Genomic DNA, 144,179 nt, shown 5'->3' on the forward strand with positions numbered 1-144,179 from the left:
TGGATAGCAGAGTAAAGGGTGAAAATGTTGCCCTAGCACCAATTACAGGGTAGAGTGACAGGGATGGGGGGAGTCCCTCCAGCCCTGAAATTGTCACCTTGCAGAAATTCAGCCTAAACATAAGAGAGCTGGAATCTGCACTGCAAATCTCGGGCTCTGGAGAAGTTCTCTGCCCTTCCCAGGGTTTTCACAGTGCCCTAAGAGGGACCATTTTGAGAAGGTCTTGCCTGAGCTTACTGCTCTGGGAGCCAAAGGCCCCTGCATTTTCCTGTGTCTGGGTCCCGATGGCAGTATAACTGCACTGACTCTATGGGTAGCTGCTTTGAGGGGCAGCTTGGTCCTGGATATGTATGTCTCTGACATACAATGGCAGAGAATTCTATGTGGTGGGAATCAGGTAAGAGAATGGAGGAAGCCTCTTTTAAAACTGGCAGATCAGGAACCTGGCTGTGGGATCCCAGGGGAAGAAGCAGCCCTGCACTTTCAAGCAGGAGTTAAGCCTGGGTGCACCAGAGTTGAAGGGAGAAGATCACTCAGTGCCCGTGGCCATTCACCCCCAGCACAGATAGCTAAGACTCGAGAGCCTCTCCCAGGTGTAGCCCAGAAGGGCAGAGTCCTTGGCAAGCTGCAGTGCTCCTGGAAGCACAGGGAACCTGTGCTAGATGAGTCCCCTCTGTGGATGAGCTTGGTGACAGGCTGCAACATTGTGTCTGCCCTGCTCTTGAAATGTGCAGCCCAGATAACCCCAGAGTAGATCTTTGCCATCGAGCTCTGACTTCTGCCCCAGCTCATCTGACTGGCAAGGCAGCAGGGAGCTATGCCAACTGAGGGGTCACAAACCGCTCCATTGCTCACCTAGGAGTGCTACAAAGGAGAGAAGGAGGTGAGTAATTCCCAGCCCTTCCTCTGTCTGAGTGGCACAGTCAAAAAGACCTGGAAAAAAATTCTCTGTCCAGCACGGATTGCAATCACCCAATCCTACCCACCCCATGGAGCGCTTCAGAGGAGAGGAAATTTTAATTTTTTAAAATTAATACACTTTTGTTATTACTGGTTTTTGTTTGTATATATACTTACATCTCTCCTGTGTTCTGCTCTTAATATATAATTCTTTTCTTTTTTTCTCTTTTTTTACAACTTTCTCCTGCTTTTCCTTTTCTTCTTTCTTTTTAATTTTTATTTCTGCTTCTTTTTGTTTTTCTTTTTCTTCCTTTCTTTTTCTTTGTTGCTGTGACAAATACCTGAGGGAAAAAAAGAGGAAACACTGATTTTGGCTCATGGCTCTGGGGGTGTCAGTGTGTGGACAGCTGGCTCCGTTGCTTTGGAATGGGGCCAAGCACAACATCATGGTGGAAGAAAGCTGCTCACCTCACAGCAGCCAGGAAGCAGAGAGGGAGAAGAAGGGGACAAGGACAAATTCGGTATGGAAGGGCATGCCAACATGACCCACCCCCTCCAACTAGGTTTCACCTCTTACAGTTTCCATCTCCTAATAATCTATTTAGCTATGAATCCATTAATGGGTCAATCCACCAAAAAGTCAAAACCCTCATGATCCAATCAATTCCCCAAATCCCCACCCCTTGAACATGGCTGCTTTGAGGGACCAAGCCCTCAACACATGAGACTCTGGGGAACACTTCATATATAAACCATAATATTCTGCCTCTGCCCCCAAAGTCCCATGTCCATCTCATAGTGCAAAATGCATTTAAGTTATTTCCAAAAGTCCTCATAGCCTCAATGGTTCTAGCATTGTTCTAAAGAAAATCAGGGAAGAACCAAACAATATTAATACAGAAGATCATCAAACCTCTAAGATAATAATCCTGAATATAAATAGTCTTAATTCAACAATTAAAAGACTCAGATTGGATGATTAGATTAAGAAGATGCTTCCTGCAAGAAACTTCTCTCTCCAGCAAGGACATATACAGAATGAAAGTTAAAATAAAGGGACATCATATTCTGAGTAAATGGAATCTGAAAGCAAGCAGGAGTAAGTATACTCATAATCCACAAAACAGATTTTAAGCCCAAGTCAGAAGAAACAAGAAGATCACTACAGATTGATAAAGGGAACAATTCATTAAGAAGATGTTACAATTATAAACAAACATGCACAGATGTTGAAGCACCCAATTTTATATAACACTACTAGACCTAAAGAGATAGATAGGTCCCAAAACAATATTAGTGGGTGACTTCAATACCCGACTCTCACCAAAGGTAGGTTATCCAGACCATAGAAGTTAGGAAAAAAGCATCAAAGTTACATTATACTACAGATCAGATGGACTAAATACAGAACGTTGCAGTCAAAAGCAACAGAATACAGATTCTTTTCATCAGCACATAGAACTTATTTCTAAAATAAATCATACATTTGGCCATAAAGTAAATATTAACCAATTCAAAAATTTGAAATTATTTCTTGCATTTTATCAGTCTATAATGGGATAAAACTAGAAATTGATAGCAATGAAAACTGCAGAAATTACACAAACCCATGAAGATTAAACAATAAAAATTTGAACAAGAAGTAGGTCATTGCAGAAATCAGGGGGTGAAAATAGAAACACTATCATAAGCTATCATAAGAAGGCAGTTCATAGCTATGCATTCCAACACTAAATAGAAAGATATGTCAATAAATAATGATAAATAAATAATGATGCAGCTCAAGACTTTAAAAAAGCAAGAACAAATCAAAACCAGAATCAGAAGAAGAAATCATAAATACCAGGAGAAATAAATTAAATAAAGACTAAAATAAAAAGAATGGTCTCTGTGAAATAATAAGGTTGATAAATCCTTAGCCAAGCTAATGAGAGAGAGAAAGAAAGAGAGAAACCCCAATAAAGAGAGAGAGAGAGAGAGCCCAATAAATAAAAAATGGGATGATTACAAAATGGGATGATTCAGATACGTCTGTAATTCAAAGGATTATGAGGAAATACTTTGAAAACCTGTATTGAAAAAAAAAACAGAAAAAATCTAGAATAAATGGACAAATTTCTAGACACATCTGACCTATTAAAATTGAATCAAGAAAGTATTTAAAATAGATCAGCAAAAAGCAATGACATTGAGACAGTAATAAAGTTTCCCAATGAAGAAAAGCTCGGGATTAGATGGATTCACTGCTGAATTTTACCACTTTTAAATAACATATAGTACTGGTTCTTCTCCAACTATTCATATTATAGAAAGGGAAATAACCCTTACATACTTATTCTACAAAACCAGTATTATCTACTACCAAAACCTAATAAAAATACAACAAATAAAGAAATATAGAGACCAAATATCCTTGATGAACATAGATATAAAAATCCTCAATAGAATATTTGAATTCAATACTATATTAAAAAGAACACATGCTATGATCAAGTTCGTTTTACCCTGGGCATGGAAGGATGGCTCAACATATACAAATCAAGAAGTTTAATACAGGATGTGAATAGGATCTTGGATAAAAATCATATGAGCATCTCAATAGATAGATGTAGCTTTTGATAAAAATCCAACTTTCCTTCATGATAAAGCCTTTAATATTTTTGTATAGCAGGGAAATACCTCAACATAATTAAGACTATTTATGAGAAACTCAGCCAACATCATACTACTGGATGGGTAAAAACTGGAACCATTTCTTGTGAAATCTGAGACAAGGTAGGGATGTCCTCTCTCACTATTCTTATTTAATACACTACTAGAAATCTTAGCCAGAGCAATCAGACAAGAGAAAGAAATAAAAGGGATACAAATAGAAAAGGAGGAATTCAAATTATCCCTGTTTTCAGATGATATGATTCTTAAAAAAGAATTTAAAACCCCTAAAAACCCCTAAAGATTCCACTAAAAGACTCTCAGAACTGAAAAACAAATTCAGCAAAAAGGCAGGATACAAAATCAACACACAAAACTCAATTGCTTTTCTATACACCAACAGTAAACTTGCTGAGAAGGGAATCAGGAAAGCAATCCCATTCATAGTAGCCCTAAAATAAACAAATAACAAATAAACAAACCTAGGAATCAACCTAACCAAGAAGGTGAAATAACTGTATATTGGAAATCACCAAGCACTGAAGAAAGAAATTAAAGAAAACACTAGAAGATGGAAAGACCTCCCACATTCATAGACTGGGTATATTAATATTGTTAAAATGGCCCTCCTACTGAAAATGAACTACAGATTCAATACAATTCTCATGCAAATACCAATGACATTCTTCATAGAAGTAGACAAAGCAACCCTCAAATTTATACAGAAGCACAAAAGATCCTCCAAAAGCCAAAGCAATTCTTTAAGTCGGATCCTGTGTTGCTCTGACCAAAGGACCTGGCAAGAACACTAAAAGGAGAGAAGTTTATTTTGGCTCATGGTTTCAGAGTTGCAGTCTATAGTTGGTCAACTCCACTGCTCTGGGTCCCGGGTAAGGCAGCACATCGTGGTAGAGGGCGTGGCAGAGGAAAGCGGCTCAGGACCTGGCAACCAGGAAACAGAGAGAGCTCCTTTCACCAAGGACAATTATAAACATCAGAGGCATGTCCATTTGTGACCTACTTTTTCCAGCCACTCAAAGTTTTGCATGCAGTTACCTCCAGGTTAATATATAGCAGTAGATTAATCCATTGATTAGTTTATATCTATCATAATCGTTAAGCTTCTGAATATTTTTGCATTGTCTCACACATGAGATTTTGGGGGACACCTCATATCTAAACCATCGAGGAAATCCTGAGCCAAAAAAAAAAAAAGCCTAATTTCAAATATACTACAGTGTCATAGTAACAAGAACAAAATGGTATCGGCATATTGGCATAAAAACAGACGCGTAGGCCAATAGAAGGAGGATCCAGAAATAAACCCCTGCATCTACCAGCAACTGATTCTCAACGAAGGTGACAGAAACACACATTAAACAAAGGAAAGCCTCTTTACATGTGGTGCTGGGGAAACTGGATGTCCACATGCAGAAGAAGATTGGAATGAAACCTCTCCTCACACCCTGCATGAAAATGAACTCAAGATGGATCAAAAACCCTTAGGCAAATCCCCCAAATTGAAACTACTAGAAGAAAACATGAGGGAACACTTCATGACCTTGGTACAGGCAAAGATTTCCTGAAGAGAAGGAAACAAGGGCAAAAATTGGCAAATAGAGTTACATGATCCACACAGCAAAGGAAACCATCCACAGAGGGAAGAGCCAACCCATAGAGCAGGAGGAAACCTTTGCCAGCTGTCCATCTGGGAGTATTGACATTCCAAAGATGTAAAGACTAAAAACATCAAAGATAAGTTAAAAGAATAAGTCATCTAATTTTAAAAAATGGGCAAATGAGCTACCAGACACCTCTCAAAAGAAGTAGAAGTGGCCCATGAACATGTAAAAGAATGCTCAATGTCTTTAGCCATTGGAGGAAGCAACCCAAAACTCCATAGAATCCATCTCACCCCCATCAGAGCGGCTTTTCCAAAAAAACCAAAAAAAAAAAAAAAAAAAAAAGATAACAAATGCTGGTGAGAGAAAGGAATGCTTATCCACTGCTCGTGGGATTGTCAGTCAGCAGAGCCACTGTGGAAAGCAACGTGGAGGTTCCTCACAGAACTAAAAATAGGGCCACCGTATGATCCTGCTCTGCCGCTCCTGGGTCTGCGCCCCAAGGGAAGGAAGTTAGCAAGCAGAAGAGACCTATATGCCCATGTTCACATAGCCACGTTGTGGATGAGTCCAGGTGCCCGCCTATAGTGAAGAAATGAAGAAAATGTGGTGTATGTACACAATGCAGCATTATCCAGCCACGAAGAAGAACGAATCGTGTCATTGGCAGGTAAATGGATAGAACTGGAGGGAATTGTGCTAAGTGAAACAAATCAGACACAAAAAGATAAGTATAGCATGCTTTCTTGCATATAGGAACTAAAACCAAACAAACGTGAAAGTAGAAGAGGCACTTTTAGGACCAGGGAGATGGGGAGAGAGGGCAGGCACAGGATGGTAGGAGGGAGGGTGGACCCAATATAGGCACGTGTGAATATTTGGAACAAACCCATCAAATTGTACAATAAATACATGTGAATAACAATAATTATTTCAAGCACCCTACCCCAGGGACTCATCTTCCTAAAACCTTTGCAAGCATTCACAAATGAAGGTAATCTCTTCCTCATTTGCACTCCTTTATCATGTCCTTCATGATCAAACCCATGTCATATATCAGATGTCCCACCATGAAGCCAGCACAGGTGCTACTACAGAATGCTGTGTGATGGGTGGCATATGCACCGCAGCCTTCTCTCCATGGTGGAGGGTGGGAAGTCTAACACCGCAGCACTGGATGGCTCAGCACCTGGTGAGGATCCACTTCTGGGCTCCCAGGTGTCCATTTTCCCACAGTGTCCTTACGTGGCCAGAGTGAAGGGGCTCTGTGCAGCTTGTTTTTTAAAGGCACCAACCCCAAACATGAAGGCTCCATTCTCATGACCTAAACCCCTACCAAAAGTCCTCATAGTATCTTATTAGGAATTATTTCAGTTTTTGAACATGGGGGACACAAGCACTTGGTCTGTTGCCCTGACTTAGGGTAGGCCCCTTAAGTCCGTTTTAGCTCATATGTGCAGGTCTTGTATGAAGCAGGAGAAGGCACCCTGTCCTCCAGATACCTTACTTCTATCTTTTGGAAAATTCTAACATACTGATTCTCTATGGAAAGGGGATATCATTAGCCATCTGCAGGAAGAGTTACAAATATTCAAAGCTTCTCCAAGGAGTGTGAGAAGTCCCCTAGACTGCGTGTCACTTTGAATGGTGAGCTGGTTTAAGTTCCTGGGATGTGTGCTGTCCTTGGTCAGTGCCAGGGATGTGCTAGTAAATGCCAAACGGCTGATACTCTGAGAGGAGTAGGCTAGGCAACCTGGATTGTAGTGTTGGGCGGTTTCAAGGTACCAATTTGACATCAACTCACAAAATCTGAAAAGTTAACAGTCCGCTTTGAAGACCTGTCTCTGGCCCACCCCAAGCCCGGCTTTTTCAATCCATTTTGCTATCTACAGAACTCAATAAATGTTGAGGAAGCTCTGAGCAATGTCTCGATCCACATCATAGTTGTTGTGCATTAAAAAGCCAGCAACAGTTTTGGTCCTGCTACCACGGACAGCACACGCTCACCAGCTGCTTTATTTTTAATGTTTAAGCATTTGAGCAATATATCTTTTTATGACATCCTCCTTAAAGCTGAAGTGCACAAGTTCCTGAGAACACAGCAATTCATTATTAGCTTGCCTAAGGTAAAAATATTACCTATAAATAAACTCCCAGGAAAATGCAGCATACCAAGTACAGAGAAATCTCAAGGCTGCTTTATGATTAGTTATTTCCATGGTCCTAAGTTTCTATTTTCTTAAAGCTTTGCCTAAACAATTTATATTTTAGCTACTTTAATGGATAATGTCATAAATATTTTCTTGACATATCTGTGCTGATCCAAGGAAGGTAGTCTCAGTGGCTAATTAGTCCACATGCTGAGATGAAGGGTGGGTGATAGGCAGGCCTTTGTTAATTGCCAAATACCGAACCTCTGCATGATGAATTATGTTTATTTTATAAAGGCCAATGTTTTAGTCTTTGCATGAGTGAATCACTTATGACTACTTATTTTAGTTTACAGTAACACCAACTCCTATCTAGTTAGTTCAAATCGATGTTATATCCATACACTCAATATTTAATAACACATAAGTGCAGAATAGTAAATGTTTCTGTCTGAATGTTTATAATTGCATGTATTTCACCATTAGAAGATAATACATGAGCTTAGTATAACTTTCAATAGTTTAAAAAATTCTGAAGTGCTTTCACACTGCTCCTATAACAAATGACCACAAGCCTAGCATGATGGCTTAAAATGACACAAATTTATTATCTTGAAAACCTGAAGGCCAGAAATCTGACAGGGGTGCTGTGCCAGCGAGCAGGAGTGGAGGTGTCCACTGGGCTGCATTCCTCTTGGGGGCAGGAGAAGAGAGCTCATGTGCCTTCTTGCCCAGCTCCCAGAGGCTGCCTGTGTCTCTTGGTTCATGACTCTCTTCCTCCATCTTTCGTGTCAGCAAGAACTGGCCAGCTCCTCACCTAGCAGCCCTCTGGCTTCTCTTCTGCCTCCTTCATTTTTAAGCACCCTGTGACGGTCATCACAAGGCGGGTCCATCTGGAGAGCCCAGGAGAATCTCACCTCTTTAGAAGTTAGCTGATGAGCAAAAGTAATTCAAACTGCTACTTCAACCCCCTTTGACATGCATCCTGGCATGTCACAGGTTCTGGGAATCAGCACTGGGACATTGATGGCGAAGGACGTTTCCTGCCCACCACATACCTGATGGACCAAAATGTGTTTCTAGTTTATTGCTGAGCAAACTGACTCAAAGGCATGAAATGGTCTTCGCAAGGTCTCTGGCGCCAATGCCATTTCCTGAGCAAAGCCATATACTTGCATAACAAACCAGAACCTGTTTTGCCCCGAATTATCGTTTCACTCAGACCTTCACCCTTGTTTAGAGTGTGTTCTGACTTTTGCTCTTTTTACCTTGGAAGAAATCCCTTGCTAATTTGAAGGATTGAACTTTTTGTCTTTTCTGTTTCAAGAGCGTCTGGCAAGAAAAATGATTCAAAAGGGATCAAGCAAGCGACTCACTTAGAGCAATATGAAAGACAGTATGAAGAAAGGAAAAACAAAGCTCTAGCCTTTTAGCCCAAAGGCCTCATGTTTTTAAAGATCCACGGAATTTAATTAGGGCCAGGGAAATGTCAGAGGTAACAAACAAGGATTAAGTTTCAGTGCGGTTGAGCATACAATTGGCTGGCAACTGGTACAGAACTCTTCCCTGGGAGGTGCAGGCAGAGGAGGAGAACCATTTGCAGAGGAGGAAGTTGAGGCCAGAAGGAGCCAAAAGCTCACCATGTACCAGTTGGCTGGTCTTTGCCCTGACCCTGGATGTCCCTGGGTCTATTTGGCTCTCTCTGGATTCAGATTTTTCCAAGACACTGTGCCCTAGTTCCTCTGCACTGATTTTTTTTTTTTTTTTTTTTTTTTTTGCCATTTTGAGTATGATTTGCGAAACATTCCATCTGCCTGCCTTCTGGTTTGGGGAAAGCCTTGATCCTAACTCGATTTTTTATTGAGACAATGCAAATGCAAAGAAATTGAGTTAGGGGAAATTCACTCAGCACAGTGTGTTAGCAACAGGGCTTAAAACAGAGCAGGACCCTAAACTTCTAAGAACGAGACAAAATGTTCTCCTTATCCCACGACTTGTAGTAAATGCAAGAAATGCACAGGACATCTTTCAAAGTAGAAAGATAGTGGGTGAACTTTAAGAATGGCATATGATGCTCAATGAATAGATAAAGATGATTTTTGTTGATTGATGTAGGACATGTCAGAAAGCTGACTGTGAGTAAGGAAGGGCTGTGTCGACAGAGTACGCACGCCGGCCTCCCCTTCGCTGTGTCCTTGCAGAGTGGCATTGCTCCGGTGTCTGTGCAGTCCCTACTCTTTGATGCCAAATTTTGCATGAGTTATCTTTAAGCCAAAATATTTCCTTATCTTCTTTAACTGTCAAAGTCTCATCCATATGTTCACATTCAACTTAAATATAATTTTCTCTCGAATGTCTTTAGCATGCTGAGAAATTTACCTGAGTACTCAAATTCAGTTTTCTCTTCGTCTCTTTACTATGTTTGTGGACCTCTGTAGCATCTCTACTGTATGGAGAAGGCAACTGCGTTCACTTATTTTGTCTACTAATTGCACATGTGAGTGGTGGCTAATGTTTGATCATTGAACAGTTGAACAAATGAAGTAGACAGTGTAGTGTTGGCCAAAGAACATTATTTGACCTTATTTTTTTTGTGTGTGTGGCTACTTTCAATATTGCTTCTAATATAGTATTTGGAATAGAGCAGATGTTCCACTGTGTTTATTGATATAATTGATTAAAATACTTAATATTCTTTTAAAATTTTGATTGGGCTCATAAGCTGCACCATGATGCTTTGTGAAGCATTTGAGAAGTGTCTAGAATTGGACAGTTTTCCCTTCCTTTCTCTTCTAGAAATGGTGTTTTCCTTCTTTGGGGAGACTTATTCTTCTTGAAGAGGTCACAGACCATAATTTCTACAACCTCCCCTTGTCCCTGTGCCTTAATCACAGGGGTGTGTATATTTCCAAAATGGGCCAGTCGCTTTTTTCTTAGGATTTGTCAAGTGCATGTGCAGTTAGAGGTGCCCTTCCCCAGCAGGCTACCCATCATGGCTTGATTTCAGAGAAGGCCAGTTCTTACACCTGTCATGTATTTGTAACATGAATCAACAAATATCCAATTTTGGTTAGAGGAGTGTGAGTTTGATAGTCACTGTTGCAAACAGAGTCTTAACACATGTGAGCACAGAAAAGCAGTGAGTGGCCTGGGATTAGCTGTACCCTGGGGTCTCCTCCCTGTGCAACCTCTAAATTGTGGCATCTGGCCACCAGGTAAATTGCGGCACCCACCAGCTTCAGCATTCAGATCTCATCACTGTATCATCTTCGGGCTTCAGTTTCACATCTTAGGTCAGGGTTTGGCAAATGCTAAGGATCTGTCTTTGTTTTATACCAAATAGGAGAGTGTGGTTGGAGCAGTCAACACAGGTGTACCCAGGTGAACAAACGTGCGCACGCACACACATGCATGCACACACGCACACAAGCACACACCCTCTGGAGCAATGCTTTTTTCTCACTGAACCAGTGCAGACAGAGGGTGTATGCCAGCCTCCTCATTCCGGGGAGAGTGTGTCAGAACCACCTCAGAAACTGTGAGCTGTGATTTTTCCTGAAGCAGGGTCTCCTGTCCCACGTCCCCTACACCAGCCCTGAGACACCAAACCGGAGAGCCCTTAAATGAATTAACAAACCTTAAATTCAGGGAAATTACATTTCTCTCTCTTTTTTTTTTTTTGGTCAAATTTCCTTCACTTTTTTTTTCTATTCCAAATACCCTTCTTCTTCCTTTAAAATAACATTGTTAAAATTACTTTTGAACACTAACATTTTCCCATTTTGGAAAAAGTAGAATTCACAAAACAAAACAAAACAAAAAAAAAGAAAGAAAGAAAAGAAGAGTCAAGTCACAATGCTACCACTCATGATGGTTGTGGTTAATTTTTGGCATATATTCTTTCCAACTTTTTTTTTCATGACAATATTTTAACAAACTGGAAATGACAATGCATTTTAATTTAACAAATCCAAACATTTTCTGCTATTTGGGTTTTTCTTTCCTGTTCCTCTGGCCCTGTGAGGTTACCATGAATACCCCAGCACTCGATCTTGGATGTTGTGTATTAGGGGCATAGTGCATTTGCAGCATGTGTGAATGTTTTATACCAACGCAGATGGCAATCCAGCACTTGACCCCACTTCTCTTCTTGGAGATAGAGTAGATTTTTAGCATGTACTACAAAATGAGATGATCAGACTGGAGATGAATCACATGCATTTATAGGGATTCAGGAAAAATGCTAATAAGCCTGATTCCTGGAACATTCGTTAGTTTCTGGATGGAAAGGAAATCCCAAGTGCAACACCGAAATATGAATGTGAGACCTTCTGTGTCTGCACTTCCCCAGTGGAGCCCATCATTATCTCCAGCAAAAATCAGCGCTTGGTTGTACCAGCCTTTCCTCATAAAACCAATATGGGTTTTGTCAGACAAAATAGAAGCACCACATTTTCTCTATGAGGCTGAAAATGATAGGAATGTTTCTCACTGTTTCAGCAAAACACAAAGGAGCTGAAACTAAGAAAACACTGGTAGAATAGATCAGAGGGCAATAAATGTGTCCTTCATATAGCAATCAGATGTGGCTCCTCTGTTCCCTTCACCAACCAAAGGGTCCGGTTCCTTAGTCCAGGGCCAGTGCACAGAGACCCTCCCTCCAGCGTTTGGCAACCTCCTCACCTTTTGAAAACAAATCCAACCATCAGAAAACGATGGTTGTCTTTGGAAGGGGGGGGGTGTGAAAACAAGACGATATTGTTAAATAGTTTTATCCTCCATTTTTAAAGGTTTCAGTTTGTTGCTAGCAGCCAGTGTATGACTACAGAGCCACAAAAGATCCATATAGTCTTAATGGATCTTAACACAGGAGGGTTGGGGGTTGGAATAGGTGGACTCGGCCTAAAAGTGGTAGTATGAGAAAGGTTTGTTTGTTGTTATTTTGTATTCCTGAGCCTGACAACAAAAATTTGGAATATCCTTTCGTAGAGTGGAATCTTATTTTCTTTCCAAGCTGGGAGACTGAAGAGCTTGAAGAGCTCCATCTGTGGCAACAGGAATGATAAATGCTTTTGAGGAAATCAGCAGGCTTTTGCCCTGTGTAATGTCTGACACTAACAAACTCAACAAGCTGGGGTCCTTGCTCCTCACCCTAAAACGTGGTCTAATGGGACTGACGCATTTAAGAGGGGGTTGGAGATGACCTTTTCTAGGTGAGAACCAGCAGAATGGAAAGGCTTTCATTTAGGTGGGAGAAGCAGAAGACCCACAGAACACTCAAATGGCCAAAGTCACCTTGCCTGTAGTGGCAGAACAGGACTAGAACAGGGACACGTCCAGGACAGCGTCCCTCCCACCGTGTTCTTGGTGGCCATGTGGACACAGTGGCCTGGATGTGCCCTCCCCCCAACATGTCCTGCTAACAGCTTCTTCCTGTCTCCATCCCAAGTTCCATCAGCTTCAGCCTTGGGGTCATGGCTTCTGAACCCTCTGTCCTTGCCCAGAACTTAGCGTTGGTAGAACTGGATTGACTCGTGAGATTCCAGGTATGTCTATCTAATGTGGCTACTCCAGATGGCTAGCAGTGGTTAAGGGAGATCACAGGGGTCTGTGGTACCCAGGAGTACCAGGAGAAACTGGGGATGAATGTCTAGACACAGTAGTGACATTAAGGTCACTACCCTGACCTTAATGCTTAGGCTCCTCCCCACCCATCTGAAGTTTAAATACAGAGCAGGCATCCAGGACTGGAGGGCTGTCCCTCCACGGGGACGGGAGTCTGGTATGAGTTGCATTGATGTCTCTTCAGTTGCTGTGATGAGATAGAAATAAAATAACTAAAAGGTAGCTGTTTTATTCAGAGCTGAGAGTGCCTATTCCTCCAACAACAAATACCACTTAGGGTATGTTTAAATTTAAAGATGTATCGATGTAAATATGCTTTGATTTATCTGTGATAATGGCAGTGGTGATAAAGGGGAAAGGGTGAGGATGTTCATTGGTTAGCCTGAAACTACATCTTCAATATTTGTGATTTTTGCAAGACGTGGGGAAATGTGCTAATAAGCAAGAACAGCTTGTCACTCGTGGTTGTGCTGTTTGGAACAGCCCTGCCCAGGAAGCTGCTCAGGAGCCGGCTGACAGTAGGATGCATATGAATTCTGGAAGAGTCCCATGAGAGAATGTACCTCTGCAGTGTGAATGAAGGGTCCATGACTAGGGCAATAATAGAGCGAATCTCACAAATGTGGGGCTGGAAGGAAGGGCCCAGGCGGGAAAGAAACTACACTGACTGATTCTATTCTCTAAAAGCCACCACAGGCGACACGGGTGCATGATGTGAGAGCCTGTGGAGCCCTGAGGTGGCACCATGGGCTTCTGCCTCCCCGGTGCTGCTACAGAGCCTTGCTCAGAGTTCACGGAGCTGTGCCACGGGCTCTAGGCAATTTCAAGTGTGTGTGTGTGTAAAATGTCTTAGTGACATCTTTTTAAAGGCAAACGGGCATTTTTCAAGAGGCAGTAAAGTCAACACCCATATTTTGGGTAGATTCTTTCATTTTCACCTTTTATTTGGAAAAATAAGGACTTTGGAAGTGCACCTCTTTTGTAAAATTTTAATCAGGTAAATGAAATGAGCTGAAATAGCCAACAGGACAGGAATAGAGAGGAGCATAAAGTCTCAAGAGATGGATCCCCATAGGGAAGAGGTATCCCCTCCAAAACTCTGTGCCACCCACATGAATTCCATAAGCAGGCCCACCGAGGCCTCCCACTGTCACTCAGAAGCACACCTCACGTTCTGAAGCCAGGGGGCTCGCACACAGGCTTGTGAGCAATGGGCTCCCAACTTCAACTTATTACCAAAGGATCTGCATCAGATGACAAACCCGAGCAGAGGTACATGGGCAGTTCTGCCCTTCTGTCTCAGCCACCCTCAGGGACAGATTTGCTTTGGAAAATCCTGCTTGTGACCCACAAGCATCATCCATCTCCACACCACTGTTCAGTGGCATCTCTGTCCTGAAAGTTTGTGCTTAAAGCTTTCCATCCATTGATAAATTTTTAAAGTCTCACATTTTCATCTGCACAACGCTTAACGGATCTTGGTTCATAACTGCTTATCTTGGTGAGAAACTTTAATATTCCATGATTACCTATAATAACAGTTACTTGGTTGTAAATGTAATTAATTAAATATAAAAATTATTATTTATACATTACTAGAAATCCCTTAAAAAGACCAAGTGTTGAGAGACAGAGAGAGCAAGAAATTGTTTACAAAATTGCAGGGGCCCCAAGAATCTCTGTTATCAGTAAGACAGATATAACCAAAAACAGTTTGGGGCATTCAGTTTTGCCCTAAGAGTGCTTAGAATAAAATGAAGGCTGAATGAATAACTGATATATGGAAAAACTATGTCCATTCCAAGGCCCCCAAATGCATAAGAATTCTTTGGAAGAGTTTTGAAGAGCATAAATATTGCAAATAAAGGTAAAGAGAAGCACTGGCCGTGTGTTTTAAACCAGCATGTGGTGGCCATGCTTTTGGTGCCCACTGTATTGAACCCCTTCTTTTTCTCTTTGATGAGAAGGTCTGGCTCAAGTGGTCAAGTTTCCTAGGGACAGAAAACTGGCAGATCACAAGAGAAACAGAAATGAATGGTAAGATCATCTTTAGAAATGAAGCAGTATTTACACAGTGACACGATTGGTTTGACAGGCCTTGGACCCCTCCGGCTCCACACCCTTTCCAGAAGAACCTAGTTTGATTGGTATGGTGAAGTTCTCATCTCTGTGAATCCCTCCAGGTAACTGCAGTGACCTAGAGGCCCCTGTTCTCTTGGCTAGAATGTTCCAGTCTTCTGTGCTGTTGACGAGTCCAGCCAAGAGCTGTGCTGCTTCTTGGGAAGATCACCAGACTCGGCATTTCTTCTCTGGGTTCATGTAGGAGTTCTTGCGGCAATGAAAGGCTTCTGAAAACTCTGCCGAGTTCTGCAATGTCCCAATAATCCTTTGACACAAACAAAAAAGACATCATCAGCATTGGCTACTCATGTCCACACGAGTGGAGAGCCCTACAGGATTTCTCTGTGCAGGCCAAGTCAATAATTCTAGAATTTGAAATTTAAAAGGAAAAATACACCTGGCACAATGAGTCGATTCCTTGTCATTAACAATTTTTCAATGGAGAGTCTGCAGAGCAGAAGTTAGTGAAAGGCGTGGATTTTGGAGACAGGCTGCTTGGTTTGAAACCGGGTCACCAGGCCTCTCTGTACCTCAGTCTCCTCATTTTAAAAGTGCATATGATAATAGTTTCTGCACCTTGAGATTGTAATGGAGCATTAATCATCCATAAATGCTCTGTGTTTTCAAAACAAACAATGCATATTTGGAATTGTAGTTTCGTAAGAAAAGTTTGGGTGAAGAATGAAATCAGGATTTTTTACTATATTGTGAAAGGGCTCATACAATCATTGAAATATAATAGGCTTTTAATAGGTCTTTGTTATTTTCATTTTTTTTTCCCAAAAGGACTCCTTAAATATCAGAAACTGGATTCAGCCTGAATAACTGGAAAGGGCTGGAAAAATGCCCATGTCTTCTTATCTCTGCTTCCAATGGGCGAAAACAACCGTGTCCAGCACACTATCGGCACCGCGCAGCACTGGAGGGAAGAGATGGGTCAATACAAGGATGTGGAGGGGACCCTGTCATGCCCAGCCAGCTCTGCCCCGCCTCGTCCACCTGAACCAGCAGCATGCTCCCTGGGGTGGGGGCTGGGGGCAGGGGTGCTGGGCCGATGAAGACCAGGAGCATCCTGATTGCTAGAGCTCTCTATGCGCACACAGCCTAGCCCCTGCCTGCCCCCACACCCATTCTGCACACAGATATCCACTGGTACGTGACAGGAGGTGACAGGCTCCACAGACTGGGAGGCAGTGACAAAGTGGTGCACGATAAGGGCCTCTGACAGGCCTCCACTGATTCTGGAGTGGAGACTCTGGAGGCCCTTGACCATGACCATGGAAGGGAGAGGAGCCACCTGGTTCACGTGGAGCCCTCAGGCTGTGGGGGCCTCAGCAGCCACTGTGGCAGGCGGGAAGGCAAGTCCCCAATTCCCAGGCCTGTGTGGTAAACTCCTGTGCAACCCTAGAAAGTGGGACATGGGGCACTAGTGGGACTTAATTTCCCACCGCCTCGCTTAGGCCAGGGGCTGAGAGCTTGACTTATTTATTTTTTTAAGTGCCCATTTCTTATATCTGAAATGTTCAAGAAAAAATGTAGTTTTTCCACCATGTGAGGATACAACAAGAAGTCTGCAGTTTGCATCCTGGAAGGCAGTACTCCCAGAACTTCCTAACTCCGAAATTCTTAGAAACTAGGAATTTTCACTGCTCCTGTCTCTTGGGCGCTGGGCTCACGTACTCTACAGGATGGAGGTGCTTTGGCCCATTGATCCAGTCCGCCTCCCAATTTAGGAAGCTCTAGACTCTGGCTAGGAGACAATCCTCATGGTGGCCTGGGTGTACCTCCCACTGGACAAGCTCCCTAGCTGATAGCACAAACCTGTGAAAGAACAAGAAGAACTGGACTTTGCTTTTTGTTTTATTAAGTTTTTTTCAAAGGCTAGTATCTTAGATTCATCACACGGGAACAAGTACTTCAGCTGCAATGCCCAAACCCATTTGTCTCAAATTAAAAACAGAAAAACACCTTAAAGACACAACCGTCTTTGGAACACAGGGGAAGTTGGAGAGGCAGGAACGCTTGACCTTGAGCACTCAGCTCTGGTCTCCCCTCCACCAGAAGACTTCACTTAGATGCATACCAGGGCCTAACTCACCTTCCTGGGTCTCTAATGAATGTCTGGTGTTTATAACATCAAATCTTTGGATGGAAGATATGCATAACCATTTTGAAAAGTGTGGCACAGTATGAATAAACAAATCCTTTCTCTGAGAGTGAGATTGAATTTCATTAATATTACATAAAACAATTACATGAATTTCATGCTACATGAAAACTATGTGGTTCCTGCGTTGGCGTTTCTAATAACAGAAGATGAAAACTTTGGTTTACTTGAATTGTTACTTCATTAAATAAAATAATTTGTTGTGCTGCTGCTGTTTATTGCCTTGGCAAATAATCACTTGTATTAAAAACATCTAAGAGAGGTGGAGTTGAACATCTATGTGACCAAGAGTGGACTTTCTGACCTATAACATACCTAACTATGCCTGCCTACATGACTTGTTATGCATCTTTCAAAATGGAGCCCCACTGATGAGCACTTGCTCCACTGTATAGTCTCTCTCTCTCTCTCTTTTTTTTTTTTTTTTTGGTACCAGGATTGAACCCAGGGGCACTCAACCACTGAGCCACATCCCCAGCCCATTTCTATATTTTATCTAGAGACAGGGTCTCACTAAGTTGCTTAGGGCCTCACTAAGTTGCTGAGGCTGGTTTTGAACTCACAAACCTCCAACCTAAGCCTCCTGAGCCACTGGGACTATAGGCGTGTGCCACTGTGCACCCAGTTCATTGTATAGTCTAAAATAAACCTAACAGAGATTCTTAGGTAGGTGCTAAAGTCTGATAGGTGCTAAAAGGAATCTTACAAAGCTCACCAAGATCCACCCTGATATTTATAAAATATCAGGAACCAATGTTAATATTTAAGGTAGATGGAGAAAATGTGAGCATTTTAAAGAGGAGTTACTGTAAGGATGCTAAACTATAAGAAGAAATAAAATAACCCTATAACTTGAAAACAACTGCACAAAACACTACAAAGAATATTCTTTCCAAAATATTGGAAACTAAGCTGTGAAAAACATTACCTGAGTTGTTTTTTAGTGGTATTATTTCTATAAAGTTCTCTTTCATTTTCCTGAGTGGGAGATAATATTGAGTAATTTAAGCATGTAGATGATTTTGTCTATTTAGATTTGATTTAAAAATTAACAGATCCCTTAATAGAAATATTGTATCTAAGTAATATTAGAAACATTGTTGTATATTATGTAGTAAATATTATAACAAATAATCACTCCCCAAAGTGCCTATGGATGACTAGCCAAATCTAGAGTTTCAAAAAGAAGTCAATATTTAAATTGTGGACTTAATTTCTAGCATATTTAAGGGTAATTTTTTTTAAACACTAAAGATTTTTGAAGTTTTATTTTAACATACATAAGGCTTTAGTTAAGAAGAATAAAACAATTCTAGTTTAGACCTAACGAATACACTTCTATAGATTTCATCTTTATATCAAGTATATTTTGCCTTTTGTTTTCATTGTCTGGCTATTTAAGCACAAGGTTACAAATCTCCCTCTATTTTGGAAATATTTTTACATACACCACCAAGCACAATTTTTCAATAGCAACGCAATGTCTGTTAGTTTTTAAAGTTCTGTTAAAAATATGTTTTACTTTGTAGAGTCAGGAAGCAGCCTGTTTCCAAAACGAAATGTAACCTCAACCTTTTGCCAAGGAAATCCCTTTACCTCCAGAGAAAATAATAATTTCCTTGACAAAAGGTTGGCATTCCATTTACCCTTCAAAACATACAAACACACTTCTCTTATTATGAATGAAAAATAGTCAAAGAGGCATCTTTGAAGCCAGGACCAAAAGAAAATCAAAGATACAAATAATTCCATGTATTGACTAAAATATTGTTTTTCAGTTTAATATAGGGGGTAGGAAACAGCATACTTAGCTCTGTATTGCTGGACCAGCTATCACTGATGTGCTGGAATAGGCAGGACATAATTTAATTCATGAGCCACAGAAAGCACCTGCCTGGAGCTGATAGGGAATGTGGCAAGTCCATGACTTTTTCCTAAGAATTTTTATTCTGTTCAGACTTCTTATCTAAAAATAATCCTAATACTAATTTTCAAATATGTACATGTAATAGGCACATCACCCGCATTAACATTAGTCCTCTGCCACTCTCATGGTAACTTAATCCTTATTTTAAATGTCAAGAAACTGAGGCACAGAGATGAATAGCTAGTACCAGGGGAAAGCAGCAAACCCCTGATACAGAGACAACGTGAGAGTGCACCCTGGGTGTAGGGATGAACAGTCCTATACCCACCGTAGGCTTTGAGGGTTTCACTCACCTAATAAACAACAAGAGCATAACTAATAGTCACAACAACAGTTTCTCTTGTCAAAAAAAAAAAAAAAACACAAAACCAAAACAAAACAAAATCAAAAACCAAAACCAAAACGTTAGGTATGGTTCAGGAAACCGGGTTATGACGGGCAGGTAGAAAATGCATTTTTAAACAAGGAAATTTTTATCCAGTGGTTCAGATAAAAATGTTAATTCTTAAGAGTCAAATCTCTACCTATTGCAAAATTAAACTTACTCTCTGAGAATGGCAGATTCACAAGTATTACAGTCATATTGCTTCACTCCACTGGGGTCTTTATGGAGCCCTGATTTAGTTCACAGGACACGCAGGGCCAAGCTTTGACAGATTAGACTGTACGGTGCTTTGTGTGAGTTTACCAATGTTCTCTGGTATTCTCGACATTGGATTTGAGACTTCCACAGGAAAATAAAAACTTTTAAAAATTAAAACTAAGAGGTTCACGGGTAGAACATAATGGGAATTGATCCAGTAACATTTTTTTGCTTTGTACCTATAAAGCAATTGATGTAACTTATCAGCAGAACTTAGATGTAGCTCACATCATACAGAAAGTAGGCGCACAGTGTCGGCTGTGAGTAAATGGGTTTCCAGAGAGCTCCCAAGGGGATGACGTCAACAGAGAAGGTACTAGAACATGCCAAGTGAGGTCTCTGACCTTCAAATGTGCCACTTCGTTACGTCATAAATGAACCTGCTTCCTCAGCAGTGAAAGATGGTGTTTGCACAGATATTAGGCTGGGTTTTTCAAATTTAGCCCATTAGTTCCCTTCTGTCCTCAAACTCTCTTTTCCAACAACTCTATAAACTCTTCAGATTTTTATTCCCCTGCCTTTTTTTTCCTGGAAGGTGGTGTTGATCAGCAAATGAGTGATGAAGTGTTATGGTCCATGGGAAGGGGACAGTAGTCAGAATTCAGTCCTAAAACAATACATAGAGACTTAGGAGTCCCATCTGTGGGCCTCTTAGACATTCTACCTGGTAAAGGGCTTGGGCTTCTACTCTCTCTTCCTCTCTGTAGGGCAGTTCTCCCTCGAATCCCTCATGGGCTGGTTTGGGACCTGAGCCTCACTGTGCTCCCCTGGAGCTTTAGAGATAAGGTTATTCCTGGCTGCAGAACCTCGGTTAGTAACCAATTTCCCTTTATGTTATATAGAATCTTTCTTTGCAATCTGGAAGTCACTGTTTCAGGCCTAAACCACTCAGAGCCTTTCAGATATGTGCTTTTGCTAGCTTCAGATAGAGCCACTGTTTGGGGTCAACATCTCTGTTGGACTCATCAAGCACTGAGCAGAGGACAGGTGTATTCTGCAGAAGGGAGCGGCCAGAATGCTCGTGTAAACCTTGCACTGAGATGTTCCATCAGTCCCATCTTTGACATAAACACACAGAAGCATTGGAGTTTCCAAGTTTTATAGAACCAGAGTTGGAAAAAGCCAAATTCCAAACAGAGAAACAATGGCGCCAACCTTGGGTCGCCCAGACTGTAGCTCACACCCACGTACCTGAAATTGCCTGGACTGTGCACATCTGTTTTAATGGAGTTGACGGCATACTCTGGTCTGTAGATCCCACACCACACCTGGAGACAGGAGTAGAAAAAGCAGGCAGTGTGCTCAAGAAGGTGGGCAAATGCAAAACCAAGTGATCTCTGCATCCCTCAGCTACTGACTCCTCGGGTAATGTTTAATGAAGGGCAACCAGGGAAACAATCATTCATCACGAATATGACCTGACAATCTGTCATAAACAATGGGAGTTGGTGGAATCAAATTTCCTGCCACGAGTGATTAACATAAGACCACTCAGCATGCAGTGTCTAACTTACTGTGAAATCACAACTCAGAAAGGTTTTCATGTTTATCAGTCAAGAAGGAGGCGATACCTGGGCAAAGTTCAAGAAGAACAGTTGTCTGTGATTCAGGTCAAGTCCAGGAAGTAACTTCTCTTCACCATTCTTTTTAACATAATTCTGATAGGCCTGGGCGGTAAGTAAAATAGAAACATGCTTACAATTTCTAAATTTATATATAAACCTATTCAGAATACCATGTAAACAAGTAGTTTTACCTTTTATATCAAAATCACCCCAATACCTTTAGATATGGCAATGTACAGCTATTTCCTAAATTATGAAGAAGGCTGGAATTTGCTTATAAGGGCAATGACAAGAGGCAATGATAAGAGTAATGATCAATAAATGCCAGCTGAATTAGAGGGTAACTTAAATAAGTGGGGAAAAAAGTACACACTTGTGGTTCTAGAGGCCCTGCCGGGGGGGCGGGTAGATTGCCAAGGGACTCATCTGCATCTGCTATGTTTAGCTTGGTTACTACTCTTGGCAAAACAGACTCACATTGGACTCATTTGAGTGTTTCTTGCCAAAACTCAAGGGAGTCTTCCGAACCCCTTGGAGGCCCAGGATCCTATGAATCTAGGGAATCTAAGCAACTATTCTGGCTCCCCAAAGATAGGCCAAAATAGACTAAATCTCAATTATGTTAAGAGAAAGAAATTTAGGTGATTTCAATGTCAGTAAATATTCTTAATCCGTAAGGATTTATAGACAGTTGTGAAAAAATTGGAGTTTTTCTCTATTGAATTTATTTCAAAAGGGATTGACAGCGAACTTTCTGAGATGTGTCATTTTCTGTTTCTTACAAAGGAAGGTGATTAATTAGGCCATACATTCCATTTCTTTCTGTTCCCCATCAACACAGAGTTTCTGAACCTCTAGGTGAAGACTCCGTGGTTAGGTGTGGGGAAAACTCCTTCTCTGGGAGCTCACGATCTAGCCGAGGGGCAACGCATTCATATAAAGAACTCACGTATTCAAAGTGTAATAAATTATTTGCACAACTGTAATTTGCTTCATTATTATAATTGTGTCCTGGCACTGGGTGAGGATCTCTGTGGAATGACCAGCAACTGTAGTTCAGAGCAGAGGATCCTCAGTCTGGCTGTATGTGAGAATCCACCACGAGGCTGCCAAGAGTGCAAAGGCCTCCCCCTTCCAGCCAAGGTGGGGTGGCAGGGGCTGGGTTTGCCCGCCCACTGAAATCACCACGTGACAGAAAAGATACGAAATAGTGATTGGCATGTCACTGAGCATCAGGCAAAAAGAAAAATGGTCCCTGAGAGATAGAAAAGAAACAAAGTGTGCATATGGCCGCCCTCTCTCGCTGCCTGGTGAGTTCAGGCCACATGCAGGGAGGGAAACTCAGCTGGACTGAGCTGAGGGGCAGCTGACAGTCTCGAGTCACCGGAAGTAAACACTGAAAAGAGAGAGAGGACATCAGAGGTCGCAGACGGTCACCCTCAAGTGCTCCCTTAGCAGAGATCTGAGATGTGTGCGAGCTACTCAGAGCCATGAAAGATGGCCCAAAAATCTGAGAGATGAGAGTGCCTGTCGCTCACAGGACAGAGGGGAAGCTGCGAGATTCACAGCAGGGCTCCCGACAGAGGGAATAACTGTCCCCAGCCTGAGCACTCTGCTAATGTCACTTAACAGTGTTGTAAAAGCAAAACCAAAGGTCAAAACATTTCTACAGAAGTTAACTCTACCCTACAATAAAGCTTGAGGATATTTATAGAAAAACAAGAAACAGTTCACACCCCAGGAGGTAAAATGCACAGTGTGTGCCATCCAGCCAACAGATGGCAGAAAACACACCAGCCAGCATTCTAAAGCAGGAAGGTGTGGGGACTCCCTGCTCGGGGACCTTCAGCTGCTCCAAGCCTCGGACTCTGATCATTCATGGTCACTGCTGCCTGCAGGTCCTCCATCGTCCCTGCACATTGCCCTGACAGTCACCAAGGTTCCCTTCTGCCCTCTAACCCGACATTCCTATGTGAACAAATAACTCTGCATACTCCTCCAGTCCAGGAACGCGCAATCTACCCGAGGCATTGAGAAGCTTGGTTCTAGGTCCCTTGGGCCATCTCAGGTGGACTCTGCTCACTCCCTCCTGCGTGTGCTCCCCTGGGATTGGGGAAGCACTCAGTATCACCCTCACTCCTCCTCGTTGCCTCCATGGGCACCCTTCCTCTACCCTTTTGTGAAAACCCCATGTGCGTCCTCTGTGCACATGGCAGTCCCTAGCCGGTCCTTTAGTTCTTAGATCATCAAATGACACCTTTCATGGAGGGTGTGTTGCTGTCTCTCCAGCACCCAGACTGGTGCCCAACCCAAGGCAGAGCTTTCAAGGAATACCTGTCAAAGGCAAGAGCAACGTAAGGCAGCTGAGACTCCCAGGATGCTGTGTTGACGACAGTTGGGCCAACGTCAAGGCCACGTGCTAGAGCCAAGCCAGCCCTAACTGCAGCACTGGAGACTCAGCGTGCTTCCTTGGCTCCTTGGCTTTTGGGAACCCAGGAGCATGGCGTTCAGCTCTGTCACATCAACCCTACTGACCTGTGGCTGGCCACAGTGAGGGTCCCCTTGCTCCTCACTTACATTCTTCATCTGCTGATCATAGTACATGTGTCTTTGCAAAGATCTTAAAATAAGTGGTTAAATATAATAAATATTCACCCCTCCTCATTAGAGTGAAAGAAAATACCATCACTCACTCTGTAGGCCTGGCCAATGCCTCCATTATCGGCAATGTTTTCTCCCAGTGTATTAAGTCCATTGAGCTGTCAAAAAAAAAAAAAAAATCCTCCATTAGGATGATCGTGCAAAGCGCCAGTGCTCACTCGTGAGTGAGTGAACACGCTGAGGCTCTTCTGAAGAATGTGAGTGACGTACGTGCTGCCCGCCTGCCAGGTCCCAGGTGAAGTTTCCGTACTGGTGCACCATGCACTGGGACAGCTCTTTGAAGTTATGTGCAGACTGTGGCGTCCACCAGTCAACGAGATCGCCATCTTTGTTAAAATTCCTGCCTGCAACAGATTTATTTAAGTCAAATGGAAACTCATTGCAAAAGTTGCTTATCTTTATCTTGCAGAGGCTGAAACATGGCTCTGTGGACAACACTGGGCTGGACAGAGGAGAGAAGTTGCTGTTCTCAACCATGGAGTGGGCAAAGCCCAGACCGTCAGCGCCTGCGGCGCTTGTGTGCCTGGGCTCTCGGTATCTAGACGAGGCCACAGACCCAACACCCTGCAATTGGCTTATGTTGTTGGGTGGCTTTACCTGCATGAATCTGCTGTATTAAGGCACCTGCCACATTCCCAGGCCCTTCCCAGGTCCTGTGGCTTCCCTCTACTTTGAGCACACCCAGCAGTCTCCTCTTTCTTCCAGAGCTCTCCTGCCAAGCCTCACCTACACTGATCTTTCCCTTTTCTGAGCTCTAACCACATTTCCACATACCGTGGTTTGATACTGAACTTTATCATCTTTTTATCTATAAACAGGAAGAGGGCTTCGGAGCCTCACTATTCACCCACTCGCCAACTCTACCAGTTCCTCGCTTGTGTCTGTGCACGAGCGTTTCGTGTGCTTCTGTTTGTGTTCCATTTGAAAAGTGCAAGCTGTATTTGCACCATTCTGCTAAGGCTGAGTTAACAGATGCTTAGCCAGGCTTTTTAAAAACTGTACCTCTTCTGTCACCTTCTTCTCTATGGCTCTCCAACCTTGGGTCATGTTAATGCTTATTTTTTTGCTGTTATTCTCTTCCTACTATTTTTCTACTTGTGAAATAATCCTGTTATAATTTCAATTATCACTTTACACACCTCTGTTTCTCTCAGCTTTCATTGAAACTCTAAATCTACTTTGCCATTTAGGGCAGCATATAAACATGTAAGTGTCTATTGTTTGCACAGGTCTAATCCATGTAGTAGGTTTAAGATTTAAACAGAACATCCCCAACTGATAGCAGCTTAATAGTCTTATGGGCACCTGGATAGGAGAGGTCTTCAACTTTTATTTTCTCTTTTTAAGACATGACCCTGCCCTCTAGGATCACTGTGCAGCCAGGGAAGAAGACCCACACCACTGCTGGTGCCCACCAGTGCCACCGTCTCTTCTCAACATGCTTCACTCTCACAGTGCCCAGCACACATCGATCCCCACGCTAGTCAGCATCTTGTGATCTTCTTAAGCAACAATTTAAAGGGAACTCTGAGAGTATAATCAAACTTAGGGCGATGATACACTGACGAACAAGTGTAGTGTTCTACTGCTACGTTATAACAACTCCTGACCAGATTTAAGGGGATGTATCTCAGCCAAAGGAGGATGCCAGCTGGGCTTTACCATTATCATCGAAGCCATGGGTGATCTCGTGTCCAATGACCATGCCGATGCCCCCGTAGTTCAGCGAGTTGGACTGGTGGGCACTGAAGAAGGGGGGCTGCAGGATCCCCGCTGGGAAGACTAGAAGAGAGAAACTGGTTGGAGGTCACTGTGGCCTTATTTGTCGCACAACACCAGGCCTGGGCCTGGTTGTCCCTTTGCTTGCTAATGTGTTACCACTCTGCCAGTGTTATGTATATAAACACTTTCTGTGACAGAAACACATGCCACTCTTTTATTACTGATAGCAACAAAGAGATCAGCCTGGAGCGGCACCATAATCTATGATTTATTCATGGCAATCTACTTTACGATCTCTTTTTAAGATTGTTTTTTGCTGTAAGGAGTTCTGGACCAGGAAAATTTATAATCTACATTCAGAAGGTCCTTTTCCCCTTGTAAAAATTTGGAAGAAGTAGTTACTCAATAACGCAGCACTTCTTCTGATGTTACCTCTAAAAATGTATCCATCTACGACAGCATCTGAAATCCACAGTCATTCCTTCAAAGGTGTCTCTCCATCACAGAACCCTATTTTACTTTCATCAAGGCACCTATAATCCTTCTTTGTTTATGGCTGAGTCCTTGCTTTCCCTCTAATCCCCCCCCCCTCAAATTTCAGCCCTTGGAGCCAGAGATCTGTGTGACTGAACACACCCTGTTTGTGGCTTTCTGGCTCATCTGTGTTTAAGCTCCTCATCTCAGAACCGCCACACAACAGTGCCAGGAGCACAGAGGGAGCTGGGAAGTGTGCTGATGAAAGAGCCATCGTGGTAAGTGAATACACGGACAATGATGTGGTCCTGAAAACCTCAGTAAGCGAACTGGAGTCCACCTTGACGAGCCCACGTACTTGCTGACCTTCTGTACTGGGATGTAGCACCCCGGGATGCACCTTCCCTTCCTCCTAGTAGCGTCCACCCTTCATCTCTGGTGGATTGACTACAGTCAGCCTCAGAATTGTTCATTTCCTGATTGGTCTTTCCATTTCCTGTCTTACCCATGGAGATCTGCCCTGATTCCAATCTAGCCTCTTAATCTAAGTGTGGCTTAACGTGCAGCCCTGGTCTTGGATTCTCTGCTGCAGAGACACCCCCCGTGGCTCTCCATGCTCAGCAACTGAACACTGCATCTTGTTCCTGGTCTCTGGCTCCGTCATCACCTCCTACTCTTCTGTGTCCTTCTTCTTCCTGCATCACTCTCTCTATGACCCTCTTATATTAAAGTGCCCAATGACACTTTCACTGCTGTAAAATAAACTCACAAGGTGCCTTTATTCTCTTGCCTTGGAATATATTTCCCCTGTTGAACAAAAAAGATCTCTGCTTTTGGACAATGCTATTTAGAAGTGGTTAATCTTTGACCTTGTAAATGAATTAAAATCAATGCTTACAGTTTTGTTATTTTTGTCTTTCATGCTTTAAAATTCTACTCTCCATTGAGTAACTGAAATATCATGTTCTGTAACTGAAAAAAAAAAAAAAAACTTCAGCAACAATACCTGTTGCATGCAAAGCCCTGGGCTGTTGCTTTGTGGTCCATCAAGAGTATAAGAGAGGGACTCCGACCATAAGAAACTTAAGAGCTGGTTCACATGAGCAGTAATGTTTCTTTGTCTTATAGATAGGCTATACATGACCTAACCTTAAATGGATTTCAGGGACAAATATTAGTTATTTGTACAGGAGACTTTATAAACACCCTAAATAATTTAATTGCTCCCCAAACTGTTAAAAAATTGAAAAGTTGCCATCACACTGAAATGGCAAAATAATTAAAAAAATACTTTGTCCTTGGAGAATTTTGATGAAAGTTATACCTCACGTGTAGCTGCCTGAGCTAAACAGTGCCAAGAAATTATTTTTAGCTTAAAGTCTAAAAATTATGTGCAGTACTTTATTAACTTAAAGTGAACACGATCTCCCACACTATGTACTTTGATTAAAATCCACCCATTATATAAAATGCTCTTATGAAATGTGCTCTCAAGACTAAACATTAACTAAAGATCCTGCTGACTTAATTGTACCCTTCGATGTCATTCTTCAGGCAAGAGATAAGATTTTTATGGCTCATATTAAATACTAGTCTCCAAGTTCAACTTTGCAAATTATGACCTCCTCTTTTACTCTGTCAGCCAAATCCCTGTAATGAGGATTTTCCCTGCTGGTCTTATCGATGTTGCTCATGAACTTCACGACTGTTGTTTATTAGCAATTGCTCGGTTGTGCATTTTTTAATGTTCATGATTGTCAACAAGTTAATTAATTAAATAAGTCACTGGTCCATGAAGCAAATGAGTGAGTTTCCTCTGCCCTCTTCTCAGTCCCATCACCTCTGCCTTCGCACTTTGTCTGGTTTATTTTTTTTTTAAGGCTGCAAGTAATTCAATTTTAGAATATTTCTTATAAATTCAAGTTTGCACTCAGGTAATTTTTTTTTGTACCAGAGATTGAACCCAGGGGCACTTAACCACTGATGGCCATATCTCCAATCATTTTATTGGAGTTCAAAGCCAACCTTGCTAAATTGCCGAGGTTGCTTTGAACTTGTGATCCTCCTGCCTCAGCCTCTTAAGTGCTGGGATTATAGGCGTATGCCTGGCTAGGTAATTTTTTGTTGTTGGAAAATGATTAAACATTCTTTTTGTATTAAATGAAGTAACATGTTTGGAAACACTTAATTGTTAAGCCTGAAACCAATACTCTCAAGAATGAAAAAAAGATATTTTAGAAAATCTAATTCAAGGTATTCAGAGGCCACATGGTCTGAATACATGACACAGCTCAGACATTCCTGAAATTGAAAAAGGAATTGATGTAAAAATTTGATTTAGTTTTAATGAAAAAGGAGAACACCACCGTGTTAGGACTTTCCATCTGACTTGATCAATTCCTTGAGTCAGATTTTTTACATTCAGAATGATGCCTGAATAGTGCCTGGAATTTACAGAGAAATGCTTGACAAAATATTCACGTGCAGCTTTCCTAAGGGCGTGATGTGGGAGGATTCCGGAGCTCTGGGAAGCAGGTGTGCTGGGAAGGGGAGCCCTGAATCCCATACACTCGGTGTGCCTTCTGGCTCTGGTAACTGTGTTGATGTGAAGTGGAGGGTACCTACGAGTTGGGATGTGTCTACTTCTATGAGTTCTAACCAAAGGTAGGAGTCAATGGAAAAGCAGAAATTATTGATATGAGTCACTAACTCCCTTTGTGATAATAAAACAAGTACTTTTTAATGTAACAACATAAGACAACCCATTGTGTGAGAACTGTATGCAGTGTAATTTGGGGTATGTGTGTGGCAGGGGTCATTTATGTGGCACACACTTGGCATCGATTCTGAGATGGGTATCACATCACACCCATTAAGATGCTGTGGCAGAAGGTGTGTGGGTGTGTACATGTGCATCCCCCCGCCACACACACATATTTACCAAGGAGGAAGATGGGGAGATGAACCTTCACTCATTTTTAGTCAAGACTCCCCACTTTGAAAATTTAAATGCATCATTAAAGAGAAAAGTGCACATCTCAAAGATATCCCCTCCTGACTGACAGTTTCCCCTTCTCTGAACTGCTGTTATTAGCAGACGTGCACAGGAAAAGAGCTTAATGTTTTTTATTCATATTTTCATCAGAGGAGTTTATCTTGAAAATTTTTCAAAAGGTCTTTCTTATGAATTAAGAATTTAAAGCCAATTTCTAGATTTTCCAGATGATAACTGACTACTCTGTGAAATGTTAGCCAACCTCCCCCCCACCTTTGCCTTCTCTTTCCTTTGTGTGCTTATTTGGTGTGAAGATACTAAACTCAAAATGAGAACATTCCCAGCTCCTCTCTGAACAGGCAGTCTCAGAAGTGAACCCATTTTGAGCCCCTGGGACTTGGGGTAGTTCAATCATGCAGGTTCCTGTCCTAACAGGCTCTGGAGAAAGGCCAAGGCCTGGCCAAGCCACAGTGGTCCTACAGGGTCTGTCTGGCTCCTGTCCTTGAGAATGAATCACCCCTGGGTCTGATAGGCTCTGGAGTCCTCCCAGAGTGGGAATGAAGTGAGGTTATGCCCATTGCTCTGCCCCAGTGCAGAAATAAGGGTATGGCTGCTTCACCCTGCTCTGCGATTACACTGCAAGTTATCTCTGCTCTCTGAGTTGCAGTGAAGTATGAACTAGATCTTGCACTGACAGGAGGACTGAATATAATTGAAAGGAGGTCTTCAGGGGCCAGGGATGCAGCTCAGTGGTACAGCATGTGCTTAGCATGCACCAGGGGTTCAATCCCCAAAGGCACTTATAAGAAAGATCTTCAAAGAGAAGATCCTCCAGAGATAAAGGCATTTGTAAGAAAAGTCCTGACAGGTCTCTCTAGAAATACATTCCACAGGACTGACTGCCAGGATTCTAAGTAGATGATTGTTGAGCAGGTTTGGTCTAGGTCTGCCAATCATTTCTCTATCTGGAAAACAGATTAGCCCAGACTTGGAGCCAACTGATTTTAACTTCAGTATACATGTCTTACTTATTATCTTTATGTTATGTAAAGACAATCTTTTCTCATTACTTTATATAATTCATTTTCATGTCATCCACCAAAGAAAATTCCAGATGTATTCAAGTTTTTTTCCAAAAATAGAAACCATAAAAATACTAGAAAAAAAAATGTTGATAACTTCCTAATGTTATCTGTTCCTAAGCTTAAAGGCAAATGGGAAAGGCATAATCAATGTAATTTTTTTCTTTTCTGGTCAAAAGTGGTTACGTAAATACAATTCCAAATGGTTCAGCCTAATACACTTTAGCTTTTAATGGTTTGAACTCCCCAAGGCTTTTGGAAGGAGGATGACATAGACTGGAACCATTTCCACTTGAGCTAGCATAACCACCAGGAGACCTTGATCTATAAAAAGTTGACTCCTTGAACTTGAACCATTTCAACATGTTGATGCTTAGGAAGTCTGAAAGTCAATATAACTTTATAGAGATATATATTTAATGGACTTTTAGAAAGTACTTAGAAATTAAATAAAAACCACTTGGAAATAAGATAAACTGTTTAGCTATAAATGGGAACATTGTAACAAAACCAAAACTCCTTAATGTGATTTGTACTGATTTAAATTTTGCCATTCTAGTAAAAGAAAGGCACGTAGATACATCTACTTTCAAGAAGTATATTCAATAAACCAAAAAGTCAGCCTCAGCTCTGGGGTTTTGGGTATTAGAAATCATCCACAGGAGCACGGTGGGCTGGCACAGTGGGGAACACATCTTACCTATCTGGTTTCTGCCTGAAGAATAAAAGGCATTGACCACGGCTGCTCCGCTTATCCACCTACGGAAGACACAAGAACTGGTTAACAAAAGACAATACATCATCCAACTCCATCTGCTCACTATGATAAAACATTACCATTCCTAGAGGAATGTGAACTTTCTGTTTGAAATAGGATAAGCAAACTAAAATGAGCTCATGATGTGAGAGCTCATTGGAAAGGATTTCTATTTCTTAAAAATTCAGCACAGGGCTGGGACCGTAGCTCAGTGGTGGAGTACTTGCCTACCATGCCTACCCAGGCACTAGGTTTGAGCCTCAGTACCACATGAAAATAAATAGATAAAATAAAGGTATTGTGTCCATCTACAATTTAAAAGCATATTTTAAAAGAATTTTGGCATATATCCAGGTCCGTGACGATGTGGTTTTTTACAGAGGTATCAGACAGTGCAAAACCCATGGCGTGTGTCTGTTCAGAAACTACAGTGGGTTAAGGGTATATCAGGATGTGTTGGCTTTATTTTCCTAATATTAAATAACTATGTCATCAGTTCAGGAGCATTTGACAAAACGCTTCAGATTCAAGTATCTTTAAAACCTTTTAAAATTCTAATTTACAAAGAGTCTTTTTGGGAGCTATGATATCTCAGGTAATTAGCTTGGAACAATGCATCTCTTATTATGGGCTCTTAAAGCTGTTTTTTTTTTTAATGCAACATTCCAACTAATTGAGCAAATGTATATCTCTGAATGACACTAAAGTGGTCACCAGTCGTCTATACCTGATTTATGCTCTGCAGAGAATCAAGAGATTTTATAAAAAATACACTCCCTGACTGCAGGAGACTGGTTTAGCTGAGATGAGAACAATGCACAAATAACTATAATAAAAGATTGAATTTGAAAAATGCAAAAAATAGCTTTCAAACAATAATTTGAGGACTGAAGGATAAGAGCTAATGTCTCTCATGTCTTTCTGCTCAGATGTTATGAAAGATGTACATCAACAATTGTGCTAAGCACTTGTGTGCAACAAGAAAAATATTCCATTTTAATAGACTACTCCATATATATTCACTGGAATGCACCCTGCTGGACTTCAGATAACCTCTTAAGCATCATCACCCAGCAGACACTCGGACAAACACATACCATTTTATCTAATGCCTTGCTGTGGTTATTCCATGTTCAGGGCAACACTTAGTAAGACAATTATTACCCTTTACACACAAGATTACAGTAATCTGCACAATGAAGATAAATCAACTGTTCCCAGAGTCAACTTCCCAGATCAGTAGCACCCAAATCAGCACCTGAGTCACAATGTGAGGGAGGTACTGTAGAGGTCAGACTGAGTACTATTCTGATCTCCGCAATGGCAGGGCCACATACAGAACAACTGTCTGGTGCGTCCCAAGTGTGGTATTTGTCTGTAATCACAGGATGAAGGATGCAAACTTCTTATTTATTCTGTCCAGTTCACCTTGTGTGAACTCGTCCTTAGGAAGATAATCAGGTTGGAGGTGGGGTGAAGGGCTGGTCTGTGTGTTTCTCCCTTAGTTACTTAGTTGTTTTAATTAGAGAAAAGCATTCTTAAACAGACGGGACACCAGATTCATCAGTCCTCCCTAAGGTCCTCACAGCTGTGACATCAATATTTTAATATTTCTTGCAGGCTGATGATTACAAGAATATTTATTTTGTATTTATTTTAATTACACTTCCACTTGCTTCCTACACAACTAGTGGCGACTCACTACAGAAATGTGAATTTTCAAACCCAGGAATGCTGAACTAAAACCGAGAAAGCAAAAACTGAGAAAGAAAAAACAGAAGGATTTCATTTTTGTGACTTACAAATATTATAAAATAGGAATATGTATGTAAACAAAAGTCATGATCAGGAAAAACAATATATGAAAACTATGTTCACTTATATTACATGGGTGCTATGGCAGGGGTTCAAATGTGGCTCCAAGCAGCTGGCAAAAAGGTCAAAATGGAAAATGTGTTCACACTGCTCCTGAGAAAACAAAGGTCTTCCTGATGTGTCCCCTACCCTTGGACAGCAAACATGGCAACAAAATTGATGTATCAATTGCTCATAATTATTAAAACTGTAATTGCTATAAAGCTAATATAATATGTTTCCTGGTCTTGGCAGATTTCAGGGTTGTTTCTCAGTGTTGAACCTCTGATGCAGGGACAGCAAACTCTGCATGGACTTTTGTGGGTAATTACAAATAAAATGTGCATATTGTTTGGCTCTGAACAGTGAAAAATTCTAATAATGAAACAGGAAAAAGTATCAATTCCAATGGTTTTAAAATTCAGTGTTTTTACAGGAGAAGAATCAAACACACGAAACCAGCGCTACAGACCAGACCTCAAGAGCAGACAGAGACGAATGGGGTGCCTAAGACATGACTCAGCCCGTGTTTACTGCTTTGGTAAAAATAAGCATCGAGCCTTTTGTTCTAGAGGACCGTGTTCTTCTGATACATTACGTTTAGAGCTGGAGATTGCATTTTGATTAATGCCTGTGACTTTCCAGCAGGGAGAGTTTTACATATTAAAGTGTCCACTGTGAATTATTCCTTCGAGAAAACAGGTGGCTATTTATGGCCGTGCAACACTCAAAATAAAACTTGAATATACTGGCAGAGTTTGCGGAGCGCTCGTGTGAGCACCTGCCTCACCTTCTTTGAGGTCTTCCGTGATGCACCCTCAGAAGACTCTGGGGAGTTACCCAGAGCCCAGAGCACAGGCATTTTGTCCCTGGCCATGTTCAGAACTTGAAGTCCTGTGATCAGATCATCACGTCTTAAACAGGGGATGATAAGATCGATACACCCTATGGCTGACGTCCAGTCCACCAGGAACTACCCGGCTACGTCAACACAAAAGCTAAATTAACAGGGCAAAGAAAGTACTTTCCAGATTAAGCGGTGATATGGCAACTAAATTCCTATGACTTGGATTCATCTCCATCAGTGGAGAAGCTTTCACTCAGGAAATGCAGACAGTCGGCAGTGACAATGCCCTACAATAGTGGGCAGTGTACCTCTCCAGAAGGTGCCTCTAGACCTCCACTGCGCAGGACCAGGCCTGGCCAAAGTGCCCTGTCTGTGCGTTTCTCCTCCTGTCTCCTGTGTGTACGAGCTTGGCGGTGTAGGGGACTGAAGAGCGGAAACTCAGGAAGAAACTTGAGTTTTCCTTTCTGAGATGAGAATTTTGTCAGGGAACCTTATTTGGGGCATTCAACAGTAGAACCCAGAAGGGCTGCCACAAGCCACGTGGCCCTTGCAGCCAATGTGGGTGGGGAAAAACGACAGAAGACCACTTGGGAGAGGGACCAGGTGTTTCTCACTACTTCTCATTACCCTGAAGAAGCTAAGCAGTGATGACATGAACGCACGGACATCACTTTTATAGCAGGGAAGAAAAGCAGAAATAGCCAGATCCCAGAGGCTTCTGGAGACGATAAGCCCACTGGATTACAAAGCACTTGAACAAAATGTTTTCTTTCCTCCACTCTTGTGGAACTTCAAGACTCAGAAAGAACACAGAATTGTTAATACCCCTCCTTGCAAATGTTTAGCTTCTCAGCATCTAGTAGTCCCAAGGCACCTCCTTTGAAGGCAGCCGTTCAATAGATTTCCTATGACTTGCTCCAGTGCCCTGGGTGGAAGGAGAAGTCCCATCTTGCAGTCGCAGTCATCATTGTGTTCCTTACCAATATCCTCTCATCCAGACGGTAATGTTTTCTACATACTTTTTTTATTCGTCTTGCAAATCATGCCTTACACAGATGTCACCTCTCATTTGCAGGTGTAGAAACAGGCACAGCCCAGTTACTAAACTCTTTGCAAATATGCACAAAAACTAAGTGATCGAGCTGGGAAAAGAATATTTAAACCTGCTCATCCTCCTCTCAGATTCCCCACTGTGAGTCTGCTGATCTGCATCACACACAAAATTTTATCAGGACCATCAACGCCATTTTTCTTGTTGACCTCTTTAAATATGAAGAGGATCATTTCTTACCACTGTTAAACGCCTCTGATCCTCCACACCCAGGCCAGTGAAGAATGCTGGCCTCCACCCCACCCTGAAGGCATTCTAGAAGACCCACCATGACAGATCAATCATGGCAACAGCAGCTACTGTTTGGTGGACACCCAAGCTATGCACCAGGCACACTGTCTGACATAACATGGGCACCAGGAGAGGAAAAATCAATGCCACTAACCCCTGTTTGCAGAGACAAAGACCCAAACCAGAGCTCATCCATGTTCATTCAGCAAAGTGGCAAAACGGGAGCCTGAACTCAGGCCCACTAGCCCAACGAACCACTCCACATCTCACCCTGACTCCCCAGCATGTGCTCTTTCCAGTGTTCCCTTAGATGCAACTTCTTCTGTGTGTGTGTTACTCGCGCTGGGGACTGAACCCAGGCCCTTGGGCAAGCTAGGCAAATGTTCTAACCACTGAGCTACCCCAGCCCCAGATAAAATTTTCAATTCAAAAGCTAAAGCACAGTAGAACCAAAGAATGTCACTGAGCTGATCCGCACTGCGGTCCAAGCATGGTGGGCACAGCTTTAGCCCTCTGCACCTCCCAGGGCCTCACCCGAGTGAACTCTCATTCTGGTGGCGACACCGGAGAGTCCACTCTCTTTTGAGAAAAGGTTGCTTTTTTTCCCTATCATCAGCTGTTTGTGTGTGGCTCTAAACTTGGTGACAAGGCATGATGGTTTCAGCTTTGATGACTCCCTCTGCCTGTCTGCGCACCTCTGGGCACACAGTATGTGGTGCCAAATTCAGAGAAACTCCCAATTATGGAGACATGAGGGTGGGTGGGTCATTTCTGTCCTTACTTTTTCCTCCTGATTTAAAGTAATCCTGGGGACTTCTAGGAAAGACTTAAAACCTCTTCCATCCCACATGACCCTTAGCACTTACCTAACACGACATAAAGCTGTTGTCTGTCTACCTCACTGGACGGCAACTGGAGGGGACCTTCCAGGTTTGGGTCACTGAATCCCTAGGGCTGGAGCAGTACTGGGAACTTGGCAGGCACTAACACATACTTGGGCCTTGGTATATCAGTGGGTCCTCCTCTGTGGGCCCACGGGCAGACCAGTGACATGTGACCCTGGGAGGGCAGAGGCACTGCTGCTCCACAGACTGCAGAGAGCAGTGGCAGCAGGAAGCCACAGCCTCTGAACATGATCCTCCTGAGGGACCACCTAGAGTAAAACACCAGAATCCCTCTGAAAAGTCCTTCCACTTTAAATGGGACAGGAAGACCTAATTGAGTTGTTCAAGACTGAAATATGTATTTACAGAATAAACCCTGTTTTTAAAACTTCAACCTTTAAATCATTCGGCTTCCCTCCCAACCTCCTCTCCCCTTTCCGAAAACAAAACAAAACAGCCTCTCTTGGATGCTAATTAAAAAATGTTTTTGCAGATAAAATATGTTTTGCTTACAGCCCCAAAACATGTTGCAAAGACAGCCGGCTTTCAGGGAATATCAAAGATGGAAATCTGCATGCTTAGAGCATGAGCGGGCCATGGGGACGCAGCCACAGGGAGCTGCCATGGTGGTGCAAGTCCAGTCTAAGGCTCAGGCCTCCTGGCTGGGGAGCGCTCACTCAATGAGTCAGGAATCATCTCTGCTCATCTTTCCCATGAACTCGAGTCTACGCACTTCCACTGGACCCACTCCATAGCCTCTCCTCCCTGCGGCCACCACGGTGGCCCACGTTCTGCATAACTGGTTTCCTTTTATCCAAGTTGAAGGACCTCATTACAAAGAAGACTGGTTCTAGAAACGCCAGTGAGGGGCAAGTCAGAAGCCTGGCTTAGAGGTGAGGCCCTTCCCGCCTCTCCAGAGTCGGTCTGAGCTCCTGGGGTCACTCAACTGGAGAAGGAAGCAGGTAAACGCTGCCCTGGCTCTGATCAAACCTTCCCCGTCAGGTCACAGACGGTGCAGCGGCTGAGCGGTGCTGTCACTCTGCTGGCACTCTTGGTGAGGGGGCCTTTCAGGAAGAGCCAGAGAGTCACAGACCTTGGCTGCCAGCTCTCAGAGTCGGAAAAACCGCTGGCTCCAAACACACAGGACAGCAGCATCCACCATTTCTGTTCTGCTTTGAGTGACTCCTTTGTTCACCTTGACATTGATCTCAGCGCTGACATGCTGCTGCCAGGGAAAGCTTTACTGGTGTGTAAAGGTCTAACGGTGGTCTTAAAAAACACGCTGGGCCAGCACTTGGCTTCCCTGTGCTGCACCCACCATGCGCGCCCCCGCCGGGGCTGGCCTCCCTCGCCTGCCTCCCCCAGGGGCTGCGGACTCCCAAGTGGGGGCAGCTCCTATCCAACCCTCCGTCCTCTGCTCTGGTCAGCACAGGGCTTTGCTGAAATAGCTGCTGTCAAGCTTCCTGGGCTTTATTTTGATGAGTAACAGCAGGAGAGACGCAACCATGACATAAGCCTTTGTAGTTCAGGGAAAGTGAGTCCTGGGCTCAACGGTCAGGATTCATAAATCCTGGGGCCACCTGTCACAAGCATATCAGGAAAGTTCTGTCCTGAGAAACTTGACAATGCAGCGTCAAGTCTAAGGGGCTCCTCCAGTTTGTTCTTGAGCATGCTTCGCAGAGGCTTATTTTTGTTCTATGTGCATAATCATGCTACTAGAAGTAAATGATTTTAGCTCTATTACCAAGTAATTCTGCCAGTGGATATTGTATTCCCAGCTCAGCACTATTTCTCCCTGACAACCTGGTGGGCTTGAAATTCTTTACCACCTGGCACCAGATCCCCAGAAGACACTCTTGACATGACTTCAGGAATATAGACCACGCACTTGTAAAGTCCCTGTCCTGCCGCGGTGCCAGCTACTCCTACAGGAAAAGGGAGGCCCTTCCAGTCAAAGGGTTCACTTGGCTTGTATGATTATGTCAAAATGGACCCCAATATTATGTGTAACTATAATGTACTAATAAAACAAACAAATAAATAAATAGATAAAAAATAAACTGTAACTAAAAAAAATGAGTCTGTAGTTTGGGTCTTGGTACCTATGGTATGGAGGTTTTGGGGAGACAGATAGATATAGGGGGAAAAGATGATTAAATTTGCCTAGATGGCAAATCTGGGTTGGTGGGACCATAAGGGTCCACATATCAGCCAGACCTCTGGGCCCAGAGCTCAGCACATGGACCTGGGCCAGCTGCAAATCCTCGCCTGTGATGATGATGGCAGAGGGGGTCAGGAAGCACAGGAGTTTGCCCCTTGAGGGCAGGAGACAGTGCAGGGAGAAGAAAACGCCCAGAACTCTCCTGTTTGATGAACCAAATTCCTTTAATCAGTGCCATGAAGCTGTTGCATATCCTTGTTTCCCTGAGCACCCTACAAAGTGGCCTGCAGCAGCCAATAGCCTCATCTCTGTCCCTACAACTTTGGGCACAGACAGATGTCTCTCCTGCAGGAAATTGGGAGTGAGGATCTTGAGCAACCCAGGTGCCAAGGACTAGGTGGGCCAAGCGGAGACCACACACTTCATCTGAAAGTGCACCATGGAGACCTGACGTTGATGCTACATGAGGGAAGAAAACAGGACTGTGAAGCAAAGTGAGCTACAAACCTTCCTGTAAGAAGCCACAGTAAAATAAGAAGCACCTTCACCATGCCCCATCCTACAGGCCTGGTCCAGACCACACTGCCCTTGCTGTCAGAGGGTTTCTGATGATTTTGGAACAGAAATTAAATCTCAAATCCAGCTTGTCAAATTAAATGCATTATTTTGTGAAAAATCCCATAAAACTAAATATCAACAAGAATGATACAAAAAGAAACCAACACTAAGCCAGGTCCTCCTGCTCCAGGGTGGGGTGGTACTTAAGAAGTTCAGTACCTGGGTCCCAGTCACAGAGCAAATGCATTACAGAACAATCTAAGGAGACAGAGCTGGAGAAGGTAGGTTGGTTTTTTTGGTTTTTGGGCTTTTTTTGGTAATATTTTCCCAGATGATTCCAATGTGCAGCCAGAGTTTTGCATTTCTATACTCAGTGATACAGGCAAAAATTTAAAAAAAGAGAACTTGGCAAGGTATGGTAGAGAAGACCAGAGAAGTAACGTTGTACCCATGACTAACAGAAACCCATGGAAAGGACCCCAAAGTCTACAGAGGCGCACATGCCGTTGATCAATATTCATTAAAACACTGTGCTCAGTTCTGGCTTTTGATTATCCATCTTAAGGTGAGAAAGGCTCAGAGAAAATGAATACATATGTTGAAAGGGAAGACGCAGGGTAAACTATATTAAAAATAACTACAGGATGGAGACAACCTTACTGACTTCAAAAGAAAATACCAAGCAGTAATTCAACTATTTTTAAAATCATAAAAACAAAAAATCTCAATCTTAGGGGTGTGGGTTATTTTAGTCAGAAAGACTTTAACAATATCTGTTGGTAGACACTTTACAGTGCTAACAAGTATTAAATCTAAGTATATGTATTTTAAAAGAAATAATAACATTCAGTTCTAAGTGCCAGAAAGGAACAGCCCCTGCTCTCCAGAGGTGGGGTGCCTGGGGAGAAAAGGGCCACCAGAACAGCTCTGGGGATTCGGGTGCACAACAGGCACACTGATAAAGAGGTTAGATGCATCCCTTAAATGGAAAAATAAACACTGTTCATATGAAGTACTGATGTCACTAAGGAGCAGTCAAAGCTCCCTAAAGACTCCTTTCTGGTATTTCCTGCTTGACTACAGCAGGGTTAAAAAAAGTGCTACGTGAGCCAATCCCGGAAGGGGATGGAATTGTTGGAGGTCCGATGGGTTGAAAAAGGTGAGCTGTCAGCAGAAGAAAATTCCAGGAGGAGGCTTGAAGGAGCTTTGGGTTAACCTAAGCTAAGGTGTTCTTGAGAACACCTTGCCCATGTGGGGGGCAGAGGTGTTGAAGGGACAGGGAAGTTAGAGATAATCCTCAGGAAAAGGCTCACACTTGGCTAAATTCCTGACCCATGTTAAAGTCCTCTAAGCTGCTCCTAGAGGACACTGTACTCTCACGTTCTAAGCACCTGGGGTAGGAAGAGGAGGAAAAGGACCTCCTCTGATGAATACGTTGGAAATAGAATCTACGTACTCGTCCTTGTCCACCTTTTCCCGGAGCTTCTTCAGCTGTTTACTTTGGATGAATTTCAAATTTTGAATTATGTTCTCAAAGTATTCATCTTCTTTGTAGTTCAACTATAATAAATAAAAGATTTGGGGGAGAATTATTAAAGACAGTATCTGCAAAAGTTTCACTAGAAAACACATTTTATTAAATCCTATCCTTTAATAAAGTTAAGAAACAGCATTGAAAACTTACCAAAGGAGGGTTATTTCCAATTAGCTTGGTGCTAGAGTAGAAGTCAGCACTGTTCTAGATGGATCAGAGCTACATCTTACTCTTTTGTAATTAATCAAGTGAAACAGGGTCAGACAAGCCTTGTGATGTGATATGAATCCTCACATCACAGATGAGGATAAGAACACATCCTTATTTAGCACCTACTGTGTGCCTGGCAAAGAGTTCAGTACTTTAAACACATATTATACTCATTAATCCTCATGGTAATCCACAGAACTTAAGGATGTCATCACCAGACAGTTTAGTCACTCGTCCAAATCTAAAGCAGTAGAGGATTGTGGGTGGGACTGCAAATTAGTACAACCATTCTGGGGAGCGGTATGGAGGTTCCTCAAAAGACTACAATTGGAACCACCATATGACCCAGATATCCCACTCCTTAGTATTTATCCAAAACAATTAAAATCAGTATACTACAGGCACATCAATGTTTATAGCCGCACAACTTGCTATATCCAAGTTTTGGAACAAGCCCATGGGTCCGTCAATGGAATGATAAATATTATATATATATATATATATATATATATATATATATATATATATATATATATATTATATATTATACACACACACACACACAATAGAGTAATACTTAGCTATAAAAAAGAATGAAACCATGGCATTTGCTGGTAAATGGATGGAACTGGAGAACATTATGCTAGTGAAATAAGCCAGACTAAGGAAAAGTCAAAGGTTGAATGTTTTCTCTCCTATGGAGAAACTAGAGAGAAACAAGGAGTTTAAAGAAAAGGCAGGGTTGGGGAATCCTATGAAAATAGAAGGGAGATCAGTGAAGTGGAGGAAGGAGGTATAGCAGGAGGGAGGAGGTTTGGGAAAAAGGGGGAATTGCATAATGAAATTGACCCAATTATGCTAAATACATGTATGAATATACCACGGTGAACTTCACCTTTGTGTATATTTGTAATGAATAATACTTAACAAAAACCAATAAATTTTAAAAATGTGGTGGAACTGGGTGGAGCCCAGGGAGCTTGGTGTGGGGTCCCTGCTCGGCCACCACATTTGCCACTGCCCTTGCATCACAGGGGCCTGGGACATGCAGGCTGCAGATAGCTTGTTTAAGAGAAAGTCAAGTTTTTCTGCAAAAGGAAAAGAGGAGGGAGCGTGCGAACCTCCCTATTAGACTAGCAGTCAGGGGCCGGGAGTCACTGTCATCTTGAATCCTAGAAGCTTCACTTGGCTGTCACCTGGATGCCAGGTGGTGACAAGTGGTGCTTTAGGTGCTTCAGGTGAGCAGCTGTAGTGACCCTGATCAACTCTTCTCTTCCAACTCATATGATACCAGGGGACAATGAAATGGCTTCTGGTTCTCAGAGACTGTTTACTTTGTTTATTCAGCAGAGGAGGCATGACTTGGTTTCCGCAGTGGGGGAATAAGAAGGAACCTGAGGCTGTGACTGCAGAGACCTAGATAAGATGAACTGAGGCCTGTCCTTCACACCTTGATGTCCCCACCCATGCTCTCCCAAGAGTTTCCTCACTGTGCTTAAAATGGAATGTGCACAGACCAAAGTAACAAAGACCAAGTGTCCAGGCTCCAGAAACAAAGGGCTGAGACAAACATAGCGTGGCGACAGTGTGAAAGCCTTTATATAGTAAGACCTATGGTTTTAGGCTATTCACCTAATTTCTGGAATCCCATAGCTAGAAATGACATTGCCACCAGCCCCCAGATGTCACTAGCCAGAGTCACTGCAGAGACTTACCTGGAGGTATTCATTATTCAGTTTGTTATCATTTGAAACAATGTCATCAGGGTAGCCGATCCTTTCTTTAATTGCCAAGGCCTATGAAACATATAACACTGAAAGTCAGGATGATTATGCAACTTTCAAATACACAGGTTACAATATGCCCATGACCAGCCATTGAACAGCTCAATCCATACTGTTTGCAAAAAGAGTATCTGATAACACGGGACCACAGTTCTTTGCAATGGCTCCTTCCCTGGGTTAAAAAATAAACAAAAATCAGGTTTGAAATTTATCTTCTAATACCTCATTACAGGCTGCAGCTTTCCCAAGAAAACCAAAATGGAAACCGACAGAAATCATCATTCCGCATGTATTGTATTTCTATGAACCTTTTTCTCAGAAAGACTTTTCTCTTCAATTTTATAGGAGTAATATTTAGAGCTTCCATTCTCGCAAGATATAATTATCTTTCCACTTCATTGATTTGGCTGAGAAAACAGATAAGGGCTTCTTGGGTTTAGTATTAATATTCTTCCTGAATATTGGTTCCTGGAGTTTTTATGTTCTCCTTTGTTCTCCAAAGTCAGTGTGCCTGTCTGCCCAAGGTAAATGAGTGACAGTAATTAAACAGGCGGAAAACAGAGTTCTCCTGTCAGCCCAGCTCCTATGTACCATGGGAACTTGATTTATTTAAATTTTTGTTACTTTAAAAATGTTTTACTTACTCTGATTTTTTCATTATTATTGTTTGTTAACTACTTGCTATTTCTAATTTTTAAATTTCTTTCTTTTGTCACAGACATTTGTCTTTGTTAAATAATCTAGTGAGTTTCGTTTTTCATGGAGAATGAGGCCTATATCTCTGAGATTTTGGTTTGTCATCCAATGAGTGTCTTGTTACAAATCTGTTGCATAAGCCCAGGATTTCCCCTGGTGCCAGGCAGCTAATGTGCCACTGTGGTCACTTAGACCAAGCCCATTTTCTTGCAAGTGATCCCAGTACTGGCTCTATGGAGATCCACCCCTCATAGACATTTTCCCATGTGTTCTCAAGGGCACCCATCCTACAGACAGTAAAAGGTACTAAAAAAAAAAAAAAAAAAAAAAAAGACTTGCTATTAAAAACTTTGGGTAAATACTGAGGGAAGAACAGCAAGCCGCTCTCCTTATCGCAGGACTTCTTAGAATGAAAACAGGTTCGATTCTAAGGTTAGCATCTTGAGTTACTGTAAGTATCTAACAAGAGGATTCATTGATTTATTCATTCAACATATGTTCACATCCTCACCAAGTACCAAGTACTTTGTACAGGGCTGAGGATACAATCCTGGATAACATTTCCTGCCCCCACAGAGCTTATGACAAGGAGCCATGATAGCTAGGCAGTGAAAGAAATACAAACATATATTAATATGGTGTCACGGAATCATGTTAGAAGCACACACCTAACAGAGGAAGCCATCCGTCGGAGCATTTCCTAAACTCTTTGGACCACTGGTCTCTGGTGGAACAAGGGGTAGGTCCAGTGTTTAGTGACACCATTTTGGAAATGCTGATCTAGAACAATCCCAACTGGTTATCTCAAAAAGAATCACATCATAGACAGCTAAGTCATCAAAGAACCAGCACAGCCAGAGGGACTGGTGATGGGAAGATAGATGCACTGACGGCCTACTCCATGGGCTTACCCCACCCAGGACTCCCGAGAGAGCCGAAAACGAATACTACTTCCATGTGACTTAATTTTGAAAGAGAACTAGACCAGAGGTGGATTGCAGTAGGTTTTTTATGGACTCCAATATCAGTTCCAAGAAAGGCCTGCTCTTCCTCTTACTCTAACTGCAGGGGAATCCTCGAGCAAGTGGATGTTGCTCTGGAGGCAGGTTGGGATTTTACAGGTCCCAACCCCCCCTAGATTTTTTTAGTGATAAAGACAAATGATCACAGTAAATTCAAGCCTAGAATTCCTTAGGAATCTGGTGATTTATTCTTATGCAAGATATTACAATTTCCAGGAAAAGCTGCATCTGAAGGGTAAACCAGAATAATTATAAAAAGGTTTCTTTGATATGCCTTTAACTGCAGATGGTAAAACAGGTGACTAATGCACCACATTTCATTATCTTGATCAGGAACTTAGTATTTCCTCCTGTGTAGCTCATGTAAAAATGTTTAACTGGAAATTTTACACATCATACTGTAATGGGACATCTTGAAGAATGTCACTGAGCCATTGGTAGGAACATTTCAGGTCATGTTTTATAGGAGGATAAAAATATGAGCCACTGAAATATTATCCTTTAATTCTTTATTTGCTCTCTATATTTTCCCAAATCCCCCTTACAGGAAAGGGAAATGTCAGTGCTTCAGTTTAAAGTTTTAAACTAGGTAGTTTGGCATGGCTGTTGTTGGCTGCAGAGATAAACGATGAAAATCACAGGACAAACGTCTCTGCCGTGAGCCCCGTTCCTGGAGACGCTGCCTCTTGGAGGAGCGTGTGGTTCCCTTGTGCATTCTACGATCATGTCTTTTCCTGACTGTGTCTAGGGTTCCCCTTTCCCTGCACAGAACTTTCTCTCTGCCGGTTCTTCTTGATCTTACCTTTTCTTCAGCTCTCTTTTTCGTTTCAGCATCCATCCACGTGAGGTCATCTAAAGTCTGAATAAACACTTCCCGGATCTGTGCAATCAAATCCTCAACCTCAGATCCAAAGAACAGAAGCCAAATTTAAGCCATTAATTCATCCTTTGTAACATGGTATTTTTTTTGTCATTTGTTGTTTTGTGATGCTGGGGATCAAACTCAGGGCCTTGCACATGCTAAGCAGGTGTTGTACCACAAAGCTGCAGCCCCCGCTCCCATAACACAAATTAAAAAAAAAAAAAAAAAAAAAACAGAGCTACACACTGTCTTGATATGACCTGATGCATCAAAACATACACATTTACAGACAAACTATGATTCAGACAGATGTATATGTGGGATCATTATATTTCAAAGCAATAATGCTACTAATATTCCTGATTACATAGAGATTAACATGAACATTGACTAAAAAAATCTTCCACATGGAATGGTTCCCACTGTCATTACAAGAACTAACAAAACGTTAGCTGTCACTGCCATCAGTGGTTTAGTTAAGCGTTTGAAGTAGCATTTCAACGAATTCTGCCAACACAGTATTAAGTTCTACTGTCTTCATTCCAGAAACAAAGGGGTGAAGTTCTTATACTTCTAACACACTCTGGCTTACTTCCTATGTGTTTAAGAGAGCCCTAGATCTTGGTCCTCGTTGGTCTTGGCAGAGTTCATAAATGACTGTGGGTAGAACGTGACAGCTACACTAAACACTCAAATCTGGAAAACAGACTGTTGTGTTGAACTGGACAGTACAGGGCCAGGCATATAACCAGACTCCTGAGGGACAGAGGAAGAGATTCATTAGGAAACAGGGACCTAGTGGGATTCAGAGCTTCTCTGGCAGGTTGGTAAAATTCTAGCTGTGCTTTGGACAGTGGTGACTGCCCACCATGCGGGCAGGCTGACGGAGGAGCACTGTAGCTGGTGGTGACTGTCCCAAAAGCCTTACCACGTGCTTACTCTCCCCAGCAAATGCTGCCTCCACATACAGCCTTCCCACCGCGTTTTCCATATTCCCGTTGACATAGTTTGCGCAGCGTCTCCAGGTGGCGGTTTCGGCTGTTGTGCCATAAATGGCCTAGAAGAGAGAAAAAGAAAATGTCCCTTAACCAGGAGCTGAGGGCCGGTGCACAGGCTGCACATGCCTCTACCCTCCATGCCCCAGGTGACTTCTGGCCACAGTGCTCACTGCCCACAAGGCTGGTGTGCCTAGCCCACCATCGAGTGCAGTCCCACTGGAACGTTCACTTAAAGTGATCTGAGAACAAGGTATATTTCCAGAGGTATGTCCCAGCAGAACTTTTGGCTATTATAAGTTAATATCCTTCTAGAGAGCTTTAGGGGAAAATATACATCACGTCTCCACTGCATAAACATAAACGGGAAGAAATGTTCAATGGATATAACAGGGGAGATCTTATACCCAAGAAAACGCATTTCTGCTTTTTAATGGTTTATCTGAGCTTCTAGTACTTAAGAAAATCTGTGTGTGTATATAAATTGAAGTATCAACAAGGGGATTCACCTAGGTAAGGGAAATTGAGCACAAGACTAGTTTGTACTCTTGAATTTTAAACAAGTGTGACTATATTATCTTTTTAAGGGTACAAAACTAGAACTTTCAGAGTTTTATTTATTTTTTGCACCAACCAATATATCTTCTAGAATTTCGCCTTCCTCAATCCCTACTGCCTGCTCTCCTGGCAACAGAATTGAAATGATGTCCCTTTCTTTACATAACGTAGGTATAGCCTCAGAAAAGCTTTTGAGTTCTAGTTCTGGCTAGGTATAGTGTCACTGGACTGTCCACATCAAGGAAGTCCATCTGAGCTAATGTCCAGGGGCATTTGAAAAGAAATGACTCAAGAAGGCACCCCTGCAACAGCTTCTAGCAGAATCACAACTGACACGGATGCCACAGTCTTCCCTGAACTGCTCACATAATCACAGTTAATGCCTTTCAGGGCCAAGTGACCATCGTGTCATAGGACTGACAAAGTCCAGGAAGACCAACCTCTTCCTAGCCATCGCATCCTCAATACAATCACCAAGACCTGGCAGCTTGTCACTTGGCAGTGATCACCACATCCTAGCAGTGGACACATCAAGCCTTCAATACCAAGAGCTCTTTATGCTTTAAGTCTTAAGAAAAGAGAGATTTTTTCTTCACCTTGCGGAAAGCATTTCTGGACTCCTTGTAGGTTCGGTTGAGGCTGCTTACAAGATCCATTATGAACCTCCAGGACATTAAATTTTGAAGATCTCTGTATAAAAAAACCCACCACCCAGCAACAGAAAAGATGAGGCCGCAGAGCTTCTACAGAGTGATATGAAATGCAAACTTTGAGGGTGCAGCACCCTGACATACCTACCTGGCAGAATATTTGGTAAGAATAGGCTTAAGTTTGGTTAAATATTCTGGAGCATAAACAACCACATCTTCCTCATTTGGAATACTAATATTCACAGTTGACATGATTTCGTTTGTGAAATCTGACCAGCTGAAAGGCTGGAAGAAAAGCAGACACAGAACATTCAGTGATCATGCATTTCTCTTCTGGGCTCCGAGATCCCATTATAGTCAGACACTCAGATATGGAGGGGTGTCAGCCGCATCATCACGTAATTATCACAATGGCCAGTCTGCATTTGTTTGGGATATTTCCTCAGTTGTTTTGATCAGCTTTTGAATAAAAATTAGTTCTGTAACCTGATTATTTAGATAGCAGAATTCACTAAAGACCAGACACAATGCTCACAGAAAAAAACAATCAGAAAATAGAAGGAAAAGAAAACATAGCTTTCAAACTAAAACTTCAGTTTATGCAAATACAGAAAGATGTATAGTGTGTTTTGTCTTTGTACTCCATATAGGTATGGTTATGTCAAAATGAATCTCAGTATTATGTGTAACTATAATGCACTCATAAAAAAGTGGGTATTAATAAACAGGTCCTTGCAACACAGTAATGCACCTGTGTAGAGATCCTGCTGCAAATGAAAACATGCTTAGAGCAGAGGTATGGGATGCTATGGAGCCCAATAAAAGGGCAGGTTTCAAGCTATTCACGTCAGGCCCTTGAACATGTGGTCAGTATGTTCCAGAAGCTAAGTTGAAAGTTGCCAAGAGATGGAACCTAACATTCTTTAAATGGCAAGTTGAGCATGCCTAAGATGGTCAGTATCTCGGACCCTTCGCTGTGCACACACTTAGTAACTTAGGGTGCTGTTCTGTATTTGTGACTTCCACAAAACATTCCACCAAACACATTGCATTAAAAGTTCTATATACAAAATGTCAAACTCAGTACATTACACCCTTTAAAAAGTCCTCATTTATGAGAATCAGTGCCTGAGGGAATTCTGTCACCAACTGTGGGAGTTCCCACGTTTCCATGGGTATACCTCATGTCCCATCTGTGTGCATCATCTAAGATGCAGGAGCCACTACCCAGCCCAGGGAGAGGTGACTGGACGAGAGCTAAGCAGGGGAAGCCAATAGCTGTCCAGAAGCAGAATCCGAGAGACAATTCTCCTCTCATTTCTGCCTCTACTTCTCTGTCATTGTTCTGAATTCCACCATGGTGGCTGGATAGGAATCTGGAAAGTCCTGTGACTTCCCCATTTTACTGTCTGCCAGCCAACAATCAATGACAATAGCGGTCCCTCAGCGAGGGATCTTCTTATTGCCTACCTGCCTTGAGAGGAATTTTACCTTTGAAATTCATTCTAACTAAATATAAATACGCAATAAGCCATCACATAATATATACTTATGACTTCAGAGAGTTTTTCTTCAGGTGCTATCACAAACTCAAATGGCTGGTGTCCTCTAAATTCATTCTGGAGTTCAGTTTATTTCAAATCAATAAGAAATAAGCGAAATTCTAAAAAGATAGTATTTTATATGGCAGGTTTCAATTTTAGGAAATGGTTCAGGAAGAGGGCACATAAAATTTGCTACTTACCTTCCCATTGATCTCTAGTGAAAAGTTATTCTGCATCTGGGCCAGTGTCATTTTGTTATAGAGAGCCATTGGGTCATTTCGATCTTCAGGTTTAGACGTTGCCTGTGGATATAATTTTTGATCATTGTTTTAGAACTACGAACTTCTTTAGAAAACTATCACTATGAATAACAGAAACAGAAATATAAGTATGATACAGTTTGATTTGGTTTCTATATTGTACTTGTTTTGTAATTTATTTTGTTTTACAACAAACTTAAGAGATTTTGTGTATAGTTAGTGGCAATTATTGACATCTGGTTGCAAATGAAGCTTAAAATTCTTCAAAAATATTTTGCTAACTGCCCAAGCCATACAGGCGACGTATGCGGGCTCTGGTTAATGGGCAGCTCAGTGGTCTCTGCATTGTTTCATATTATGGCTTTTTGGGAGAGAACTCAGATACTCTGCCTCTCACTCCTAACCTATCACTCAGTACCCTAGTTGAAATTTAGCCAAGAAAACCAAAGTGCCATAGTGGCTACAAGTTGCAGCAAGTGGGACAGAAAAGTCCTAGCACAGCCCAGAGCCAGGCCGTAAGCCGAGGGGAACAGCAGCACACGCTGCTGTTGGGCCGTCTTCTCGTCCTGCCCAACTTGTCCTGTGTTCTACTTTTTTTCCTATTTTTTCCCATTGATTCCAAAAAAAGGAGAAAAAAATTATGATAGTAACTCCCAATTAGTTGTCAAAATGAGCAAAAGCAAATTTAAGTGAAAAGGGACAAAAGGTGAAGGCTTAACTGGGAAATATTCCTCAGTGACAATGGCTCCAAAGTCCCCTGTAGGTAACTTATTACTCATTTACCAAAAACAGGTGTCACTGAACATCACCTGCAGGCAGCACGGGTGCTGAGCACTGCTTCAAGATGACAAGGACCCAATGCCAACCTCAGAATTCAAAACGAGGCAAAAATGCAGTCCCAGAGAATTCTGAGATGACAGAATTACCACTGCTGAGCCAAAGCTGGTCAAAAGGGGACATGGGCTGGGAAAGCGGAAGTGGTAAAATCCCAGGGCAGGAAACTATTCTCCTCCAGCAATTCAGTTCCCAGCAGAGAACCACATGTCCCCGATCACACTGTCATGCCTCATGCCTCACGACGGTGGTTCAATGTCAGCTGCTGCTCTAGGCAGTCTGTCTCTGATTAGGGGTCTGTGGTTTCATGTAGCCCCAGAGTGCCCTCCCAGATCTTCACCCAAGATTCTGATGAGGCCAGATGGCAGCAGTGGTTGGTGGGGACCTGTGGGTGGAAGGTGGTTGTTTATAATGTCACTGAGCTCTGTGGTCTTAGACCGAAGCTGAGCAGGGGGTCAATGAGTAACCTGAATGCCCCATGGACCACAGGGTCCCTCAGTGGACTGTCAAGAAGAAAGTGCAAACTCAGACTCCATGAGCGGAGTGTGTCTGGGGCCAGAGAAAAACACATCCGATGGCTCCTTGGCTGCTCTGGTGGTCCTCGGTGAGGCAGCCTGCCAGTCTGAACTCAGTGGTGCCACACTGACCATGAGCATGTGCACTTCTTAGCAGATGGATGGAGACTATTTTAAATTATAATGTAATAAAATTGTTGAGAAAACTAATGTAGCTTTGCATGTATCTGAGTCTCAGGGCATCTAATAGTCTAACTGTGATGGTAGGATCTTGATGTAACCACTTATAATGATTAAGTGCATCTTGTTCCCATTTGTCAAATCTAGCATGTCTCTTGGATGCTGAGAACCCAATTTATTATAAGATCCTATAGCTCCAAAGATCTTCTAGAAGTCAATGATCCATCACCATGGTAAACATTTTTATCACTTGGTTAGAAAGTTACACTTTTACCCTTAAACTATGATAGGGGAAAGAAAAAAAAGGGGGGGGGGATGTTGACATTATTCAGTATATCAGGAAAAAATTGTGTTTTTACATTGGCAATTTCTTTTTCCAATTCCATAACTCTATTCATTTCTGAAGAAATCTGCTTTTCATCAATAGGCAATCCTTCTTCCAGACGAATCAATTTGGCCACAGAAATCATAAAATCCACATATGCTGTACACGCCTGCAAGAAATAAACAGCAAATTGCTAGAGAAACTTCTAAATATTCATCATAACTCTTCAGTTAAAACTGGTTTTCAATTCATGTTAATATTTGGTAGCAGATAAAGCACAGTAAAATAGAAATCCTATCCTAAGTGCCAGAAGAAATGACCTGCACAGATTCTTCGAAGGTCGATGCGTCTTTTAATTAGAGCTTAAAGCAAAGTAATAAAGTGTCACTTTGAAAGTACTAAGTAATTTATAGCTATCAGCAATTAAAATAAAGCATGATCTCATCTTGTTTAAAAATTACTCAAAACTGAACTCCCTGGCACCAGCTTTTCTTCTGGTAAAGCAGGCAAATATTACCAAGAAAAACACACCATACAACTTGGGGCTGGGCCAAGCCTCCTATATTCCAAGACGGGGTACCTGGGGGAAGGCTAACGTGTGTGCCATGAGGTGCTTCACCTTTTCAGTTTTGAGAGGGTTTTATATTCCTACTATTCAATCAGAAGTGAAAGAGGAACCTCTGCTGCCTGACTGCCATGTCCTGAGCTGCTCTCTACCACCATGCTCTTCCGCCATGTTGTTCTGCCTCCACCAGAGTTGTGGAGTCGGCTGACCATGGACTGAACCTCTGAAACCACCTTAGACTGTACTTTAAACACACCTAAAATTGACATGGAAAAAACTCCTATGAGGGCAATTAGGTCTTGGAGATTTCATATTTGCTCATGTGAAAGGACTAAAAACAGAAGTGAGCATGTATAAATCTGAGCATTCACCTGGGCTCACCATTACAGATAATGGTGTCGGCTATGTTTGTATCAAGAAAATTAAAGATGGTGGCATCACTGACCCAATTAAAACCACCTGGGTGGAGGATCTTATTGAATTCATTAATGGAGAAAATATCATTGGATGGTGTCACTATGAAGTTGCTAAGAAGTTAAAGGAAATTTTAAAAAGAAGAATTCTTTACCATGAAGTTAACAGAGACTACACAGGCATTTGAAATAGGATCAAGGTCAAAAGCTGGAAGGTTGTTCACAAAGTTGGTGCTGTAAGAGGGACACTTGATCTGAAGGTCAAAATGTCCTGCCACTGTGGAAGAAATGGCGTGAAGAGAACCCAGAATTGAAACACAGTGGACATAAAACCAGACTACAAAAAAACTTAAAAAAACTTAAAAGAATATTAAAAATACCCAAACATGTTTTTTACTGAAAATTTTAATAATAATTTTAGGAAGAAAAAATGTTTTATATCAATACACAAAATAAAAACTGTCTTAAAATTATTATTCCACAGTTATCTCATGCTTATAAAGTTTCCTTTTTGATGTTTTTATAATATACACATTATATAATACATGTGTGTAATTTGTAAAAAAAAATGTATAATAAAGTTAAATAAAAAGTAAATAACAACAAAAAAAGAGGAATCCTCATGTTGCTCATCAGCGTGAAGACACATCTAAATTGATAGTAGTTCAATATCAACCTAAAACCAATAGGGAGATAAAAATATTTGTCAAACAAGGGTTAAGCAAAATGAGCTGGGCACAGTGGTGCATACCTGTAGTCTTAGCAGGTCAGGAGGCTACGACTGGAGGATCATGAGTTCAAAGCCAGCCTCAGTAATGTAGCGAGGCTCTAAACAACTCAATGAGACCCTGTCTCTAAATAAAATATAAAAAGGGCTGGGGATGTGACTCAGTGGTTAAGTGTCCCTGAGTTCAATTCCAGTATGGGGAGAGAGAGAGAGAGAGAGAGAGAGAGAGAGAGAGAGAGAGAGAGAATATTAAGCAAAATGTATTATTATCAGTGTGGAAGTCAAGAGGTTTAGATACTGCCTGCCTATGATCTTTATCCCTGTGGAGAGGAGCCCTTTCCTTCCATGAATGCGCAGTAATTATCTAGGACTCTGCCTAGCCTCTCATCTATCGCCCAGCTACTCAATAGCATAAACTAGTTTTCAGCTGTGAGTCTGTATTAAAAACCTAGTCACTAAGGTAACAGGAATGAAAAGATAATTTTATATATCTTCTTGATAACTCCATTCTTTTCCTATTAAAAGGTAATCAGAACTCTTGTTTTGCTTGGGAGTAAATAAGTATGTCTGACTTCACAACTCATGGGACCAACTTATTCCAAAGTATAAACACACAGTGCTTTGAACTAACTGTATTTCAAAGCATACAAATCCATCTGCCTTCAGCAGGGAATCACTACTGGCTATGAAGGAGATGGTAATGTGAATTTTCCAATATCAATGTACTGAGATTTTCTTTCCTATATGAGATGCTTTTTTGTTAATGAGGTGAGCAAACAATAATAGGATCCTCCTGAGTGCTTTGTTGCTTCTACTTCAATATCTTTTATCTTCCCAGATGTATTTAAAGACCCTGGGACTTGGGTGTAAGGCAAGCTCTAGAACTCTGGACCATGCTTCTGGCCTGCCGAACTGGGACAGTTTCTCAGGAAGCTGGTTGATATGGTCTCACTACCTTCTTGGATGAGTACTCACCTAGCTCTGTGGAATACTCTCTCCTCCTTTACCTACTCCACTGTGACTGATTTGAACCTATATCTTAGCATTTTGATTATCTTTCCAGGCTTCTGGAATTATCTCATAGTTGTCAGAAATAAGCATACCACTGCAATTAAATCCTTTTTACAAGACATGATTCTGCCATAAAGATTTAGTTTTCTTTCTTAAGATGCTGGGATAGGGAAAAGGCCAAAGAATTTTAATTGCCGTGATATGGGGAGAAAGTATTAACCCATATTTAAACATTTAATAGTACACTGGCCAGGTTATTTTAAAAATTGAATTTTTCTTTCTTTTCTTTTTTTTTAAATGACTGAGAGAGTATTTAGTTGTCAGGACACAGGCCAGAGTCAGTGGCTGTGATGACAGGCCTAAGTCAGTTTCTGACAAAGATAGTCAGTGATACTTTGGTTAAAAAAGAATCCACCAAAATATCTATGTAGCCCTTCCTTAAACAAAACAAAATAAAAAAAACTCCAGCATATCCCAGCACTTATAAAAACAGTTTCAAAGGGGTAATTGGTTTTAAAATGTTAGGTAAAATCCATATAATAGCAATCTTGTAGGGCGTTAAATCTCCCACTCTTAATGAGATATTTACTAATATTAACACCATAGATTGCTACTCTAATCAGAACTATCTCCATTCTACAGGACCAGGCAATGGGATTTATAAACTGGCTTTTTACTTCTAAAGGGGAAGCCTCCCTGGAAAAAAAAAAGTTGATGTTCGTTAGAGTTACCAGAGAAGAAGAGAGCAGTGTCATTGTCATTTGATTGCTATGCTTCAAAATTTAGTATGGTTGCTAATAAATGATAGTAAGACCCAGGGAGGAAGAGGAAGCCCTCCAGTCTGGCTGGCTGATATCTGGGTACCTTAGTGAGCCAAGTATCTGTGGACCAGGGGTTTTACTTCCAGAGACTCTGTTCAAAGTACCCCAGGTCTTACTAATTTTCTGTCTTTCCTTTCCTAGGAAGAAAACCTATATAGGGAAGTAACTGGGAAATCCTGGAACAATGCTATTCTTAGCCACTGAGGCTGGGAGATACTTAAGTGTTGCACAGGAAGTGTGTCAGGGGAACACAGGAATATCAAGCAGGAAAGATATGTTTCCTATCAAAAAGTCTTGGGTACTTCCTGGTTTGAGTAGCATGTTGAGTAGCATCCAGCTTTCCAGCAGAGAGACTCGCTCCCCACAGAGGAACTGCAAGGGCACAATCATTTGGCACCCCTCTGTTTGGAAATGAGAAAAAGCTCATGCACAAGGCCCTAGGTTCAATCCTCAGCATCACAAAAAAAAAAAAAAAGAAAGAAAGAAAAAGAAAAAGAAAAAGAAAAAGAAAGAAAGAAATGAGAAAAAGCCTGAACCCAAGCAGGACTCTAGGGAAGGAGAATCACAGAACCTGAGAAGATGCACCTTGGAATAGCATGGGGACTGTCTGGGGTTCCATCAAGTTATCAGAAAGAACCAGGAGATTCATACAAGAACTTCTAAGGCTTATAACATATGTTTGGAAAGTTGCATGTAGACCTTTTTACAAACTGGTATTTGAACTGATTCTGGACAAGAAGGCAAATGACCATTCATAAAGATGAACAAGTGGTTTGAGATTTCTACTGTTCTTTTTAAATATCTGCTGCCCTTGTACTTTTAGTCCTGTGCAACTATGTTAGCTTTCTCTTTACAGAGGGAACAAAGAGCCATGGGTAGTCTCTTTTTCTCTTATACTTTTATTCTAGATTCTACAACTTCCCTCTACTTCTAGGGAGAAAATGGCCACATATCATCTCTATCTGATCAAAAACCAAAAGTTCACATTTCTATTATTGGACAATCTATCTAAAATTTTAGGGCACTCAGGAAATAGAAAACATCTTAGTTTTGATGTATCCACAAAATAGTAGCAAAGAGAATTCAACAACACCTTAAAAAGACCAGTCACCATGATCAACTGGATTATCCCAGGGATGCAAGAATGATTCAATAGACATAAATCAATAAATATGCCACACCATATTAACAAAATGAAGAGCAAAACCAACACAATCCCTCCATAGATTCAGAAAAGGCACTTGACAAAAACCCAATATACGTTCACCATAAAAAACCCTCTAAAATCATAAGTACATAAAGAATGTACTTCAGTACAGCAAAGGCCCTATATAACAAGCCCACAGTTAACATCATGCTCAATGGTGAAAAATCGAAAGCTTTCCCACTTAAAATCAGATACAAGACAAGGATGCCCCACTTAGATTCAACATAGTCCTAGAAGTCCTTGGATATAATATAGTCTCTTTTGGTTTTTGATTAGATAGATAGAGGATACTTGGCCATTTTCTCCATAGAATTATAGGGAAGTTGTAGAATCCAGAATAAAACTACAAGAGAAAAGAGACTAATTCACTCATGGCTCTTTGTTCCTTCTGTAAAGAGAAAGCCACTTGCAAACAACATAGCCCTAGAAGTCCTAACCAAAGCAATTAGATAAGAAAAAGAAATAAATGGCATCTGCATAGGAAGGGAAGAAGTGAAACTGTCTCTATTAATCTCACATACAGAAAACCCTGAAGACTCAACCAAAAACTTTCAGAACTAATAATAATTATAAAAATCAACACAAAAAAATCTGTTAGCATTCCTATACACAAAAATGAGATATCTATAAAATAAATTAAGAAAACATTTTACAATAGCATTAAAAAATGGAAGTAAATCCAATCAGGTCTTAACAGAGCAAGATGACATTTCCGGCTCCTTTACATTTAGCTGGAGCCATAGGGCAATGTGCTACAGAATGGAAAGTATGCAACTTTAAAGGAAACTCTCTACCCCATTCCTTTTTTTTTTTTTTTTCCTGTGGCCTGAAGTGTAAACACAGCCTTGGTGAACCAATTGTGACCAAACAGAGGGACATGAAACACCAGGTGAGCTATGTGCAAGTCATGGTGTCAAAGAAAGCTGGTCACAGAACTTCTCCTGATGCAGAGCTTGCCCGCTCCCCTGTGCTGACTGTCTGCTTCTGGACTGGAGCAGAAGACAGAAATAATCTTCGTTCCTGCTTGAACTACTGTATTTTTGAGTCTTTATTATTACAGCATAGCTAAGACTCAAGTATTAAGCAAAGCTAAGTATCTCCAGGGACCCGCAAGTTCATGAGTGTCAATGAACATCTAGAACTGGAGAATAAAGGCTCTGTCTGAAGGGAGCCGCGGCAGCACGGCTCTGCCCTGTCACTGTCACTTGAGAGCGCAAGCTGAGGGTTCCACTCCTTCCACTTTAAATTATCAAGTACAAGCAAGTAAAATCTTCTGACTTCGTAAACAACTGACAACTACCCCCAAAAGAAGAAATAAAACAAACAAACCCTGCAGGTTAAACAAAATGCCTCCACATCAGATCAGGCCCCAGTCTGCACTCTGACCTAGGCTGTGGAATGACACTAAATATAAAATGCACTGCCACCTCAATAACATCTCTTTAAAAAGCAAAAAAAAGAAACTTTACCACCTTGGCTGCCAGGTGTACCTGGATATCAGAAATGTAAAAATATGAAAAAAAAATAAGTGTCTTTGGGTTGGAAACAACTGATGTTCATAAGAGCGCAATCCTAAATATGAAAAGCATCTCAGTTGATGATTATGGTAACACAGTATAATGAGCCCAAATCCCTTAATCTCTTTCAAATCCGAAACAGGAAACAGCTGGACATCTCTTAGAGCCAATAGCTGCAACCCACACAGTAATTAGACAACTCAAATCTCCTACACTACTGGACTCTCGCACTATTAATTGTGGCCATTGATATAATACACTGCATACCTTTTGCTTCATTTCAATGTTGTGTCGCCACTCAAAAAGATACCTAATTAAGCAAAATACAATTTCTTGCTAGTAGTACTTCTTAATGTATCATGCTTACCTGGGACGTATTTTAATAATTTTTATACAGTATAATCCGAAACCACATGTTTTTTACACTGTGCCTTTTTCTGTGGGACAGAAGCAGCATGGTCCAGTCATTCCCAACCATTTGGTTGCACTAACCTCAGAATGTTAGTCATATCAAACACGAAACTTAAAAATGACCATTCTTTGAATTAACTTTTAGATATTTATAGGTGGATGGGCAGTGAAGTGATCTGAAATCTGTAACATTTTTGTCATGGACTAAACTGCTCTTAGTTATTGTAATGGTCATAAAAAATAGTTATGATGACTGTGAAAAAAATAACTAGGCAAAATAAGTATAGACATTTAGCTAATAATTTTAGATAAGAAGCAACTTCAATTAAACCATCACACTGTGACCCACTAGGACCAACTTAACTTCCTTCTGGATTGTGGAATTATGAGGAAGGTGTGCAGGACCAACCTCTTCCCTGGTAACTAGGAACACACAACGTTCCGTTCCTGGCTTTGCCTCCTGCTGCTCCTGCCATCAGTGATGCAGGACCTGGTCAGCAGCCCCAGGAGGCAGGGCTGGGAGGCAGGTAGGAAGCTCCCCAGGATGCCCAGCCTGTCCTGCAGGCTAACAGTGGGACATGATGTCCACAAACCAGCTGACCAGTTAGTCAGGAGGGCATGCCCCTGACTGCACAGTCCTCAGAAGAGTCCAATGGGAATGTTCTAGAAGGGTGACTTTCATTGCATCAATAGAATCCCTGGTCCTGTCAGAAGTAGTTTCACTATCAATGTGTGATTTTAAGTGTCCTGAGTAAAAGAACATGAGAAGGTGTTTAAATTTGGTTCTAGTCCTTTTCATTGTCTGTAGGGTTATTCCAGATGGTTCTCTAGTTTGTTTCTGATTGCGTTTCCTCCTCCTTTTATTTACCTCTTTGTAGATTCCGGTGCATTCATAGTAGTCCATGGAAGGGAGGCCAAGTCGAGGTTGGTCGAACTGTAAAACACACACCAAGGCAAACATATCACTCAGCAGATGGGAAACAGCTGGACAGAATACAAGCATGCCTGCTGATGTGCGTGTAATACCAGTCGTCTGGCTGCTTATGAGGGTGAGGGTCAGAACCCAGTACAGGCCTCGTTGGGAGACAGCTTTCCCACTGCTCACGGTGTTAGACGCAGGGGGAGTTAGACAGTCTGGAGGACTGGCTGTGGGTATGCGAGGGAGACTGAAGAGTACTCAAACAGAAAGTTTGCTGGGAAGGCTTCCTAAGTGCAGAGCAGAAGGTACAGGGCCAAGGAGTTCCTGAATCATACACGCGCAGGTCTTCCCAGCCTCTGACACTCTGCACCCTCACTGGGAGACAGTTGTTCTGTTCCCACCCTTGGTTGGGACCCGCTCATACCCTTTAGGATTATTTGGCAAGCAGGTGGGGTGGGGGCGGGGACAACCTCGAGGGCAACTCTAGAATCTTCAGCTGGTGTGAATTTTGCAGAAGCTTCACCAGCTCCTCTACACAGAGGGACGGGTAAGACTCCTTCCGCCCTCCCCACAGCTGTTCTGCTCAGGACTGCAGCAGGCAGAGGCACAGCAGGCAGAGGCACAGCAGGCAGGCGGGAGGAGACCCAGTGCGGTTCCAGTGCATCTGCCCACTCCAGGAGCCCACGGAAGAGAGAGCTGGGCACACACCTGCCCACAGCTCCCTGTGCACCACGTGGTAAAATGGGTACTCGGGCACATCAGAGCCCTTACGGGTTCAAGTGAGAACCCCAGGAGGCACACAGGGGTTCAGAGGCACATCAACCAGTACAAGAAAAACCCACCTCAAAGGAATGTTATAGAAATAGCCAAAAGGCACCTCCACATGAAGGGCCCTGCTCCTTCCCCTTTTAGGCAACTCCTAAAATGAATAGTATCCCTCTTAACAATCCAATAAAACCATTTAAAAAGAATAACATTTGGTTTACTTGAGAAAAAAAGTACAGATATTCTTCAGTGAGAACCAAAAGTGTGTTCACAGTCTACATTGTTTTTGAAAGCAATGAGGCATTTTTGGCTTCCAGACCTGCACTGTGTATATAAACCAAAGCATGCTCTTTCCATGAAACATACAAAGAAATCAGGGGCTCTTCTCAGTGGGAGGAGCCTGGGGCCTCCTCTTTCATTTATTTTATGAAGGGAGAGGTATTTAAAACAGGTAGCAGAAGTGAGAGGTGAATGTTGGAAACATGGCATTAAAAAATACTTTCCAAATTCCAACGCCAGCTGTCAGCGACAGTGTGAATTTCTGACCCCTATGTAGAGGCAGTCAAAACGAAAACACACAGCATTTCTAAATACTAATAACAACGGTGCACCTGGAAGTTTTATTGCAATTTAAAGATCACTCTGGCTGTCTGCTACACAAACTTACATGAATTATATGGTGTGTGGAGTTCTTATCATCCGTGCCAATAAAAAAATTAATGAGGACTTTTTTCCCATATTTAGAATTCAATTGTGCAATAGATTTCTCAGCTGTCCAAGATGCACCTAAAGCAACGAAAAGAGAAACATATCTTTAGATGCTTTAGTTCATTCATGACATCATAATAGATTTCATGTGGAAATTATTTGTTTAAAGAAAGAAGGAAAATGGCCTTACCGTATGTTTGTTCCCAGTTTTCTGTTGCTACGGGCCACCCATAAATATCTGGTAACAGTTTGAGCAGAGGCTGCCCGCCTCTCCTATCAATAGCAGCTTTTGAAAACAATGAAAATGAATTCAATGTGAAGTCTATGCACATTTCGGCACCAATAATTGCACACTCTTAATGAAATCAAAAGGAAGGGCACTTACTCTCATTGACACAAGACCTGTACAATGTTTTGGCTTTCTGCACTGCGACTATATCTTCAGTTTTGGGCTCCTGGAGGACATCTGAAACAGGGCATGTGATAAAATGCATCAATATAATTGCTCATTTGCAGGTGTAATCCATGTTTTAAACACTGGTGTAGTAAGAAAACTCGCTGTCCTCTCTCCCCATCCCAAACCCTATAGGAAAAACCAAAAACCTGGGTCATTGTCCTTAGCACAGAACTGGGGGTTAGTTCCATGATTCAAGTCTTTTAAAAGGAAACGAAATAATAACACAGGGGAATTTAGAATGTAATAATGGATCGTCCTTTGGATGGCTGGAATATAATAACCTTCATGTGATTGTACTTTCACTATTTCAAATCAATCAGATGATTTGTTCTACTTGTTTGAATATTAAAAAATAACAATTTTTTTTTTCTACAAAGTCACTTCCAGAAGAGGAGAGAACAGAGGCTAAGGATAGTAGGGAGTAGCCTGGCCTTTCTCAATTTCTCAGGGGAGACAAAGCTTAGTAATGTCCTATAGCAACTTTAACACAGAGCTAGGGTCGGGAGGCTATGGAAGGTTTTCAGTGGCAATCCTTTAATTGTTTTTCCTTTGGTAAAATGCATCCAGATACCATTTCTAGGGTTGAAGGAGTTTTATCATGAGCGTGCCTACAAATGAAAGCAGAACACTAAGAGATGCCAAAACATCCATTCCAGTGTGGGCAGCCTGCACAGTGGCTCAGGGGTGGCCCAGGAGCCTGGAGGAATTACCAACTCGGATGTTTTGTGACGCTCACAGTTTTATCTTAAAAAACCAGATACCTGAAGAGCGATTCCTTGATGCACCAACACCGTGGCCACTAACCTTTGAGAATAACTTCCAGCTCATCTCTTAAAATGTCAAAGTTGCTGTACCGGGAACTGGTCTCAGGAATGACGTTGCGCTTCAACCAGCCACCACAGGCGTATTTGAAAAAGTCTGTACAAGGCTCAGCTGTGGCATCCATGTTCTGGATCAGTCGAGCAGCTGCAAGAGCAGGGAAAGGGCGAGAGAGGAGGGGTGTGGATGAGGAAGACGGTGACACCTGGCTCCTTCCATGATCCCATTAATGGGACTGCTGCTCCTCTTCCACAACTGTCACCTCTGGTGGCTTGGTGAAGGCCCCCTAATCACAGTCCTCTTTCCCTTGACCGTAGTTGGCTTGTTTTATTCTTGAGCCGACTGGGTCTTCCCACCCTGAGTCTCCCAACAGCCTTCCCCCAAATAACTGAATTTCCTGCTAGTTGCTATTTGTGAAGAATGAAGAACACAAGTTGTCTCTGCTCTGACTCTCTGGGCCTGGAGATAACACCATCCCATTCCGTGCTGCAATAATGTTCAGGGACCTGCTCTGCAAGGTGCTGTGACTGCTGAAATGTCTCTGAGACTCTATAGGACGTAGGGTGGCTCCTGGATTTTTATCATTTTAGTGAGGCTCTGAAACCAGTTATTACTCTTTGGATCTTGTTTACGAAATTTTTGCAATTCAAATGTGCATCCGCTTCGCCTATGTTTATGTAGAGCCTGCCACATGAAATTGGCTGTGAGCTTGTTAGCTTTTCTCGTGTCCACTCTTTTATCTCTGGGAACTTTGATGAAAATGCAAATCCCCCAACACGCAGCCTCCGTGGTGTGCAAGACACTGACTGCTACGTGTGGCCGTGGGTGGACAGATGGGAGAAATGCAAAGCACCGTCACCAGAGATGAGAATGTGGCCCCGTGCCCGAGATGCCTCCTCCCCGAGGAGAGGACACCCTCCTACGGCTCCCCTCACTTTCTTTCCCATAATAAGTTGAACTGTTTTGCAATGAAAACAAAAGAGCAATTGAGAATTCATGGGTATCAAGAGAATATAAGCTCTCGAATGAGCTTTTGAAAGTACTTTGCTTTCTGAATCAATTAATTAATTAAAAACTTCAAACAACTGCTGAGCCGTGTGGATTTTTCAACTTGGTTGGCCAATCTGTTTTCCAGCTGAGCCACAAACCCCCACTTCTAACCTCCCTTTGGACCCATCCGCTTGTTGACCTCAGGCTCCGGCTCCTGAACACCAGGCCCAGACTGCCCCTAAGCCAGCCTCTCCCACTACAATGCTTCGGTGGGCAACAGGATCGTTATCACAGCCTCCCTGTGTGAGATTCTGGGTAAAATGCCCTTGAATTGTTCCAAATTCCTTAGCTCTTTCCAGTACCTCTCCTCCTGTGATCAAGGTCAACCTAGTTTACATCTTCACTCCTTTTTGACTAAAAGTCACCTAACTCTTCATTTTGACAGTCCTGGAGGCCCCCTCCTATCATTTACACATCCCGGTTATCTTTCGTACATTACCAAAGGACCCTTCTGCACTGGCCACAACCTCACTCAAAATGTCAACAGCTTGTCATTTCCCAAGTTAAACTGCAAGTTCTTTAACTTGACCTCCAAACCTTTACCAGGAAGATCACCTTTCCTTTTTCCCTCTCAGCACTTCTACTCAAACTTATGCTCAGCGATGAACCTGCACAGTGTGCCACCAACTCACCTGTGTGTCCCCAACCCTGTGCCTTTGCTTCCATCCCCTCACCCATGTCTTCAACCCCTCTCCCATTCTCTCCAAATTCCACCCAGCATTCCAGGTCCAGCTCATGGCCCGACTCTTCCCAAAGCTTCTATGACTCTACCCTACAAGAAACACCCGCCTCCCACCCCCACTCCTCCACCTTTCACGCTTAGATGAGGTCACTTTTCCAACGTGGACACCTGCTCTGTCTCCCAGCTATTCTGGGGATACCACCAGTCTCTCTGTACACCTGTCCCCTAGCTCTCAGGCAATAGGGCAGGATTATGTTTATGTGCAACCACCCCCAGAGCCCTCCTCTCCTTCTCCCTGTCCCCTCCCCTCTTCCCAGGTCAGGTCAGGTCTTGCTCATGGTCTGCAGACTCCCTCCCATCCCCACCCTGCACCCCAGGTTCTACCTGCGCCTTTCACCCAGGCTGTGGCCCTGGCCTCTCCCACCCAGCACACCGCACCCACAGGCTGGTTGATGTTCTCGGAACAGGGGCAGCCTGTCTCTTCCACTCCGCGGCTTTGAGTGTGGACCTTTTACATTCACAATAAAATCCAGATTCCATGCATATTCAAACCCCAGTAGGCCTAAGGAAGCTTCTCTGAGCTTCCTCACGTGAGCTGTCTGTCCCAATTAAATGAATGTATTCAACTTCTGCCAAGAAATACCTGATCATTTTTTGTTCTGTAATTTTGACCCTGTTGCCTGAGGCCCACCCCTGCTGATATATCTTTTTATATTTCTTCACCTTTTGAAATTTTAGGCACCTTCGGGTCAAATCATTCGGCTCCACGAAAGACCTCCCTTACCCACCCATCTCCACTGGCACCAGTCTCAGGTTTGGGTGCCAATTCCTCATCTCCTCCCCAGACACATCCCCGGCTCTCTCACCCACCCTAACACTGGGCTCAACCAAGATCTGGCCAGGAAAACTCTCAGGCAAAAGTTAGGAAATGGATCTGAAAAAGGCAGAGAGAAAGAGAATTCCCTGAGACTGAAGGAAATAAAGATACGAAGATGGAGAAAGAGGATCCAAAGACCCTGAATCCAGAGGACCTCCATGTACAGGAGAAACCAGAAAACCAAGCCTGAAAGGTTGGCTAACTGAGGGTCTTGGAAGAATACATCTCAGCAACTTTATACTGCCCCTCTTTAAAAAAATTTAATTGAATGCTGCAAAGGCCACTGCCATTTGGGGAGAACTTCTGTTTCCTCCCTCTCTCTGGGGAAATGGGTGGCTTTATGTCATAACATCACAGAGCCGATTACTCCCAGGAGAGCAGAGAGCAGGCAGGACAATGAGGACAGTGACCAGCAGATCCCGCTTGTGTCTGGAAACACATCAGCCTTTCCAGCTGGGCAGGGACTGCAGCCCCATGCTCAGGTTCAAAGTCACTGTCCCCCCAGCTCTGCACCTCCTGCCCCTCCCACAAGGAAAAGGGAAGGCCTCTCCTCTGGCGTCAGAGTCCCTCCCAGGTTTCCTAGTGCAGTTAAACTCCTTGCACATGTGTGTGCGACATGCCCAAGAGGCCTCCTCCAGACAGTGTGCTTGGGTCAGGCAGAGACCAGGGACAAGTATTCAGTGATCCCTTCTGAGCAGAGCACATCTGAACATGGGTGCTCCCGTCACTTCAAAGTCAGCCCCATTCTGATGGGTATTTTGGGGCCCTGGGCCAAAGCAGGTCACAGACTAGCACTTTCAGGCTAGGGCTTTGATCGTGCTTCCTTTAATCTCTTATCACGGGCTGGATTCTCGTTTTGCACCTTACACTCCGGACCTCCTCTGTGCTGACTTTTCTTTGAAGTCAGCGGTAGACACATTCGTGGGTAGAAGGGGCCGTAGGAAACAGACGGCACAACTGTCAAACTGGTCGTAATTGTTTTTGTGTTTCGCACTTTGTTTTGAATTCCTCAGCCTCTCCACACAGCCACACCTGGGCTCTTCAGATGTTTCCTTATCTGTGGGTTTCTAACTTCTGGGTAAACAAATGTGGTTTCAAACCAAACAGAGTCATGCAGCTTAATGAGTAAATGTAAAAAAATGACATCTCAAGGCAAACACATTGACAGAGAGCCTTGTGGGTCAGGTAAAGTGAAAGTAAGCTATAACTTTTAAAACCCTATATGAAAGCACCAAAGGCTAGAAGGATATAGACCAAGGTATTTACAGCAGTTATATCTAGGTGGTGGGATTATGGGTGGGTTTAATTTGTATTATTGCTTATCTTTATTTTCCAATTTGTATTAGATGAATGCGCACTGCTTTTGCGACAAAGGAAAAGAAAGTTTATTTTTAATTTAAGAAAACAGCCCCATAAAGACAAGCAAACTAATCTCCTATTAATAATGAGCTTATTTCCTACAAATGACAATTCTGAATGTTCCAGGCTGATAACAAATGACACGCCATTTTTTTAAAACTAATCTTCTTGTAACATTCTCCCAACTTATTTGACTATAAGAATTTAAAACAAGCTCGGCCTCCGTCTGGGAAGTTATTAATTACCGGAGTCCTTATGGAGGGAATGTGTGTGTGCGCGTCGGGAGATGCTGAGTAAGCTGTGAAAAACGTTCATGTGCTTAAGTCAGACAGACCTCTTGTGAATCCCAGGGCTCCACCACTTCTGAGTTACACAAGTGACGTAATTTCCTCAGGACCAAGCAGCTAGTAAGTGATGGAACCCAGGGCCTGCATTTGGGAGTGTAGCGCTAAGCCCAGGTCTCCCCTCTGCACCAGACATACAAGGACGAGCCTGCCAGGGTCTCTTCACTCCCTCCCCATCACTGGACCCCCCAGACCTATTCTTCACTTCCTCTTCTCTGGGTCACTCAGAAGCCCTGGCTTCTCTCCTTCCTTTATGTCCTCTCAACACCAGCAACTCACGCTGGGACAGAGGCAGGAGAAAGCACCAGGGCCTGGTGGCCAATGGGGTGAGCAGACAGGGAAGTAGCAGGGGGTGGTCACTGCTAGGCACATCAAAGAACACCCCTTCTGGAGGTGGCACCAGCAGCACCCCTGCCTGATCTGTCCTGATGGCATGTTGGACTAAGCAGAGTGAAAAACCTCAGGGAGGCACTTTGGGCAGTGCTTTTCAATCCTGGCTCGACACGTGTGCCTGCCATCGGAGAAGTCTTTTAAATACACAGACGCACAGGATCCCTCCCGATGGGTTCAGTGGGAGTCTTGGAGGTGGTCCAGGCATTCTGTCAAGGTCTCCTGAGTGGCTCTAATACGCAGCCAGGGAGCCACCAGATTAGACAACAGAGAAACACGGACTTGAGGATCCAATACTAGAAAAGTGAAGATGGTCCCACACGGAAGAGGATCAGAAATATCTCCACCTGCACATGCAAATGGTCTCAGCAGGGAAAAGCCTCCCTCCCATCTTTCACGAACTTGAGTCTTGAGCAGGGCTCTGGAACCCCTAGGCCACACCCTCCCAAGAAACATAAGGACCAACAGCCCTGTGTTTGGGAAGATTAAAGTAACACAAGCCACATTGTGTTCAGAATCACTTCTCTCCTCTGATGGCAAAGAGACATTCTTGTTGACATCTCAGGAGGTTCCTTGGCCTCTCAGAAGAAATCCGTGGCACTCCATTCCTCCAGGCTGCCACACCTGCTTAGATATGGTGTGGGGACACTGAAAGCCTGCCACATGCTCACCTCAAGAAGAAACAGGACCAGGGTGCAGTTCAGGGATAGAGTCCTTGTCTGGCATGCTCGAGGCCCTGGGAAAAGGGCAATCCTTGGCCTGCCTTTGAGTGCCAATGGCCCCAAGCCAAAAGGCCCCCTTTCCTTGAATCACCTGCTTTTCAACAGTTTGCCAACAGAAAATGGGATTTGGGCACTGCCTACAACAACTATTTCAATGTTTATACACAAACATTTCCTGGAGACCAGTTTTCTGGTCGTGTGTGTGTGTGTGTGTGTGTGTGTGTGTGTGTGTGTTGTGTGCATTTTAAAAGAAAGTTCTGTATCTGTCAGGTGCTTCTGGGGAAATGTGGTTTACACAGGGGAAACCTGAAATCAGTGACTGCCACAGCAGCAAACAAATGCTTGATCCCAGGGTGGCAGAGGACTCTGTACTGTGGTGCTTTTTTTTTTTTATGACGTTTGTCTTTTAAATTTGATCCTCACTTCAGAGGTCATCGATGGCTCTCCATAGAAATGAGTTCTCCGGACTTACAAAACAAACATGGGCAATTGTTCACAAGAATTTTGTTCTGTAGAATCATTAACAATGAAATCATTGAGAACCGAACCATGGAATGCTGGGGAAAAGCAAGTTAGGTGCCCATCAGCCTCTGGTCACCACACTGATTAATACGTAAGCTTTTTTATGTGCTTCTGATTAAAGGTTCCTCATTTTATGTATGTTGTTGATTCACTAACATCAAACTCACGTCAGAGCACCTGACGTGCTGAATGAGGCTTCACTAACACATGGATTTTCTCCTCATGGGTTTTTGAGGAGCGCTTCAACATCATGTGGACCGTTCTGAACAGTGAACTCACAAAAATGAGAAAAACGTGGCATGAACTGCCCAACAGAAAGGATCCTTGTTTACAGTTCACAGTTTGGCCTCCGCTGTGAACGTGCATATATGAAGACCCCAAAACGTCTCCCATTGCCACACGTCTGCGTATGACCGCGGATGAGGCTGGGCTGTTGCTTCTTGGGTTACAGACAGATTTTAGTGAGGGAGTACATTAGCCAACTTGGAACTCACACATGATGAGGACATGTCCCTTTCTTCTTGGAGACAAACACAGAAAATGGTCAACAGCATTGAGTGGGAGTTGGATGCATGCCATACCTTCCCTAATCGCTGTATTTTAACCTCGTTGTCATCATGTATTAGACACACTTTTCACACATTAGGAATCTATTTACAGCCCATGAACCAAATACACGCCTCTGTCACCATGGTGAAGTGTCTTAGGGGACCATCTCCTTCTGTGTGAAAGGAAGGTTTAGGAGGTTTAGGGAGCTGGGCATGAGCAAAAGTGCCTTCAGCTTGTTCTCTCCAAATTATCCAAGATGTGGCTCCCTGACTCCAAACACATGACATTTTAATTTCATTACCTTAAAATAATTACCACCAGCTTGATTTATGAATATTCCAGAAGATATCAGAAATGCTGACCATCCTGCAAAAGCGTTCTCTGGTGAGCATCTCAGAACTCTCAGAAACCAACCTTCCCTCTTAAATGTGTGCTTTATTAATGGACACCAAGCTTGATGTCATTTACTTGGCCACTCTTGACAACTTACAAGTCTCCTTTGACAACATTCTGCAAGTGCAGCTGACCTCCTCCTGTATCCCTTCTCTTCCCACCATTCCCACCAAAGTTAAGGCCAAGAGAGAACCCAAGGAACTTGTGATGTACACAACAGGCACCAAGGACTCCATGTGAAAGCCAGCAATGGGGATCGAGAATCTGGGGGACCATTTCTAGAGAGAAAATGAAGGGAAATTAGGGAGTGCGTGGACTCTAGGACGAGTAAAGACCAGAGGGCCTTCACGACAAGGATTCTTTATGGATTCTTCCACAACCCACTCTTAATTCAAACTCCTCCATAAACCACAGATCAGGTTCAGAGTAAACCGAGGCCATCATAAACTTGCTGAACTGGTCAGCACCAAGAGAAGCCTTCATATACAACCATTCAGAAACCACCCGTAGGCCTGGGAGAAGTCTCCAAGCACACAAAGTTTACTCTGTACAGCTGCGCCCTCAAATAAGGAGACCAATTTTTGGTGTTCTGGCTTGAAGAGCAATTGTTTTATAACTGTACTTAATATCCAGAAGCTTCTTGATTTACAGTAGGGACTGCATCCTGGTAAACCCATTGGAAGCTGAAATTATCATCGGTCACAAATGACCTAACATGCCCAGCCTACAGAATGCCACAGTCCAGTCACACAGGACACCATACAGCACTGGTGTGTCATGGAACACTGGCAGCTCTGGCTGGCTGCCACACCCAGCATCTCAAGGGTGTTGCCTGCAAAAAGATCAAGATCGAAACTTCCAAGTATGGTTTCTAATGAATGCTTATTGCTTTTTCAGCATCCAAAAGTCAAAAAGATCATAAGTTGAGCTATTGTAAGTAAGGACCATCAGTAAACACGTGAGGAATTACTGTCAACATACAATGCAATACACAAGCACAGGCACAGCCTGGAACCGTGAACCTGGAATCCTTCTGCTATCAGATTTGCAAATAGAAAATGAACAGCAGGATTTCCCTTGGGTTTAGACAAAGATGCCTGAATGTATAAATAATAATAATAGAAGTCAATATGTACCAAGCTTTTACCAAGTGTTCATACCATGCTGGGCATGTTGTAAATACTTCAATATTCATTTCCATCTAACCCTGAATGGTAAATGCATTTCGGTGACTAGTTTTGAGATCTAGAAGTCAATGAGCGATCTGTCTGCAAGGTCACACAGTGGGTCGGTGCAGAGCTGGGGTTTGAATCAAGTAGCCTTGAGGCCAGAGGCTAGGTTCCAACTACCATGCCAAATTGCTGCTTTAGTTCATTGCTTTTCTTTAAAACTGTTCCATAGGAAAGGAACCATTACCCCAACTTAAAGGAAATCTAGGCACAGGATGGTGCTAGCCCCAGGTCATCCATATGCATTTAACTGAACCTCATTCTAATCCAAAGCCAACATCTTTTCCAGTGTCCCTTTGCTGTAGCTTCAAACAACAAAGGAAACTTGGAAACTCTTCTAAGAGAGGGGGAGGATCCGGAATTAAGTCATACAGCAACCACTGTTTTTCTTGACACCCAATTAAGATTTTAATTGCCCCATAACCTGCATATAGCTATATGAATTTTTTTCACCTCATTTGGCCCTGGATTTTAGAACTCTCAAGTCTAATGGACCCACAATAATAATCTTAGTCATCTCTCCCCAAGTCAGTGGAATCCTTCAGGCTTATCTCATAGCCCATTTCAATGAATGGCTCACAGCCAAGAGAAGACTGGCAATAATTTGTCAGCAGGGACTCCTCCAAAATTCACAACCAAAACATATTCTGCTAATACACGAAGCCCTGGAACAGAGTTACAGTTAAATCAAAGATGATTTAAGTTGGAAAATAATTTTTATTTTTCAGGTCCAATCTGCAGTTTGAATCCTAAAAGGTTTGCTGACAAAAAACTATTAAGAGAGTATATGGTAAATACAATATATCACTTAAAATAAATGATTGGCTGGGGATAGGTCTCAGTGGTTGAGTGCCCCTGAGTGCAACCCCTGGTACCAAAAAAATTAAATTAAAATGATTGGGCTTGCTGTTGATTATAATGTTCATGAATAATAATGTTCTTTTATAAAAACTAAAGTTACAGAAGGTCATACAGAGGCTCCCCTGTTCACTTAATGACCTTCTTGGGGTGGATCCCAAGCTCCTTGGACACTGGCAGATGTCTCTGAAGAGGAAGTGATGAGATTATATGCCCTCGTAACTCCTGTTTTGACAGGTTGGTTTGGACCACGTTGTTGGTCAAGAGTGATTAGCAGACTTCAATAATAGGCGATGTCTGAGGGTAACTCAGAGCGTTCTGCTTGTGCTTGGGCTGTGGTCAGGGACACAAGCTAGGCTCACGGTGCTTCTAGAATGCTCCTCAAGTGAAGCCAGATGAGCACTGTTAAATTTAGAACCCGTTAATAAGCCACATGATGGTGACACAAGATGGTATTTGGCTCCACCTTTTTCTATTTCTTACTGAGTAAATAGCTTTTTTCCATCACAGAAGACCCAGAGGATTATGTTAAATCATTGCCTTTTCCAAAAGACTCTCTCCTTGCCAAGCATGAAAAGACTGGACTTTTCATTTTATCTCCACCAAAATTTTTGAGAACCTCTAATACCCGACACTATTTGGAGCTAAAAAAAAAAAAAAACAGACATACTCTTGTGCTCCCAGAGCTTGTAATTCTAATCATGACCATTTCCTTGACAGCACACATGAAGCCTGTGATATGACAGGGCCTTGCTCTCATCAGGCTCGGTCTCATTTTCCATTCCCAAGCTTACCCAGCGCTCAGCTGAGCAGGAGGAAGCCCCACTCTCTACACAAACGAAAACGGGAGCGGTCACCTGCACAAATGAGCTGGACATTTGTGGGTGCAGGCTGACCAGGGTTTGCACTACTGTTTTTTGAATGGAGCAACCAGAGACAGAAGAACCTTACAGGATCATGGTCACTGAAAACAGCAACACTTGGCTAAACAAAGGTGTCCAAGAGAACACAGGGCTCCCTCGAGGAGAAGCAGAGATGAGAACCAAAGTTGGAAAAGAATAACCAGACCAGCAGAGACTTAAGTCTCAGGGAGCCCACGATTCTCACCCAGGGAAGAAATGAACAAGTAGCTAACTCTCCCTGAAACAGGAAAACGGTGTGAAAAGAGAAACACCGAGAAACGGTCACCTCAGTAACCCAGTTCTAGCTTAAGAGGGTAGATTAGGAAGGTGAATCAGACAACAGAGAACCACACAGACTTTCCTGCTTGCAAAGGAGCCAGATGTGACAGAAAGGGGCTAAACTAGCAGCCTGGACAGAGAAATGGAGAGCTGAGAAACGGGATTTACACAAGCAGGGCAAAGCCAGACTGAAAACATATTTTTTGCTGCTCTATTTGTGTATTACTGACAAACCACCTTGCATAGGCAAGGTGACTTCAAGATCAGGAACCTGTTCAGCCAGGTTTATTAATGACTTACTATGTGCCCTGTGCCCTGCTGATGGCTGGAAATGGAGCAGTGAATAAGACAGAAACGGTGACCCTCACAGCGTCTAGGCATACACGAGACACAGGGCAATTACCAACAGGGAGTCAGGGCTGCAGGTGAAGGGTGAGGCGCTCTGGGCGGAGGGGGCATTCCTAGTCAGAGGCAGTGGGTACAGATGAACACCTCATTCCTTCAGTCCCCAGTGAAGATCTGATGCAGAAACCAAGCTGAGTTCTAGGCAGGAAAGGCAGGCCATGACCCTGAGAAAGGAAGGGACTAAAGCAAGACTCTGTGGCTCTGTGGAAGGGGAGCGGTGGGCCGGCCCCGACCACAGGCAAAGGGCTCAGAATCCCAAGAGCCATGCCTGTCCAGGTCTGGGGTGCTGAGGCTGGCCTTCATGGCCCTGTCCAGAGAAGAGGAGGAATCTGACCCTGGGAAGGAGACACCCTCTTGCTGAGGCTATGGGAGTAGCCAGCCACCCTGGGATCCTGTCAGTGGGCATCAGGTAGAAGCAGCTTTCCTTCCCATCTCCATGGCTCATCCTGGAGGTCATCTGTGTCACACACCTGGTCAGGTCAAATTATGCTGTCATAAGCCCGAGCTGGGGCAAGTTCTTTCCATGAATCCAGACAGGGTTCTGGGGACTGCAATTGGCAGGCTGCTGGCTGACCTTCCTGTAAGGCTCCCACATCACGGTTCACAGGCTCTAGCACATAGTTAGGGGAAGGGATGGAGCCTCAGACCACCAACCACAGAATGGGCTATCAGATCAGAATGGGACACAGTTCTGAGAAGGAACTCAACATGTACTTCCAGGCAGCCCACAGAATGTAAGAGCAATGGTAACTGTAAAGTAGACCCCTGCCACGGGCACGGACTCACATCCCAACAGCAGGCCCAACAACTGGCTCAGAGTGGACACTTCGAAAGCATCACTCATTCTCAAGTAAGCTTTCTCATAGCAATTATCACCACCAGCCATTTATAAACTAAAACCCACATGCATCAGAACCTCGGAAAGTGTTGCTTTCCCTGTCACTATCCTCCAGTGGAAAAAAATGACTTACGTTCACTTAAATTCAGATACACAGCATCTGAAAATCTTTGAACTTCTCACACTAGATTAGATTTTCTTTTGTTAAATAGACAAAAAAGAATTGATTCCTCCCTCCTCTAAGTTTTTAAAAATGAATCGATGTGGCAGCAGGTAGTTGAGGACAAGCCCGACCCTAGGTTTGGGCACCTACATGTGCAACTAGATGAGCTGACCTCCTCAGAAGTGGAGGAGGTGAAAGGTCGCTCCTTCTCACAGCTGGACTCACGTGGACGGAGTGACCACAGCAGAGAGATGGAGTCCTACTGTGGACAGACAATGAGAGGTCAGCAATGGAGGAAGCAATGGAAAGAAGCCGGAGGTGGGAGCAGTGGGCAGCTGAGGGAGGGTGCTGTTGCCAGCAGAGGTGAGTGCAGACCCAGCCCACTTCAGCCCTGGCCTCTGGCAAAGGTTGTGAGGGGACAGCTGAGCTAGAGTGAGGCCCAGAAGACAGGAAAGAAAAGCAGAAACTCAGGCTCGCTCCAGAATGCGGAATGGGCCAGGAGAACCTGAGGGACCAGGCAGAAATCCGACCACCAGAGACGGATGGAGGCTGATGGCCAGGCCCAGGGCTGACTGAAGGGGACTGCCCTTGGGTCGCAGGTGGAACTTGACCACCCTGGTCAGCTCCTCAGATCCTCCTGCTTCTTCTTGCTGACATCGTGTTATCACCACAGCTGAGATGCACCAGGCAAAGGCCACTGTCCTTCCACCATTCACGTCGGCAAAGGTCCGAGTTAGTTCAAGGTGACCTTCAGGGTTTCACCAATGTCCTTCCTTTTCAGCATGTTGTCAGACCCTTGCTGTGTGCAATGTTGGGTACGGCATTTCAAGGAATGCAGCCGATTGCTCAGTGTCTACTGCCCTCTTCACGTGATTCACTCAAACAGGATTAAAACAATTTCTCTATCACAAATACCATTACTACTATTTTGCGTTCTGGCCTCTAAGTTAGTGAAATCATTAACCGCTACATTCGTGTGTTTTGAGGGTAATGAATTAATGTTAGCTTCCAACTGGCAGAGGTATCAGAAACACCCCAATTTCATCCAGTTAATTTCATTATACCAGAAAATTAAGTCGGAGAATTTAACAAAAGCTTTTTTTGTGTGTTTTGTTCTTTGAAAAGTTATTTGTAAGGACCTGCTTGATCGTCTAGTAAGTATGTCTTATTATAAGTCTTAAGCAGTTGAGAATGCTTTTAGAATTTCTTTGAAGTTCAGGAAAGCTTTGATTAACCAAAAAAAAGAACCTTAAAAAAGATATGGCCTTATTCACCATTTTATATGTGGTTTGCTTGTTCCTACTTAAGCATCAGGCACAGAGAGACAGACTCGCTGCAAGCTCCTGGTCACTTGACTGACTGACTTCAGTCTGGCTTCCCAGGGTAGCCTGCAGAGGGCAGGGCCCTCTGGACTGGACACATAAAAACAGAAGACAGTCTGACTTCTGAAATGTGTCAGTTCTGTTTTGTTTTGTTTAAATTTGGGGAAGATCATATCTTTGAGAAATGTTTAAACAAAACATTTTAAGAACAGAACTCACTGATTCATTTTGGGTTTTTAATTAGGAAAGACAAATACAGATAAATTCATTATTAATTCTAGTTCTGTCACATTATTAATTCTAGTCCTGCAACAATACTCGCAGACAGCTGGCACACATGAATAGAAAACCCTCACCAGTGGGGACGCACCTCCAGATCAGGAGGCATATCCTCTGGTTCTAGAACCTTCCTCTTGCCAGAAAACATCTACCTCCACTTAGAAGAGCATCTCCTGAAAACCAGCTCTAGAGGGAAGAATGAGGAGCCCGGGTTGTGAGAAGGACAGGCAGAGGAGCACTTGTGAATTGGCTTCGGCACGAGGGCAGGGGAGTGTGAAGCCCTGAGCTGTGCATGGACGCTCCCAGCTGACTTAACCACAGTCCCTTCCCAGCCTCACCCACTGTGTCCATGTCCTCTACCCTGGAGGCCTTGCTTCTGCTTACCAAGAACTCCAACCTTCCTCGAAAGCCTGACCATCTCCCAGGAATCATTAAGGATGGGTGGGTGACTGCTGCAGCCTAGCACAGGGATTCTTGACTCTGGGAATGCTCATGACCTTGACCTCCACCCCACGTGGATGAGGCATTTTCACAATGACAGTTCGAAATTGTCCTGGCCCAGAACCGTTCTATCTCTGAAATCTGCAGCTCGGGCAAGCCCCAGGCTGACCTTCTGATTCTCAGAACTTTCTTTCATTTCTGGACTTCCCCACGCCAGCTCTTCAGCTACATTTGTTTTGTTAAATATGTTTTAGTTGTAGATGGACACAATACCTTCATTTATTTATCGTTTTATGTGGTGCTGAGAATCAAACCCACTGCCGTAGAGGTGGCAGGCAAGTGCTCTATGACTGAGCCACAGCCCCCGTCCCTCTTCAGCTGTTTTTAAATTTGCCTTTCTCCTAGCTTCAACCCAGCCTGTCCTGCGGTGGCACCATCACTGAAACCATCATTTCAAGGAGGGGCTTCATTCCTTGGCCCCGCAGATGAATGGACCTGAATCCAGCCAGCGACCTTCCTCCCCCAGCACCAGGCGAAGACATTTAATGTTGTGCTTCATGTTAGACGGTTTGTGGTCTGTCTCCTTGTCTAGCAAAAATTCCCTGTGAGTGGGGACTTTATTGTGTGCACATCAGTATCCTCAGTGCCTAAAACAGAACCTAATAAAAAAGTATGTGAAGACGGTCTCAGTGAGCCCACTCTGTCTAATTTAATGCTGCCTGAAATGATGGTCAACGACTTCCCCAGGACCATCAATATTCTGTTTGTGGCTCACTCCTTGGGCTGGTCCCTTCTGGTATTCATCTTCTCATTTCATTTCTCTACAAGCTCACTGCTAGGGCAGATTTTGCCTCTTACCTTCATATAGAAAACTGAAGGCGGGACCTCCATTTGACCCAGCTACCCGCTCCTCAGTACATATCCAAAGGACTTAAACTCAGCATACTACAGTGACACAGCCACATCAGTGTTTATAGTGCTCGATTCACAATAGCTAAACTATGAAACCAAATTAGGTGCCCTTCAACAGGTGAATGAAGAAAATGTGGTATATATGCACAATGGAATAATACAAGCCATAAAAAAGAACAACGACTTTATGACTTTTGTTGGTAAATGGATGGATCTGAAGACTATCCTGCTAAGTGAAAGAAGCCAATCCCAACAAACCAAAGGCCGTATGTCCTCCTGATAGATGGATGCTAACACACAACAGGATGTGGGGGGCTAGAAACTCACTGGTTTAGACAAAGGGGAATGTAGGGAAGGGAGGGAGATGGAATGAATCCAACATACCTTTCCTATATGAATACACCACCTGTGTAACTCCACGAACGACCACAAAAATAGGTTCTACTCCACGTATGTATGATACATCAAAATACACTCCACTGTCATGTATAACTCAAAAGAACAAATTTTTTAAAAAGAGAAAAGAAAACTGAAGCAGTGGGCTAATGAACCCCTGCGCTTCCTGCCCTTCCTAACTCCAAATGTGTTTGTATTCCAACCTCTGCTGCCTGTCCCCTCTGGCACCAGGAAGCACAGGCCCTTCCTAAGAGCAATGGCCCAGGCTTCTTTCCTCTGGATATACCCTCTCTCAATTGCCCATGGCAATGCCCCCCCATCCTCCCATCTTCTACCCGAATCTCCCCCCTTCCAATGCTCTATGTCCAGCTGCATGGAGCCCTAGGCCACTCCAACTTTTGCCACCCCTTCCACCACGCTTGCTGACTTTCCTCCACCTTCCTGATTGCTCCTTCTCACTCTCCTTTGGAGAAGGCTTTTCCTCTCTCTCCTGTGAGGCCAGTTCAGGTCTCATCTCCATTTCCTTTCTGGAAATCTGCACTGCACTGTCCACTGCGGCGCTGATGCCTCCTGTGTCCTCATCTCCAACCCCTGGTTCCCCAGCTCAGGCACATGGGACCTTCCTGGTCCCCAACTTCAAACTGTCCCCAAGGGTGTTCTCCCCTCTGCAGCCCACCTCTTGCCTCCCCAGCACTTCCTTTGTGTTTCTCCCACCTCTGGGAGCAGCCACAGGGCTACTGGTCTCCCACCAGATATCTGAGCCCCTCTTCCCCAGTTCTTTCTCACCATCTCCCCTAGTTACATAGAGAGCATGTCTTACGAGTTCTACCTCCTATGAGCTATTGCCCAAATCAATCCATTTCTCTCCACCCCGAATGTCGCCATTCAGATCTGGGCAACCATGACCCTCGTCCCGACAAGCGCAGCAGCCTCAATTCTTAGTTACAGCTGTGACCCTTCGACAGCTCTGCTCACGTCATGCCTCGTTTAGAGCCTTCCCTTCTGTGACTTCCACTGCCACTCGACAGGAGGTCCTGGCGCTTCCATGTGCCTCCAGCACCCGGCCCCTGCTCACTGCTCTGCCCACAGACTCTTCCCTGCTCACCCCTCTCTCGCCCCCCTACGCACACCCCGAGTGACCAGCCTGCAGAGCTCCTCTTGGTGCTCAGTCTGGCTGTGCTCTCCCTCACAGCAGGAACCCTGGAGTGCCACTCTCTTCCTTAGGTCAGTCTTGGCCTCCACCTCACCAGGCCTGTGCCAGACGGCAAGCAAACGGGGGGGGGGGGGGGCGGGGAGCTACACCTCGAGAGGAACCCCTCAGACACTCCCTGTAACACACATTTTACTTATTTTTGACAGATTTTGGGAGAAATTGCAACCCACTGAGCTTGGCCTGTAGGACCTCTGTCCACGTTTACTTCTTCAGCCCAGAGTCTTGCCGGCCCGGTGATGCTCACACTACATACCAGCCATCAGGACCCACCTGTGGGCCCTGAGCTTGCCAAGCTTCTCACTATGTCCTGCACCAGCCTGGCACGAGCTGGTCTTTGCTCCGCTGGTCTGGAAGTCCCTGAGCACCTGTCAGAACTTGGAGGCTGATGCCTGCTCTTGGGAACATGCCTGTCTCTGAGTGCCTATGGGACGCCCTGCTCATCCAAACCAGAGGGTAACTATGTTCATTGTCTGTTATCCTGACCAGACTATCATTTTCTTGAGGTCAGAGGGTATCATAGTTCATATCCCCAGTGATTGAAAAGCATTCAATATCTAGAAGGCGTTTGATTAATGTTTTTGGAAAAATAAGTACATAAATGAGTAGATGAATGGATAAAGGAATGAGAGGAGGAGGAAGAAGCTGATCAGCAGTGTCTATGGAAACATCCGTGCCTGCACTGCATGGGAAATTCATGAGGGCACTCCAGAACTGGCTTCTCCAAGATGAGGAGAAAAATGGGTCCGGTGTCTCTCACACTCTTACTTAGAGTCATCCTGGATGCTTGGTCTGAAAGTGCACCTGTTCAAGCTATCAGCTGGCTAGCGTACCTTCTTAAAAATTGCAAATGTCCAGGTGATTCCTGTGCACTTGTCTATTTAAATTGCTTTCCCTCCCAATGTAACAAAGAATACTCCTTGAAAAGATAGAAATTCTGTGTGTTCAGGAAGGAAGGATAGCAGGTCTGGCAACATGGGTGTATTTTAAAAGCTTCCAAAATCACTCTAATAAGAAGTCACAGCTGAAAAATCATGATTCTTCAGAGCTTCCCCCAAATTCACTGTGCTGGCCAACTTCCTAGAGCCTTTGTTAAAAATGCAGCAGCTGATTCAGTAGGTCCTGAGAATCTGCATTTTGCAAGTTCCCACTTAATGTCCATAAATTGGTCCCTGGAGCAAAGTGGGAGAGGCAAAGACCTAGTCACTCTCTTGCTGCTGCTTTACCTTTGTCATTTAAGGGCTAATGTCAAGGTCGAGTGGGGATGGGCACAGAGTAGCTGGACTTTCAAATCAAGGGGCTCCTGCAGGGAGGCCCCGCTGAACAGAAACGGGATTAAAGCGATCACTCCTGATTTGCTCACTTTAACTGAATCAAAGAAAATGTTAATTAAAAAAAAAATGACACATTTTTATCTAAGACTATCTAAAAGGTCCTAACACTTTCTTTAAAAAGATATAGTTTGCGTTTTGATTTTTAATAAAAGCTTTAAATAGGGCCGTGGTAATTTTCATGACCTAAGATGTTGAATGAAATATTTCTATGTGTTATACCTACGGCATATCTCTGCCCCCCAAGGATAGGTAACATGGATGGGCTGAGTCTTTGATGCTTCTTTATAAATGGGGACACTTTTAATTCCAGTTTTGTAGATAAGAGAAAAATGAAATACAGAAAGCTAAAATGATTTAATTTAGATCAAGTACCAAAAACACAGGATGAGGCCCAAACATATGTCCTGGGGGCTCTGATGCTAAAAGATGTTTAGTAGAAAAAGAAGCAATAAACTTTCAAAAGATCCTAACTTAATTTTTTTCACAACTCTTGTATCTTCTTGAAATACAGTTACAACTTAGTCCTCCTGCACATTTATCCTGCTGGAATGTCTCTGTTCTGTTCATCTAATTGCAACCTATATTGTTCCTAAACAAGAAGTCAAAGTGGCATTATAGAGGTACATCAAATAAACTCATATACATTAGAGGAGGAAGAACAAGGAGACAAAAATGGTAACAAATCAAGTTTACACAAATAGATCTGACCCAGCTGTCCCACTCCTGGATATTTGTCCCAAAGATCTAAAATCCACATGCTTCAGTGACACAGCCACCTCAATGTTTATAGCACCAAAATTCACAATAGCCAAATTATGGATTTAAAACAGGTGTCCATCAATAGATGAATGGATTAAGAAATTGTGGCATATATATACAATGGAGTTCCACTTGGTCATCAGAAACAATGGAATTGGGGCATTTGCCAGTAATTCGGATGGAAATGGAGACTATCATGCTAAGTGAAATTAGCTAAATTCAGAAACTCAAAGGTCGAGTGTTTTCTCACATGCAGGAACTAGAATAAAATAGAGAGGAGGGAAGCATAAGATTACATAAGGAACCAGTCACATACAAATTAATAGTCGGGTGAAAGGAAGTCTAGTAGGGGAAGGAGAAGGGGAGTGGGGGAGGGTGGGAGGGAACTGAAATGGATTTCCAGGTGTGTATGAGTTTGTTGGGATGAACTCAACTACTTCCTATAACGATAAACTCTAATCATCATCATCACCCAACAAATTTGGGAAGCTGGTCGAGGTGGTGCACATTTGTAATCCTAGCTATGAGGGAGGCTGAGGCAGGAGGATCCTAAGATCAAGGCCAACCTCAACAACATGGTGAGGCTGTGTCTCAAAATAAAAAATAAAGAGGGCTGGGATGCGGCTGGGTGGTGGAGTGCTTGCCTGAGCATGTCTGAGGCTCTGGGTTCAATTCCCAGCTGCAAACAAACAAACAAGCGAACAAATTCATTTTGCTCTTCTGTCAGTCAGGTTGAAAGAAAAAACATTTTGCAGCACCTGTTGGAAACACCAACCTATTTTCTGATAGTAAGCCTGTCCCTGGAGGCTGCTCTGTGTCTCAGCCAGAGGCCTGGTGTTGGTTCCAATGGCTGGTACATGTGGCCCCATCATCTCTCCTATTCTAAGTGAAATCTCAGAGAAGGCAAACCCTGACATGGTTTTAACTTCCTGGTGGACTTTCCATAGGCTCTTCCTCAATACCATCTGGATGCAGGCATGCATCAGGTAACCACAGGGACGTGTGCTAGGAAATGCATCTTCTGGGGATCTCTGGGACCATCAGAGAGGGTGCTTGCACAAGCAAGATGCTGCAACGTCACTGGGCGAGACCTTATGGGCCATAATCCTGTAGCCGTGGCCATCACGGGCAGAACATCACTACGTTGAACATGACTATGTGACCAAACAACAGGAGCTCCTCAAACCCAGAGAGTTATTTTTTTTAAGGAAAGGTTTACTAGACTCTGAAAACCATCTACAATCATGTGAATTTTGGAAATGGAGCTCAGTGAACCCAATAGTGAACAGCTAGAGTCAGACCAAATCAGAAGGTCACTATTTAGAACTGGACATTCGTGAGATGGGAAAAAAAAAGGATGCATGTGACATTTTGTTTGGTTTTTAGCAGTTCTGAGTTGTTAACTAGAAGACTATAAAACTCCCCCAATGATTGTCACTGAAATGTATTGTCATGCTGCCATCACCATGTCCAACTTTGGGACACTCCCATCACTCCCAAACTTTCCTTTGTGCCCCTTAGCAGTCAATACCTGCCCCTCCCCCAGATCCAGGAAGCCACTATTCTGCATTCTGCTTCTATAGTTCTACCTTTTCTAGCTTCATATAAATGGAATTATACGTATGCTCTTCTGTGCCTGGCTTATTTCACTTAGCATGATGTTTTCAAAGTTCATTCTGATTGCTGTGTAGCACTCTGCTTCACAACTTTACCTAATTTTGTTTGTTCACCTGTTGACAGGCATTTGGGTTGTTTGTGTGGCTTGGCTCCTATGAACACTGCTATAATGAGCAATGGCTTAGAAGTCCTTGGGAGGACTTGTGTTTTCATTTCTCTCAGGTAATAGCTAGGAGAGGAATTGTAGATGGTGTAGAAAATCTATGCTTACTCTTTGTAAAACTTGCTAAACTCTTTTCCGAGATGGTCCTTACCATTTGAACTTGGATGTATTGAAATTTACATTCCTACCAGCAATGAATGGCGATTCTGCTTCTCCAGACTCACTCACACTGGGCCCTCTCTTCCTTCATTGTAGCCTGCGATGGCTAATTTTAGGTCCCAACTTGGCTGGGTTAATGAGAGCTGACAGGGCCTATCTCCAAGTGCATCTGAGAGGGTGTTTCTGGAAGAGACTGGCCTTTGAATCAGTGGACACAGAAGATCCACCTTCACCAATGGGTGTGGCCTCATCCAGTCATCCTCTGTCCTTCCTGGAGCTGGGACACCCATCTTCTGAACTTGGACATCAGAACTCCAGGTTCTTGGGCTTCTAGACTCTGGGACTCACCTCATCAGTTCCCTTGCTGCTCAGGACTTTGGACACAGACTGAGAGTCACATGGGCTTGAAAGTCAGCACACCTCGGGACACCTTGGCCTCTGTAATCTTGTGAGCCAAGTCCCATAATAAACTTTTTATATCTCTGTATCCCCATATATAGAGAGATAGATATGGCTACTGGTTCTGTTTTTCTGGTGAACCCTAATATGTGATCCTTCCAGTGGGTGTAGGGCAAGGATTTTTTTTGTTTGATTGTTTGTTTTTGTTTTGGGTACCAGGATTGAACCCAGGGGCACTTAACCACTGAGCCTTTTTATTTTCATTTCAGATAGGGGTCTTGATAAGTTGCTGAGGCAGGCCCAGAACTTGCAATTCTCCTGCCTCAGCCCCAGAGTCACTGGGATTACAGGTATGCACCACCACAACAGCTGGGTGAGCATGTTCTGAATAGAGAGAATGTACTCGTTTGCACTGAGTCTAGAAACAGGATCAAAATAAGAAACCACCAGCCCCATCCCCCACCTGAATTGTCTTAACAAATGAAAGTATTCAGAATCTAAGAGCTTGTGTGACTTTTCTCTCATGGTCTTTTTAATTTTATATTTATCAACTTCTCTCAAATAATCTCTTAATTTTATCAATTTGAGCCTCATATTAAATCAAAGTCTTGGTACAAAGTATCTCACTACTCCACTGCTTCAACTACAGAGAGATCTTTCCATATACTGCTCTAAAATGTTAAGTAAAAAACCACAGTCCTCAAGCCAGCCTGGGCTACAATTTATACACACCCTCTGTACAATCAGGTCATTTTATAGCTATAAAACAAACCTTTGAACTACAATAAGGCTACCAGGCACTGGTACTTTCTCCCCTGTCAGTGCTTAATTCAATTTATCTATGTTTTCCATTCCTTGACCATGCATTAAAAAAAAAGCAACGGTGCACTTCTGCTTGGAATTTCCCCAGCAAGAAAGAAAACGTGCTGTGTGTGTGTGTGTTTATCACATAGCTGACTCTCTAGGAAAAAAACTGATTGACAGATGAGAATTTTTACTGGAGAATTACTGAGGCAAGCATGCTACAAATTATCTTCAGACGTGTCGGGAAGTCACCTAGAGCCACCCTTTGCCCACCATGTGGAAGTCCAGAGGTGTGTTTTGGTCATCTTCTTACAAGAAGCCTGCGGGGCTCTTACTGCCTCAACGTCTTTTCAGGCTTAAATCACATAATGAGAGAGCTTTGTCACCTACTCTAAAGGGTGGCCACAAGGCTGGTGACACCAAGTCTGCCTGCAGCCCCTCTTGCACTGATCTGGTCTGTGCACCATTTTTCTTCCTGGAGGCCACGGGGTGGAAATAGGCGTGAAGGGAGAGAACGTGGCCCACAGTGAGCAGGGATGCCCAGGTGCTGCTAGGAAAAGGCCAGATAGAGCCACGATACTTCATCTAGGGCACTACCAAGGTCTGGCCCTTGCAGAAATGACCAAGACATTTGGAAGATTCACTTTATTTCCATAGTCATAGCTCAAGCCACACAAAGTGGTAATTAAATCAAAATGTGAATATATTATCTCACCATGCTGAATAATCTTGCAAGTGAACAGAATGCTCCCTTTCTTTGTATTAATAATTAAAGACTCATTAGAAGTTTGCTTGGTAAGTACAGAATTAAAGTAAAAGGTTTAAAGTAATGGTGTAGGGGCTGCCAGAGACAATTGTACAGTGCACCATCTGTGTGATGTACAGGTGTCCCCACTCTCTCTTAGGAACTATACCACTCCTGCAGCTTAACCTGGTTTCTCTAGACCATGGACTGTTTAGGGCCACACTGCTAACATTCACTTCTTTAGAATCTGCCATGGTGTAGACATGGTTGGCACGTGTTCCCTGAAGGTTCAGGGGTTGAACTTTAATCCCCAGGGGAGGTATTAAAAGTCTTAAAACCATCCAACCATGGTGCCCCGAAGCAGGGCCTTTGGGAAGTGAGTGGGACTATTTAAAGTCTTCTGGGTGGACGCCCCATGAGTGAGCCACAGTGGACTAACAAAGTCCCTCAATCCCTGCTGCATTTTGATGTACTGGATGCACTGAAGAAGTTGCTCCCTGTTCTTAGTAAAGTAACAGGTTTCTAGAGACTTCGTTATTTCACCCTCAGAGTTGTCTTGGGTGCTTTAGCTCCACGTTTCCATGGGAGGGAAGGCAGCCGTCTCTCGTAGACTGACTGGACCCACAGGCACAGAGTATGAAAGTCTGTGAGACTCCTGGCTTCCTTCCATGCAGCACAGAGAAGTGGTCATGGATACAGGTGTGGGGACCAGGCTGCTGGATGGGGAACCTGGCTGCTTATTCACCTGTAAGAAAAGACATCAGCCTCTAGGACACATGGCTGTGGTCCAACTTCTATGAGGCCCAAGATGGGAGGATCACCAGAAAGGAGTTCAAGAGCAGCCTGGGCCACATAGCGAGACCACAGCTCTTAAAAAAGGAAAGAAAAGAAAAAAAAAAAAAAAAGAAGAAGAAGGAATAACAGTACCTACCTCATAGGGTCATTATGGGGATCAACTGTTACTACACGTCAGCTGCTTACGGAGGACCCAGCACATAAACATTCAGTCAGTGCTAGCTATTATCATTCTACTCTGATTTTATTATAGTCTCTTAATGTTACCTCCCTATAACCTATTATTGTACTTATTCCTTGTCTTGGTCTGTTTTGTGCTCCTGAGGTTGGGCAATTTATAAAGAATAGAAATTTATTTCCTCCTCCTTCTGGAGGCTGAAAGTCTAAGATCAAGTTGCCAGTGTCTGGTGGGGGGTCCCCTGCTGCATGCTCACGTGGCACGAGGAGGAAGACCGGACAGAACCAACTTCCTCCAGCAAGTCTGGAACCCAGCACCAAATCCTGTGGCCTCATCATCCCTTACAGGATGTACCTCTTAAAGGATGCGGAAACACACAAAATTTGGAGCAGACTAGCATCCTCTATTAGTCTAGTCAATGTTCCATCCCCAGTCCTGCATATCACAAACCCCAGTTTAGTAAACACACCGCTGTCCAACAGGAAACGCTGGTGTATGTATGAATGTGCCTGTTGTAACTCCTCAAAGTCAGCCTGAAAAGAAAGGAATTGTTGGAGGGAAATAGTTCCCTCTTACTGCCGTGACAAATTACCACAAATGTAGTGGCTTGAAGCAGGACACATTTATTGGCCTCTAATTCTGGAGGTAAGCAGTCCAAGAAGGGCCAGAAGAGCCATGCTCTGAAGGCCCTGGAGACAGCCCTGGGCCTTCTCTCTGGCTTCGGGGGTCCCAGACTGCACCTGCACCTTGGACCTCCACTTCCTTGGCCCCTTCTGTAAAGCTTTCTTCTCTGATCCTCACGCTCTGCTCTCCTCCTCTTAGAAGGACCCAATTGCTCAGGATAATCTTCCCACTTCAAAAGCCTTAGCTGAATTCCTTCCTTAACAGATCTGCTGCCATCAAAGATAATGTACCCACAGGTTCCAGGAACGGACATGGACATCTTTGGAAGGCTATTACCTTGTCTACCTCAAAAAGGAAAAAGCACTGTGGACTTATCTAGCTCATCTACTCCAGTGGCACCTGACACAGGGCACTCCACTGCCCTTAGGGGATATTTGGTAATATCTGGAGACATTTTTTTTTTTTTTTGGGAGGGTTTTCACATCTGGGAGAGGGATGCTGCTCTGGTGGGTAGGTCAGGAAAGCCATTAAGGAAGGACCCTACGATGTCCACACCCACAACAAAGAATTACCCATGAAACCTTCAGTTATCCATGGAACCTTCTGAGCTGGGAAGTCACAATGCAATGGACACCAGTTTGGGGATATAGGCTTACGGAGAAGTTTTATTTTAGGTCTGGTCAATCTAATGTGTTTTATATATTAACAAAGTTAATTTAATATGTTACTATAATATGTTATAAATATGTTCTAATATATTACATATATTAAAAACATTTAAATCATAGGTGCCCAGACTTCAAGATGGTCCTGAGCCTTCTGCAGGGTCTTGCTCTTGCCCAGCTCAGCCTGACTTCTGCTCCTTGAGCTCAGAGGATCACAGGGAGAAGTAGCTTTGCCAGAACATCCCTTCCACTGGGAGAAAGATTCAAGTTGGAGCCAATTTTAAAGAAAGCACCTTGGGTACCAATTCCTACTTTTCCAACCCTCCAGATGAAGGTCAGGGCTCAGGTTTGAACACCCCCAGACTTCTACCATAACTATATGACTGGAGTGAGATTTCTATCTTTCTTTCCTTTCCATACGCTCCGTGCTTCTCACTCTTCTTTAGGACGTGCTTCTGCCCAGGTTTTCCTCTAGAGTTTTCTGAATCTGCAACAACTTCTAAAAGAAATAGTAGCTGCATTTTCGGTGGCAGAAAAAATTTCTAATCAGCCAAGGACTGCATGTATGTGCGTGGAACAGTGAGCCCAAGAGAGCAGGAGGAAGAGTAACTGCAGACATCAAGGTATCCTCACAGCCTGTGAACCAACGAAGAAGGAAGAGAGACAGCCTGACCATGAACTTGGTATCATGGAAGCTATTTCTATGGGGCCATTTCTCTGCCAAAATGTAGTTCTTGAGGTGTTTTACACTTGACATGATTTCTAAGTTAACGTGAAAAGATGCAGGTTAAATACATTTTGGTGAGTTGAGAATTTCCAGACTCTATTCAAGAACCATGTCCCCAAATCATGAATTCACAAGGTTCCAGATTCCAGACGTCACTCTGCTCTGTGATGTGGGTACTACAGCAGGAATCTGCCTAGAGCTCTGGGGAAAGCCACCTGGAGGGGGTTTATAAAAATGTGTCTACCTAGTTGAATAATCCAATTTCTTCCAAATTAAATCGTAATAAAAATGAAGACAGGGAAAAAACAGGTAAGCGAGAGGAGAGGACTCGTGCACTAAGAGATCAGAGTCCCAAGGACAGAAGAACTGACCCTAGCGAGGTCAGTGCCTACGTGGAGGTTTCTCAAGACTGGACAGGCATGAGCATATGACAGCGTGGCTGGTGGAGAGAGAAAGAGGCGTGGGAGGACCTGCGGGGGAGTAAGCAGTCTCTTTGGCAGTTGGGTACAATGACCCTGGACATCTCCCAGGCAAAGTAGCTATGTAGCACTTCCCCAGAAAACAAAGAAACGTCTTTGTTTCTGAGAAAGCCCTTGGATGGGAAAGTACATGCCATCATGTGGAGCACCAAGCAGCTGAAATCAAATCAGGTCTCCCTCCAGTTCCCTACGGTGCATCTCAGGATATGGGATCATCACACCTGAGGCCCAGAGCAGAGTGTCCACCAACAAGCAACACAGAAAAGCAAAGGGCACCAGACCCCACTACTCCCAGGCATCTCCCCTGGTTATCTTGCAGTTTAGTAAACAACAGAAACCCAGGTAATAATTTCCAACAGAAAATGGTTAAAGGGCTTAAGTGTGGCATTCATGCCCAAGGAAGCTGCATTCAACTCCGTAGCTGTCCTCCTGAGGCAGGGACACGTGCTCCTCTCACGTTCTCCTCTGACTTCTGTTCCTTTGATCCTCATGACTGACGTCTTCTTCAATTCAACCCCATGCCTCTGCTCTCCTCCTTTTGAGAACCCCAATATTCCTGAGGCTCCCACTGTCCCCAAGCTGACAGATCCAAATCTGAGCTTCTTATGCCACCTCCACCGACCGTCCTGCTCACCCTCCCTCCCTCGGATGCTCCTCTCAGCTCAGCCAGCACCTCCTCGTTCATCTCCCAACCACTCTACTTGTGAGTGGCCGCCACTACCCTCCTCAGTGCCTTGGATATTAAACAGTGGCCTCATTTCTAGCTCATTCATGTCCCTCGTTTCAGTTAGCAAGACAGTTCTCCACAGCCATCTGGGGCTCCCTGCCCACTGCCTCCACTGAGCCCTGGCTCCCTGCAGGTCGCAGGCGCTCCCACTGCTTGCTCTGTCCACCCCACCTGGTGTAGCGCTTCCAGACCACACCCTATTCAGGAGGAGATCTGCTTCCCCTCACCACCGCACTGAGGCTACACATGGCCTTTCAAGGCTTTCTACCACATATGCCTGTCCATCAAGCCTGCTTCCATGTCCCAGACCCCTTCAAGGCATTTCCCACACCCTGACTTCCCCACCTAGCCCAAGATGACCACAGGTCACTTCTTCCTCAGAGCTCACACCTGAGATGATTGAGCACTTAACAGTGTGCTCACCATCCCTGCCTTCATTTTCTTTATCCAACTACATAGTGAGTTTCATAAAAATAAACATATAGTTCTTTATCACATCACCCTATACCCCGGAGCTAAAACAGTGAATTATTTTTTAGAATAGGCAAGTTATTTAATCTACTACTTCAATGCATTTTGGTATTTCTTGATTACAAAGCCAGACACAAAAATAAGTGGTCTATAATGAGGAAGAATACAAACAAAGCAAATGTGGAGATACATCTATTAGCACTTTGTTTTCAAATGTTATACATTAAACGCAAAGACAATTGCTTACCTGATTTGATGCAGTCTGATGATTTGCAAACGCCATCTAGACAAAGAAGGGTATATGCATAAGTATTTGCATGTTTTCTATTTTATCCTTCTTTTTTAAAAACTGACCATTAAATAGCAACTCCTTAAAAACTTTATGTTATATATAATTGCCAATGGCTAGAAAATAATAGAGGGAGAAGATAGGAAAATCCTAAATTTTAATTTGATTATGAAGAGAAATGTGTTGTTATTATCATCTCTAAAAACTAAGCCTTAGGCCTGACTAATTGAAATAATCAGTCGTTCCAGTTATCTTTCAGTAAACACTTTTTCCCATTAAAGAATCTTTACTAATCCCTATTGTGAAAAATGTCCCAGACTCAAATTAGACTTCTTAAATTCCTGTGAAGCTCTTCAGAATTTCCATGGCACAGCAAAAATTGACTAATTGCTGAGGCTGGCCATAAAACTGTATATATTTTAATAAAATAAAATTATATATTAGGGGGCTGGGGTTGTGGCTCAGTGATAGAGCACTTCCCTAGCATGTGTGAGGCACTGGCTTCGATCCTTAGCACCACATTTAAATAAGTAAAATAAAGGTTTTTGGGGAAAAAAAAAAAAAAAAAAATATATATATATATATATATATATATATATATTCATAAAGTAAACATGAAGGCCCTAAATATATTTGGCAATTAATAACTTTGCTCCAACATAAAAGGCAGTGTACTTGAGCCCGCTCAAGTTCAGTGTTTCAACATACCGGTATTACACTGTACAAGTGAATCCTGTGTGGCCACATGTCTCTGTTCTTAAGGTGTCTGTTGGATGATGGCAGGAGCAGGAGATGGAGACCCTTCTCTTTGCCCTGCTGACACCCAGCATGGGGTCACTCACCGTCATAGGTTGCGTAGAGCGCGATCATGGTCACGGCTATGATGGTGAGCAGCAGGACGAGGACCGAGAGGCTGATCTCCAGGGGGGTCCATCTCGGCTTCTTTGGCTTTGGAGTGTTGATATCAGTTATATCCATCTGACTTTCCGATCTTCCCATCACCTAAAATCTGCAGATAAACACAAAAATCTTAACAAATAGATAAGAATAAACTGTGTATAATTTTATAAATGCTTAATGTGGCTCAATAAAAGTAAAAGGTTAATTTATTTCAGATTAGAAATAAAAGTTGTTGTTGAAAAGTCAAAATGTAGATGCTGAAAGCAAAGAATATACAGCCATGTGAATTCCACAGGCCCCAGTCACAACCTTTCTGTTTTACTTTGCTGTCACTGAAGATTCCAGCAATGTTATACAAAGCGAGTTTGTTAGACACTCACATAGTTTTAATGCAGAAGTTCATAAGCAAATAAGGGGCTGTACCATCATTAAGAAAGCTTTCAACTCACTCTTGTGAACTCTGGACTAACGTCAAAGGTGGATTTTACATCTTGCTCCAGTGGTTTATTTTACAAGCTCAAAATCAATGACTAATACCTTGAGGTTTTGACTAAGCAATAATTTGAAATATGATTACAGATAGAAAACAAAAGGAACAAACACTTGAGGTAGTTTAGTCATAAATAACAACTTTTGTTTTTACAGCTCAAAATCACTACTCCTGCTGATAGAGGCATCAGTTAACTGGTCAGACAACATTCTGAAGACGTCAACTCAGAGACCAAAAGTCAGTGGAATGAAAGATACTAGCCATATCAACGTTTCTTTTGCAACCAAAGGAGAAAAAAAAAAAAAAAAACATGATCAAAAAAGCCTACCTTGCAGATTAGGGTATCAGCCCTTAAACCAAATATTTAACTTATATAAATTAGTGTTATTCCTTCTACCAACTATAGCTGACATCTAGTGGGTTCTTTCCATGTGCCAGCACCAGTTCTTAGAGTTTTCCACAACCTGATTCATTTTACCTCCACAAGGTGGATATTAATATTCCAATTCTAGGAAAGTAGGCCACAGAGAAGTCACAGAATGTTGACTTGCTGTGTTGTCCAAGCCCACACAGCAAGTCAACATTCTTTCTAAGAGACACCTCACTGCACTATCATTCCAAAACTTAGTTTAAAAATCTTTAGTTTTTGCGCTTGACTATATGAAAGAATTTCTGAGATGAACAAATTAGCTGTGGAATTTAGTAGGTGTAGAATTTAGTCCCTAGATTAAGTAACTGCTCAGAAATGTTCTTTCAGATAAAGATCTTTGTTGAATTCATACACACAAGTCCCTGAGGGTGTGTTTTGTAGAAACTGAGCCACTAGAGAAAGGAGAAACAGACTGGCCATTTGAGGTGTGGTCTGGGAGACCCAGCAGACAATAAGATGCTCACTTCCTCCAGGGAGTCATTAATAAGTGAACCATAACTGGACTTTACAGTCCTGGATGCAAAGTATTAAGCACTCTGTCCCTTTGATTACATGAGGCTATAATCAAGGACAGACTATCAAATAAAAATATTTTATTGGACAATGAAAACCACGTCTGCTCAATAAAAGTGGAATGTAATGTACCTGAATGTTAAAATGTCTTACTTAATGGTTATGTAACTCATGCTACTTTAGTAGCACAGCCCCTGGGGTTACAATATGGAATTGCATTGACTGTAGTTCTAATTTAATAGAGGTGACAATTGGGCAAAGAAAAGGCAGGAACAAATTTAATACCTGGACACTCTACAGAGAGGCAAACAATCAAACGAGTAATTCTCCCAGTCCTCTTCAATTTCTAGTCCTGCCTTAAAGAACACCTAAATATTAATCACATCTGCTTTAGGATTTCTCTGAAATTTCTCTCCTCTTGCTCTAGTAATATTTCAGAAGACAAATCAAGAGACATGTTTTACTGGGTTAAAAAAAAACTTTCTTATTTTATTTATTTTTCTTTCTTTCTGAGAAACATGACTCAGTGTCTCTGTAAAGTAAACTTGAGACTGGGGAACCAGGGCAGTGCTCTTTGGCACCACCAAGCTTCCCAGTGTGGCACAGCTGGTGGGCAGGCATTTCTCGCTCCCTCTGGGCTGCCTTCCCTGGCTTCTCTCCCTTATCCTTCAGCATGGAGAATGGAGGCAGCCGCAGGAACAGCTATGGGGAAATTCAGGTAGGGACCCAGGTTACTAGCCCTTGGACTTCATCAAAAGAATATCATCTTGAGTCACCAGCAGACTTTTTCTCCATCTGTTCCTCTTAAAAAGCTTTGTAGATTCTTTTTGCCCTTAAGTAGCACTTTTTAACAGTATTGAGCAAAAGTGGGAAAGCTGCAAGTTTAACCTCTTAATTAACTTTGTCATTCATTTTCAGTTAATTCCAGATGATATGCCATTTTCTTTGAAGAAAACAGGGGTCAGGAAAGGACATAGCACTAACTTCTAGTTACCTGAACTTCCAATTTAATCATATACAACCACATTTAAGAGAGAGGGCTAAAGGGCACATGGAAATGAAAAAATATGAAAATTATATAAAGTTGATACTTGGATTCTCATATAAAGCAGGATATGCAAAAACATTCCTACATTCTTAAAATACTTCACCTTAACTAGAAATGTGTTAAAAAGCTTCAACTAAAAACCAGATACCACCCCAGAGGGGAGTAGATGATTAGGACCCTGAAAACTTCAACTTGACATTCTCAGAATTAATTATCATTTTGCTTGAATATAAGCTGAATTCCAAAGCAATATGATGTAGCAATTCTCATTCTCACACTGGTACAGCGTTAAGTATCCATTTATCAGACTGTCAAATCATGAAACCTGGAGGATAACCCATTTGTGCAAGGGAGATCTGAGTTCTAAGCAATTTCATCTTCACAGCATATTATAACATTAATTTACTTCTACAAGTCCCTGAGGTTTGCTAGGTAATGACAGTTTGCATTCATGGAAACTGAGGCACAGAAAAGCAAAACAGGTTCCATATTGAGGCTGCAGAAGCTGAGGAAGAGGGTACTCAATTGAAATCCCCACGCTTCCCACATATCAATTAAGCCAGTGCTTCCAGGGTCTGAAGTATGGAGTCCTGGACACAAAGTCCCAACAACATTACTCCCAGAGGCACAGGGCATTCAGTCTGAGAAACTACAATATCGTTTTTTAAAGAGCTGGAACCCAGCAAAAATGCAAGGGAGTGAAGCTACACGCTCTCAGAGCCTATTTGCTCTGAGTAGCAGCTTCCAAACGCTGACGCTGCAAGCCAGATACTAGTTTCCAGTTTAATAAAACTGCCATTTGAATCACATATGGAGGAGAAATAGACTTGATTGAGAGGATGAAGAGGGATGATCGGTTGCAATTACCCTTATTTTAAAACAGTACAAATAGACTGAAACTGGTTAAGTAAGGAAAAGGTCTTTTAAAAAAACTTCCATCTACAAAAGAACACCCTCCATGCCGCACCAACCAACCCTTGTGAGATTTAAGCATAAATTATATAATAGGAAATCAAGGTTCAAAGCGAGACGAAGAGGTGGAATCATGAAAAGATCTTCAGGTTAAGAAAAGAAAAAAAAATAGAAAAGTGAGTTAAATGAGGAGAAAATCCGACAGAAACCAAAATGAAAACAAACCTTGCTTTTTTAAAAAATCAGTGTCTGTACAGCGGAATGGCAAATTCCCAGCCCCCAAATCAACCCCGGTGCAATTTGGTAGCGCAGATCTCGGTAACCAAACATAACTCCCAGGCAGAGGCTGCAGGGAGCTATGGAAATGAACCTGGAGAGTCGACCTGACATCACTCGCAGAGCCCTCCTCCCCGGCACCCTCGGCCCCTTCCCTCCCCTCCCCTGCGCTCCGCTCTGGTCCCGGCGGCCGCTCCTTCCCAGGGCACGCCTCCTGCGCCCACGCCGCGGGGCCAGGGACGCCCGTCGCTGCCCGCGCCCGCCCAGCGCCCCGGGCGACCCCTGCGCCCCAACCCCGGGTGCAGCCGGCCCTCCCGGGACTCACCAGCACGATTCGGGAGAAGTTGGAGGCTGAGCAGACACATCCCGACCAATGAGCGCGCGGGGCGGGCGGCCCGGAGCTTCGCCGAGCGCCCGTCGCTCCGAGCGTCCCCCGGCGCCCCGAGGCGCGCGCTCCGGCCGGCCGGGAGCGCCGCGCCAAGGCCGGACTCCAGGGAGCGATCGGCCCGGGGCGGCCGGAGCGGCAGGGCGACGGGGAAGCCCGGCATCCCTCGGACCCGCGCGCGAGGGACTCACCGTGGCCTCTCAGCAGATCCCGCGCGGGGAGTTGGGCGGCTGCTCCCGCCTGCGCCCGGCCGAGCTTCGCCACTTGCACATCTCCGCGCCCCGCGCGTCTCGGCGCGCTCAACCCCGCCTCGCAGCCGCAGGACCAGCGAGAGGAGCAGTTCCCTGGGTGACCTGAAGGTTTCCGCTAGGTCTCCCAAATCCTGCCACATCACGCGAGGGGGCCGGCACGGGGCGGGGGCGGCGAGAAAGTCCCGGCTCCGGGTCCCCCACCTCACCATTCCCAAAAGGGCCTTGCCAAACATTCTTGGAATTGCTTAGCTTGGGGCTTTCAAGAAAACAATGCACCGGCTCTTCGGGATTCTGTAGTGCGGGTAAAGGTCCCTTGGCCTCCCTAGTGGACTCGGGCAGTAATGCTTCTCCTTCTGGCTCGCCTTCGCTCCTGCTCGTCCCTTTGCTCCTGCGTCCAAGCTTCCTTCCTCCCTCTCTCCTTTACTGATTTTTCACTCTCCTCCTCCTTTGTATTTCTTTCCTTTTCCTCCCCCCTTTTCCTTCTCCCTCTCTTCTTGTCTCCCTTTCTTTTTCTTCCTCAGAGCAACACGATGTCAAGATTTGCACTGAAACTCTCCACTCCCGCCTCCTGACTCTGAGGCATCTTCTACCTGTGTGTGTGTTTGGGTTGGGGGTTACAGGGTGGGGAGTGAGAAAGACCGAAATAAAATGCTAAAGCGCGCCTACCTACTAAAATGAGCTGGGGTGTGTCGGGACCCTTATCAATGTCATGCTGCTAAGCAGCACACACCATTTCGCTTAAGACACTGAGATTCCTTCTTGAGCGTTAGAAAAACAAAGAAGTACTTTTTGCACAAAGGAGGACCTTTATTAAAACTGCTTTTCACAGTTATAATTGCCCAGAAGCCAAGGAGCTCAGATATATATGCATATTTTTTATTGCACTACTGGGAATTGAACCCAGGTGTGTCCTATCACTGAGTGCCATCCACAACTTCATATTTTTAATTTTAAACAGGGTGTCTCTAAGTTGCTGAGGTCTGCCTTAAACTTGTGATACTCCTGTCTTAGCTTCTTAAGTACCTGGGAGTACAGGGGAGCTACACACCCCTCAGCTGCTTGCAGTATTTTTAATGCCAAGTGTATAAATCGCTTTAACAATGATCCTTTTTCTTCTCTGGATTAAACACACACACACACACACACACACACACACCACCCTGGGGAATTAATTCTGAAATACTACTGGGTTTTCCTGAATTTGGAATTACCTTTTAACATCAAAATGATTTACTGCTATAGAGCAGTCCCTTCACACTAACAAATTTTATAGGTTTTTTCATAGTAGAGAAAATTGAAAAGCAAGGAGAAAAGGTAATACATGCTTATGAAAGAGTTAAGTGGAATATGATAAAAAGACATTTTTGACCAAACTGCATTGCTATACTGTATGTGTGCAAATATGTAACAAGTTCTGCTATTATGTATAATTAAAAAGCTCAATTTAAAAAGCAAAAAAAGAGACATTTTGAGAAAATTAATATGGAGAATATCAATTTTCTATTAATACAGAAAATTAATCTAGAGTAATATGGTGCATGATCTTCACAAGTACTGTCCACATCTCTATGCCGCACTGTCTGTGCAAGTTGCAGGCATAGTACTCATGGCAACCTACAGGCGCGATGTCCTGAAATAAGCACACTTATTAGGTTTCAGCTGGAATCTGAATACAGTTCATTTTGACTCAAATGCTTACTTATCTGTTATTTCCAAAGCAGACTCCCCACCCCCGCGGGTGTTGGGAAGGCAAATACTCGGACCTCTAAGCCAGCTGAACAAGTTCATTGAACCACCTGATAATGGAGAATAAGGGGGGAGTTGGGTGAGGTGGAGGTTTCCCAGAACTCAGGCACCACTTTTATGGCCAGGCCCTTCCAGTGTGCTCTGCTGGGTATGTCACTCAGCATGGAAATTAGCTTATAATGAAGTTGGAAGCTGTCTGTGCTCACTCTGGCAGGTTTCTTAGCTCGGAGGGTTTTGGCCTGCCCACCTGAAGAGGACTCTCCAGCCTTAGGCATCAAGAATAAGATTAGGGAAGGGCAGAATGTCAGCTAGGACGCCTGGGCAGTACACCGGGAAACAGTTTTACAGAGGAGACACGTAGAAAATTGATCGACTCAGATTCATTTGGCGGAAATCTAGGTCTTGTAACACTTCATTTCTTAATGTTTAATACTTCTCAGTGAAATTGCCAAAATGTTATTTCAGCTTTACTTAATAACAAGGAATTAAAATGAATTTTAAAAAATAATTTTTGAAAAAATATAGCCAGTTATCAGTTGTTTCATATGGAGCCATATGCTGAAAAGTTTAATGTAATTCTGATTAACATAATAATGCATTTTTGGTAGAGGGAGTAGCTTAGCCAGAATAATCCAAAAACTTGTATACTGACTGGAAATGCAAATCAAGCTCATATGCCTGGACTGAACCTTCTCATTGGAGCTTTCCAAGTTCTCTAATTTGCATAAAAGTTTTAAACTGAAAAAGTTTCTTTGAAGGTAGTGGCATACCCCTCAAGTTCAAGAACACCAGTTCCCTGCTGATCTCTGGACCTTGAGCTTGCCAAGTATTTGCTAAGTGACTGATTTACAGCCCCAGCTCTCAGGAATATCTTGATAGCAGAAGAAAATAAGTTGGCTTGATTTGTTTCAGTTATAAACTTTGAACTGACAACTGAAAATGTAATTGATTTATATTTAATTAAAGAGTCATTAATGAAAAAATTTTAGGCTATTTAGTTTTAAACTACATCATAGTTTTATTTCAGTCTCCTTGTAAGAAAAAAAAAATGTAGGGAGAAATTCAAATGTCATCTTGGTGGGGACATTTTACAGGAAGAAGAGTGAATTAAGCTGGAATGTACATCAAAAGAAAAGCAAAGCCTTAATGCAGCCTTTTACTTTCAGCTGATCATCAACAATAGGGGTGGATCCCTCGCTCATTTAACCACAAGATTGAATCTCATTAAAGTTCATTAGAGACTTAAGTAAGGTTTTATCTAGAATGTGAAATCTTTTCCTAAGGAGGTTGTGCAAGTTGGAGATAATTTCTCTTCTAAAGGACCTCCAGATTCCTCTAGTAAGTAAAATCACAGAACTGAGGTTTCCTGAGGCTATCCAAGGTCACTCAGGCTGGTCAATTGCAGGAATGAGGGAGAAAGTCCCCATGCAGATGGCCATGCTGTTATTAGCCATGCAGTGACTCAGTTCTGAGAAATGGGAGTGATCCAGAAACTTAGAAGGTGTAAATTGCTGTCCGGGAGCATCTACCTATCTCTGAGAGCCTCACCAAACCTAAGTGACCTAGGACTTCCTTTAACAGGACTTGGAAGTCCTGGGACTTCTACAAAGTCTAGTCCTGAGCAAGGTGAAAACTCAGAACAGAGAGTTCTTCAGAGAACTGGGACACTGAGAAGAAACATCCACAATAAACTATGGAGAAACACACACCAACCCCATCGCGCTAATTGCTGGTCCCCCAACCACCTCTGGCAGAGCTGCTGGGGTGTCAGACACATACTTGTAGAGAAAGTAGACCTTTTTCCAAAAGGTTGACAAAGTGTACCTTTTATTCAAAACTGTATTCTCATCCCCCCCACCACCCTCTTTCTCTTTAGCTTGAACTCAGGCTAGTAAATTTACAACAACAAAAATTTCCTGTGAGAATTCATGATCAGCCCAGACCTTAGATATCTGAATATTGGGCTGAAAATTCCCAAGGTAAAAATATAGTCAAGTGGTCCCAGTTGGACTGTGCCAAATTAAAAAAAAAAAAAAAAATGGACAGAATTGCCACTATCTAACTCCTACTGCAGGCACTTCTTGAGAATCAATTTATGAATAAAAATGACAATTGATGGAAGATCTGAAATACGAGAAGGAATATAGCAGAGTACAGTATTCACACAGGTAAATCTAAGGAAACGTTTACCAGAAAACCATGGTGATAAGAAAAGATCAATGAAGCTAGGTGCATTGGTGCACCCTGTATTACCAGAGAATAGGGAAGCTGAGGCAGGAGAATCACAAGTTCAAAGCCAGCCTCAGCAACTTAGCGAGACTGTGTCTCAAACAAAAAAATAAAAAGGGCTGGGAATGTGGCTCAGTGGTAAGCACCTCTGGGTTCGATCCCCAGTGGGAAACCAATAAGAAAAATTAAAATATACTAAAATACTAGACAATGATATATGCCGCAGTCTGGCTGGGCACAAATAACCGAGCCGCCAAAAGCCTTGTAGGTTCAAACAACAACTCTTTATTCCCGAACTCACCTGCACTCTACACACACTTCCCGGGAACACACTCCCTCCACCAGGTTCCACGGGCCAATTCTCCGGAAATCCCCAGGAGATCTCAACAAGAACTCCAAAGTAGCAGGCTCCCGAGGCAGCAGGATCCGCCCTAATCCCAGCAGGATCCGCCCTAATCACACACACACACACCCCACCTCCCCCACCCCGCAGGGTCACCTTTCAACATTCCCTCTAGCAAAATGCCAGGCGTCATTCCCACTAAACCTTGGCTCTCAACAGATATAGATAGTGTGCAAACTAAGAGAGTATTAATCAAAGTACTCCAAAGTCCTTATATTGTTGGAAAAGAATATAATGATACTGATTAATGTTTAGGTCTTACACTTGAGTACATTAATTGTACTTTAAATGTTACTAGTTTGTCACTAAAAGGATAAAAAATAGAATACATAAGGTTCAATCTTGCAGCAAGAAAGAAACTAGAATTAAACAGAAATCAATTTTTAAAAAATAATGAAAGAGAAAAATTAAATATTAAAAAGGGCATATAGGAATACAGAATAAGATGAAAGAAGTAAATAAAAAAGTGTTCATCATGGTAAATATAATTGGATCAAATTCTCCAGTTAGAAGACAAAGACTGAAATAAAACAAAATTTAGCTATTCCTGTTTTAAAGAGACACACCTTAAAAATTAAGATTTAGAATGGTTGAAAAATGATAGAAAAGCATAAGCAAATGTAACCAAAGGATTGTCAATGTAGCAATATTATAAGATAAAATAGACTACAATTTTACCCCCAGAAAGAGTAATCAGTTCAGCCAATGGCATAGTCCTAAACTTGATTACATGTAATAGCACAAATTTTAAGTCTATACTTCAAAAAGTAAAATGAGAATAGACAGGGGAAACTAATAAACCACCATAGTGATGGGTGATTTTGAAACAGATGTATTTGATAAATCAGATGCACAAATCAGTACCTGTATAGAAAAAAGATCTGAATAAAGTGTTAAAAGATCAACTAGTGGAAATATATAGAGCTTTTTGTTCAATAAATGGAGAACACATGCTTCTCCTCCCCCCCCCCCCCGGGTCTCTAAGGAATATTTAAAAACATTGATTATGTGCTAACTGCAAATTTTCAATGAATTTCCAAGACTCTAATTATAAGTAGTACATCTTGAACCTTAAGATAACTCAAGAGAAATGAAGTCACATGTACATTGGAAGTCAAAAGATGCAAACAAATAATTTAAAATAACACATGAATCCAAGATGAATCACAATAAAAATTTCAAAAATTTGTATCTGAATGTCAATGAAAATACTATCTACTGTTGGGTGCAGAGCAGGCTGAACTGTGTTGTCTGCAGGGCAGGCTGAACAGATGTTGGCTGCAAGATAGCCCATGCATTCAACCCCCACTCTATCTGGTCCTTTATCACCTGTTTGTGTCAAGTTCCCGCTCAAGGCTGAGCACTCAACCCCCCTTGGGCCAACAAGGCAGCTTGCAGACCCAGAGGCCCCATTAGATTTGGGCTATAAAAACTCCCTCCTGCCAGGCCCCCTTCTCTCTTGCTCTTTCTCTCTTTCTCTCTTTCTCTCTCTCTCTCTCTCTCTCTCTCTCTCTCTCTCGCTCTCTCTCTCGCTCTCTCTCTCGCTCTCGCTCTCGCTCTCGCTCTCTTTATCTTTCTTACGCCCGCTCTCTGTCTCTCTCTTGCTCTTGCTCTCTCCCTGTTCATCTCTTCTCTTCTTTCTCTCTTTCCCTCTCTTTCCTTCCTTCTTTTCTCTTTGTTGCATTGCTGCAATAAAGATCTTTTGGTTGCTCCAAGTGTTGTGGTCACTTTCCTTTCATCTGTAGTCTTAAATGCTTTTTACTTAAGAGGAAAAAAAAGCTAAGACATATTAAAATGAGTATATAACTTAAGAAGTTAGAAAAAGAACAGAAAGAATCCTAAGAAAGCAAATTGAATGCAGACGTGTATAAAAATGAAAATTAAAAAAAAAAGGAAAAAAGAAACCTCAAAAATACAAATTTGGTTACATTAAGTATTTATTTTAGAGGGTGTAGACAGTGCAGTTAAAAAAGAGAGAGAAAAAGGAGAGAGAGAGGAAAGGAAAATGATAGAAGGAAGTAAATAGGAATAACAAAACTCATCCATGAAAATGGGATGATCTTCAATATTGAAAAATTAAAGCAGTGTATATAAGATTACCATCTTTATAGGAAAGTAATGTGATTTTTAAAGACTAATATTAATAAGTTAATTACATTTTTATGTAACAGAAAATGTTAGAAAATATAATCTTAAAAGACTCATCTATAGTAACAAATATATGTATGGATAGATAATACTATAAATGTAAATGTAGACATTTTCCAGAAATAAATGCCAACAGAAATCTTAAAAGTTATAAATTTTGAAAAATCCTGAAGAGCAGGCGATTGTATAGACTGTCAAAGACCAGGTAGTTAACTATGTACCGGGAGTTAAATACTCAACATATTAAAACTATAAATCTGAAACTGATCTATAGATTGTTATCAACCGAATGCCCAATAGAAACTTTTTAGATTATAATCTAAATAAGCATATTATAAAATGTTTGTAGAAGAACTAAGAAAATTATAGCCTGAAAAAAAAAAACAAGGTAGAAGTGATTTAACCTACTAGATAGCTTTCAATATTAATAGTAATTTATTAATTTACTAATTAGTAATATTCAATTGGCTCAGGGAAAATAGATCAATCCCTTTATTAGGGATGCAGAAATAGACCCATGCAATAAGGAAATATGGAGGAGCAGAAAGGGGTTGGGGGGCGATCTCTCTCTGGCCATTTATGAAAGGGTCATGGCCGACACCCCAGACCCAAACAAAAGTATAGTAAACAACTTGATCATATGTTTCCCTGTCCTGGGGTGCTTCAGAATGCACATCCAAAGATCCAGCTGAACTGTCAACTTTTATGCCTAGTTTTTTTTGTTTTTTTTTTTTAATTTAGTTTTTCCTGGTGCAATCCTGAAGTCATTGGTCCATTTTGAGTTGACTTTGGTGCAGGGTGAGAGCTGGGATCTTAGTGGTATTCTTTTTCATATGCGTATCTAGCTGTCCCAGCACCATTTGTTAGAAAGACTGTCTTTTCTCCAATGCATGTGTTTAGCCCCTTTGCCAAGGATCAGATGGCTGCCTCTGTGTGGGTTTGTCTCTTTGCCTTCTAATCTATTCCATTCATCCGAATGTCTGTTTCTACGCCTGTGCCGTGCCATTTTTTGTTACTACAGTTCTATGGCATACTTTGAAACTGGCATTGTGATGCCTCCAGCATTGCTCTTTTTACTGCTTAAATTACTTTGGCTATTCCAGATCTTTTATTCTTCCGTATTTTTATTTGGATTTTAGGATTATGCTTAGTTTTGAAGAAACATGATTGGACAAAGGTCTGATCTAACGCTAATAGACCGAGTCGGGGAACCCAGCAAGCCCTGTCTGTCCAGTTTCTTCCTGGCCCCTCAGTGGTAGCATCCCCTCCCCCACTTGCCCCACCCACACTGCCTTGCTATAGGGCAGAAACTTTCTGAAATGAGGTGTAATGAGGTTCTTAATTTCCCTATGGCTGGCCTTGGGGAAGAGGAATTCTAGTTTCTACAACTTGCCTTAGGAAAGAATAAAGGATAGGAGACTGGAGGACAAAGATCAGGGAGAAAATTTGCTTCTGAGGTTGCTTTTGACAATCCAGTAAAATATCTAAATACCTGTTTAAAAAGGATTTAAGATTCTTTAAAAGTCTGCTGAGACCTGCAGACAGAAAAAAAATTCTGCATTCCTATATTTAAAAAAAATTAGTTCTACATGAAATAGGGATTTAAATGTGACAGGTGTAGGTTTATTAAAAAAGTGCTGAAAGTACCAGGAGTACATGGAGGATGGGCTGGAGATGGAGCTCCAGGTACAGCACAAGCTCAGCACTTGAGAGACCCTGGCTTCAACCCCTGGCACGGGAATGAAAACAAACACAAAACTGTGCATTAGTGAACAAATTTGGAAACATGCTATCTGCAAATGTTGAAGGAGCACATGACTCAGAACCCCGAAGTTCCCCCTTCAGGCGTCCACTTCAGGAAAAACCTGGAGATAGGTGAGGATTTCACAGCAGCATTGTCTATACTATTTTTTTTTTTAACAACTGAAAGCACAGAAGTGCATTAATGGGAGAAAGGACAAAATATTGTAATACATGCATAAAATGGAATACGGTCCAGAATGCAAAATAACCAGCTGTGACTAAACAAATCAATATGGGTGACTCGCGGCAAAATAATGTTGACTAGAATAGCAAGCAACCCCTGTGCATGGTATTATAGATGCAAAGAAAACAAAAAGATGAACCGATTATGTAATCAAGGAATCCGCAATTTAGTGGGTAGAAGAAATCCAAACAAGCATTTACAATAGAATATGTTGATTTTCATAATTGAGTTACAGGCAAAGTTCACTGGAAATATATGCAAGGGCAACTTTTTGCCATTGGGTGTGTCAGAACACTTTTTCCAATAATGTTTTTTATTTGATTTGAGGAATGAGTAGGAATTTTCTAGATGAAGGAGGTGACGAGGGCGTCTCCCTTTTGAGAGGGAGAGAGAGCATCAGGAACAGTGGCACATTCTCTGTGTCTTGAATATTGTGTGGGACACAGTGGAATATGCAGAAGGGAAGGTATGGCTGAGATGCAAAGGTAGGGATGACGGAGGAGAGAGAGGAAGCAGTTTCTTGAGAGTCGGCTGCAGAACAATAAGGTGAACAGATTGGTACACCACGCAAAAGGGTTTACATTTTGTTGCCTGCAATGGAAAGACATTTTGTGCAAAAAGGTCAGAGTGGTTCCCGCCAATGCCTGCCCCAGTGGTGGGAAGGGGAAGGCTAGACAGGTAGGGCAAGGGTGGAGGCCGCTTCTAGATCTTCTGGATCCAACAGGAAGCTCTGTTGGAGAGCCCGCACCATCATTCTTATGAGAGACGTTTTTGAAAAATAAGTAAATGATCTAAGGCAAGCAGAGGAGAGATTTTTGCGGTAGGATCCACAGGACTCAGGGGTTTTGTTTGTTTATTTTTGTTCTCTAAATCTTGAAGGTAGAGAAGAATCAGGAATGACTCTTTGGGTTTGGGGCAATGGGGAAGCTCTGCCCCCTCACTGAGTGGGAAAGCTGGTGGTGGTGAGCTGGGGTGAGGTGTTGGACATCCTCGAGGAGGTAGCACTTCTGTCACGAGGGACCCTGACAGCGGGACGTCTGTTGCTTCTGACAATTTGGTAAAATGTCCATTTCTGAATGCCACATGCACTAACTGTGAAGGTGGACGCATCGGACTACAATATTATGACTCATTGGAGTAAAACAAAAACAAAGATCCCACAAGTGACTATTTTGAAAATAGTCACTGACCAAGCAGTTTCTCAACTGAATATAACGGAGTCACTGGAAATTAAATTTTCAAAGTGTGGCATTGAGCCAGTTCTCTGGCTAAGCTCTTCCAGGTGCTCTGATGTGATGGGGCAGGAAAGTTCCTACGAGGGCAGGCTTCCCCTTCCTCACCTTAGGGTGCCACTCCGTTTCATTTCAAAGCACATCATCCCCCCACTCTCCCAAGAGGAGTGTATGTCTCCTCCCAGCCACATGTGTGGACCCTGGCACTGACCATGTGCAGCTTATGTGGACACTTGGCATCCCAGATCTGGAATGGACTCCAGCTCAGAGGGAGTCGGCTTCAGAGCCCATGGTGGCCAGAGCACTTCTGCATCTGATTCGCTCAGGCTGGAGCTCCCTGCTGCATTCCCCTGGGGGTTCCGTGGTCCTGATCCAGGAGGTGAGAGGAGGAGATGAACACTGCACCCCAGCAGCCCTGGGAAGAATCTGAAAACCCAGTTTCCTCGGGGCATGGTGGTGGTTCAGCTTCGCACGGTTAACCTTTAAATCTCTGGTTCTTTCTGACTCTGATCGTGGGCATAGATGCTAATTCCAAATAGTTGAAACTAGGAGAAGCAATACAAAGAAATGCAGCTTCTAATAAACCCTTGAGTTGGAAGTTTTCGTCTTTCCTTGAGATAATCACATTCTATGTGTAATCAATTCCCAACTGTTCTTGGATCTGTGACATTTCCAGAAGTGCCAAGTGAAACAGAAATATCTGGATTTTAGACTCTTGTGTTTTACGCTCTATTAGCACGTGGGATCATACCAGTTCTTTTGCAAGGATGAAGCTTGTCTTCAACCCAGCGTTTTTAATTCTTTCCCTCAGGCAGTTGGCTCTTGCACGGAGCATCCTTCTTAACTCAGATTATTAGACTTCACTACATTCTTTAAGTCTGAGTAAACAGAACACTTTAAAATTAAACCTTATTTATGCAGGGAAATGTGTGTGCCCTGTGCCTTTTAGTGTGTTCAGTCATCCCTGGAATCCCCTGGAGACTGGGTTCAGAACCCCTGCAGATGCCGAATTTGGGGTTGCTTAAGTCCCCTGTGTAAAGAGGCATAGTATTTGCATATGATGGGCTGGGGATGTGGCTCAAGCGGTAGCACGCTCACCTGGCATGCGCGGGGCACTGGGTTCGATCCTCAACATCATATAAAAAAAAATAAAGATATTGTGTCCACCTAAAACTAAAAAATAAATATTTTTTAAAAATTAAAAATATTTGCATATGACATAACACATCTCTCTGTACACTTGAAATTATCTCTAGGTTCCTTATAATACCTGACACAATGCAAATGTTGTGTAAACAGTGGGTATACTGCATTTCTTATTTGTATTATTGTGTGTTGTGTTTTTTTAATATATATATATTTTTTTTCCCCAAATATTTTCCATCTCTATTGGTTGAACCCATGGGTGTGGAATATGAGGATATGGAGAACTGACTGTACTTTCATGAAAATGTTTAAAATATCCCAATGCCAAATATAAAGAAAAGCAGTTCTCATTATTACAAGATGCTTTTTTTTTTCTGCAATACTGGGTATCGAGCCCAGGGCTTTGTGTATATAACACAACTGCTCTACCACCGAGTTACATTTCCAGCCATTCTCATTTTGAGACAGGATATCCATAAGTTGCCCAGGCTGGCCTTAAACTTGTGACCTTCTTGCCTCAGCCTTCCAAATCACCAGGATGTGCACCACCACGCCCAGTTTCCAAGCTGCTTTTTAATGTATAAAGTCTTTCCAACTATAGTGATGCTATTTCGTAAGTGTACCCAGTACATATGAGTACACTCTAACTTTTAAAACTACGTAGGCCAGAAAAAAAAATTGTGAAGAATTAGTAGGACCATTTGATTACTTCCTGATCATACATAACTGTAAAACAACTCCAAAACATTAAATGGTGTGGTTTGTCTTGGTTTTGCCCCTATCACACTGGCTGCATCATTCTGAAAGAGTTGTCTGTTCCCCTCATCTGCCTGTGACCACGTCTAATGGTTGTCATTCCTAAGGGAAAACAATCTTACTTCCTGGTTGTGCCCATGTCCTGCGGCTGTGGAGCTGGGCAGGGTGGCAGTCCTCAAGGGGGTCTTTCTGCTGGGAATCACTGACCTCACACAGACGAGGGGTAGGCTTCACACAGTCTGCCAGGCCGTTACAATAGTGGAAGGCAACGGAGCCTATTCCTCGACCTGACAACCTGATGGCATTGCCTTTACGCACCTGGAACTCAAGAGAGTCTCATTCTGTGAAGGAATTCAGACACATTTATTTCTCCAGTAACTCTCTGAAGTAGGTATCAATAAAAGTTTAAAAAAAAAAAAAAAGGAAAGAAAGAAAGAAAAAAGAACCTCTCTGTGAAGTAATGTTCTCTCTTCTTGTGTTACCACCAGTAAAAGTTTGGGACAGTTTCACAGCAGGGGGGTGGTTCATATGCTTCTGAGGTGCCTCAGAGGAAAAGGGCCGGGTGAGTCAGGACACTTGTCACAGGGATCCACTTGTGGGCCCGGCCCTCTCCTGGGCTCTGGTCAACCTGTCCCCTTCCCACTGTCCCCTCCGACTGTCCTCTTGCCCCTTTTCTGAACACAGGCTTTCACTTCCTCTACTCCTGGCTCTCAGCCCTTTCTCCGGTGTAATCCAGGCTTCTGGAGCCTCGAGTTCTAGTGGCTTCCACGGCGCTTGCCAGGCCTCTCTTCCTGTCTGCCTGATGAATGAGGCCGTCCCTGCCTTGGTCTCCCTTTTCTCTGAGGCCTTTTCTTCCTTGGTGGTTTCTCCCCATGCTGTTGTGTCAGCCTTTGTCTCAGGGCAGACAATGCCCACACCCACACGGGTTAGCCCGACGTATTGGCCACCTCAGTTCCTGAGCAGGCGTTCCTAGGGCAGGGGCAGCACGCACAGAGGGTCTGGGCTGCACAATCCAAGTGGCTCTCATACTCCTTCATTACCCCACACAGTCAGTTTCTAGGTCCTAACGTTCTCCTCTCCACAGGGTCTCCTCAATCCCCCCTCCATGTTCCACTCTCAAGGCCAACACTGGCCAGGGTGAACTCCATTCTCTTATTTTGCCTGAGCTGTTATTCTAACATTTTAACCAGTATCCTTACAAAGACGGGGCTTCATTTTCATTTCAATTCATTGTTCGCATTACTTCCCAGTTGATTGTCTTAAACAGAAGCTTGGATTTTTTTTTTTTTTTCAAAACTGTTCAAAAACTTTCAATAACCCCCTAGTGCCACAAAATTCTATCTTTTCTTATTTCACTCATGTGAAACCAAATTTAACAAAACTTGTGCTGGCTAAATATATGGGGGGCCTGTTGGAATGGGAGGTGCTGTTATAAGTACAGAGAACTGAAAAACACCCAGCTTGTTAATACAGCCAGTGATACTGAACGGGAGCTGCCTACAATATCCAGTTTTGGAGGAGTTATGTTTGTTTCAATAGCTTTATGGTGCAGTTTATTGTTATACAATAAACTGCACATATCCAAATGTACAATTTGAGATATTTTGACAGATGCATGTATCCCTGAAAGAATTACACCATCATCATAAGAAATTAATCTGTCACCTTCTGAAAGCACCACCTGCCTGTCAGTAGCCTCTCCTTTGTGGCCTTCTTGACCTTGCCCACCTCTCTGTCTGCCACTCCATCCTAGTTTGCCTTTTCCTCAATTTTATATAGATGCAGTAATACAATATGTACTTGCTTTTGCCTGGACGTTTTTTACTCAGAGTAATTATTTTAATAATCATCTCTGTACTATAAATAGTCAGTGTTTGGATTATGTTCCGTAGTCTGGGTGTACCATCATGTGTGTTTGTCTGTGTTGATAGATACTCGTGTTTCCAGTTTGGGGCTATTATAGTCAGAGCTGCCGCGGAGATTCGAGTTTAAGTCTGTGTGCAAGCACCTGGTCTCGTCTCTTCTGGGTCCTGTTGCTGGGAGTGCAGTGGCTAGATAACAAGGCGGTCATGTTCCCTGCTGCTGCCATCTCATCACCTTGGACAGACTGCCAGGCTGCCTTCCAACCTGTTGAGCCACCTTGTATTCTCACCAGCAGTGTGTGCATTCCACTTACTCCCCATTCTCGTTAACACTGGGTACGGTCATGCTTTTTAATTTTAGCTGTGCTGGGCTGGGGATGTGGCTCAAGCGGTAGCCTGGCATGCGTGCGGCCCGGGTTCGATCCTCAGCACCTCAGACAAAGATGTTGTGTCCGCCAAATACTAAAAATAAATAAATAAATAAATATTAAAAAAATATTTAAAAAAAATTTTAGCTGTGCTTACAGATGTGATTTTAATGTGTATTTCACTAATGACTGATGAAGTTGAGAATCTTTTCATGAAGCTGTTATCCATAGATTTTGCTTGGTGAAGTATCATTCAAAAAAAATTTTTTAAAGAAAAAAATTATAGTTAAATCTAATTTTTTTTTGGTACCAGGGTGTTTTAAAATTTTTTTAAATATATATTTTTTAGTTGTTGATAGACCTTTATTTTACTTACATATTTATATGTGGTGCTGAGAATCAAACCTAGTGCCTCACACATGCCAGGCAAGTGCACTACTGCTAGCCCCAGCCACAGCCCAGTACCAGGGTTTTAACCCAGGGTACTTAGTTCTTTTTTTTTTTTTTTTTGATATTTTATTTAGACAGGGTCCTGCTGAACTGCTTAGAGCCTCATCAAGTTGCTGGGACTAGCTTTGAACTTACAATCCTACTGCCTCAGCCTCCGAAACTGCTGGGATTACAGACATGTGCTAAATTTTTTAAATATATAAAAGCATCTCTATTTTGTCTTTGAATTTTTTTTAATAGATTGTATTTTCTCTTCAATTATCATTGGACTAATGACCATAAGAAAAGATCTTTGGAGAGTTTGTTGGAAGCTCAAGAAAAGCCTACTCGAGCTCAGCATTGCTACAAGCAGAAAATACATCAGATGAGCCCAGCCTGACATGCCGGTACTTCTCAGGTTGCACTGTGGTCTCTCCTCAGTGACCTCTAAACCATGCTCTGAGCTCTGCCAGGGGACGGGCTATGTAGAGGCATTCAATAATGATGAATCCCACTGTGAATATTGGGATTTCTGCTTTGACTCCTTTTTAGATCCTTCTAGTTAGGTCAGAAAAAAGCCAAGTTGGGTTGGTGTGGCACCTCTGTACCAATCGCTAACCACATCTCTCAGCCAAGGGACATAAGTCCTCAGGCCCAGGGTTGGTGGCAGAGGAGCACATCCAACGAGGATTCTTTTGCTCACATTTTTTTTCATTGTATTTACTTTTATAGCAAGTGACTTAGGTTTTCAACCAATGGATGGTAGTGATGTAAAATTTCATATAAATAAAATATATATAAAATATATGTTCTGGTAGTACCTGGGATTGTACCCTGGGGGCTTTCCCACCAGCTACCTCCTCAGCCCTTTTATTTTGTGACAGGGTTTTACTAAGTCATTCAGGCTGGCCTAGAACTTATGAACCTCCTGCCGCAGCCTCCTGAGTAGCTGGGATTATGGGTGTGCACCACCACACCCGACTTACATTACAATATATTTTTAAGTTGAAGAAAGTGAGTTGATTCATGGACAAAATTTACATAAGTATAGCCAATTGCCATGCAGATTTGTTAGAAATCATTAATATACAAACCAATGACTGAATTTTGGAGGAAATTACGTAATACTTAGCTTCAAAATATACTTTAAAACTAAATTCACTCCATGGCAAACTAGGGGCCCCAAGGAGGTGGACCATTTGGCTGGGCATGGGCCACAGGCAAGCGAGGAGAGGAAGAGGAGTCGGCCGAGGCAGCTTGCTGGGATGTCAGCCAGAGAAGCTCATGTTATTTATTTATAAGAAATAGGAAACTTCAGAAAATGTAGGGACAATAGCCATGCATGTTCATATGTGCTCTTATTTCTTTTTACTGGATATTCTTCCCTCCTTCTTCTAAGCTCGTTTTCCCCAGGGCTTTCTCCTTAGTCAACATGCTCAGGTTTTAAGTTAGACAATTCAAAACTTGATGTTGGAGATCGGTGAGGCTCTGTCATGCCCCCTTTTAAGGAAGTAACAGATAAGGAAACAAAACTTTGTTTTACTTACATGGTTTTCAAGGAGATTTGAGGCTAACGATAGTCTACTCTTTGTTGACAGCTTTGTGGGGAAAGACTCCCCTCTGCTTTTCCTCAGCTGGGGTCTGAGGAAGCATACTTATGCGTCTTTGTCTCCTGGGGTCCTTAGGACCCAGGTGAAGTTTGATTGGTTCATTTCACACGTCCCGGGCACTTAGGTAAACCTGTGTGCTGGCCACCAGTGGGAGCTTCAGACATAACTCTTTGTGTTCCTGGAACCTCAGAAGATGCCTGCATTGGCAGGCAGGGCTGTGGCAGGTGTAGTGGGCTGTGCTTGGCTGGCATTTATCCCATGTGAGGAGAAGGAGAGACAGAAACAGGTAGATCCGGGGAGATGGAGCTGTGGCCACCTGTATACGGGGCCAGGCATCAGTGACAAACACGGTGACTGAATAGTCGGGGGATTCTCCCTGTGGGTTTCGAGGGAGCAACAACCTGCCACACCTTGCCTCCCATGTGATGCAGCACGTCTGCCTTAGGATGCTGCTTGCTGTACTTTGCTCCAGCGGTACAGACACGGCAGGAGCTCTAGAGTGGAGGGAAGGAGGTCTCCCAAGTAAGGGAACAGACCACAGGACTCTGCCATCATAATACTGCAATTCTGTGAACAGTGTCCCCATGGTCCCACATGATGAGTATGTGCCACAGCCCAGCATGAGCAGTGGACAGAGCCTCTGGCCTTGGCCACAGTCAGCAGCACTGATCTCTGTCCCTGAACCACAGAGCCATCGTCTTTCTCTCTTGCACATTCTTTTTTCTTTTCTTTCCCTCCCCCATCTTCTTCCCTTCCTTCCTTCCATTCTTCCTTTTTCCTTCTTTCCTCTTCTTAGTACAGGGGATTGAACCCAGAAGCCCTCCACCACCAAGTCGCATCTCTAGCCCTTTTTCTTTTGAGACAGGGTCTCCCAGAGTTTCCCAGACTGACCTAGAACTTGCACTCCTCCTACCATGGCCTCCTGAGTCACTGGGTTCACAGGTGGGCATCACCGTGCTCCACTATCTCCATCTTCTCCTGTGCCTTTCATAATTGAGTATTTTGCAGTTGAGAGTTGCTACAGATATCAAACATACTATGGAAGAACGTTCCCTCAACATGAACCACACCCTTCCTCTGGTGCTCTCTAGTCTAATATGGGCGGGAACACTGTATGTATACTGATTATTGAGGGGTCTTTTGCAGGTTTCCAGTTTAGCACCTTCCTGTTGACTCTGAGAGCAGCCTTGCTCTGCAGGGCTTTGTCTGCCCACTGGCATGAGAAGCAAGATCCCATGTCACCTCCAAGGGCTGAGTGTGGCCAGCTTCCTGCTTCTGGTGGCCTCAGAGTCAGGATGGGCGTGGGCTATTCATAGCTTTTATTTTCTTCTTCACCAGACCAAAGCAATTTTGAGAAAGTTTATAGAGCTGTTTGTCATAGTTTATTCATGGATGCTCATTTCAAGGGTTAAAAAAAAAAACCTGCAGTGTATCCTATGTAGCTGTGTATATTCCCGCACATGTACATAACCTAGGTGCACATATTTGTATAAATGGATATAAACGTATAGTGGACAAACTGAGATCAGGAGAAATCAAAGTGTTTTCTGAAATGCTTGGAAGTAATAATGGAAAATCCAAGATAGTAACTTAGGTGCTCAACTCCAAAGTTAGCATTCCTCTATCTGAGTATCACTCTGTGGACACAGTGTTCCAGCACAGAGGTTCTCCACCCGCATTTAGCTCACCAGCCAACCTTCAGCAGTGTCTGGAAACATCATGGGCTGTCACATTTGGGGGGCGGCGTTTCTGCTGGAACCTGGTAAGTAGAGGCCAAGATGTACATGAAACTCCTTAGAACAGAGGCGTCCAGGCCAAAGAGCCAATAGACCCCAGGTTAGGAGTTGTCGTCTAGTGTATGCCTGATATTGAATGCTTTAAAAAAATTATATGTATATATATATATTGTGTGGATGGACACAATACCTTCATTTTACTTATTTATTTTTATGTGGTGCTGAAGATCAAGCTTGGTGCCTCGCATGTGCTAGGCAAGCACTGTACCCTGAGCTATAGCCCCAGGCCCTACTGAATGTTCTTTATCAAACATTTACTACATACTAGATGCTGTGCTAGAAAAATCATTTGTCACCATTGTTTTCTTCACCCTCCTGATATCCCTGATTAGGCAGATACTGTTATTCCTTTCTACTCACCATGAAGCTAAGGTGCTGAGATCTGAGCACTGGTGTCCCCGGAGATTCACGTGTTGAACCTCATCACTGTTGCAGTGACATGCAGAGGTGAGGCCTTAGGGCTTTGTAATGAGGCTCTGCCCTCGTGAAGAGGATGAGCACTAGGGTACCAGGAGCTCAGAGAGCCCGTCGGCCTTCCCCACCAGTGAGGACATGCAGGAAGTGTCACCTGTGAGGAACAGCCCTCTCCAGACATCAGATCTGCTGGCTTCTCAGCCCCAGAGCAGTGACCAATACATTTCTGTTGCTTATGAGTTGCCCAATCAAAGTGTTTTTTTTTTAATTTTTTTTAATCGGCTTGCATGAATTAATGTACGTGGATTGGAGAGGTGAATTTGAACCAGCAGGTGGGCTAGAACTTAAATACAGATGTGTTTGTTGCTAAAGGCTTTTCCCCCTCCTCTTCCTCCTCCTCCTCCTCCTTCACTCCTGGGAATAGAACCCAGGACCTCGTGCATGCTAGGCAAGTGCCATGCCACTGAGCTACATCACAAGACCTTATATTTCTTTGTTTTATTTTGAGATAGTCTTGCTGATTTTCTGATGTTGGCCTTGAACTTGTGACCCTGCTCAGCCTCTGGAGTGGCTGGAATCCCAGGTGTGGCCACTGAGCCACCTAAAGCCTTTGCTTTTAACCATCACATTCTCTCTCTCCTATAGGAAGTCGGTCATCATGGGATGAAATGTGATTCTGAATAACCTCCCATTAGAGATGACCTTCTGCTTTGACTGCCTTTGCCTGATAACAGCTTTTGTGAACCTTGTGAGACAATGACACAGTGCGGAATCAGTATACTAACGCATGCTCACACAAGATCGCCACACAAGGAGCTAAGGATCACTTTACCCTGCCTGAAGAATACACATCTTTGCCTGATTTATACCTTAGAGAACTAGAAATATAATTTAAAAATACTTCAACCTACTTTAAGCTAAAATTTACAAAGTACATCTGTGATCATTTTTTTTTCAGTAATTTTTATCCAGCCATATAATGATTGAGAACATTAAAAATATATATGAGACTATTTTAGGCTTTTTTGTGTTGCTATAATAGAAGAGCACAGACTGGGTAATTTGTGAACAACAGGAGTTGATTTTTTGGCTCATGGTTCTGGGTCTGGGAAGTCCAAGGACGGGGGGCTGCATGTGGTGAGAGCCTTCTTGCTGTGTTATCCCATGGCAGAAGGGTAAGAGGGCATGCCTGAACCACGGTGAGAGAGACAGAGATAACTTATACCTCAAGTCCTTTTATGATCCACTTTCACCCATTCATTAGAGAGAAGCCCCAGGACCAAACACCTGCCAGTGGGCCCTGCCTCCCATCTCTGCTGCATCAGGGAGTAAGTTTCTACCAAGTGCCTTTAGGTGGATACATTTAAGCAATAACAAGAGAATTTGGGAAGCTGATTTTTTTTTTTTTTTTGAAGGAGTGCGGATCAGTAACAGCTCACCACAAAACAGGACAGAACTCCCAACAGGAAAACAAAAGCAAATATGATAAAATAGTAAAAAGCCATGCGGTCAAAATCCAGAACACAAGGAAATCAAGTGAATAAGAACTCTACTTGGGACTTTGTTCCCTCTGGGGTCCTCTGTCAGTTCTTGTGCCTGAAATGGAGCATAGCTCAGGGAGGAAAAGAAGAGGCTAGGGGTGCAACACAAAAAAGAAGGACTGGGAAGGAGGACTAGAAAGCCCTCGTAACTCTGGGATGGAGCCCCAGAGGGCTACAGGCTCAGGATTAGAGTGTCCTGACAGTACTCCATCTCTTTAGGAACTGACCACCCCACTAAATGCGCATCCCTAAAACTGGGTTAAAATACTCTAAGACCCTTAGCTCCTCACCACTAGCAAGAAGTGACCATCAATCCTCTGTGCAGGAATCTGATAGCACACCAGACTTGTAACTGTTTTACCTCTAATACTTTATCAAAAACAGCTAGATGCACAAGCAAAGAACAGAAAACCAAGGGAGACCAGGCAGCAACAAATAGTGGAATTATCAGAAATGGATTTCAGAAAAATTATGCACATTATGATCTAAACTGTAAAAGAGAAGGTTGAGATTCTTGACATACATACTACTGGAAACTTAAGAAAGAACTAAGTCAAAGTTGAATATAGAATACATGAACTTAAAGCCAAGGGGAAAATAAATAAAACACAGAATGAAACACTGAGAAGCAAAAGGAAGTATCACCGAGAAAATAAGAGGCAGGGAGATTTCTGGATCTACTGAGAAGGGCTAAATACTTGTAATTAGAGCCCCAGAAAGAGGAAAGGGAGTGCATATGGTGGAAGTAGTATTTGGAAAAATGTCTGGGAATATTCTAAAACTGGTAAAAGCTATCAAAGTAACAGTTTCAAAAGCTAAGGATGAGTTAAAAGAAAGTCAGAGGCCCATGTGACAGAGGGACCATGTTGAGGGTCAAGCTCAAAGACCAAACCTGAGAGCTGGCCAAGGAGCAGAGGATGCAGGGAGGACATGGGAGGTGGCTCTGGTCTTGTCTGCAGTGTCTCATTCCTCTAACGCTTTGCTTCCCTTCTCTTTTCTCCTCATGTACCTGATTATTTTGAAGTGCTAGAAATTGTATATAAAACATTGCAAATAATTCTAGGCCCAATATGATGCCATGGTTTAATGAATTAGTTTCCCACATACAGAGGATTACTTTTGCCTCTTGCTTGGGGTGAGGCAATACTAATCATCTTGATTCTAAGAGCTAGCAATAAGACTCACAGCTGAATTTTCAACAGGAAGAATGGGTGCCTGGAGACAATGGAAAGACTCTTTTCAAAGTTGTGAAAAAGAGTGTGTTTTTCAGGGACTGGGGTGTAGATCAGTGGTAGTGCACACACGTGGTATGTGTGATTCCCAGCACTGAAGGAGAAAAGAAGTGTTTTCAAGAATGAAGGCAGGGGGGCTGGGGATGTGGCTCAAGCGGTAGCGCGCTCGCCTGGCATGCGTGAGGCCCGGGTTCGATCCTCAGCACCACATACAAACAGAGATGTTGTGTCTGCCGAAAACTAAAAAATAAATGTTAAAATTCTCTCTCTCTCTCTCTCTCTCTCTCTCTCTCTCAAAAAAAAAAGAATGAAGGCAAACTAAAGAGAAGGCATGTTACTATCAGACCTACACCAATGGGAACACTGAAGGGTGTTCTTCATGTAGAGGGAAAGGGATGTGGGTGAAAGTTCCAAAAGGCAGGAAGGAGTATGGACAAGGCAGAGGTGAACGGAGGTCCATCTAGATGAATGCCAACTTCAACAGGTGGCCAGCGCCCTCTGCACTATTCCACTCAACAACTCTGACTGAGAAGTCCCAGCTCGGACAAGGAGGCAGTGTAAAGAAATAAAAATGCTTGAAAATTCAGAAGTAGAAATTTGCAAATGACCTGATTTGTACCTAGAAAAATCTAAACAATCTGCATTTTTTTTGTTAAAATTAATAAGTGAGTCTAGTAAGATTGAGCTCTATAAGGTCAGCGTAAACAAATCATTTGTATTTCCATGGACCGTGACACATGTGAATTTATATTAAAAAAACAGAATCCCCCTTCATGACTTCATAGCCCAGAACAAACATGAGTAAAGGATGTTCTGCACTTTTTATCTACATTGCCACTTCAAATGTAGCACATCTTTTTTTTTTTTTTTTTATGTGTTACACACAAAATGATCCTTTGATCATGCATACACCTTAGACAAAGTGCTGAGAGCTTTGGAGTTCATTTGTAGTCCTACATCATGGAATGATTGTGCTCCATCCCCTATGCTGAACCCTAACTCAGTACCATGGCTTTAGAGGTGGAGACTTTGGAGGCATTAGGTTGAGGTGGGGGCAGGACAGTGTGCCCCTGGGGAGACTGTGTCCTGAGGAAAGAGGAAAAGAGACCCTGCTCCCTGCCCCTCTGCTCTATCGTGCACACAGCAGGGAATGCCCTGTGAGAGCATCCAGCAAAATGGGCCTCACCTGGGCCCCAGAAGTCCAGATTCCAGAACTGTGGAAGAATACATGTCTGTTGCAGAATCCACCCAGCCCACGGAATGCTGTGACAGCAGTCTGAACAGAGACCCCTCCTCCAGGCACGTCCCTCCCCCATCATGAATGCCCTCTGCTCCTTCCCCATCTCTTCACGACCACAAACACCTACTGTCCAAGAAGGGTCCGAGGGTATAAGAATCACGGAATGGGGCTGGGGATGTGGCTCAAGCGGTAGCGCGCTCGTCTGGCATGCGTGCGACCCGGGTTGGATCCTCAGCACCACATACAAACAAAGACGTTGTGTCTGCGAAAAACTAAAATAAATAAATAAATAAATAGTCTCTAAAAAAAAGAATCACGGAATGCTGCACATGGGGGAAATCTTAGATCATCTCCATCAGTTCTTCTCATTCTATGAGTGATTAGACTAAGGACCAGAGAAGGTGATGTTCTCGTCCCAAATTACCCGTGCTAAGGTGGGTAAGCTTGCTGAAAGTGAGAAAGCTCCCTTTACCTTATGTGTTTAATTTGATCTATTAAGGAAGCTTCTAGGGGGCTGAGGTTGGAGCTCAGTGGTAGAGCGCTTGCCTAGCATGTGTGAGGCACTGGGTTGGATTCTCAGCACTGCATATAAATAAATAATAAAAAAGGCCCCTCAACAACAACAACAACAACAAAAAAAAAATTAAAAGGAAGAAAGAAAGCTTCTACCTACTCAGGTGCAGTGGCATACACCTTTAATCCCAGTGACTTGAGAGGCTGAGGCAGGAGGATTACAAGTTCAAGGATAGCCTCAGTGACTTAGGAAGACCTTGTCTCAAAATTTAAAAAAAAAAAAGAAAAGAAAAGAAAAAGGGCTAGGGATATAGCTCAGTGACAAAGAGTCCCTGGGTTCAATCTCCTATACCCCTGCCCCCACAAAAAAGGAAAGAAAGAAAGAAAAGGCCTCCACTTTGAACAAGCCCAGAGGGAGGATACCTACAAAGAAGCTACCTTACAGCTATGAACTCGTGATTTTGCTGAAAATCTCAAAATATCATTCTTGTCCCCAGCCTTCCAAAGGGCAGGTAAAACGAACTATTTCTCCTACGAATAACTTATGGCCTGGTGGGACAAAGTCATCTTAAGTGGCAAATAAAGTATCAGGGTCGCCTCCAGGGTCGCCTCCACCCTTATGCTTGTTGCTCAAGAGCACTATCCTCTGATAAATAGCTCCTGCTTTGAGACTCTGGGTCTAATTGCCTATCCATCAGAACCTCCTCCACACCCCTGGATTCTCATACTGTTATGTTTTATTTGATGTATGTGGGTTTTTAATACTCTTTGTAAACAATGGTCACTTTTGCTCTCTCTCTATTTCATATATATAAAAGCTCTCTTTTCTGATTAAATAGATTTCATGAGAATTTTAATTTTCCTGGAAGGAGTTTTTAGTGGATCTAGAAACTAGGAACTAGACCAGAGACCCTGCTCCTAATAGAAGAACAAGTAGGCCCAAACCCTGATCATGTTGGCTTAGGACCTGACTTCCTTAACAGGACTCCCAAAGTGCAAGAAATAAAATCAAGAGTCAATACACAGGATGGATTCAAACTAAAAGCTTCTTCTCAGCAAAGGAAACAATCAATAATGGGAAGAGAGAGCCTGCAGACTGAGAGAAAATCTTTACACACATCAGATAGAGCACTAATCTCCAGGATACATAAAGAACTCAAAAAACGTACCACCACAAAACCCAATCAATAAATGGGCTAAGGAATTGAACAGACACTTCACAGAAGAAGATAGATAATCAATCAACAAACATATATATAAAAAATTCAACATTTCTTGCAGTTAGAGAAATGCAAATCAAAACTACTCTAAGATTTCATCTTACTTCAGTCAGAATGGTAATCATCAAGAATACAAGCAACAGGGCTGGGGGATGTGGCTCAAGCGGTAGCATGCTCGCCTGGCATGCGTGTGGCCCGGGTTTGATCCTCAGCACCACATACCAACAAAGATGTTGTGTCTGCCGAGAACTAAAAAATAAATATTAAAAAAATTCTCTCTCTCTCTCTCTAAAAAAAAAAAAAAAGAATACAAGTAACAATAAATATTGGTGAGGATGGGGGCGGAAATTATACTCATTCATAGCTGGTGGGACTGCAAATTGGTGCAACCACTCTGGAAAGCAGTACAGAGATTCCTTAGAAAACTTGGAATAGAACCACCATTTGACCCAGCTATCCCACTCCTTATTCTATTCCCAAAGGACTTGAAATTAGCATACTACAGGGACGCAGCCACAACAATGTTTATAGCAGCTTAATTCACAATAGCTAAATTGTGGAACCAACCTAGACGCCCTTCAATAGATGAATGGATAAAGAAACTGTGGTATATGGAATATTACTTAGCCTTAAAGAAGAATGAAATTATGGCATTTACAGGTAAATGGATGGAACTGGAGAATATCATGCTAAGTGAAGTAAACCAATTCTAAAAAACCAAAGGCTAAATGTTTTCTCTGATAAGTGGATACTGATCTATAATGGGGGGTGCAAGGGAAGAATGGAGGAATTTGGGCAGATGGGCATGAGGGGAGAGGAGGGGACATGGGGGAAGATGGTGGAATGAGATGGACATTATCACCCTATCTATGTGTATGATTGCACTAATAGTGTGACTCTGCATCAGGTACAACCAGAGAAATGAAAAGTTGTGCTCCATTTGTGTACAATGAGTTGAAATGCATTCTGCTGTCAAGTATAACTAATTAGAAAACTCCACCACCACCACCCAGAAAGGAGTTTTTATCCTACTAATCTTAGATTTTTCTTGAATACGTCTTATTTTGGCCATGGTCTGTTTACCTCTTTCATTTGCATTGTTTTCTCTTTCCTGTGGTTAACTGCTTGTCTTGTAGAGCTTTGCCTGGTCCCTCCCAGCTCCATTGCCCACTCCTCCTGGGACCTTGGAGGCCACTGGGCCTCTCTGTGTCCAAGCTTCCTCATGTTAAAGGGTGATGATGCTTCGTCTCGTGGACATTCTTGAGACTCAGATGGACTAGGGTTCTGGAACACCTGCAGGATTCCCGCTACACAGTGGGCTCTGCACAGAACTACTCTCAGGCCAGGCCAGATCGCTCTTGGGACCAATATGGGAACATAGTGCACTTGGAAGTGGTCCTTCTTCTTCTCTGTCTGGAAGCCTCCGAAAGGCAAATTATTTATTCCTCAAGGGTTTGAAATAACCCAGTAATAAAATCATCTGGAGCCCGCGCTTTCCGTGAGAGACAGTGCTTTGATGGCTCATGCATTCTTCTCCTTGAGGAAGTTTTGAAAATGAGTTTCCCTAGGAAATTACATTTGCTGTTGGCAAAACGCTGAGTTTTTTTAAAAATGTATGAAAATGGAACTTTTGTTTTCAATCCTTTCCTTAACCCTTTTCAGAGCTGGATTATGGTTTTGTTTACCAACTTACTGTTTATTTGTTTACTTTTCATTCAATCCTGGTGTCATGTTTTTACTTATCTCTCTTCTTAGGGTTCTGGTTTTCAACTCATTAAATTAAACTCATTAAGTTAAACCCATTAAGTTAAATGCTCATTTGTGTTTGGCACTTTGAAGGTGCAAAGGAGTGCTGAAGGATATTTCTTCTTTCTGCCTCTTTTACTGACATAGTGCCCTACGTTTATATTTTCTGTTATGATGAAATTCCCATTCATTCACTTATTTAGTCATCCACAGATACTTATCTGGAATTGGAGTTGCCTTGGATCAGAGTGGTGGAGGGGGCCAGTGAGCAGTAAATAAGGCCCTGCCCTTATCTACCAGAGAAAACAGAGCTCAAGTGTTCTCCGAGGACAGGGAGCTGTTCTTATCCCTCCTTGGGGTCTGACCCCACGGAGTTCTACCATGTAGCACCTGACATTTAGTCTTGGGTCTGCATCAAAAATGTTGATAGTTTTGCACCTAAGAATACATAACACAAATCCCATCGTTATGTACAAGTATAATGCATCAATAAAATGTGGGGGATATGTTGAAGAATTAAACTTGCCATGTACCTGTATTATATTATTGTTTATAAAGGTTTATACAAGTTTTTTTTTTAATTGACTACCTATGCATCTAAGAATATATGGTAGGTCTTTGGGAAACTGAGCCTCATTTTTCTGGCAAGATAGCAAAGAAAAGTTATAGATTCCTCTTTCTCCAAAATAAATTAAAAAGTAGTAAGTTTGAAACAGCAATAACTATAGACATATAGGAGATATAATTTATGGCAGAAGATATTAAACAAATACATAATTTATATATATATATATATATATGTGTGTGTGTGTGTGTGTGTGTGTGTGTGTGTGTATCCAATCCAGGAGAAGAGGCAAAATACGATAGGCCTTATGAAGATTCCCTCCCCTCTTCCATCTCTCAAAAGCAGGGGAAGAAGATTAATTTAGTGATAAAATATATCACTCATCTCTACCCCTCCTTTCCTTCATTGCCTGTACATATGGTCACCACAGTTTGAAGAAAAATGAATGCAGAAGTGTGTGGTCAGCTTGAGGTAATCACAATAAACCATTTGAGAGTAGAGATTGTGAACCACTTTCTACCAATGCACCAGAGGAAGCAGGTCACCAGGGCTCACCAGGAAGACTCAGGGATCATAGTGACCAGCCCAGCTAGCTCATCTCCACAGCTGGTTGAAGATCTCGTACAGAGGAAGTGAGAAGAGAAAGAACATTCTCTGAGGGAGAGACACAGACCCGCAGGTGAAATCCAACTTCCCTTTCTATGAACGAATGTGGTTTGTCGTTAAAAACAGCAAAGGAAGCCTGGGTGGATGGGGATGAGAGTGAGGGCAGGAGGAGGAGGGTGAGGGTGCTGATGAGTGACAGCCCATGAGGAGCTGAGGACGCGCACGCGCGCACACACACACACACACACACACACACACACACACACCCACACACACACACCAAAACCTGGGCCTGGTTCCTGTTGAGCTAAGGCATTGAACTTCTAAAACAAAATGAAATAAAACAAAACCTCCACACTTTTGATTAGAATATAACATACATCTAGGAAAATCAACGAATCACAGGTTTATTCTGATTCATTTTCAGAGTTAAGACCTCTACGTAACTGGCCATCGCATTAAGAAACAGGATATTGCTAGTAGATCAGGGATCTCCCTGGGACACTTCTGGTTGTGTCTACCTCTGCCCAGAGCAGCTGCTACCTTGATTTCTACTTCCATAGGTTAGTTTTGCTTGGCTTTGAACTTTATGTGAACAGAGGGATCAGGCAGTAGATTTCTTTCTTTCTTCAACATTATGTTTTTGAGATTCATCCAAACTCTGAAGTGTAGTTTTAGTCTGTTTATTCATATTTCTATGTGGTATTCCATACTATGAGTGTTCTGCTTTTTTTTTTTTTCATTTGCAACTGGGATATTTGAGCAGTTCCCAGTTTGGAAATGCTAGGTGCCTATTTGACAAGTCTTTTGGTGGTCCACTTTGATACGCTTCTGTTGGGTTTAACCAGAAGATGACTTCCTGGGTCATTGACTAAGTTCATGGCATGTTTAGTGGGTTGACACTGCCAACCAGTTTTGCAAGATGGCAGAGCTAACTTCTGCTGACAGTCCACGAGATTTCTGGTTGTTTCAGAACATCGCCAGTTCAGTCAGGTTGGTCATTGATTGGGGTATCCCCTTTCATAAAATACTCACTGAAGTCTTCAGTCCATGTCCTTGTGTAGTGAATTTGGGATATGCACCCAGGCCAAGTCATTTACCCATAATTGTCCATAGCTGAAGTTACTTTTTCTCCTTGATGTACAATTTAAAAAAAGGTCACACTAAAGCTCTGAGGGATCAAAACTAGGTCTTGGCAAGAGGAAAGAAAATCAAGAAGAATGTACCCAAATTGTTTAGACAACAAGGAAGGTCTTGGAACCCTAACAGATGAAATCCATCATATAGGAGGCAATACCCAGGAAGTAAAAATGAATTCCCCACTGTATGTATAGGACACCCGGCTGCATAGCAGTCCCCAGAGCCCGGGCACTTCCTTCAGCCCCACAGGTCTCTCACACCTGTACAGAGTAGCTCTGAGGCTGCTGCTGTCAGAGTGGTCAGCTCCGCTCATGGGCCTGAGACCTGGAAACAAGTTTTCTGCTGCCCAGTGCCATGATGAGGTAGGCATAGGCTAGACAGTCCTGTTCCTGTGGGAGGAAATGGTAGGAAATAAAAGGGTCACTGGTCCCCACAAGTCCAAACCCCAGCAAGACTGACTATATCAGGCTCGGGGCCTGGACATGGTTCTGAGGCTCTCCTGGGCCCCTCTCTGGCTCTGTCCTGTCTGTGTGTCTCTGCCCTTGCTGTCCTTCCTCCTCTCTGGAAGTTTGGCAAGCATCTGCAGCTGAGTGCCTCTAATGGAGTCCCAAAGTCTGACCGCATCCTGCATTTTTGTCTTGCTGTCCCTCTGGGTCCTGCTGATATGACATCCCCCCAAGCCCTGTGGGCCCTCCGTGCAGTTCACAGATGCCCATGCCTGGGCACGGATGGAGGCTCCACTGATTTTTCCCTGAGTAACGCCATCTTGATTGCTGGCTTCTGCTCACAAGGTTGGTCTGATTATTATTACACATTGAGCTCTTTGGCAAAAGGTTATTCAGTCTGTTTCTAGAGTTTACTGTCTGATAGACTGAGAGTTGGATTCCAAGTCTCTGCTGCTTCTATCCCCCTCGATTCATCTCTTTCCTGTGATACTATACTACAAGCAGGAAGTGGAGACCACGAGGCACCTCACACTCTGCTTAGACATCTCCTTAGCTACATGCCTTAGCCCCTCACTTGCAAGTTCTGCTTTCCTCCCAATCACAGGACACCATTCAGTCTCGATTTCTGTCCCTCTATGACAAGAGTCTTCTTTCTGCAGTTTCCAATATGGCCCTGGTTTTCTCCTGAGACCTCACCAGAACCATCCTTCAGTTTCCCGTTTCTACCACATTCTGTTGACGATGACATGTACCTGGTAGAAGATGATGGAAGCTTCTGACCATGTTCTTCACTTCCAACTGAGCTCTCTCCAGAGCTGTCTTGAAGAGCCACATTTCTACCAGCCAGCTCTTCAGGGAGATCCACACAGTCTCTATGAAGTGCCTCCCGATTCTTCCAGCCTTTCCTCTTTCCCAATTCCAATGCCACTTCTACACTTTTAGGTACTTGCTGCAGCAGCCCACTTTGGATCAGTTTCCTAGTCTGTCATAACAAGTCACCACAAACTGGGTGGCTTCAAAACCAGAAATCTATGCTATCACTATGCAGAAAGGCCAGAAGTCCCAAATCAAGCGTCACCAGGATTGTTGCTTCTGGGAGTCTCTGAGGCAGAAAATCTCCCGTGCCTCATCCCCAGCTTCTGGAGGCTGCTGGCCCCCCTCATCTCCTGAGCCTGCAGATGCATCTCTCCACTGTCTGCAGTCACCCTTGTGTGGCTGCTTCTCCGTGTCCCTGTGTGCTTTTCTGCTGCTCATGGCGTGCGGTCATGGAATATGGACTCCATCCTAATCCAGCACAATCTCATCTCAACTCTTGGATTAATTACATTCACAAAGACTCTATTTTCAAATAAGGTCAGATTCAGAGGCTCCAGGTGGGCCTGAATTTTGGAGCATCATTCTTCACCCCACTATATATATATACCATAAGAGAATAACCATAGAATAATTAAGAACAACATAAATTCAGTGAGAAATTAAAAAAAATAAATAAATGACGCAGCACCAGCAAGATGAAATGGGAGGATTTCAGAGTTAAGAGACCAGATGGAGGATGCTTACCACAGAACTAATGAATAAATTAGAATTAGTAAAGATTAGAATAAACATGGTAAAAAAAAAAAAAACAGAGCTTCTGAAATGGAGAAAGGTTTGGGATAATCACAGTGATTCGATATGAAAGGGACAAAGAGATTAAAGGAATCTGAAGACACGTATTAGATACAAATAGCAAACAGTTTCCTGTGAAGGTCTTCCGGGTCCATGAGCAAGAATAAACTAAGCACTGGAATCAAAAAAGGACTCATAGATAAAATGAATATTTTTATAAGAAGGAAAAAAATTGAAACCACAAATGGAAGTTTCACCATGTTCTAGGAACAACGGACGCAGAGTGTTTAGCATCAAGAAATCATTCCCAAGAGTTGACTCAACTTCAAGGACAAAAGCCCTGTGAAGAGCTAGGTGCAAGTGGTTCTCAGCAGGTCACCTCAGACTTCCTTTGATTTGACAGCAAAGCCACATCTAAGAGCTGTGAGGGAAAGAGTTAAACATCACTCAAGTCTCCTTTTTATTTAGGCACAGTAGCAAAGGGTGTCTTTTTTTTTTAATATTTATTTTTTAGTTTTAGGTGGACACAATATCTTTATTTTATTTTTATGTGGTGCTGAGAATTGAACCCAGTGCCTCACGCATGCTAGGCAAGCACGCTACCACTTGTGCCACATCCCCAGCCCCACAAAGGGTGTCTTTGAACATGCAAAAATCTCAGAAAAGAATCCTGCTGCAGCCTAGCGCTCCCACCAAAACTGAACGAAAAATAAAATGTTTCCAGCCCTGAAATGAAACAAAAGCAGGTTCCAGAAAAGAGCAGGAGCTGAGTGCAATTTCCCACCCCGGGGTGCTTTCTGTGCATTATCAACTGGTTTTTCCTTTGTGACTCTGCTTAAGAGCAGGCCCCACAGGAACCAGGAGTTGGACTTCATGGCTGAAGAGTGCCTGCCCGGAGACACCCTGACAAGGCCAGAGCTAGCTGTGGCCCTGCATGGTCTCAGCCCAGCTCCCGGCCAAGGCACCCTCAAGTCAGACCCCAACCAGCCCCAGCCACAGCTTCCTCCCAGATGGAGGCAAGAGCGCACAAGCGTCCTACTTCAACAGGCCCTGGGGGTAACGCCTGCCAGGAGAAACCCAAACTAGGCTCCATGGACCTCACTGAAACCAGACTCCTCAGAATACTTTCATGGTAACCGCAACCTCTAAGCACAGGACCCACACCTGACACACAATCACAAAGTCTGGGAACACAGAACGGTTCAAGGTTCAAATTACCACCCACAGGACATAGATCTGACTGTCCAAATGAGACTGTTCGCTGCCCAGGATCACAACAGTACCCATGCTGTGGACAGCAGCTCTCATCCCTGACAAGAGCACAGAGACTCTGGAGGAGACACACAGAACACACAGAACCCTTCCTGCCGCTGCTTAACCAGGACCCATGAGGAAGAGAAAACACCCCCAAAGAGGGAAATGACAGAATGTCTCCTGCAATAAGGAGTGAATTATCTTTTTAAAAAGGACCACATGGGATTTTAGAAATGATAAGCACCACGTCTTCAACTGAAAAGAAAAAAAAAATTGCTGGATAGATGGACTCACAAGCTGAATGGAGTTGGCAGAGGAACAAGTCAATGAACTTGAAGATAAGAAGTCAGGAGAAATCTCTCTCACCAACAGAGAGAAAAAAAAGATTGGAAAAAGCTTCAGTTTTCAGGGACGCTTGGGACAATAGCAGAAGGTCTAACTTACACAGATGAGAGTGTCATGGAGTCAGGACGAGAGGTGGAGGCATACACACAGACACACACACACACACACACACACACACACACACACACACCATGTGTACACAGTGGTACATACATGTAAACACACACACATACACAACACTGAAGAAAGATAACTAAGATTTTCCAGATTATTCAAAGACATAAATTTTTAGATTTAAGAAGCTTGTCATCCCCAAACAGGATAAACGCAAAGTGTAAGGGCAAACAAGGGAAAATTAGAAAATACTCTGGAAAGAATAATCATGAAGAAACAAAATATATGAACTTTTATGAGATAGAGCTAGAATTATGGAGAAAGGAAAGCTTATACTAAAATTAGTTCCTAAACATTCCACCTTAAATGCATAGAAAAAGAGCAAATTGTACCCATAGTCATAAGAGGAGAAGAAATAACAAAAGAGAGAATAGAGACGAACAAAATAGATAACAGGCAACAGAGAAAATTGGCAAGGCCAAAGCTGATTCCCTGAAAAGACCAGCAAAATTGGTAAACTCTAGGTAAAATGCTCAAAAAAAAAAAAAAAAAGAAAGAAAGAAAGAAAAAAAAAAGAAACCATCAAGAGCAGTAATGAAAAGGAAATTATTACCATAGTCTATAGATGTTAAAATGATAATTAATCTCAAAAACCTAAACCATCACTACTTGAAAATTTATTTTCTTACTTAAAAGACTTATGATAAAGAAGAAATCAAACCAAACTTGCAGAAAATGTAGAAGTGCTACTCTCTGAAAAATTAGTGTAAATGGTTTCATAGACATCTTCAATGTGATTTAAGATATTTTGGTGAATAGGGAAAGAAGTCAAGCTGCCACATACTATTTACAGATGAAGCTCACTTATGATATTGATATAAATATCTTCTACAATTTGTAAATAGCATGAAGTTGTCAATTAAGGAAGATATACTTCCTGGCCCAGTGAGTTTCATCCCAAAAATTTTACACAGAAGGAAGTAAATGAACACAGTTCCTCGTAACATTGGGTTAAGAAGGAGAAAGTCCCATTCCCATAGACATTGAAGGTGTCTGACAGACCTTCAGCTCACGGAACCACCTAATGGGGAAGCAGAGTCAGCGTCCCAGCTCAGATGCAGGCGAGGGTTCCCAGAGTTACCACGATAAATCAGTTTTGTTCAGGAGATAAAAGCCATTTGAATTAAACAAAAGAGAGAAAGAAGAGTGTGAAGCTTGGGCCTTCTGTGTCTCCCCACCCTGCCCTATGCCTTGTGCCCCTCAGACTGGGTCAAGACTGTGGTACTAGTAACTGCTGGTGGAAGGCTTAGGAGATTGGGCCAAGTAGACACAAGGGAGGTCACATGGGGTGTGCCTTGAAGGGGACATTGGAACCCCTGCCCCTTCCTCTCTCTCTCTCTGTCCTTCCCGGTGAACAGTTCTGCTCCACCACATGCTCCCCTCTATGATGGTTTTTCTTGCCACAGGCCCCAAAGCAATGGAGTCAGTTGATCATGAACTGAAACCTCTGAACCTCTGAGGCAAGTTAGTCTTTCCTCCTTTTATGTCTCTTCTCTCAATGTTTTGATGCAGAGTCGAAAAGAAGAAATGGGAAAGGACAATATCATCACTTGTAGGTGAGAGTGTTATCTAGTTAGAAAATTTTAAAGAAACTGAAAAAAAATCCTCTTAAAATCAATATGATAAATGTTATTGAGGTGGCTAGTTACAAAATCAACATTCAAACTTCTCTGATAGTGAAGAGTCTTTCCAAGCAATAAACCATGTTAGAAAGCAATGAGCATTTCATTTGAAATATGTATAAACTATAAATATGGGTGATTTTTTCTAAGTTTACAAAGATTTATACCCTAGCCATGTAAAAGACAATGTAGTAGAAGATAGGTAAATGTGAGGGACCCTTAATAGAGAAAGAAATACAAATGACCCAAACAGGAAAAAATATTTACTTTCATCTATAATTAAATAAAGGCCAACAAAAGCAAGAATGATGATCTTTTTCTTTTCAAAATTATAGTTACTAATGCATAGTAATTGTACAAAATAATGAGTTTCACTGTGACATTTCATAAATCTCCTTTCAAATTAACCCAATTAAAAATCCATTGATGGGGAGAGTGTGAAAAAATAAACACAGAAATCCTCTCCGGGTGGGAAAACAACATCCTCAAGTCCTTGAGAAGTAATTTGGCAACAGACATTTTAATAATAATAAAAAAAGTAAAAATCCAAACTCTCTTTAATACTTAATGCAATGTGTGCAAAATTATGTGTGTGTGTGTGTGTGTGTGTGTGTGTGTGTGTTTACCCTGAGTGCCTGACGGACCCATAAGAAACTCAATTGTTTATCTTTGAGGCAAAAGTCTGTATGAACCAGGCAGAGAGACATTTTCTTTTCATTATGTATGTTTCTGTTCTACTATTAAAAAAAATCTTAGATCCATATCACTTAAAATAAAAAGTAATTAGCTAGACACACATACAAAAATTTTTTTAGTTTTCGGCAGGCATAACATCTTTGTTTGTACGTTGGTGCTGAGGATTGAACCCGGGCCTCACGCATGCCAGGCAAGCGCGCTACCGCTTGAGCCACATCCCCAGCCCACACATACAAAATTGACTGAGCTGATGGAAGGAATTCCATTATAGATATTCTCAGAACCTAGTTAGCATCCAATGTTCTGCAAGTCCATGATAGGAGAATTCAGAGGTAGAGTTGTGGAAGCTTCCAGGTCCTGAAGTTGGTACATATTATCTCAGAGAAGATGGCAGTCAGCATGGTCCTTAAGACAAGCAAGCCTGTAGGCTCATTTCTCTAAACCCCTGTATTAAAGCACTCTCTTTTTAAAATGATCTTTTAGAGCTAAGTAGAGCTGTTGTAACGTGACAAAGTCTAATTTCAAGAAAAGTGAAAAAGCCATCCAGTGAAAGTTTAGAAACATTTAGAGTTTTCATCCAGATTGCAGCCATGATAATACTACTGACAATCTTCTTTCTTCTAGTCTCTGAATGCCCACACCATTCAGTAGTCAACCTAATATCAAGGACTAAGGGATGGCACTTAGGATCCAAAGTTCTCATGTTCTTTTCCTTTCTCTTTGTCTTCAGTTCTTGTCTTCTATTGAAATTGCGCTCCCTTCTCAGTTCTTCATTCACTTCTCGGAGATGTTGCATGATATAGCAGCCCCTGGATTTTAAAGACCATTTCCAAAAGGGGTTTGGTTGGTTGGTATGCTCTAAATACCCTGCAAGACCCTCCATGCCACCACCTCAAGATTACAGTGACAATTGTCTGTCCTGACTGACGTCTCATATTCTTTATTCACCTTCTGGCAAAATCTTTCATTTCCTTAAAAAATTGTTTGCATAGGTGTTTTAGATAAAGCAGCTTTGTATTATAATAAACAAAATATAGCCTTTTTCAAAAAACGATTTTAGTTTATTGAGTTAAGAACATTTAACATAAAGTATACCTCTTAAAATAACTTTAAGTGAACAATGCATTATCATGACTACAAGCATGATATTGTACACCAGATCTGCAGAGCTTATTCATTTTGCTTGATTGAAACTTGGTGCCCATTTCTCCCTCCCCAGCACCCCTGATGACGACCCTCTTCCACTCTTTAGTTGTATGAACTTGACAATTTTTGATACCTTATCACATGTAGTCATGCAGGATTTTTCTTTCTGTGATTGGTTAATAATTTATTAGCAGCATAATGTTTTTGAGGTTCATGTAGGTTGTCTGGCACTGAAGAATTTCCTTCTTTTTAAAAGGATGAATAAAATGGCACTATTTATGTGTGTGTGTGTGTGTGTGTGTGTGTGTGTGTGTTTGCTTGTGGCTGTTGAGCTGAGGGAGGCTCCTTATGTATTTTGTAGGTTAAGCCTTTATCAAGCAGGAGGTGGGCAACGACTTCCTCCTCCAGGTGTCCCTTTACTCTGTGCTTTGTTTCTTTTGCATTGCTCAAGTTTCCAGTCTGTGTGGTCTGTCTGTGTTTGATGTTGTCGCTGTCTGTATTTTGGTGAAATTTCCAAGAAATCATCAGCAGCCACATAGCCTTCTGCTACTCTTTCTTGTAAAAATTTGGTGTAATAGGTAATTGTTTTAGTGAGCTTTTTTGTTGCTGTGACTAAAGGACCAGACCAATACAATTGTAGAAAAGGAAAAGTTTTTTTGGGGGGGCTCGTGGTTTCAGAGGTCTCAATCCTCAGACAGCAGACTATTCCTTGGGGCTCAATGTGAGGCAGAACATCATGGAGGAAAAGTGTGGCAGAGGGAAGCAGCTCACATGATGATCAGGAAGCAGAGAGAGGTCTCCACTAGTCAGATGCAAATATGTACCCCAAAGCCACTTCCCCAGTGCCCACCTCCTCCAGCCACACCCCACCACTTCAGTTACCACTCAGTTAATCCCTATCAGGGGATTAATTCACGATTGGTTAAGATTCTTACAACTGATCATTTCTCCTCTGAACCTTCTTGCATTGTCTCACACGTGAGCATCCAAACCATAACATTAAACAAGAAAGCAAAAAAACTTCTGACTTTAAAGGCTTGAGACTGTTGTCTGATCCATTTAAGATCTCTACCTCTACCTCACCATATTTAATGGTTGTGTATCACAGCATCTTCTTTAGTATTTATAGTGAGAAACTGATATAACTTCATTTTTTATTGGTTGTTCAAAACATTACAAAGCTCAGGACATATCATCTTTCATACATTTGATTCAAGTGGGTTATGAACTCCCATTTTTACCCCAAATACAAACTGCAGGATCACATCGGTTACACATTAGCAGAATAACTTCATTTTTGAAAACCCAGCTTCTATCTCAAGGCCTGTCCAAAGGGAGGGGGTGTGACCCTTGTCCTTGGAAAAACCCACAGAGCACTCCTAGGCACATAGCCACCCTGCTGAGTTGTTTGTCTGTAAATAACAGGAGAGATCTTCAGTGCCAGGTGTCCCTGATTCAGTTAGGTTAGGTGAGGGCCCATAGCAACCCCTTAGCAACCACCAATCAGCATGAGACAGGGAAAATACCTGGGATGCCAGATGACCCCCCAGTAGTCTTGGTGGTTGATAACATGTTAGGAAACCATGTAGTTTAGCATGTACACCCCTCGTGGCCTAAACCAATCAGTTCAAACAATCCTCCTCTTGTACTATCCAATCACCCCTACCTAATTTGTTCCTGCCAGTGAATGTGCTAATCAATGTTAAGAGTTCTTGTTTGATTTTCCCGCGGTGTAAAATGATCTGCTGTGTGATGTTGTGACACGTAGAGTAGCCCCCCAAAACCTATAAAATCTCACTGAACAAAGGACTGGGGCTCACTCCTCGGGACCGCTGTGTCGGAAACGGTTGTGAGTCCAGGCTCAAGCTTGCAATAAAGACTCTTGTGTGATTGTATCGGATTCAGTTCCTGGAGTTCTATTGGGGTCCCATGAATCTGGCCTTACAATAGCATCATCACATTTTTTTTTTTTTTGGTATTGGGGGTTAAAGCTAGGGATGTTTTACCACTGAGCCACATCTCTAGCCCTTTTGTTTTGGGTACAGGAGATTGAACACAGGGGCACTCGACCACTGAGCCACATACCCAGCCATATTTTGTATTTTATTTAGAGAAAGGGTCTCACTGAGTTGTTTAGTGCCTAGCTTTTGTTGAGGCTGGCTTTGAACTCATGATCCTCCTGGCTCAGCCTCCCGAGACACTGGGAGTACAGCTGTGTGCCACCAATCCTGGCTGGTCTTGAACTTTCGATCCTCTTGCCTCAGTCTGCCAAGTTGCTGGGATCATGGGTGTGTGGCATCATGCCTGGCACACCAAGCCTTTTTGAAAACATTGTTTGGTGTAATTGTGTGCCCCCAGTCTCATCTACAGAATCAGAGGCGGGTTTCCCACAAAGCCATTGAAGTTTGGGCCTTGTAGCCCTTCCCAGGACAGAGCTCCTGCGAGTGCTCTGAGTGGGCAGGGGCAGGGGAGCAGGAATCACTGCTAGCTGCAGGCTTTGCCCCAGACCCCCTCAGAAGGAAGGAGACTGAAGGTCTAAAGCCCAGAAACTGGATGCAATTCCTTCTCTTATTCTAAATGAGCGTTCACTTTTAAAATATAAATTTGCATTCACTGTTTTTTTTCCCCTTTCAGAAAGTCCTTTAAATAATGTTAATTTCAGGTTCTATCACCCTGGTATGTCACTGAGGTCCTGGTCTTCTTGGTTCCTTGCTGTGGCCTCAGAACCTGGACAGTGCCTGGCATGCAGGGCATGCACCATAAATCTTTGCTGAATCAATAAAATTGGGATCATCAGGGAGAAGGGCATTCCTTCAAGGCTGCGGATGCAGAACCGGGCTGGTCTCAGTGAAGCCAGAATTAGACAGGCGGTCAGTGTAGATAGGTAAATTGCATCAGGTTGAGTCAAGGGGCCAATTTGAGTGAGTCTGGGAAGTTGGAGACTGTATCCTGAGGGATCTTATCAAGAACATGCCCCTGCACCAACCTGTTGCTAAGGTAACCTGTCCCAGGAGTTGCCCCTCCCTACAAAGAGCTATAAGTTTGTTGATGTGTCTTTGGCTGCTCCATCCTGCCCAGCCCCTTTCATCCCACCTGCTTTCCTCCCACTGAGCATTCCTGGGCCTAGTCAAGGAGGAGAAAGGTAATGGGGGAAAGGCAGGAGAAAAAGGAAGCTTAGGACTCATAAAAAAGGGCAGAACATCTCGTTTCTTGGGATACCAGGATGCAGCCAGCTAAGGCCCCCTTCTCCCTCGCGGGAGAAGTCTATGTGACCCCTTTTAAAATAAACTCTGCTTTATGTGCTTGCCTCAGCGTGCTTCTCTAATGTTCAAACTTCAACATGTGGGGAAGCAGGACTCGTCACCCATAACTGGCCGTATCACCAGGAGCTCTAGGGAATGCAGTGTGGTTGGAACACATGTAAATGACAGAGAAAGGAGAAAAAAAAAAGTTGCAGGCAGAGTCCAGAAAATTCTACAGCCTCTGTTTCTATTTACAAGAATAGTATTAATAAATTTTGGATTCTTTTGACCCGTATTCTTCCAAATCATAACACTTAGTATTTGCTGTATCCTTTCATCCTTTCTCACAATCTCTGTGTTGCTCTGTTTCCTTGTATACGTAAATTTGGGCTTGCATACCACAAATTCATAATATACATTATACAGATAAATGTTTTCTGTGTGTGTATTGAATCCTGATTTTTAGAACTTCACATCTGCAAAACCACAGGGAGGTGTCCCTGAGGCAGTGGGTCTCACCAGGGTGCTACAGCTCAGGGAATGTTTGAAGATGTCTCTGGTGTTTGGTTGTCACTGCTTGAGCCAGTTGCTACGAGCGTCTAATAGGAAAGGTCAGAGATGATATACAGGACACCCCTTACTGCAGGGGATTATCAGGCCCCAAATGTCATAGGAGGATCTCAAAGTAAGGCCACCTACCTCCCTGTCCTGCCAAGCTCCTGCACAGACGGACGCAGCCCAGGTGGCCTTGGCATAAAGCCTCTTCATTTGTTCATCATCTTTGTTTTAATAGCTGCTACTTTTCCCCTCAGTGTATCCGGGTTTAAAGTTGTCGTAAAGGAAGTAATCAGAGTACTTTAAAAAATGTACTGCTTTACCTTATTTTATCTTTCTTTTTTAATTTATACTTTTAAATTCATGTTTTTAAAATTATGTTAATAATTTTGATTTAACCATTTCACAATATATGTGTGTATGTGTGTGTGTGTGTGTGTGTGTGTGTGTATATATACACACACATACATATAAAACATCATGTAATACACCATAAAATAGAAGACTTATATTTGTCAATTATACCTTTATAAAGATGGAAAGCAAAATGTGTCTATTTCATTTTATATTTACACATATCTTTTCAGAACCAGCTAGAAGTAAGTCCCATCATGATGTTCTTTTTCCCTCCACATACTTCCTTGTGTGGTTTCCAAAAAAAACAAGCACTTCTCTTCTGTAACCTCAGTAAAATGATCAAAACCCAGAAAATTATCTTTGATCTAATGCCTCAAGTGGCAAGTTTTATGGAGATTCCTTTGGTCAGTTTTTGAAAATTCAAATCTCTGTCTTAAAATCTTTTCATTATAACAAAAGTGGCCCATTTAAACAACCAGAGAAGCCCCTTCAGGATCATCTGCCTGAAGCTTGCTTTAGATGTACAACCAGCGGCCCTAGCAGGCCCCCGTGCTATGGCCCCGCAATCCCCTGTTTCTGGTCTAAATAACTCGTTCTGTCCTGATTCACACCTTTTTCATTTTAGCAAAACCTCCACGACCTCTTGCCCCTCCTGACTCTCAGCTGGTGGTTGAACTTTGAGGAGACAGAAGGTGTGGAAGAGGACTTCTGCAGGTCCTGGCCTCTTGTCAAGAGGCCTGTCACATCCCTCCTCTGCCTGGCTTTCTCACTGTGGGGAGCCGGTGTCCCTCCCTGGCTTCTTCCTCTGGGCCCAGGGTCTGACCCCATTCCCATTTGCCTCCTCAAGAATTGGGGCCTGCAGTGTTCCACATGGTTAAGAGAAGGAGGTGATCCGGGAATCATTGCACGAATCACCGAATCACGGGGATACAAAGAGCTTCTTTGCTTCCCACATGCTCAAGGAGGGGAGAGGAACAAGAGTGACCCCTACGGGGAGGTACACTGTCTGCACAGAGAGCGGCTGCATTCCTTTCAGAACCCACCTATTAACGTCTGGTTGCTCAGTCAGAATGGAGGCGGCCTTTGAGGATGCAGAGCCAATGCAGGGTGGAGGCTTACCTTGCTAAGGGAGGTCTCAGAAGAGGATGATGGCCATCACTGTGGAAATCGCAGAGGACAGGCAGGTCCTGGGGAAGCCAGGGAGAGGTGCAGGTGGTCTTCAGAGAGGAGCAGGGAGGCTTCAGAGGGCAGCCCTGTGCACGCCCCGCCCTCCAGGTGTCTGTACAGGACCTTGGGCTGATTTGGGCTCTGGAACGCAGTGTTTGAGACGAGTAGCTCATGTATATGTCCTGGTAAGGTGTGATGTAAGTCTTGCGGGCAGGAAGGGCAGGAGGGACAGGAGGTACTCCATGTTCTTATCACAGAAAAACACATGTCACTCACACAGCAAATTAGGTAAGTGTTTGGGAACAATTCAAAACTAGAGAGCCTGTGGTTTTCTCTTCCCCACTTCTGTATCATTGATATGTTCCTCTTCTGCAAACCATCTGCTGCCCTGTACAACCTGACTTCCTGTCCCCACACCCCACCCTCAGCAGCCACCCACTACCTGGACATGCACCCAGCCACGGTTGGGTACTCTCACTGTCTCCTCCTCATCTCTCTTCTCTTCCTCCTCCCCCACCTCCTTCTCTCCTCTCTCTCTTCCATTTTTTTGGGGGGGAGTGGATACTGGGAATCAAACCCAGGGGTGCTCTAACACTGAGCTATACTCCCAGCCCTTTATATTTTTTTTTTGTTTTGAGACTGGGCCTCACTGATTGCTGAGGCTGCCCTCAGCCTCCCGAGTGGCTGGGATTACAGGTGTGCACCACCTTGCTTAGCTCCTACTCACTCTTGATCCCACTCTAATTGGGCGGAGTCTGTTCCACACTCTACCAAACTGTGCTCATCAAGATCTTCAGCCCTGTGTTGCTATTGCCAGATCTGGGGCTCACCTCCTAGGGCTCACCTCCTAGGGCTCACCTCCAGGTCTCAGGGTGCTGGGCAGCTTTGGGCAGCTCCATTGCAACCCATCATCCCACCCTCGGTTTCTAGCCTCCCCCTTCCTCGAGGTTCTCCCCCTTCCCTTGTTGATCCTTTACAGTCTCCTTCACTGACTCTTCCTCATGATGGGGGATCTAAGCCCTGGAGTTCTCCTGGGGTACCCTCTGTCCCGTATTCCGTGTGGCTTTGCCCAGGCTCCGGGTTTAAGGATGGAGGTGTGTGATACCGGCCAGCAGCAGGGAAGGTGGGAAGGTGCAGGCTTTGGGACCAGCTTGCCTCTGTGCTCACTGGCAGATGACTTGACGTCTCTGGGCCTCAGTTTCCTCCTCTGCAAAGTGAATATTGCCATAGTACCTACCTGCCAACTTAGTGAGAATTTATATTGGTCACACCTAACCTGGAAAACATAAAACACTTCGAGTATTTACAGCAAAGGAAACTTACTGCATTTAAATATTGGAAGAACTGAGAAAGAACATGAGGAAACCCAGATATTAATAATAAAAAGCCACCTCTATACCTGCAGGCACAAAGGGAGACTTCCTGTAAAGCTGTAGTGTTCAGGGTGGTGCGGAGACTGACGGGAACCCCGCTCAGCAGAACAGACTCCACAACTAAACCCTCGTGTCTGTGGTCAGTTGTGCTTTGTAAAAGGTGCCCAAGTAATTCAATGGGGGGAAGAAAATTATTTTCAACAAATGGTGCTGGAGAAGCCTAATGTTCATTTGGGAAAAAATGCATTTCATCATATATATATATATATAAACTACCTAGAAATAAATCATAGAGCTGAACTTGAAGGCTTAAAGCAATGAAACTTCTAAAAGAAAAATATAGGAGACATTTGTTTTTTGCAACTTTGGGGTAGAAATATTTTTGTTTTTGCTTTTTTAAAATAAAAAATGATAACTTCAGAAGAAATTGATAAGTTCCAACAAAATTAAAAATTCTGCTCCTCAATATACACTGTTCTTAAAAAAAAAAAAAAAGGCAAGCCACGGAGTGAGAGAAAATATTTGCTACACACATATCTGACCAGGGAGTAATATTCAGGATGTAGAAAGAACTCTTACAACTCAATAACAAACAAGCAGCCAAGACACAGCAATAAAAGAAGAAATCAACCCCCGCTACACTTGATTGGCAAAAATCATGGAAATATTACTCTTAGTGAAAGACGTCAGTGGAAAGATTGCATGCCCCATGATGACGTTTACATGGAACAGCAGAAAGAAGCCAAGTGGTGAGAATGAAGCAGGTCAGTTGTCTGAGCCCTGCAGCAGCTGGGAAGTCCACCGGGACAGGCTATGAGAGAAATTTGGGGGTGATGCAGAAGTTCTGTACCTGGATAGCAAAGGTAGTTACACAAGCACAGATGCTGTCAAAACTCCTGCAATTCAACAATAAACCTGTGAAGCGTTCCTCAGGGACACTGACTTAAGAACTAAGAAGGACCTAGCCTATGCAAAGTTGAATTGCTGCTCTTCCCTGAAAAGCTGCTGCCCTCACAATCCTGCCCATCTCAACAATGGCAAATCTATTTCGCCTGTTGCTCAGGCCATGCATTTTGGAGTCTTCTGGGAGCTTCTCTGTCTCTCACATTTCCAGTCCCACTTCCAGGCCATTAGCAAATCCCATGGTCTTTACCTTCAGAGTGCATCTTTCTGTTCACTTTCTCCAGAGTTAACCTGGTCCAAGCTGCCCTCTCTAGCCTGGATCAGTGCTGTGGCCTCCTGAGTGATGGGCTTCCTTCTGTTCTTCTCCTTTCCCTCTGTGTCCGTTTTCCTGGGTGGCAGCAGATCTACATGGTGCACATCTGCTGCAAACCCTTTGCTGGCAACTTCCTGGAGGCTGGAGGAAGGAGAAGAGACAGTGTTTCAGTGTCCTACCAGGTAAGACTCTCAGCACCTTGCCCTACTTCTCCCCTCTCTGCTCCCCAGTGCACCAGAGCCCTGGCTGTCCTCCAACACCCCAGGACACTCCCCCAGAAGGGACTTTGCACCTGTGCCTCCCAAGATGCTCATGGCCCTGCCACTCCTCCCAGATTCTCCTCCAACGCCACCTTCTCAAGGAGGTCTTCCCTGCACATTCAGATGGATGGAGGGGGCACCTCAGTAAGCCCCCTTCTCTTCTCTTGCTTTATTTGCATCCTCAGCCCTTGCAGCTCACATGCACATATTACTTACTTAATTGTTTTTGGAGTTTCCTCACATGGAATAGAAGAGGGCTAGAAATTGGTTTTGCTTTTCATTGTATCTTTAGCTCCTAGAGAAGTTCACTTAATGAATTTTATATACCCCTTCATTATTTTGACAGAACATGTCATTGATAATATTTTAAATTTACATATATTTATATGCATATCTATACATGTAAAATATATTTATGCTATGATATATAAATTTTGTTATAATCATATGTAAAATATGCAATTAACCTAAGTGTCCACAGGCAAAGAAATAAAAGAAAGAAAATGCGGTTCATGTACATAATGGAATACTATTCAGCTTTTAAAAAGAAGGAAATCCTATCATTGGCGACAACATAGATGAATCTGGAAGAAGTTCCATTAAATGAAAAAAGCCAGGCACAGAGAGATAAAAGCTGCCTGGTTGCATGTGTGGGATCTAAAAAAGTCGAACTCGTCTAAAATTAAACAGTGAAATGATTGCCAGAGGCTGAGCCTGGGGGACTTGGGAAAATGTTAGTCAAAGAACACAGCGTTTCACTTAGGAAGGAGTAAGTTCGGGAGGTCCACTGGTGCCTCACAGTGACTGTAGTTAATAATACGTTTCATACTTGAGGATCTCTAAGAGAGTAGATTTTAAGTGGTGTCATCACAAAGATGATAAGTATGTGAGGTAAGGGACACGCTGAAGGGCTGGACCCAGGCTGTCCATGGTGTCTTCGTGAATCCAAACATCATGTGGAACACCATAGACATGGAGAATCTCCACTTGTCAATTAAAAGGTATCTGGTCTGTATAATATAATAAACCATGAATATCTGTTGAATGAATAGAGGACTTTTCTTTGGAGGCAGTAAGTGGAACACGCGTGCACGTACACACACATGCACGCACACACACATGCACGCACGTGTGCACAGACACGCGTGTTTTACATTTTCCCCCTTTTTGGTATGGAAGTTCTCCCCTTCCTCCCTACTGACTCCCTGAAGCAACCTCGGAGCGCGGAGTCCCAGTGGTTCCCCTGAACGTCTTTCGCAGCCATCAAGTGCAGGCAGGGGTGACATCATGGTTCCTGCTTGAGTCTGGTGAGCATAAGCAGTTCATGGTGGTTCCTTCCCCTCGGAGCCCGGGAGCTCTGCCGTGGGCTCAGCACCGAGGTTGGGGGGCAGGGGGTACCACAAAGTGGCTGGACTCAGCAGGAAACATGAAACCTGTTTGTTATCCTGAATGTAAACTGAAATTTTCTTTCTTTATTGTTTTAGGCTTCGTTTCCAAACTGACCAAGAGACTTGGGCCCTTGGGGTAAAATAGAAATTACATGCTCTTTAAAGTTCTTCCAGGTTTGTTAGGAGGGGCAGAGAAGGCCGAGAGTCTGCTGGGTAATGACTGCTGTGTATTTTATTAAAACCCCTGGGGATCGGTCTCAACATGAAACTCCCAGTTCTCCCTCATCTGTGCTTTATTATGTCTCAACCATGGAGTCACAGTCCTCCTGAGCCGCTGAGGTTCCATGGGTTACAGACCGCAGGGACAGGAGGCCCTGCCCATGATTTGCTCCTTGTCCACAATCGGGGCCTCTCATGAACAGCTCTGCAGTCCTTCCGAAGTCAGGGAGGCCAACAAGCCTGGGAAACATGGCTTTGAGGCTCAAATTGATAGCCACAGTCCGTATTTCCTGCGAGGTTTCTGGACGTAGAGTAAGATATTTATGATTGCCAGGGAATCCTCACTCGGGCAGGAAAAGTATATGTGGAGGGAAAAATAAATCTCATGGTACACACAATGCACAGTCTGCCTGTGCCTGGGGCTCAGGTATTTGCCCAAGGTGTTTGATAGTTAGGGAACACACTCACCCCAAATCTCATAAGGGAGTCTGGCTATGATGCTAGACAGTTTCCATTTGAACTCCTCTCCCAAGATCCGTTCTTCAAAAACTGAATCTTACAGTCAGTTGAGGAGGAGAGAAGACTTGGTAGGAAGGACTGTGGAGGTAGTCTTTTTCCTTGTGTATATTTAAAAAAATGTGCAGCCCAATTCTTTAAGGCATTTGACTCAGTTTGCAATACATGTTAATTGAGATAATGCTCTAATTCTGGATCTGTTGGTACCTTAGTGTTAAGGGATGTCTCCCAGTGTAGCTGTAATTAAATTCCATATCACCTCAAGTTTATTTTGGCCCAAGGGAAGAAAGTTACATGGGATTTTCATTAACATTTTAATTAGTCTTTTGGTGGTTGCTGACTCCTGATGGATTAATTTTTTATCAGAACAAAGGTAGATCTGTTCATTGTACCCAGTGAAAGCTGAATGCCCTTTCTGACATGTCCTCGGTTGCTTGGTGGCGCATTTTCTTGTTTGTTTGATCTGCTATTCCAGCCTTGAATAATTGATAGAATCTTTTAGCATCAAATAGGAAACAGCGCTTTGCACACAGAGGCAGCCTTTAGCATTGAAGTGTCTCTTATTTTATCTTTAAACTTTAAAAAGTGTTTAAATAGTTTATGTTTTCATCTAACTAGGAGTTTCAATTTTACTAGCATTTGTACACATGGTCATTTAGATTTTGTCTGGTAACATTGCATGATAATGAAGCTTGTTGTGACATGGTTTCTATCTTATGGTTAGCCTTAAAAATGGGCTGTACTGTCTATTCTAAACACCAGAAATATATTAAGGAAGGAACTGTCTTTTCTCCTTATCACATTTGCCATTGTGGATTAACACACAAGGAAGAGGCAATGTTATTTCAAATCATTTTTCTTTAGCTTGGCATTTGATTCAAATCCTTGAGACAGTCAGAACTCATTTAGAATAATGGCTTCTTCCACCTCCACCACAGAAGCCTTTGAAAAAGTCATGTTGCTGTTCTGTTGATCAGTTTCCTCATCTCCAAAATGCTGGGAGCCTTCTGAGGCTGTGTCATATGTAAACATAGAAAAATGAAAGGCAAGTGACACGGTGCCATGTACCCTCCGGTCCCCTTTGGAAGTCTCATTTTCCTCATTCTGTCTTTCCAGTTTGCCCTGCTGTCCTCCCTCTGCAGATCTCCACATGGCTGGCTTCGTTTCCATACTCAGGTCTCACCTCATTGTGGAGGTGACACCAATCTAAGTGGCCCCATCCCCCACTAGTCACAACACACATCAGCCCACTGTGCGCTCTTCTCAGCCCTTACCACTGGGCACGAGAACCCGGTTGTTCTGTTTCCTGGTTTTCATTGTCTCATCTTTGTGGAATTGGAGATCCTGGACCTTAGGAGTACTGACTGTTTCATTGAATTCCCAGAGCCTAGAACAGGGCCTGACACATAATAAGTGTCAGTGACCAGCTGGGGGACCTTGTTCACTTTAGCTAAGCCCATTGGCTTCCTGAGAGGAAGGCAGAATCGGTTTCAGGTTGGCACCTACCCATGCATGGATTTATTGATAGAAGAGATAACTTTTTAAAAGGCCCGGAAGTGCATCTCCCAACATTTGATTGTGCTGTTGAAAAAAAAAGAATATATATATATATATATATATATATATATATATATATATATATATACCAGAGATTTATTTCATTCATTAGCTCCACAAACTTTTTGAATGCTAAGGATTGGGCTAATAGCTAAGGTTAAGATGCATAAAACGAATGAGCTTATATATTTCAAAAGCTCCTAATCTAATCAGCAGAGTAAGCTGCATTTCATCTATGACCTTTAAGACAGTTATACCTTGAATGCTATTCAAGCGCTAAAATGTTTCACGATGTTAAAATGTTACATACACCCTATACTCAGGGACTCCATGGGAGAAAGCTTAAGGCTAAGAAATTGACAGAGTGACACTTGAGTTGGGCCTTACGGGTTGAGTGGAGGTTTCAGGACAGAGAAAGGTCAAGAAGCATCCAGGGAAGGCAGCCAGCATGGGAAGGAGGGTCTGGCACCTGGTGTGTGCTAGGGTGGGCAGGGCTGTGTGCAGGAAGCCAGGAGCCCTGGAGGCTGACAGGGCTCAGGAGGGAGTGCAGGGCAGGGGAGGTCAGCCATGGAGAGCCACAGATGCCTGACTTGGGCCCTGGAGGTCAACTGCAGGCAATAGGGAGCATAAATTGGTCTGAGCTACATAAGAAGGTTTTCTTTATGGCTGTGCAGAAGACAGGAGGGTGGTGGAGTGGAGAGGTCAGGGACTGCAGCCTTCCCCAGGATAGTGCAGGAGCCCAGGCAGTCAATCAAGATGCAGGGTGGCTTCACAGAATGTGTTGAAGGAAGAGATTTGCTCGATGAGATTCAGCAGGGTGGCATGGCCATATCAAGGTGACCAGAGGGGCCAGGAACACTGACAAATATTAGAAGTGCAAAGAGAAAATCGAAGCTTCAATGTTGGGAGTATTGAAGTTGAGTCTATGATATACCCAGGCTGACAGACCTATTGGGTTGTTTGCTTTGAATCAATTCTTCTTAAAGTCATGGTGACCGTCTGAGAGGTCAGATGGACAGAGTGCAGTGGCAAATCTGTTGTGGATTCTCATTTTGTTTGTAGATTAGACAAAGAGAGAAGTATATAACACCAACAAAAGGCTTTTGGGACTATGTGTTTCTGCAACTTCATTGACCAAGAATCACAACAGATACCAAGATAGCCAGGTCAGGATGTTACTTAAGAGCCTTATTTTTCTTGCAGGGAAGCAGAGGTCAGACTCAGCCTTTGACCTTGAAAGTCATTTTTTATACAAACAATGATCTTTTTAAAAACTACTTACTCCTGGTGCTAGGAAGAGCTCTTTCCATCAATTAATTCGTTTAACCCTCATTTTATGAGGTAGGTACTATGGTGATCATCTCTGTTTTTCACAAGAGGAACATTTGGCCAAGTCACACAGTCAGTCACTGGTGGAGATGGGATTTAAACTTTAGCACCCTGACTCCAGAGCTCATTCCTTTAACTATTTGGGTGACAAAGCTAGAACAGTGCTCCTTTTAAGGAAACAGCCTCCCCCTCCTCCACCAAAACAATCAAACAAGTAAGCAAACCCTGGCATTCAAATTTTAGAGCTGATTTTCCCCAGAGAGACAAACAGATCATGCATGTAGCAGACCAGATCTGTAACTGCTGCTAAAATGTCGCTGGCTACACAGGCCAAGGAGGCCTTGATCTGTTCTTCCCACCTACTTAGAGCCTTTTCTTTGGGATTGTCACTCTATTGCAAAGCTGTCACTGTTTGTAAAACCCTGATGCCCAGTGGCTGTTAATCTCTACAGAAATTTGATTTCCATGTTGTCTACTTCTGCTTACAGATTTTCCCCACTTCTCCAAATTCATTTGGTGCACCTGGTTTCAAGCTTCAGAAAAACAAGTCACAAACCCATCAGAGTTTCTCTCTGACAACATGCAGGCACAGTTAGCTGAGCCAACATGTGACCTCTCCCCTCTGTGGGCAAGTATGTGGTGGCCACGGGTGAGTGGTATACCGGTGACGTTTTTCCTCACAGAACTGGGGGCAGAGGTGTGTCACTGATGTTCTGCTCGGGTTTACAGGAAGCTGCATCTCTCTTCATCTGCCGTGAAGACCTCCTAACAATCCTGATGTTCTTTCTTCAGCCTTCAAATATTTGGAGACAGCTGTATGTTCACTGGGTCCATTTTCTTAAAGTTGAAAAATTCACTTTTTTAGTGAATTTATTTTTCTCATGTGACATAGTTTTGCGTTGCCCAATGGTCCTTCCTGTGCTCCAAACATATCTGTTGCAATTCACCCCGACTTCCTCTGACAGCAACTTACCGTATGTAAGACCGTTTTTATTTATCAAATAACATTTTCTGCATTTATACTAGACATACACATCAATGTGAAACTTGTCATGTTCAAATTCTTAAATTCCTTAATCAAACTCCCTGTCAGGAAAAAAAAAATCAGTGTGAAAAGTATCAACAAAATAGCTACATGTTAATTACATCAGTTATCTATGATAGAAAACAAGTAAAATAATATTAATATGTTAGAAGGACCAATATCTTCCTTTATTTACAAGTGTGTTGTCCCGAACTCATTTGCTAGCCTTATTATTATTCTCATGCAAACACAAATCATCGTGTATATCAAATCCAGTGTGAGGCGGGGTGGGGAATAAAGAAGAACATTGAGTGAAATGTTGGTCACGTGCATTGTCCAGTGTGGATAAGTGGAGAAGGTCCTCGGGCTTCGGGTGAATTTAAGCAGTGAGTAATCATTTTTAAAAGATGAAACTGCCCAGTCATGAGCCCATGTAGTATAAATTCTCCCAAATCCATCCATTCTAGGCCCTTGTATTGGCTGTCAGAGGAGCAAGTCACAGATCCCTCAAGGTGTCCCTCCAGCTTGGCAGGCAGGCTCCTGCAGAACAGGAATCCCACTTCTGGGCTGCAGTGGTGACCACCAGCAGGCCAGGTCCAGCTCGGACACCCTCAGAGCTTTTGATTTCGGGTACATTCCAGTGTCCTAAGCCCTGGTTTGCTGAGTGGTTTCCAGAAGCATCTTTGTGTTCTTATCTTAGTGTCCTCTGAAGTTGTAAATTCACTGTCCAGCACACTCACACCCACAGGTCAAAGACTGGGGTGTCTTTGGAGGAGAGTTACTTTGTCGCACCTCTGTCCCTGCCCATGGCCCATCGACGGGACCACCTCAAGGCCAAGTTCAGCTCTCTGGAGGGCCTGGAGGCCCAGGGCTCTTGTCTTTGCCTGAGCTCCTCTCTTTGGCTGCTGAGAGGGCAGCAAGCCAGCTTCAGAGTCCTGCCTTTCAGCCTATAGCCCTCGACACTTGCCCGATATAATGCACTTTCTGACAGCAGTTTCATTTTTTTAAAAACCATTTTTAACCTAAGGCTTTTTTAAAAACAAAATTTAACTCAGAAAACCCAAATATTAAAGATGTAAAATCAAAAGGAAGATTTGGACATTGGAGGCCAAAGTCTCCAATTGGCTTCTCCCCTGATCAATAATACTCCATGGAAGAGCCCTTGTGCTCGGGACTGAATGTTTGCCCCTGAAGGCCGAAGTCCTGCCCCCATAGTGAGGATCCTAGGAGATGGGGCCTTTGAGAAGTCATTAGGTTGTGACAATGGAGTGGTCTGAAGGTTTGAGAGTCACAGGTTGAAGTCCTGACCTCCACAGGGACAGTGTTAGAGAGGGCCTTTGGCAGGTGATTGGGTCACAAGAGTTTGCTATTGCAATAGTACCTTCACAAAGGAGCCCCAGGGATGCCTTCCCCTTCCACCATGGGAGGACACAGAGAGAGGGCAACAGTCATGAACGAGGAAATGGCCTTCACCAT

General features: G+C 43.1%; 1 protein-coding gene across 3 annotated transcripts; it reads right to left on the reverse strand.

Moving 5' to 3' along the window:
* Positions 1-13,872: 13,872 nt before the first annotated feature.
* Mme (membrane metalloendopeptidase) lies at positions 13,873-93,370 on the reverse strand. 3 transcript variants are annotated; one of them, XM_026392914.2, is made up of 23 exons: positions 93,221-93,370; positions 88,918-89,084; positions 88,034-88,069; positions 61,004-61,165; positions 60,128-60,208; positions 59,933-60,028; positions 59,702-59,820; positions 58,219-58,284; positions 50,713-50,847; positions 48,765-48,866; positions 47,169-47,305; positions 46,967-47,060; positions 45,746-45,874; positions 44,758-44,856; positions 42,169-42,249; positions 40,166-40,269; positions 31,007-31,065; positions 25,696-25,815; positions 24,244-24,377; positions 24,066-24,131; positions 21,379-21,474; positions 20,999-21,075; positions 13,873-15,335 (listed from the first exon to the last, which is right to left on the reverse strand). In XM_026392914.2, exons 2-23 carry the CDS (start codon positions 89,072-89,074, stop codon positions 15,236-15,238), a joined length of 2,250 nt encoding a protein of 749 aa, XP_026248699.1. In that variant the 5' UTR covers positions 89,075-89,084; positions 93,221-93,370; the 3' UTR covers positions 13,873-15,235. The 3 variants fall into 3 exon arrangements, with proteins under 3 accessions (XP_026248699.1, XP_026248701.1, XP_026248700.1); XM_026392916.2 differs by lacking the exon at positions 93,221-93,370 and adding an exon at positions 92,970-93,035; XM_026392915.2 differs by lacking the exon at positions 93,221-93,370 and adding an exon at positions 92,594-92,730.
* Between the last annotated feature and the right edge of the window lie 50,809 nt (positions 93,371-144,179).

Source organism: Urocitellus parryii, chromosome 2, assembly GCF_045843805.1.
Source record: "Urocitellus parryii isolate mUroPar1 chromosome 2, mUroPar1.hap1, whole genome shotgun sequence".
Lineage (NCBI taxonomy): Eukaryota > Metazoa > Chordata > Mammalia > Rodentia > Sciuridae > Urocitellus > Urocitellus parryii.

Bases quoted from the DNA above. Each gene is read 5' to 3' on its own strand.
- Mme (XM_026392914.2), bottom strand. From the start codon at position 89,074: ATGGGAAGATCGGAAAGTCAGATGGATATAACTGATATCAACACTCCA. The intron at 47,306-48,764 runs GTAAGTAGCAAA...CTTTTCTTCCAG, and splicing joins CACTAGAGATCAATGGGAAG to CCTTTCAGCTGGTCAGATTT. The intron at 25,816-31,006 runs GTAAGATGTGTT...TCTCTCTTCTAG, and splicing joins TTCAGGCAGAAACCAGATAG to TCTTCCCAGCGGGGATCCTG.